Source organism: Biomphalaria glabrata, chromosome 1 (assembly GCF_947242115.1).
Source record: "Biomphalaria glabrata chromosome 1, xgBioGlab47.1, whole genome shotgun sequence".
Classification (NCBI taxonomy): Eukaryota; Metazoa; Mollusca; class Gastropoda; family Planorbidae; genus Biomphalaria; species Biomphalaria glabrata.
Genome location: NC_074711.1, coordinates 81,075,138 through 81,186,061, shown reverse-complemented (window position 1 = coordinate 81,186,061; position 110,924 = coordinate 81,075,138). Strand labels below are relative to the sequence as shown.

General features: G+C 37.0%; 3 protein-coding genes and 2 long non-coding RNA genes across 5 annotated transcripts; 3 read left to right on the top strand and 2 right to left on the bottom strand.

Moving 5' to 3' along the window:
- Positions 1 to 12,519: 12,519 nt before the first annotated feature.
- LOC129926424 (uncharacterized) lies at positions 12,520 to 13,305 on the top strand. The gene has a single exon (XM_056030313.1). It carries the CDS (start codon positions 12,520 to 12,522, stop codon positions 13,303 to 13,305), a length of 786 nt encoding a protein of 261 aa, XP_055886288.1.
- A 24,151-nt stretch (positions 13,306 to 37,456) lies between these two features.
- LOC129924228 (uncharacterized) lies at positions 37,457 to 39,970 on the bottom strand. Its single transcript, XR_008776223.1, has 3 exons — positions 39,550 to 39,970; positions 38,862 to 38,938; positions 37,457 to 38,582 (listed from the first exon to the last, which is right to left on the bottom strand). It is a non-coding gene; the product is annotated as an uncharacterized LOC129924228 (long non-coding RNA).
- A 1,720-nt stretch (positions 39,971 to 41,690) lies between these two features.
- On the top strand, positions 41,691 to 47,835 carry LOC129927212 (uncharacterized). Its single transcript, XR_008778829.1, has 3 exons — positions 41,691 to 41,801; positions 42,362 to 42,488; positions 47,506 to 47,835. It is a non-coding gene; the product is annotated as an uncharacterized LOC129927212 (long non-coding RNA).
- Positions 47,836 to 68,025: 20,190 nt separating this feature from the next.
- LOC106075071 (pituitary homeobox 1-like) lies at positions 68,026 to 98,797 on the top strand. The gene is made up of 8 exons (XM_056018035.1): positions 68,026 to 69,616; positions 72,622 to 73,119; positions 78,040 to 78,362; positions 80,761 to 80,964; positions 89,226 to 89,383; positions 94,650 to 94,734; positions 95,861 to 96,100; positions 96,666 to 98,797. Exons 2-8 carry the CDS (start codon positions 72,953 to 72,955, stop codon positions 96,827 to 96,829), a joined length of 1,341 nt encoding a protein of 446 aa, XP_055874010.1. The 5' UTR covers positions 68,026 to 69,616; positions 72,622 to 72,952; the 3' UTR covers positions 96,830 to 98,797.
- Positions 98,798 to 99,663: 866 nt separating this feature from the next.
- On the bottom strand, positions 99,664 to 104,913 carry LOC106075237 (grpE protein homolog 1, mitochondrial-like). The gene is made up of 3 exons (XM_013236184.2): positions 104,756 to 104,913; positions 100,447 to 100,615; positions 99,664 to 100,179 (listed from the first exon to the last, which is right to left on the bottom strand). Exons 1-3 carry the CDS (start codon positions 104,836 to 104,838, stop codon positions 99,745 to 99,747), a joined length of 687 nt encoding a protein of 228 aa, XP_013091638.2. The 5' UTR covers positions 104,839 to 104,913; the 3' UTR covers positions 99,664 to 99,744.
- Positions 104,914 to 110,924: the final 6,011 nt, after the last annotated feature.

Below are 110,924 nucleotides of genomic sequence, written 5' to 3'. Positions count from 1 at the left end.
ACGTGGCCAAGCCAGCCAAGGCGTCTGCTGCTGATAACAGAGCGGATGTCCTGGCATCCTGCTCTATGTAGCACTTCCTCGTTGGTTATCCTATCTTTGCCACCTTATTTTAAAGATCCGCCTTAAGCATCGGAGGTGGAAGACATTCAGCTTTTTTTCCTGCCATGAGTAGGTTGACCATGTTTCACTTCCGTACAGCAAGGTGCTCAACACACAGGTCCTGTAGACTAGGGCCTTAGTACTGCTAGTCAGCAATATGTTGTCCCAGACTCTTTTTTCTGCAACCGTGACATGGTGGCCATTGCCTTGGCTATCCTGTTGTTTATGTCTTTATCCAGTAGAGTGTTGTTGGATATGATGGAGCCAAGGTAACAAAAGTGATCAACAATTTCTAGTGGTTGGCCATTAATGCTTACTTGAGGTGCAGTGTTTGTGTTTTGGACAAGTATCTTAGTCTTGCTTTGACTGATGTTTAAGCCGAACTTTTGGCAAGCAGCAGATAGTTTGTCAACCATGGACTGTAGCTGAATATCAGAATCAGCCACAATAGCTGCATCATCTGCATACAGGAGTTCCCTGACGAGTAGCTTCCTAACCTTGTTTTTTGCCCGCAGCCTTGATACATTAAATAGTTTTCCAGAGGATCTTGTATGGAGAAACACACCTTCGTTTATGTCGCTGTACGCATAATGCAGTAGGCAAGAGAAGAATATGCCAAACAAAGTAGGTGCGAGCACACATCCCTGCTTGACACCACTGCAAACCTCAAAAGGTGCTGATTGGGCTCCATTGTATTTGACAGTACATTTAGTTTCCTCGTGAAAACACTCAATTAACTTCAGTAGTTTGGGAGGGCAACCTATTTTCCTCAGGAGTTTGAAAAGGCCACTTCTGCTGACCATGTCAAAAGCTTTAGTCAAATCAACAAAACAAGTGTATATATATATATATATATATATATATATATATATATATATATATATATATATATATATATATATATATATATACCAGACATAATTGGCCCGCGGGTCTTAATATGTGTATCACTTTCGATATAGTCACTGAGAGTGCTTTGTAAACATCCATCCATCCATCCCAGTGGCGCTACAGCCCATGGAGGGCTCTGGCCTGCTTTAACACATCCTTCCATTCAGATCTCTCCTGGGCCTTTCGTCTCCACGCCCTAACCCCAAGCTGCTTCAGATCTGCTTCCACGTCATCTATCCATCGCATTCGGGGTCTGCCTTTGGGTCGCCTGCCTTTTGGTTTTTGCCTGTATACGATTTTCGCCCCTCTGTTGTCTGACATTCTTTCAAGGTGACCTGCCCAACGTAGTCTGTTCTTTTTTATTTCGTTCACCATTGGTGGGTCTTCATATAATTGATATAACTCATGGTTAGTGCGTGTCCTCCACCCTGTTTCATCCTGTATGGCACAATAGATTTTCCTAAGAATTTTTCTTTCCCAAGTGTTAAGCAAATTTTCAGATGTCTTTGTCAGTGTCCAGATATTCCATACATTGCTGCTGGTCTTATTATGGTTTTGTATATTATTTTCTTGGTTTTCCTTGAAATCGTTTTGCTCTTAAGTAAATGGTGGGTGCTATAAAATGCCCTGTTGCCTGCTGCTATTCTTTCCTTTATTTCTGTTAGTATGTCATTTTTGAAATTAATAGTACTTCCTAGATATTTGAAAGTTTGGACGTTTTCAAATTCGTGGTCTTTGATTTTGATATTTTGTCCCTCTGTTTGATTGTCTCTTGTCATTGTGATGTTCTTGGTTTTACTCTCATTGACCTCAAGTCCTGCTTGTCGAGATGCTTCTTCTAGTTGTATGAAGGCTCTAGCGATGTCAGTGGTTTCTTTACCCAATAAGGCAATGTCATCGGCATAAGCCAGGTATTGTAGAGGTTGGCTGTATATCGTCCCTGTTGGTTGTGGACCCATGTTTTCTCTCCTGAAGTAGTTAGTAATAGTTCCCCTTGTGTTTATGTGTATATTTCTTATAACTCTCTCCAGTGTTAAATTGAAAAGCATGCAGGAAAGTGCGTCTCCTTGTCTTAATCCTCGTTTAATCCTAAATTCCCGTGAGTGTTCTCCTTGTATTATGACTTTGCTTTTTGAGTAGTTTAATGTCATATGTATAAGTCTTGTCAGCTTGTTGGGTATTCCAAAATCCTGTAGAGTGTCATATAGGTATTTCCTTCTGATACTGTCATAAGCCATTTTATAGTCTATAAAGAGTTGGTGGATTGGTATGTTGTATTCATGGCATTTTTCTAGTAGGCCTATACATCTTAGTGTGAAGATGTGGTCGGTTGTGGATTGGTTGGGTCTGAAACCACATTGGTAGTCACCTAAGATTTCTTCTGAATATTTTCCAAGTCTCTTAGTTATAAGCCTAGACAGTATCTTATAAGTCACATTTAGTAGAGAGATTCCTCTGTAATTACAGCACTTTAACTTGGATCCTTTTTTGTGTATTGGGGTTATAAGAGCCGTTTGTAAACAATTAAACGAAATAATAATTTTATAAGTAAAGGGAATGCGTGAATGTAAAAATAGTATGAATGGAGCTATCTAAATACCTAATGGACTTAAATCCATTTTTTTTTCAAAAAACATTTGCTTGTAGGCCTACATATATTTGATTAAAATTTGAAATGAATAGACTTAATTTTGTATGTTCATGTGTTGAAGTATAAAGTAGATCTAGATCTTGAGTTAGACATAAATCTATAACTAGACTAGTCTAGAGTCCAGAGTTCATTCTGCGCGTGAAGGCTTCGCTTTGCGCATGCGTGACCTTTTTAAATTAGATTCATGAATGAAACTATTAGAATATATCTCAACACGGCTTCGCAGCTCTAGAGAACGAATGTATGAAAAATGCTTTAGAAAAACAAATTTGAATGTTAATTTGATTAAAATATGAAATGAAGGAACTATAATTAGTATGTTCATGTGTTTAAGTATAAAAAATCTTTGCGAAGAGAAGTTCTTATCATCTTAAAGTTGAATTAGAGTTTTAGACCTAGGAGAGATGTGTAACATTTCGCGTAATGTCCAATGAAAGAATGTTCTTCATGAATTCTACAGTCGCAGATATAAGGAACAACAAAATACACACTGGGGAGGCTGATTGTCATGAAGTGTATGTTTCCAAGGTGATGCTGAACAAAGGGAGCATTAATTGTTAGTTGATAAGAAAAGGAGCATCAATTGTTAGTTTTGAAGAATGATGCAGAAGAAGCGGCTTTGTGTCTCTGTAAATTAATATAGAGAGAATACCTGAGAGGGTAAGGACGTTTTTTTTTTGTTTTTTTTAGGTGAGTTAGATTTTGTTTAAAATACCATTTTAAATAATTACTAAACTCTACTAAATTTAATCTTAAGTTGACTTTGTCTATATTGTAATTGAAGTTATATTCAGTTTTTTTTTTTTTTTTTTTGTTTTACAAAAGAGGTTTATTCAAGTAAATCCAAAAATTAACACGAAATTTTTTTTTTTTAAAAAAAAGGTATTAATGTTTTGGATCAGTTATGTAATTAAATGTGGACCAGCGGTTCTCAACCTTTTGTGCTCGGCGACCCATTTTTACAATCCCCCACTCTGCCGCGACCCCCCCCCCCCCCAACACACACACCAATAGAAGAATAGGCAATAACAATCCATATTTTCGATAGTCTTAGCCGACCCCTGGCAAATCGTCAATCGACCTCCAAGTGGGTCGTGACCCACAGGTTGAGAACCCCTGCCCTAGACTAACAATAATAAATCAGTGCGAGTAGAAATATTCTCACCAATCGTTTTAGTTTAACGCAATTTCATGCTTTTAGCTTTCTCATTACGCTTGATCCTATCACTTGTCTGGACCTGCTGGGAAGGGGTTGAGGGAAGAAAGAAGGGGGTATCAGGGTGAATGTTACCGTAATAGCTTTTTAAATGCATTTATGAAAAAAATAATTAAAAAGTTGTATGACATGGATTCGGACTCGAGGGCACTAGCCTCCTATTGCCTACACTCTAACTACTATACCAGAGAAGTGCTTATGAAAATAGGTTTTTTAGTTATTCCCTGTTAGCTAGATCCGAGATTTTCCCAACAAGTGATAGGATCATAGCGTATTGAGAAAGCTAAAAGCATAAAATAGCACTAAACAAAGACAATTGGTAGAAGTATTATTAATCGCACAGATTTATTGATGTTGGTCTAGATCTATTACATATTTAATTACAAAACATATCCAAACTAATCGATACAATTACACTTCGTAAAAACTTTTTAAAAAGTATTTTTTAAAAATGTTATTCTTGTTGTTTTTTTTTTTTTAATGATACCTTAGTTTTGCTTGTGACATCAGTTGTCCAGCTGTTACATCCTTGGAGTCCCTAGGCTTTTCCTCTCTTTCTGACCTCTTTTGTGGGCTTTCTAAGCCTCTTTTTCGGGCTTGCTTTTTTTGTTGTTGTTTTGTTTAATAACACCAATTACCGAATCACCTGAAATCGTTTTAGTTTAGAGAGATGATTGTACAGATTCAGATTTTATTAAATATGATTTATGTATTTATTTTGATAGAAAAATGATCTACAATAACTTAAAATTTAACCACCGGGATATTATAGTGTAAAGGCTTTAAAATCATATACGTAATCGCAAAATGCCATTAATCTTTTTTTTCATAGTCATCTGAACATCTTCAGATATTTAGTTATTTGTTTTTTTTTTATAGCGCTTTTTTTTTTCTGAACACGTTAAAATTTTGTGAAACTTTAAAAAAAATGATGGTGCTGCCATGATTGATGGTGCATGCTGGGTATGCAAACATCCGGATGACAGCGCATGGAATCGCGTTCGTCGTATTATCGTAATAAAGTAGGCAGGGGGGCAGACAGAGGAGTAGGAGTGGTCGGGGGGATTGGAAAGGGGAGGGGGAAATAATCATTTTTGGGCTATGAATTTTATCTTTGTTTTCATCTTACACACAGACACACTTAATTACACTCGCAAACACACACAATCCACACACGCACATAGACAGAGTCTTACTGACAATAAAACTGATGACTTCACGAATCTGTTTTATAGACTATTTATAGACCATCAAGTCATTTCTTTTGATTGCTCTTTTTTTTTCTCTCGCTCTCATCCATTTATCTCTCTCTCATCCCACCCCCCTTCTCTCAGAGTGTAAGAGAGAGAGAGAGAGAGAGGGAGGGAGAGAGAGAGAGAGAGAGAGCCAGTGTGATTAAAAGAGTGTGATAGAGGAGTCCATACCACAGAGGTAATAGAGTTATTACCTACCTCCTCTTAAGATTTTGCCATTTTGTATGATACCTCATGTGTATAGAGCTTTATATTATTAATTATTAGAGTATAATGTTTAAGATTGAAGAAGGTGTGTTCTAATGAATGTAACCAGTGTCCACATTGGAGTTTGTGTCTGGGGTAGGATTTCATCTTCCAAGTAAGAGAGAACCACTGTTACCTGCGTACCACTGTTACCAGCGAACCACTGTTACCTGCGAAGCTCTGTTACCTGCGAGACACACTCACATAATCGTGCAACATTTTACAATCAAACATTTCATTGTCAAACTTGTTTTACAATTCACATCAGAAGGTATAAGATGTAGAGGCCGAGAAATAGCCAGGTATTGGTCACTAGAGAAAAAGAAGAATGTAACAATTTAGCGCAAATCGAAAAAAAAAAAAAACACTTTTAAAACAAAACGGTAGTGTTCTCTGTTCAAATAGTCAAATTTTTTTTTAATGACCTCTAATTAGAGCCAGGTCGATTTCAAGGTCACGCTATCCTTCAATCGTGGACAATCGCGATAATTTCCCTTTTCCACATTCTTCAGAGTAAGTCCTTAAAACTTCATTCATTGTTATACTTATTAGCTTCCTTTTGAATCATAAGAGTATCATCATCATCTGTCTATTGACATTCGTCATAGGTGAACTGTGATAGTTCGGGTTAGGGGTTAGGTCAACTGTGATAGTTCGCGTCCACTTTTCCCGGCCAGCAGCTGTTCTGAGCAGAATATCGAGTCAAGAGAGAGGGGCGGTCCTTTGTTTCACGTGGGTCCAGTCCGCTTTTCCCTTTGTTTGACCCTTTCGTCGTGCTCCCTCCACTGTACCGGTACCTTGAGGGATTCTTTTCTTCTTCTTGAAACTGTCAGGTAGAGTTGAGCCTTCAGCTTTTGGTACTCCAAGCCAGCAAAAGTGAACAAGAGCTCCCTCTCACTGGCCTGACGGGTGGGTCAGACTCGCGGCAAGAGACCGTGTACACTGAGACCCCCAGGCTAACCGTGCGGGACACGCCATTTATGTAACGGCCCCTTGGGATGACTTTTGACGGAGAGTCATGTCTTACAGTATTTTACACTATGACCAAACGTCGTCTCTTCACGGTATTGAGGAGTTCCTCCTTTTTGCCAGTCAGAGTGTTGACTAGTAAGAGTACAAGTTTTATCAGCTTCTAGTTGAAGTATTTTCTTCTTCTAACGACACCTCCTTGGTGAGACTACATTAGACTCCGGTACGTGACGTTTTGGCGCCGCCGTTTTGGCGCCGCCGTTTTGGCCCCGCCGTTTTGGCGACGGGACGTTTTGGCGCGAGCCGTTTTGGCGACGGGAGGTTTTGGCGCGAGATATCATTTGACGATAATTTAATAATCACGTAGCTTTTATAACAATGTTTATTTCACTCTATCATAATATTGTATGTATAGTATGAATTCTAACACCGTTCAACGAATTGTTGTTTTTTTTAATTATAAAGGTTTTGCCTATTACATGAATATAGGCCTATAATAAGTCAGATTCCTGAATGGTAATGACATGCTATATGTGAGTTCTGCTAATCGCACTGGATGACATTTTGGATTTCTTTCTAAAAGATTTTTTTATTTGCCATTAGTGTAATATACGAACTAGCTAAGTGTCACACTTAAATATAACAAAAACCATGTTAACATCTAAAGCTCTATTACGCTGAATGACGACAATAACTCCACACATAGTAAAGATCAAGACACGGAATGTGGTCACTACAAACTCTAACGTGAAAAGATATATTTTGAGAAATTGGGTAGGGGTGATTTGGGTGACACATCTCGCATTGAAGCAGGTAGAGTTAAACAAATGAAGACAAGACCAGCACCGAGCACTGGTCGTTGGCGTCATGAGTCTGGAGATGACCTCCTTGGGAATGGTCATTACATGTCACACCTATCCCGCCCCCACCTCTTCTGCTCACATTTCACTCCTTGTATATACTCTTTCCTCCACCCCTCCCCTCTCTCACGCGATTTTTGTTTTTAATTTTAAAGTAATATCTTTAAAAACTTCTTTGAAAATAAAAGTGTACCTCTTAATAAACACACATACACAAGCCAAAATGTTTATTAAAGAAAATGATGTGAAGTACAAACACACATTTACATTTAGTACGTGAAAAATATGTCTTAACACAAACACTCATGTAAAACATAGATATGAATAATTCTTTTAAAAGAAATAATACAATAAACGTACATAATGTATTTCGCGCCAAAACGTCCCGTCGCCAAAACGGCTCGCGCCAAAACGACCTTCGCGCCAATACGGCGGGGCCAAAACGGCGGCGCCAAAACGTCCTGCTTCGATTGGACTCAATCCCTCCCTCACACTAAAGCAATCAGAGACAAAAGGGAAAGTGTATGAAAACAAACGTCCACATTTAAATGTCCGTGCTATAAAAGGTAAAGATTCTTATACTATGAATCACATTATGTAAATAAGCTGTTCAACTAAATACCTGATGAAACGGTGGGGGTTCGAATCAGGCTGTAAAAAAAAAATAATTAAAAGCAACTCTATATAAAATCTATTCCAATGACTCAAAAGTAAAGTAGCAATTATACATAAAACACTGAACCATAATCTTCAAATACAAAATCAAAATTTAATAAAATACTAAAAAAGACACAAAGATAAAGGCATACTTCTCGTTCCATATGCTAGGACAAATTTGTACAAGTGCTCCTTCTTCCCTAGTGCCTGAGATAGCCAGGAAAACCAGTGACTTGGCAGAATTTAAGTCATTGGTTAATATGCATGACTAAATGCATGACGTGTAGGACGTAATCATCTTCTTTTTTGAAGTAACGTCTGTATTATATAAGATAAGATAAGAAGACTTATCTTCCTTTACGGTGCACTTGCTAAAAATTAAAAAAAATAGAATAATGTTATGGAATGGATGGGTCTGTCTATCCACGACAAAAGACAGGAATGGAGAAAGACGGTCGACTGATCGTGTGTAGTGAACAACGGTCAAACAGACTAAGGGATAGGTGAAGCTGAGGTGAAGATAATGTCATCAAATAACAACTCACTTACATATCAGTGTTCTGATGTAATGGTGAAGGTAATGTCATCAAATAACAACTCACTCACATATCAGTGTTCTGATGTAATGGTGAAGGTAATGTCATCAAATAACAACTCACTTACATATCAGTGTTCTGATGTAATGGTGAAGGTAATGTCATGAAATAACAACTCACTTACATATCAGTGTTCTGATGTAATGGTGAAGGTAATGTCATGAAATAACAACTCACTTACATATCAGTGTTCTGATGTAATGGTGAAGGTAATGTCATGAAATAACAACTCACTTACATATCAGTGTTCTGATGCAATGGTGAAGGTAATGTCATGAAATAACAACTCACTTACATATCAGTGTTCTGATGCAATGACGCAGTTCTTAACCCATTCATTATTTCCAGTGGCGTAGCTAGCGTGGGGGCGTGGGTCCAAATTCAAAGTCCCCCCAGGCCCTCACAAGAGGGGTGGGGCCCCAAATGAATGTATTTTTTTTACATCAAATATTAAATATTATGCAAATGCCATGTAATCTTGCTATTCATTCATTGATCTAGATGATGTTATAGATTACCTTTGCTGCACAGAAAGCACGGCATGAGGCGGTATGAATTTTGTCGCTTGTGATTTATCTCGCCAATAAACAACGGTATTATTCAATAAAAGAGTTTTAATGATTATTTTTTGGTTAATTTTTCTTGTAAACTGTACCGATTTGGAATTTAGACATATATGTATTAAGAACATTATCTTATGTCAAGATGTCACAAAGTCGAAATGCAGGGGCTTCTAAAAAGATCCAGCCCCCCCCCCCAATCCATAGCTACGCCATTGACTGCATTGCTTACTTTGAGATTGATCACGAGGGTGCAGTGTGTCTGTGTTTACGTCAAGGTGATTCTAGATCTACATCCAGTGACTTAGACTCCAAGCGTGATGGGGATTCTTTATGTGAATAAAATTTGAAAGATAGAAATCTAATTTAGGATTGAATTTACTTAAAAGAACAAACTTGATTCATATAGTCATAAAGAATACTCAAATAGAATGAGTACTACTCAAAATAAATATACTAAATAGCTACATACTTTGGGAAAATAATAAAACGAACTTATCGTAATCATAACCCTAACTCAGAAATTGTAATTATCAAAAGCACATAGAAATAGTTTCTTTTATTTTCAAAGTTCCACATTCTCGTTGTATTCCACATTTCATATTTCCATTCTCATTGTTACTTCCCTTTGTTTTCAATACGCTTGCCGTTTCCATTCCTACATATGCATAAACTTTAGAGCTATGTAAATGTTAAGAACATAATGATACATAACTCCAGAAAGAGCTTGGAGGAAATATTCAGTTATGGATATCAAGGTAAATTTAATCACCGCCCGCCCCTCCCGCTGCGACCCTCTTTTACCTCCCTCATGCGCTATCGCCCCCCTTTAGCTCAACAGCTAGAGCACTCAACTAAACGCCGTGTTTCATTAACGTCTCTGTTCGGGTTTTCCCATCCCGAACAGGACATACTCCGCGAAGTTAGAAACCAAGGGAAACTAACTCCTGTCTGCCCAGTTTTTTTTTTTTTTTTAAACTGAGATTTTGCTTCCAGACATGTCTTGTCTGAAATCTTATTGAACTAGACACTGGGAACCAGTTCAAGTTTCCGCCCCTGATTCTGTTTATCTGTAACTTATTACAATGGAGACTCACGTCCGCGCGCGCAAACACACAGGCAAACACACACATGCGTAAGTTTGTGTGGGAGCAGATGGCTTGGTAAGCCTGGGGGAGGGAGGGACGTTACTGCAAGCCAAAAATTGATACCCTTACCAAAAGTGGAACACCGAGATAGGCGCCCTGGTTCCTTAAAACAACGCCCCTGGGGACGGCTACATTGTAATTGAGAAAAGCGGAAACTTGGTCTTTTGTCCCTGGGTAGTATCCCGACGCTAGGGCGTGTCTGCAGGGGGGAAGGAGGGGCAAACGGGGCGGCCTGGAAGAAGAAAGATCGCGGAAGGTGAAGATTACGGTGATTGAGCGGGTCGATTGAAGATTTAGACAATGGGAAAGACTAACATTTAAAACTCCAGGGGGAGGGAGCGTAGAACTATAAGTAATGAAAGAAGTAATAACCTGTTCTTAGTTTTATGTTATGTTTCCGCCCATGTAGAGTATGAAGAGACTCCTATATTTCACTGATTATAAACAGAGTAAAAGCACCTGCAATTTAGTCTTAAGATTATTCTGCATAAATCCCAGTAGTTTGAAAAACCTAATTCACAATATTTGAAATGCATAAATCCCAGTAGTTTGAAAAACCTAATTCACAATATTTGAAATGCATAAATCCCAGTAGTTTGAAAAACCTAATTCACAATATTTGAAATGCATAAATCCCAGTAGATTGAAAAACCTAATTCACAATATTTGAAATGCATAAATCCCAGTAGTTTGAAAAACCTAATTCACAATATTTGAAATGCATAAATCCCAGTAGTTTGAAATACATATTACACAGTATTCTGAAATACATATTCCGAGTAATTTGAAATACATAATTCACAGTACTTTGAAATACATAATTCATGGTAGTTTTTCTTTTTCTTTTAAATGAAAATGTAGCATTGAGAATTTAAAAAAACAACAACAAAAAAATAATAATATCTATCACTGGGGGGCGCATTGCACACATAAATTACCATAAATGTTTAGTAATATGAGATCGTTTCAGTGTCACATGAAGGTTTGATTAAGTTTACTTTTATGTCAGAGAAAAAAACAACACAACAGATATCACCCACTCAGTCAGACGTCCAATATTCAAAAAGTTGAATTGTGAAATTGGTGAAAAAAAAATGGTAAGAAGAGGGCATCTGTCTGAATGTTGCAGTGATCGCTTTTTAAATGTATTTACAAAAATTAAATGTTGTGCGACTCCAATTCGAACTCGATGGCTCGAGTCTCCTCGAGGTGACTAATTCAACTTCTACCACATCTGTCAAGTACATTTTTCTTCCCTTCTTTGATACCTAACAAAACAATTAATTACCAATAGTTAATTAACTAATTTGTTTGATGTTTTTTCCATTGATTCTTGTTTTGTCAGGTACAAGAAACAATTGTGCGAAATTTCAACTTGATCTGAGATTGGGTATAATAGAAATAACGTATACAAACTTTTTTTCCAGACAGAGTGAGTTGATATAAGCTTTGAAATAATAAAAATGACCAAGAGAATTTTCACGATATTCTAAACAATGTCAAGGACGCTAAAATGAACGTCACTGTTGCCAACTAAATATAAAAGAGTTAAGCTTTTATTTGTACAATTTCATCAATTCTCAATGAGTGTCAGTTTACACTGATTGAAATATCTGGACTGTGTACAGCTTTTGTGTACCATTATTAATCTCATTTTGACTGATAAGTTTAAATATGGTCTAAAGGCTTATACATAAAATATTCATAATTAATTATTTATTTAAAAAAAATGAAGAATACTTTTTCGGAAAGTTTAAAGTGAACACTGAAGCTATTTTTTTTTATTATGGGGCCAGTAAAAAATTTTTTGGACTTAAAATGCTTAGATATTGTGGATAATATACTCAGCTATATATAAGCTGGGAACAAAAAACGAAAGGTTAAAGTTCATATACATTGCATGAAGGATTCCTTTAAAAGTTTTACTGCATCGCAAACAAATAAAAGCAAATTTATGTGAAGCATTATTTCTCGTGTACGTTATGGAAACAGATGGGTTCACTACATCAAATACTGCTGCGGGTGACTGCTCTACAAATCTTATCTGCAGCAAGCCGGGCCAGGCTACTACGAATGCTGTATTGATAACGGCGATGACAGAATTAATTATTCTTTTTTTTTTTTTTTTTTTGATGACAGAATTTACAGGGAAGGAGATGTAGAAAAAAATAAAAGAGAAGAGAAAATAAGAAAATGAGCAAGTAAATATGTCTGGGACATTAAACTAATTACACTTGAAAAAAAACAACAAAAAAACATAGAAAAAGTAACAAATTTACTTTGTTATAATTTTATTCAACGAATTTCAAGGTGTCCTGCCAGAATTCCTGAGTACTCCTGACAGTGTGAAATTTTCTTCGAATATACGTAACGATGATGTCCATGTTCTTTGTCATCCCATGTCGTCAAGTTTGTCTGCTTGTCCAGTTTGTCCAGTTTGACATCCTTGTCCAGCTTGTCCTGCTTGTCCTGCTTGTCCAGCTTGTCCTGCTTGTCTTGCTTGTTCTGCTTGTCCTGCTTGTCCAGCTTGTTCTGCTTGTCCTGCTTGTCCTGCTTGTCTTGCTTGTCCAGCTAGTCCTGCTTGTCCAGCTTGTCCTACTTGTCCAGCTTGTCCTGCTTGTCCAGCTTGTTCTGCTTGTCCTGCTTGTCCAGTTTGTTCTGCCTGTCCTGCTTGTCCTGCTAGTCCAGCTTGTTCAGCCTGTCCTGCTTGTCCTGCTTGTCCAGCTTGTTCTGCTTGTCCTGCTTGTCCAGCTTGTTCTGCCTGTCCTGCTTGTCCTGCTAGTCCAGCTTGTTCAGCCTGTCCTGCTTGTCCTGCTTGTCCAGCTTGTTCTGCTTGTCCTGCTTGTCCAGCTTGTTCTGCCTGTCCTGCTTGTCCTGCTTGTCCAGCTTGTTCTGCCTGTCCTGCTTGTCCTGCTTGTCCAGCTTGTTCTGCCTGTCCTGCTTGTCCTGCTTGTTCTGCTTGTCCTGCTTGTCCAGCTTGTTCTGCCTGTCCTGCTTGTCCTGCTTGTCCTGCTTGTTCTGCTTGTCCTGCTTGTTCTGCTTGTCCTGCTTGTTCTGCTTGTCCAGCTTGTTATGCTTGTCCTGCTTGTCCAGCTTGTCTTGCTTGTCCAGCTTGTCCTACGTGTCCAGCTTGTCCTACTTGTTCAGCTTGTCCTGTAGGATATTCGGGTTAGGGATGCTGAAGGGACGTTGGAAAACTTAATAGTCAAAACATATTCAGAGCTATAATGAGGTAAAAAAAAATTACAAAGGGTGGTGGTGGTGGTGGGAGGGGGGGGGGGTTAACCTCAACATCCCTCTTGAGTGTGATCATGGAACTTGGTGACTACAGTTTTGATTCATTAAAAAAAAATACTAACGCAAAACTAGTCACCAAGATTTTATTTCGGTAGGGCTATATATCCCGACCCTTACCCCTCCAGGGCTACGCTCATGCTACTGACTCTTCAGTAAAAACACTGTAGCGGGACTTGGTCTACAATGTAGCTGGGCTTTTAAAGATGTCCGGGGGTGCTTTCCCTACAAATTTATGTTTTGACTTATGGAAAATACATTCTATGACCTACGATATTGTCATAACAGTGGGAAGCATGGTCGAGAGGCTAACTAACTTGGCTTATCTTGGCTACCTATGAAGGCAATGAAAGTGGCTCGAGGTTCGACACCCGACTCGAGTTGTGTTTACTGAGCGCCTAAACCTTCTCCCAGATACCCCCATTGGACCAAAGCGCTCTGAGCATGCCATAAGCATGAAAGTAGCGCTATATAAAAGCAATAATAATAATAACAGTTTGGTGGCGACAGACTTGTTCCAATCCCGTGGTGTCTCGTCTTTGATGGTTGACCCGCACATCAAACAGAATGCCCCGCACCACGTAGCATAATGGATAGTTAAAAGGTCATGGGATTTGTGTCTGGATATTAAAATGTTGAGAGACCTACTTCTGAAATAAGTTTAGAGACTACAGAAATTAAGTTCTAGATTCTAAATGCTGAAGAACAATAGTTTTGAAATTTAAAAAAAAAATAAAGAAGTCAAAATGTTATTTAAAAAACTCTTAGGTCACATGACCAGAAGAGAATGAGAAAAGGTTACATTGTCAGAGAACAGCATCCATTGAGCAGTACTGTTGAAGTAAGTACTAGAAGATGTTTACAATGAGTATAAAAGTTGGAAACTTTGAAATCATAATAATGTCAGAATTATCTTAACATTTATTCACATTTTAAGGATTAAAATAGATATCGATAGTGTCAATGACATTTTAAAGTAAGATGCCATACAGTCATACAATACATCCACTGAGATAACAACAGCAAGTTCATTCACAACTACTAAACTGTTGTCTGTTTCTGTATTTTGCATACATGCTTGTAAAGAGTAATTCAATGCACATTTTTATAGGCCACATTTAAATTATATCTGTAATATCAACGTCATTATAATCATCATCATTGTGGAACTGGTTGCAAATAATCTGACTCTATTCTTCCGTAAATAAAAATGTAAAGTAACGAAGCGAGTTAGTGTTACACAAACTCGTAGTTGGCCCTTAAGGGGTCAGTGGGACTTACTGATGGTACAAAAGCTGTGGATGCAACATGCGCAAGGTTAAATAGAGACCGATGAATGGTTAATTAAATACATATATTTAAACTATAAAGTCACTAAGGTCAGAGGTCGTGAGACTGAAGAAAAAAAAAAGGGGGGGGGGCAAGAGAAAACTTGACATTACAATGAGGTAATCAAGGCTTTGTAACCAGCAGGGGGCGCCTTTGTTGATAGGTTGAAGACTATAAAATGAGACTTACTTAAGTGGTGAGTGAGTTTTTTTTTTATGTGGATGGGAGGTGAGTCAAGTTGGCGTTACCTACTGAATTTATAAGATACATAGGCGTAGATTTGTGAGTTAGCGAGACAGAGACTGAGAGAGAACGAGGGTAGAAAATAGTTAAGAACATAGACGAACGTAGAGACAAAGAGAGAGAAAGAAAGAGAGAGACAAAGAGGAGGGAGGGATTGAGAAGGGAAAGGGGGAAGATATAAAATAAATACACTGGAGATGAAACAAGAATGAGAACTTGGAAAAGTTGAAATGCAAATCAACCGAAACAAAAAGAGGAACATTAATAGGATAGAGCATAGAAACATGTTAGTATGAAGAATAAAATAGAGAGAGAGAGAGGGAGAGAGAGAGACGGGGGTAGGGATGGATAGAGAGAGAGGGGGTAGGAGAGAATAAGGGAGAAATCAAAAAGTCAATTTAAAAAAAAAATCCCACCATGCAGAGAGTAACAAAGAGCTCAAGTGGGAGTTTTTGTAAAAATATGAACTTAAAGTGCATCTTACTGAAAAATGACAAAGTTAATACGCGAGCGATAAGGGCAATAATCAGGCCGTTACCAAGGGGAACAAGTTTTTTAGCGTTTCATTGCGAGGCGGGCAGCATCCTCCTAAGCACTAAGTGGTAGAGACAAGAACTATAATGAAGGAAAAAATAGAGAGAGAGACAGAGGGATGGAGAGAGAAAAAGGAAGAGATGGAGGAGAGAGAGATGGAGGGAGAGAGAGATGGAGTGAGAGACTGTAGAAATAAATAAAAAGCATTTACCCTCCAAGGCTGATGCTCTCTTTTTTTCTTCACTGATTAAATATATGGAATATAGAAAGGAGTATTCACCGTGGTTAATGTTAACACTTATTGTTGACCGAGAGAAATATCTTTCATTCATACACCTCCATCCCCCCTTTTCCTTTTAGTATACATTCAATATATGTTATGAACGTCTACAGTCTAAGTCCAGACGCTGAGGCAGGTGAGTACTTTGTCATTTCTTTGGACTCTTTGAACTTTCTTGTACATGTATTTAAAATGTGTAGGATAATTTAGTGTCAGGGGAGCCCCATCAAGACCAAGGGAAGTTCCATGCTCTATTTTGGCCAATATAGTTGTCATACATATCATAAAGCCTTCTTTATTTTCATAAAATAGTGTTTCCTTTCTTTTCCCATTTTCAAAACGCTGTTTCAACGAATTAAAAAAAAACAAAGCCTGTTTTTAAGAACATGTAGTTGTTTCGTTTTTTTGTTGTTTTTGTTTTTAATTATTCCAATCCTGATCTGCTTCTACATCCTGGGATACTTGGCTCGCACACAAGCTCATGGTCAGAGAACTCATTACGCTTACACAGACTAATCTCTCACATTTTGAAAACGCAAGCCGCCAGCGTTGAATGGACAGTTTTTTGTTCTGACATTTATTATGTCCCAGTGTCTGCCTTTGTAGCTGCACTATCTGGACATCTAGACCTAGAATTTATCTAGAATCTATGTCGTGCTAGCTCTGAGGGGCGGGGGAACGGGGGGGGGGCGGAAAGGGGATGGTGGTAATTGAGACTATGATGCAACGAGATGGTGGAACCAGAAATTAGAAAATGATATGGGCGCTCAAGAAACGGGTCGCGGTGGGAGTCTTGAAAGTAAGAGGCAAGAAATAAAAAGAAGAAAAAAAAAAAAAGAGAAAAGCACAAATTAGAAATCGGCGCCCCGAGGTCGGCACAGGACACCGTCTCGTAGATAGAGAGATGGAATCAAACCGCAGGGAACAGCGAATGGCGAGGCTCTGGTACCGTGACCGCCCTGAGACTAACTCCGTGGAGCAGACTCTCCAGCGGGAGGTAAATGTGAGCGTTCAGAGAACGTGCCCTCTTACCTGTACACAATACCTGAAAGGGAGGGGGGGGGAGACATTTAGATTAGAGGGAGATCTTTTTTTTTTTTGTTCTTCTCGTGGTCAAATACTTTGATTTCCCTCTCAATTAGTTCTAAATAGCGACTTCATTTTAGTCAGCGTCTATTACATTCAGAGTTCGTGACCTTTGACCCCCCCCTCCGATCCTCCATCTTTTAACTAAATGACCCACTAGTCTGCAAATTGTAACCTTTAACCTTTTGTTCAAGTTTTCTAATGCTCCAATACAATTAAGATGCAATATAATGCAAAAAATAATGTCCAATGACGTCAATGCTGGCTTCGCTTTCAGAGGGAAAATTTTGGGTTTTTTGTACGTACAAAATGTTTTCTTTTGTAGACGCGGACATTTCCAGAAAGCATTTATTTGTTCTGTTTAGCGAGTTAAGTTTTTAAATTGATTCATTTTTTGTTTTCTAAGTTCCAAATGTTCCTTTATGAAAAGACAACTATTACGTCATATAATTATTAAGTCATAGAACTGACTTTTAGCAAGATGGCGCCGGGCTGGGTTTGAACTTAAGGCTATCGTGACGTCAGAACGAAGCACATACCACGTGACCAGGCAGCAATCTATTTGTTTTGTGCTATAAAAAAAATATGTTTTAAATTGAATGTCTTGTGGTATCAATTTTTAACCCACAATAATAGTGATAGATCCTACGATCTCATGTCAAACATCAATGGATTCAAACGTAGGACACTGGGCTTGAACACATCAGAGATTTGTTGTTTAAATCTCACTTATTTTTTCATCAATATTCACCTTTGTAAAGCTATACATAAGATTAAAAGATTAATTACCCGCTAGAATATATTTTATTTCCATTCAGAAATATTTTGGTATTTCAAGCTTTATATTTCTAAAGAATAAATTCATAAATATTGATTTCATCAACATTACGGCAATTTTTTATTTTTTTTACAAAGTTTATGTCAATGATTGATAATAATAATTTGTATTATCCGTGAGGAAATTTGGTTTACAATTGTGCATTACAACAAACAATACATGATTCAAGCAAACATGTGTACAATAGCAGACAAGATATACGTTTATACCTCAGTTTCTCTTTAACATTATACACCAAATTTACAACAGTAGAACAGGAAACATGACAAGGACCAAGATGCTTGTGTGTAGTCTCTCAATGAACTCTCTATGTTGTGTCTGTTCTATTTATGTGAATGTTTCTGTTGTGTTGTCTGTATATGAAAAAAGAGTCACTACAAATTTACATAACGATCAATAAATCTTAGTCTTAGTAAGTTTTGTGTGTTACACTTTCTTATGTTTTCACAGAGAAGCGTCGCTAGTTTATAAAGGAAGGGTCAAACATTGAAGTGAAGAAGTGTACCGATACATGACTAGGGGACAAACACAAAGTTTAACACTTTTAGATAAACATGTAAACTCTAATGCATTTTAGTGTGTTTTTTTTTCTCTGTTTTTTTATTGATACCAACAAAAGTACTTTTGTGTTTTTGTAAAGCATCTAGAAGACGTCGACTATGGAAAGTTAATCCAAAGTTTACGATTCTCACTCCCTTCCTTTCCGACCCTCCCGAAGCAGACCCTCACCCCTCCCTAGTGAAACAAACCTCCCTCCTTTCACCTCTTCTAATCACGTTAGCAGGTAGCATTTATCAAGGCCAGTGCGACATTGTGTTCCTGATGGTTGGACGTACTTCAGGTCGTGTCTTTTCCTCGTTCACTGCTTGAAAACAAAAGAAGGAAGCGTCCAGGGTTAAAACGTCCATGCTAAGCTCCGGACTTAACTCTTCTAAAAGTTTCACATCGTCAGCGTTCAGAGAGTATGGGGGTTAAAGCTCTGCTGGGTCTCTTTGTTGTTATGACAGCCAGGGGAAGAGAATGAGACATAGCAGACGAGATGGCTGTTTGGTGAAGGGCATTAGCGTTTGTCACATTAACACATTTCAAAGTCAAATTATGTGGTCGGTGTGGTTGCTTTGACTTTGATGTGTTGTTAATTGTTAATATGGTTACTGTTTTTTCTTTGTAAGTGAAGGGTGAGGTATACAAAATGTAAACATGGGGTAAATATGAGGAAAATGTGAGGTATATATGAGGTAATTAAGAGATGAATGTTGTAAAATTGCAGGGAAATATAAGGTAAATATGAGATGTATGTGAGATAATTGTGAGGTAAATGTGAGGTAGAAGTGAGATCAAGTGTAACTAAATGAACTAATGTTGTGTTTGTAATAAGTTTAAAATTTAATATGTTAACTTAAAAAAAAAAAGCATGAGGCTTTAACTAGCCTTGCTCCGGCCGCGAAAATGTACATCCTGTCATTGAGAAAGTATTTCATTTGAAGAAAAATGTAAAAACATTTTCACTACTAAGTAGAAGTGTAACCTAAAGGACTAAACAGAATTCCAATCAGGGTCAGCACATTGTCCACTTTGCTGGACGTTGATAAGACTGGATTTCCTTGCCTTAGTTCCACTAGCTTTAGGACCGGCGTCCACCGCGGTCTTACCTTTGTCCTTCCTCCACAGTCCGTTATCAGGTTTTGGCATCAGCTGGCTTTGGCCTTCATTCATCTCCCCCCGATGACAGGGTGGACAAAGGTGGGGCAGAGGTGAAATGTCTAGCAGACCTAATTACTGGGATATTAAATGTCATCACCAATGTAAAAATTGGATGGGAGGGATTCTCACGGGGTAATAAACGGACTCCTCAATTATAGGAAGAGATAAAAAGCCACAGGCTTAGCATTCTCTTTGTGATTTTCTTAGTCACGTTTTTTTTTTCCATGCCCAGTAAATCAAAAATGTTGAGATTTCGAAAAACAAGCATTTCAAAAATCTCTTTAAATTTTCTGTGTCTTTTTTCTTTCTTCACATTTCTCAGGATTCTGTGTTGCTCTTTTCGCTGTCTTATTTCTCTCTTTCTCTCTCTCTCTCTCTCTCTCTCTCTTTCTCTCTCTGACACACACACACACAAACTTACAACGCCAGAACAAATGGGTCTACATTTGTAGCATTTATCAGTGCTATGACATAGGAGGCGAAGTTCCGCTATTTTAAGGTAACAAATAAATATATATAAAAAAAACTATTGTTATGAAAAATAACTTGTATTAATATTTCTAGTGCGCTTTGCACTTTCGTCTGGATCGACCCGGGTTTGAATACTGCCCACTGCTATGCCCCGCCGTCCTGCAGGAGATTTGGCTAGAATATAATAAGATTCAATTCTGGAGGAACATCCAAAACCTGTAAAACAAAAGATATATCTAATTTTAATTTAAAACCATTTTATGGCTATCATCTCAAACCAACAATTTGCTGATTAATTAATGATACATAAGACAAGTTATTTTCTTCTCCAGAACCACAGAGACGAATGTATTCTTATAATTTACATGGATAAAGAAAAAAATCAACCAAGAACAATACACAATGGAAGAGTTACGTAACAATATCCTTAAACCAAATACTTTTTGTACATTACTTTGAATATACCTACATCTTCTCAGCATGCATTATGATGGTTTATTTCTTGTACAATCTATTTATTAAGTTCATGTCAAAATGTCAGAACATTTTCTACATCGGTCCACGACATTTACTAGAGAGACTACGGTAATTCACAATGACTTAAGAATGTTGGTCTGGTATTAAGTTCTATTCAATTAAGGTGAAATGTTTTATTGCATTTGTTCACCACAAGGAGTCCTTAACATTAGACATAACGCTCTCTCTCCCTCTCTCTCTCTCTCTCTCTCTCTGTGTGCCTCTCTCTCTCTCTCTCTCTCTGGGAGGTTTTCACTCTTTCGCTTATTAAATTAGGAAGTAACTTTGGTCAAAAAAAAAAAAAAGACTTCAGACCCAGGAACACGGATCAAGGACCAAGCTTAATTGTGCCGAGTGGTCAGCCAGTAATGGTCACTGATGGGCCCTCGATTAGATTAGCCCGAGAAGAAAGGGGGGACCATACTCCCCTCAACATCTGGATCTGGTGCTGGCGCCAGGGGTTTAAGACCAGGTCTGGATCTTGGCGTCAAAGGTCACACTGAGCTTTTGATTCGAATGAACTGAATAAAGATGCTAATCTTATCAACTCAGAAGAAAATTTTAATAATGTCTAAATATGAAAAAAAAAAACCCGTAAGCTTTCTCTTTTGATCATACCAATTATTGTCGAGCTGTTGAAGAAATATGTCTGGACATAGTTAGCCCCATTACCACACAGGAGTTTTCACTTCCAACTGAACAGTCCGCTTGACTTCATTGAGATAGAATCACCACCTCATTCATTATATTCATATATTAACTGATACAACGAACATTGTTACAATGAAAGCATTCTAGACAAAATCTACTACATTTGAAACAAAACAGCTTAGATTTCTGAATAACTAATAGTAACTTTAATAACAAGCAGGACCGGATCCCAAGCTATTTGAACTGAGGGCCCCTTGTAATCCACATAAGGCAACTATTCCTTTGCTCTTTCATTGAAGCTTTAACTCTCTCTCTCCGTATTTATTTTCTTCGTTCCGAAAGAAATATTTATTTTGCTCATTTGTATTTCACTATCCTGTTAGGATTAAACTTCAATAACTTTTTTTGTTATCAGAAAATATTATATTTGGTATCAAATTAAAGCGTGGTTGAAAGGCTTAGTACGCTTGAACTTGGCTTGTCTTGGCTACCTATATAGGGGACTCGAGGTTCGACATCCGACTCAGCAGAGTTGTGTTTACTGAGCGCCTAAAGGCAGCATGAAAAACCTTCTCCCAGATACCCCTTCCCTCCACTGGTCCACAAATGAGATTGGACCATAGCACTCTGAGCATGCTATAAGCATGAAAGTCGGGCTATATTATGATTTTTATTATTATTATTAATTAAAAAATTTTAATCCAAAAATCAATTTAGTTTAATGGAGTCAAATCAACGTTGGCATTGTCAATTAGGAGAGAAAGAGTTAAATCCTCTCTTTAAGGCCATTAGACTTGATACATCAAAAACTAAAGATCTCTTATGATAAATTATTTAAGGTAGTGGTTTTATTTAGTTCTCTTCTGAGATGTATTTGCTTTAAAAAAAAACATCTACAATTTGTTGACGTTGTGGTTAGCAAATGTGATTTAAAAATTATCTTGTGTTGCGATTTATTAACTGATCCTAGCAATGAAATTAAGAAGGATCCTAGGTATCACATTCAAAGACCGCATTACAAACTAAGAGATCAGAGACAGGGTTACCGCAGCGATCGGACCCCATGAAGACCTACTAACTATAGTAAAAAAAAATGCAAGCTTAAAATCTAGAGCCATATTACAAGATCTTCGGGGCTCGGAAAGCCCTTCCTTCAGGGAACAGTACCAGGAAAAAGAAGAAGAGGCAGACAGATAAAGCGATGGGAGGACAACATAAAAGAATGGACGGGCCTGCCATTGAAAGAGGTTCTAAACAAGGAAAAAGACAGGGAGGAATGGAGAAACACGGTCGACGAGTCTTGCTTGGTGCCCCAACGGTCCAATAGACTAAGGGATAGGTAAAGGTAAAATAAATGGGTATTAAAAAAAACAATCAGCAGAGTTAATGATGTACCCCCTTCACTCTTCCCGTACCCCTAGAGGTGAGCGTACTACACTTTGGGAAACATTGTTTTAAAGGAATGAACCATACAACAAAAAGAAAGCGACCACGCCCCTGAAGTTGTACTCGTCTATGGCTGGGCGCCACAAGGGCGATGAAGTATCAGGAGCCGCCCTACAGATAAGCCAGCGCCCCAACATCCTGCTGTTGCACATGTCTCTCGTTGTGAGCCGTATTGACGAGACGCGCAGCGAGGTCTGGACAATAGGATGGTTACCAAGGAGATAGTTACCCCCCCCCCCCCACCCCGAGGCCACCCTACCGGGTCGATGCGCATGTGTTTTAAAATTACGCTGATAATTGTTGGGCGACGTATGTGTGCGTGTGTGTGAGAGAGAGAGAGAGAGAGAGAGAGTGGGGGGGGAGGGGAGGCGTACGTCTGATCACAGTGATAGAGAGAAGGAGATGCGTGAGGATGTAGCGAACGACTCACCTGCTGCAGCCAGCCACGTGACTCACGCGCGCGACACGGAAGTGATAACATCTGTCGTCACGTGGAAAGTTGTCCAAGATGGTTCGGGGCGGAGAGTTTTATGCAACCTGGCTCAGGTAGATTTGTTTTTGTCCGCCACATCTAAAAGATGTAACATTTTTAAAAGTGATTTTGGCACTCATATAAATATTTTAAAATGTGCCTCCAATATCAGAGAAGTGTCACAGTAAATTTTGTCATCAAAGGTGTACCGGGAGTAAAAATATTTGCAGCAAGTGCTTCAATCTCAACCTAAGGAAAAAGCTAAAAACGTTTTTCTTGCATTTCAATGACCACACCTTTCTCGCTGTCCCTGACTGACTTTTTAACTTTCTCTATCTAGCCCCTGTATCGTTGTCCACCCCTGTATTGTTGTCCACCCCTGTATCGCTATCTACCCTCCCCCCTGTATCTCTGTCCACCACTGTAATGCTGTCCACCCCTATATCGCTGTCCACCCCACTGTATCGCTGTCCACCCCTATATCGTTGTCCACCCCCATCTCATTGTTCATCCCAGTTTGCTTGTATTCAAAGTGATCCAGTGTTATTTTTTGTTAGCACTATTGCAAGACTCAGTTGCTAATATGGTTTTAGTTTTTAGGTTTTCTATTGGTTGTATTGTTTGTAAGCATCTTTTTTTTGGGGGGGTGGGGGAGAAAAATTTATTATTCAAAAAATGATAATAACCATCAACATTAGAAAAAAGGCCCTTGACACCACCTCTTTTTTTATGTTCCTATGTAAAGGCTGAGAATTGTTGAAGTTCAAAACCAACGACCGAGCGATGAAAAAAAAAAAAAAAAAAAAGAAGATGAAAACAGGGCACTTGGTTCGAACTCGAAACCGTCGTGGCGACAGTGAGAAGCGCATACATCACGACCAGGCAGCCCTCCAGTTGACCGAAATTATGTGATAAGCCTATCATTTTTAATTTTCAAAGTACGACAAAATGGTTTGTTTAGATACTGGAATAGATCTCGGATTTTTTTCTTCTCTGCAGTACAAATCAGACAAGGAACTTGAACAAGAGATATCTACTACTATAGTTTGTTATTGTGACATGAAACAGATATCTACTAATTGTTATGTAGTATGTGTTTGTTTGTTTGTGTGTTTCTATGGTGACGGTGGGAAGAGGTTAGCGATTGTTTGTAAATGATGCAAGATAGGTGGCATTGTCGTCAGCTGTCTTAGTTTGGACAGACGACTCCAGAACTTGAGAATGAAAAGAATTGTTATTGTAGTGAGTTAGATTTTGTTTAGGATACCAATCTATATATATATAATTCTCTTCATGGCTCAACAGTTTGGATACCGAGAAGTAAAGAAAAGATCACTCTTTTATTTCAAACAAGTCGGACTAGAATTATCCCATGAAAAAAAAAGAGGGAAAGGGAGAACAAGTAATCTACTCTGTATTCACTAAATAGAAGGGCCGGACTCAACCGTTGTGGGGTCTTATGCGAAACAGATTTCGCAGGGCCAAGGGCAGAGATACGGATAATAAGTGAAAATTAAGAGTTTGTATTAGAAAATAAATTCGTCTTTGCATTTTATTCATTCTTTACGATGTATAGAATTACTTTACGAGCCTTGCATGTAGCGAAGTCATACAGTATATCATAAAAATTATATTTCCTATATAGATCACGATAAATAGCAAGAATTACTAAATGTTTCAATCTATCTACGAGAATTGTTGACCACAAATAATTATTCATTAGTTTGAGGCGCGAGAAGCTTCTTTTACCAGATTCCACAATTACGGCTACTGCATAATGCCGTTTTTTTATCGCGCGTAGGATTGGCGTTTTCCATATTGAATGATATCCCAAAATGACAATTTTTGTCTAAAGATTTCAGGAGATTTGTATGAGTTTTCTATAGATTTTAATAATTTGCTGATATTTCCAGGACTTTTTCTTATATTTTGCAATTTCAGGAGATTTCCAGGACCTTCTGGTAAATCAGGCGGCCGCGGGAAATCTGTTATAAGTTCTAAAATTGTTTAATTTAATAATTTACACCAAGAATTAGTTGTCTACCAGCAGCTCGGTGTTTCAAGACAACGATCGTCAACAACACTAATACAGTTCGTTATTGTGACATGACAGTTGTTTATTGTGACATGACAGTTGTTTATTGTGACTGACATAACAGTTGTTTATTGTGACATGACATAGATATCCACTTCTAGAAAATCATCTCTCCTAAGGAACACGCACTCTACTGACCCCATTTTTCAGTTCAACGTCCACACCACTATTTCACCATATTGTTTTGGTTTGTGTCCCAAGAGATTAAGCCCTACATATTTAATGTTAGATGAAATGGTCCAGGAGGTTCAAACTGCCGCTAGGGGTCGTGGGCCGTGGCTTATCTCTGAATGATGGGAGGATTGGAGGTCAACAGCAAGGTGAAGGCCATTAATGGTCATGGTAAGAAAAACAGTTTGGAGAGAGTGTGGAAATCAAGGGAAATATAAATAGCAATAATAAATAAATAATAATAATAAATAACAATAATAAATAATAATAATAAATAACAATAATAAATAATAATAATAATAATAGCAATAATAAATAAATAATAATAATAAATAATAATAATAAATAGCAATACTAAATAAATAAATAATAATAAATAGCAACGAGAAATGTGACGGGAAACAACCAAAACTTGCTAGTGAGCTAATAAACCAACGGAATCTTATTTGGAATAGGATAAGGTTGAAGTATATGAAAGTAACGATAGAACAGAAATTGATGGAGGGGGGGGGGAGGGGGGAATACAGATATATATATATATGAATAAAAAAAATCCAATCACAAACATTAAAAGATTATAAGACACACACAATCATAAATATGATCACACAAAATTAACCAAACAATCGTACACATACAACCACACAAAACCATACACACGTCCGCACGTGCAACTACACACACACACACAGCAAGGTATACAATAACACACACAGTAAGACAATGACACATAAATTACTACCATGACACATAGATTGCTACAATGACACATACATTGAAACACACTATAGTATTGTCCCTCTCGCTAACATGTGTAAAATTATCTTTTTTTTAAAAAAAAACTACTTTATTTAAGAAAAAAAAAAAGACTGGTAAACGCTTGATTCAAAATTTTCAAATCAGTAAAAAAAAAAAAAAACATCAGATCCAGAATGGTAGTATTTTAAGTGAATCATTGAATGAATCGAGTCATTGAATGAATCGAAACCTAGAATGAATCAAGTCATCGAGTTGAATCATTAATTGTGTGTAGGGCGAATCAAAACATCGAATGAATTAACAGCAACCACTCATTGTTTGTAAAACAGAACTTTGCATTAATGAAGTCCGTTGTTCACGCCCCCCCCCAGCCCTCTCATTACACTTCACAATTATAAACTCTCTTATCGTCCCCTCACCTATCCCAACACACACACGCACACAACCTCATGCTGTTCAATCAGGTGGGAAGTGTCCAGGGTAATAGGTTCAGGTCATATGTTTCCCTGGTAGATAAAAGTAAACATTACCCTTCAGTGGCCTCGTACTGACATCTGTCCCAGGGATCGTCCATTTCGGGCGTCGTAACGAGTTTCTACTTTATAAAAACAGTTTATATGTATAAATCCATCTACATAATAATAAAGAAAAACAAAAGTGACTGAAATAGTTGCGGCAGGGGCAGAGGCGTGGCAGAGATTGGGGGTTTTTTAGACTAAATTACATCTGTCTTTCTTTTAGGATTACAACAACAACAACAACAAAAAACTTGGGCCAAACAAAAACAAGCAAACAACAAAAACACAACATCTAGACCAAATGAAAACAAAGTGAAATAACAAACAGTTGCAGGGGAGGGAATCTTCTGCAGAGTTCTCTTTTATTATGTTGGAGAGTTCAAAGGTCACTAATCCAATATCTGGGAATCAGATGATTTGCTGAGTAGTTTCTACATCAGACAGCTCTCCATACAGTTTTTCTTCTATAAGGAGGGGATAGGTTTCGGGGCCAGTGACTTGTTCGAGCTACTCCATGGAAATGGAAAATACAGTTTGAAGAATTTGGGCTGCATTCTCTAATGACAATTCCAAAATGGCAGATTTCACTAGTCCCATTTTGTTTCAGCTTCCGGAACAAATGTGGACGATGTAATATTACAGACCTGTGCGCCTCACTTAAAAATTCAGGAACTCTTTGAATTCCTTGCACAAATGATTTTCCTTTCTGTTGCACGTTATGTGAAAGTTGGAAATAAAATTTGAAATGAAAAATCTGAATGATAAGATGACATTGACATTGACATGACTATGTCAAACTAAGTTGATCAATCGCAATGAAGTGGTTATGTCAAAATGTCGATGTGACTCAACTTTCCCAATGAGTTTGTCGTCGGAACCCTTCCTTTGGTGAGCCAGTGAACAAGTTATATTTGAACCAGTTACCTGTGAGTCAGTTGCCTGTGAACCAGTTACCTGTGAGCCAGTTACATGTGAACCAGTTACCTGTGAGCCAGTTACCTGTGAACCAGTTACCTGTGAGCCAGTTTCTTGTGAGCCAGTTACCTGTGAACCAGTTTCATGTGAGCCAGTTACCTGTGAACCAGTTACCTGTGAGCCAATTACCTGTGAACCGTTTGTCTAACAACCATTAGTTGGAAACGGATTGTCGTTGAACCAGTTGTCTGAAGATCGCATCCAGAGAGACGAAACTGTTCTTGAATGTTTCAAACTCATTTCATACAATGTCAATCTGAGTGGACGAGATGACCAAATCATGAAATGTGAGATTGCTCCATCCGATAGTCCAACTTTTCAATGTTTTTGTAACCTAGGAATGTGTGTCATTCAGATGGTTCCTAAGTTGGCCAATCTCTCAAATGCAAAGCCGGACATCAGTGCAGGGAAGGTACAGATGGTTTGTTGATGCATTGGTCATTTAATATTTACATTAAAAATATATCCCTGTCGAAAAATAACTTTTTGTTTATATTGTTATGTAGAGAGAAGCAGGTTCATTTGTAAAAGAAAATGTAAATCCACCGCAACAAATATATCCACTAAATGACTTATTTTCTAAATAATAAATATTGGAAACAGTGATTCGTTTGTGCTAGGCCTTATCTTGTCTTAACTAATACAGACGTTACTTCAAAAAAGAAGATGACTACGTCCTACGCGTCATGCATCTAGTCATGCATGACTTAAATTCTGCCAAATCACTGGTTTTCCTGGCTGGCTCAGGCAACCCATTCCATGCTCTAATAGCACTAGGGAAGAAAGAGCTTTTGTAGAAATTTGTCCTACCATATGGAACAAAAATATAGCCTCTTTATTTTCCGGTTTATTTACGCAGGGTGTAAACCTGCGGCCATTGATATAAAAACGGTTCATGAATTAAAATCCATAAATATTTATTTATTTGATTATAGCCCCTGCGACCATCTTCATTCTAAAGTCCTGAACGACACGCTAGTATGATCCACCCTTCTTGAGTCATTGGCATTTGTAGAACCGGAAATTACCTTGTGATTCACAGACGTCCTTTAGATAAGCCAGACAGGGCACCAATATCTGTGCGTTGTGCGTGTCTCCCAGGTGTGAGCGTTGATACCATTCTTGCTTTTGCGTCATGGTTCGCGCGCTCGTGTGAGCAGGTCGGGTCACTACGTCATGTGATACCCTCCACGTGGGCAGCTCTCGCCGCTACGTCCCGTTCGCTCCAGGGCCTGATGTGTGTCAAGCCGTGAGTTATGATGGCAGCTCAAGATGGCGACAGGACGACCTGGCCCGGGACAGGCCATGAATCAGTCATGCGTAGTCGTGCAGACTAGCCAGCGACAAGCGGGAACCACAGGGACCATAAACAGGGATTAATCAAAAGCCCATTGCTTATCAAATTGACTCTGCGTGGCAAAACTAACGGAAGATGAATATATACAGGGTTGTAAGTACACCCCTCCCCTCCACTCTAATCCCCACCCCCTCCCCATGGCCACAGGATAGAGATGGCTGAGATCGATACTGTTAAGAATAGTCGATTTTTTTAGAACATACTAATAATGCAGACCCCGAGTAGAGTTAAATTGTCGCTGTCATACTTCACGAATGTGACTCTTGTGTCCCCCCACACATACACTGATCCCGTATGTGGCACATTAAATTTCCCGTAGGACAACATCCCGCATCTAAAAATAGAACCTTGATAGCAAGTCTTAAAAAAAGCCTTTTAACACAGTTTAGTTAGCTTATATTGTATGTTTGTAATACAACTCAACAACAACACTAAGCCTATCTGATGCTCTAATACAGTGGTCTCTCAACCTTTTTTAGCTCGGCGACCCCTTTTTACAATTTCCCACTCTGGGGCGTCTCCCCCCCCCCCCACACACACCAAAGCAAAACTTTTTTCGTTCAGAAGCATAACTGTTCCTTCTGTTCTAAAATGGAAATCTCCTAGAATTACTCAATACGCATTGCTAGAAGTGAATGTTTAAATTATGAAACAATTTGCAATGATATTCCTTAATGGTATATATCTCCTTATCATGACATTACAAATAAATGAACTTTTGACCTTTCAAAGTTTCACTCGTGCATCTATTTACCTTTCTATTTCTTAGTCACCCTATCCATGTTGTATATTTATATAGACGTTTGAATAGCGTGACGGGGCGCGGGCAGTGATCGGGACAAAACTAAGCAACATTAATACAATATTGTTCTGACTGTCTGAGTGTTTCTGTTTCACCAGATTAGGTTTCTAGGGACAGTCTTTGCAAGATCACAACTACTGTAATCTTCTGCATCAAATCTACTTCTTTAAAAGCTAAAAAAAAAACATGTTTCGCGAAATAATTATTTGAAATGGAGAAAAAATCGCGATACAGATAAAGCGGAATATGGCTACAAACACTTGATCTAGATTTATTTAACTGATATTAAAGAAAAATTATTTTTTACTGCATCACTAGTAATGTGTTCAATACTTTCTGATATATTGAAGTACTTAGTCTCCTGTCGACAAAGCTCGAATGTTGAGCATCGAAATGACGCATTTAATTCGTTACATGGATTCGACTAATAAAGCATCCCCACCTACTGGGATTTTTCAATTCATAATTGATCTATTGAATTGAAACCATATCGATGTTATACTTTCTTTTCTTTATGTTCTTTTGTGCGAGAACCATTGTCGTGGGATGTTCCCATAATGAAAATATTACCTTCAATAACATTGACTATTAAACGATAGCGTACTATTAACTTACAATGAAATTGCTTTTCAATTTCATCACGACGTCACCATTTGACGATTCCACAATAGTGTAACGTTGCGGTAGGCATTAGTTTACATTAATTTAAAATGTTAAAATAGTTATCCTGCGATAATTACAATGTTTGAGGTTATTCTGTCTCAGCTGTCTAAAATATCTATCACAGAATAACAATACAAAAAAATACTAACTTTCAATGGAAAAAAAGTTTGTAAAATATCGAATTTTTAAAGTTAGAATAGACAAAAACAATTCATATTTTCGATGATCTTAGGCGACCCGTGGTGAAAGGCCCCCGCGCGGCTCGGTCGTACGAGAGGGGAAAACTTGTTCGGGACTCAAAGGGGTCGTGACTAGCGACACACCGGGCGTGAATACATGATCGCTTCGGATAAGGCGGGATTTCGGACAGAGGGATTGGTGAAGAGCCGATGCCTCATCCTGGCCATGGATAAAAGCCTTTCCTTGGTCAAGAGGTCCTTTAATAGGGAACTGGACGTTGTCGGACCTACAGGACATCTGTATCAGGCGACCCCTGGAAAATCGTAGCGACCCACAGGTTGAGAACCCCTGGTCTAACAGCTTGCTGACAATGTACAAGTTGACACGGGACTTTCAGCAAAGCTTCACCTGTACACGTTTAGAATGGCAGGAAGGCAGCATATAGCGCTGGGAGCAGCATGTAACGGTGGTAGCAACATGTAGCAGTAGTAGCAGCATGTAGCGGTGGTAGAACCATGAAGCGGGGGTAGCATCATGTAGCGGTAGTAGCAGCATGTAGCAGTGGTAGAACCATGCAGCGGGGGTAGCATCATGCATCGGTGGGAGCACCATGTAGCGGTGGGAGCACCATGTAACGGTGGGAGCATCATGTAATGGTGGTAGCATCATGTAGCGGTGGTAGCAGCATATTGCGGTGGTAGCAGCATGAAGCGGTAGTAGCAGCATGTCTCGATGGGAGCACCATGTCTCGATGGGAGCACCATGTCTCGATGGGAGCACCATGTCTCGATGGGAGCACCTTGTCTCGATGGGAGTACCTTGTCTCGATTGGAGCACCTTGTCTCGATGGGAGCACCTTGTCTCGATTGGAGCACCTTGTCTCGATGGGAGCACCTTGTCTCGATGGGAGCACCATGTCTCGATGGGAGCACCATGTCTCGATTGGAGCACCTTGTCTCGATATGAGCACCTTGTCTCGATATGAGCACCTTGTCTCGATGGGAGCACCATGTCTGGATGGGAGCACCATGTCTGGATGGGAGCACCTTGTCTCGATTGGAGCACCTTGTCTCGATGGGAGCACCTTGTCTCGATTGGAGCACCTTGTCTCGATGGGAGCACCTTGTCTCGATTGGAGCACCTTGTCTCGATATGAGCACCATGTCTCGATGGGAGCACAATGTCTCGATGGGAGCACCTTGTCTCGATGGGAGCACCTTGTCTCGATGGGAGCACCTTGTCTCGATTGGAGCACCTTGTCTCGATGGGAGCACCATGTCTCGATTGAAGCACCTTGTCTCGATTGGAGCACCTTGTCTCGATATGAGCACCATGTCACGATGGGAGCACAATGTCTCGATGGGAGCACCTTGTCTCGATGGGAGCACCTTGTCTCGATGGGAGCACCTTGTCTCGATTGGAGCACCTTGTCTCGATGGGAGCACCTTGTCTCGATGGGAGCACCATGTCTGGATGGGAGCAAGTTGTCTCGATGGGAGCACCATGTCTCGATTGGAGCACCTTGTCTCGATGGGAGCACCTTGTCTCGATTGGAGCACCTTGTCTCGATTGGAGCACCTTGTCTCGATGGGAGCACCTTGTCTCGATGGGAGCACCTTGTCTCGATTGGAGCACCTTGTCTCGATGGGAGCACCTTGTCTCGATTGGAGCACCTTGTCTCGATGGGAGCACCTTGTCTCGATTGGAGCACCTTGTCTCGATGGGAGCACCTTGTCTCGATGGGAGCACCATGTCTCGATGGGAGCACCATGTCTCGATTGGAGCACCTTGTCTCGATATGAGCACCTTGTCTCGATGGGAGCACCATGTCTGGATGGGAGCACCATGTCTGGATGGGAGCGCCATGTCTGGATGGGAGCACCTTGTCTCGATTGGAGCACCTTGTCTCGATGGGAGCACCTTGTCTCGATGGGAGCACCTTGTCTCGATGGGAGCACCTTGTCTCGATTGGAGCACCTTGTCTCGATATGAGCACCATGTCTCGATGTGAGCACAATGTCTCGATGGGAGCACCTTGTCTCGATGGGAGCACCTTGTCTCGATGGGAGCACCTTGTCTCGATTGGAGCACCTTGTCTCGATGGGAGCACCATGTCTCTATTGGAGCACCTTGTCTCGATTGGAACACCTTGTCTCGATATGAGCACCATGTCACGATGGGAGCACAATGTCTCGATGGGAGCACCTTGTCTCGATGGGAGCACCTTGTCTCGATGGGAGCACCTTGTCTCGATTGGAGCACCTTGTCTCGATGGGAGCACCTTGTCTCGATGGGAGCAGCATGTCTCGATGGGAGCACCTTGTCTCGATTGGAGCAGCATACTGCTTTGATAACATCATGTGAGAGCGCCATGTAGCGCTGGGAACTTGCAGAAATCAATGGAGCAAGCGGAATAGCTGGACTTTTCGAAATCAATCTAACAGACTGCTTCTACTGTACATGATTCAAACTTTCAGAAAATAATGTAAACACGGATAACAACTCAAATGAAATGATTTATTGTGAAATCATTCAAAGTGTGATAGCTTCTACTATTTATATAGCTAGTCTACAATACATAGAGTGCTCCTACAATACATATCATGTTACTTATACTTTTGATATAGTACTTCTACGAGGTATATAGTACTTCTACTATAAATATTGTTACTAACTTTTTAAGTACTTCCATTTATATAGTACTTCTACTATATATATATATATTATTTCTAATAAAGAAAACATAGTATTTTTAGTATATAAATTATCCTATTTCTACAATATATAAATGTCTCAAATGCAAGGCGTTACTCATAGTTTCTGATCTTCTTTAGGAGTGATCTACTGATCTCATGCATAATTTGCAAGGAGGATTAGAGGGCGCCTTTGTGACAGGGCGTCTCTGTTCATATCTCTCATTGTATCGTTTAAGTACAACATGGCAGTATCGCTATTGTACACTGAAAAATCGATACCAAATTAACATTCGATTGGTAAAAAAACAACTTGACAACGCCACCAATCACTGTTCCAATAATAAACAAACACAGAAAAAGAAAAAGTTGGGCGATTTCGATATGTGTACTTCTCGTCCAGTCCAGACTCGGTAATCCACGTCCATCCTTCAGTTACTGAGAACACATGGGCAGAGCAAGACATTTTTAAGGTGGGAGTCACGCACTGTCTTTTTTAAACCCCTGATGACGCGCGTTGAGCCGCTGTCCAGAAAAGTTGAGCCCATGATCCTGGAAGATGGAAAGGTTTAAAAAGAAAAAAAAAGCAGGTCTGAACTGACGTTTGACTTATTTATAGTTAAAGGGGAACAACTCAACACGTTTTTTTCTAGAGAAATTTCTTTTCAGCTGAGCAAGGGTTCTCAAACATTTTCGAACCCCGACCGTTTCGGTAAATATAAAGCTTAAAACCAATTAAAAAGTTTAAGTAGAGGAACTGTCGGGTACAGAGGTGCACAGCTTGGTAACCAGTGCCGTTTCTATACATGCACTTTGTTGAAAGCCGCTGTCACTCGTAAAACAGATTTGGCTCATCTCGTTATGACTAAGAAGATGCATCCATCACGGAGGCATCGGCTAGTAGTTAAATATTAGTTGAATTGGCTAATCTTCTCAGACTTAAGCCTGGCATTCAACATTGGGGATGACGACCCCTGGCCTCAATTTCTATCCCACCAGCTGTGGTATCTTTTCCCATTGCAACTTCTCGTAAGACTAAAGTGGCCTTATCCTAGATACGCTTAGTTATACCTTTCAAAGGTTAGGCATTTGCGGATGCCTCAGAGTTCCACATTTTTCATTCTTCTACCTACTTCCAATGTTCTTGTCCTCCCTGTGGATCTATCCTGTACTTCTTGTCCTCCCTGTGGATCTATCCTGTACTTCTTGTCCTCCCTGTGGATCTATCCTGTACTTCTTGTCCTCCCTGTGGATCTATCCTGTGCTTCTTTATCCCCATCTGTTGGTCGATTTTGTAGAGCTTCATGTCGCGAATGCATTCATCAGTATATCTTTGAAGTGGATGACCTGCAGATCTCCTGCCTTTTATTATCACCATGCAAAATATTTTGAGGAAGTCATGACGTGATCAAATGCAATCTAGCCAGGGTATCTACATCTCCAAAATTACGCTATAATATAAGGAGGTCAAAAATTTATAACGGACTTGAAGATGTTTGAAAACACTTGTACAGTAAGGTTGTAAATGATTGTTTTTAGTACGGTATCGTTATATCTTGGCACTTAAAGTGCTTTGATTGTTTACTTATATATTGAGAATGGTCATGTGTACCTGCACTTACGGTAATAGCAAGCTTTTTGAAGTATCCGGTATAGAGAACAAAGAAAGTGATAGTAAAATAAAGGGTTGACGGTAATATTGTATGCACTTTTTAGCACTGTAAAATCAGATTTCTTATCGCTTTAGCTTGTATCTCTAGGCCAGGTTCGCACTTAACTTCACATTCACTTTCACCCATCCTCTGGTCTGCTGGACTGCTGGGGCACCACAAAAGATCTGTCAATCTCCTTTCTCCATTCTTCTCTGTCATTTGTCTTTAATAGAATTTAATTCTGATGTTCTTTCTGAAAATATTGATACCCGCTTTTTTACCTGCCTGGGTGGACCACTTCGGGGGCCAATTTTGAGTTTGTGTTTCCACACAAACTGTCTTTGCAACCTTGTATTGGTTGTAAAATGTTATAAAATGTTGTACATGTTTCCGATGTTCCTTCAGAGTTGAAGATAATCTACTTCCTAGTCCAAACCTCCCACAGGACGACGGGGGATGGCAGCGGGTAGGGTATGAATTATAAATCCGGGACCATGGAGACAGCCGAACGACAATCTAGCGCGCATACCATTGTTCAGTCATGAGTGAGTCAGCTTGTTCTAAGTTTTGAGCTTCAAGTACTAAGAAATTGTTTTACCTAAACACTGGATTTAGCTTTGAAAAAAAAAGGAAAATAAAAAAAAAAATAAATTTTTTAATTGATTCATCTTTTCTTAGGTACAATAAATAAATGATTAATTATTTTTACGCCACCCTTCCCACGTATGTCAAAGACTTATGTCCTCTGTTTTAATCGTTTTTAAAGCCTACAGTTTATCCAAAAGAATGCTATTATACAATTGGTTAACGTTGTATCCACTCATTAATGGGACACGTGAGTGCAGAAAGAAAGTTGAGGCTCGGAGAAGAAAAACATCATTGGATGGCTGCCTGCTCGTGAGGTATTCGCTCTGGGTTGTCGTTCGGTGGTCTGGAAGGTCCAGTGTTCAAACCCCCTGCTCGCTGCCATCCCCCGCCGCCCTGTAGGAGGTTTGGGCTAGGATGTAATTATCTTCAGAATCTGACAGAACGTATAAAACATTTTACCAAAAAAAGCCAAAAAAAAACAACTCAATAACTGTTTGGGAAATTTCTATTTTAAAACCATGTATTTGATTTCTACATTTAATCTGTTTAAAAAAATATTCTATTTGTTTACATGAGATTTGTTGCCCAAATAATCGTTTATCAAGAATCGTGTACTACACATGTCGTCTGCTATCGTGGCGGAACTCTGGTGCCTGCACATCCTGGTCTCCGATCTCCGAGGCGCCTTTAGTAAATTAATTTAGCCAATAAACTTGAAAATCGCAAATGTTGAACTCTGGGAAAGCAAGGGGAGGCGACCAAATTCTTTGATTTGTTTAAAACGTTTTTCTGAGCGGTAGATGTAAATAGACATGATGTCATTACTCAGCGCGCGTAAATACTGTTCAGACGTCGCCACTACAGGGCGAGTAGGTAGATGGCGATAAGAAGAGTACAACCTTGTCAAGTTCACCAGAAGTGTCTCTCCACCTCTATAAGGCGTCCCACCGTGACCTCCGTGACCCCAGGCCGTAAGGCTGGTTTGTGACGTAGTAGGTCAGCGACCATTGTTTCTGATCGTAACCAGAGCCTGGCTGTGTGTTAGCGCTTAGGCGAAGTGTTGTAAACTGTAACACAGCCAACGTGTAGTTGTCCTGATGACTATACACAGACGTATTATTAAACTAGACTAATCACTGGATCTAGACTTTATGTATTTACTTAATATACACACTAAGTGATTGTGTTAGCATTAGCGCTTAGGCGAAGTGTTGTAAAATGTAACACAACCAACATGTAGTTGTTGTCCTCATAACTATAAACAGACGTATTATTAAAGTAGACAAATGACTATGTCTAGACTTGGATGCTCATAATTATAAACAGACGTATTATTAAAGCAGACAAATTACTAGGTCTAAACTTAGATTCTCATAACTATAAACAGACGTATTATTAAACTAGACAAATTACTATGTCTAGACTTAGATTCTCATAACTATAAACAGACGTATTATTAAAGTAGACAAATTACTAGATCTAGACTTAGATTCTCATAACTATAAACAGACGTATTATTAAACTAGACAAATTACTAGGTCTAGACTTAGATTATCATAACTATAAACAGACCTATTATTAAACTAGACAAATTACTATGTCTAGACTTAGATTCTCATAACTATAAACAGACGTATTATTAAACTAGACAAATTACTATGTCTAGACTTAGATTCTCATAACTATAAACAGACGTATTAAAGTAGATTAAGTACTAGATCAGACTTAGATCCTCATAACTATAAACAGACGTATTATTAAAGTAGACTAATTACTAGGTCTAGACTTTATGTATTTACTTAATATACACACTAAGTGATTGAAGACTGCTTTGTGTGTGTTGTAAACTGTAGTGTGTTGTAAACTGAACTGTAGCACACCTGGCTGAATGTTTGCATTAGTGCTTAGGCTAAGTGATATAGTCTGTTACTCATTAACGTGTAGTCATGTATGTTATGACTTTTCTATAAACAGTATTACACCTACATATGTTATTAGAATCTAAAATTGATCAGTTGCTTTACAACTTAATGTACACACTAATGATAACAAGCATCACAACAGAAATAACACAACATGAAAACAAATGTGTGGTGTTATATAGCAATTTTATTTGCAGACAAAGGATACCACTTTAATGAGTTAAGTTTTTATTGCAATTGCTTAATATGGAAAAAAAAAATTTCAATAATTTACAATACACATTTTAAAAATACAATGATTACATATAATGTTAATGTGATTTAAATATATGGATGGCTGCCTGTTCAAGCGGTTTGCTCATATAATGTTAATGTTATTTAAATTATATATTATATATATATGGATGGCTGCCTGGTGGAGCGGCTTGCGCTCTGGACTGTCGCTTAGATTTATTGATGGTCCCAAGTTCAAACCCTTGCCGCTCCCATCCCCAGTCATGCAGTCATTAAATTTCTTTAGAACCACATGAACACAATAACCAGCAACATATCTTATCTTATAGATTACACAAGTTACTTCAAAAAACAAGATAATTACCCATAATATAACATCTAACAGTTAGACTTGCAGAGAACCTTTATGATGTTATTTTTTGTAGAATATTGTTCTATGAGTTCTAACAAATTAGTAATTTCATAAATGTAGGATACAGTTTTAAGAAGTAGCTTATCACCTTTACCAAATACTTCTGTTTGTTTAAAAAAAAAACATCAAAGAGATGTACCAAGAACAATAGAATATATATATACTACCTTAACTGGACCAGAATCTTTACAATGTACATAAATCATACACTCCTCTTGACAAAGAACATCCAAAACGAAGACACATTTATATTTCTTACACTATCTTGAAATTCACTGAAATCACTGATATGTTTTTTTTTTACTATTATATCCTTATATGTTTGACATGTTTCTGATGTTCCTTCAGAGTTGACGACAGGGGATGGGAGCGGACAGGGTTTGAACCAGAGACATCGATAAATCCAAACGACAGTCCAGCGCGCAAACCACAAGACCAGGTAGCCATCCTGCGACTTCCTGAGACTTAACACTTTTTTTAATGCACTCTCTACTCTTTCATGTGTAGTAGCTAGTCCACAATACTTCGTCTTCAAAATGTTAACGGCAGATCTGAAAGTTAAATAAAGTTTACTATTAATATTTTTTAGATGAAATGCAAACTGTAAATAAATACTGTATATAATATAATAATATCAAACATTTACTAGAATATCTATTGATAGAATCGTTATTAAATTAATAGATTTACAGAGTTCTAGCCTAAAGTAGTATTTACTTCCTAGCAATAGCCTCTTTTTATAGTCTTGTTGATCATCAAAAGCATACAAAATTTAAATTATTTATAATACTAATATTATATGCTAGATGCTAGTAATAATTATTACTTACTTTAGAGTATTCCTTTATAGTACGTAATCCTTCAATACTGTCCATGATACTTCGTCTTGAAAATGTTAATGGCAGATCTGAAAGTTTACAATTAATTTTTTTGAAATGAAATGCAAACTGTATAAAATATAAAATAAAATGTTTATATTAGGCCTATATATAACATCTAACATTTACTAGAATAATTTGATATATACCGAGGTATAAAATATGACAGATCTAATAGTATAGTAACTGTCTAACAGTCTAATAGAATGAGTCTATGTAACTATAGAATACTAGTAATAGACTACACTAGATTATAGATCTGTACTTCTACTGGTTATATATATATAATATATATATCTATATAAAATATATATATGTGTATCTCTATCTATTATAAATCTATAAGTTACTACCTATTTGTACTTCTATATAATATACGGACTATACTATGCTATTGGTATATAAACTAGATCTAGACTCTATAATTATTGACAGAATCGTTATTAAATGAATAGATTTACAATTAGATCTACATCGTCCTAGCCTAGTAGATCAAGTATTCAATGCCTAGGCTAGGCCTAGATTTCTAGATCTACCCACTTTGACTTTATATAATGATTATCATGTTAATCATCAAAAGCATAAAAGTCAATTAATTAGGTATAATGTTAATATGCTGGATCTAGAAATATTTACTTACTTTAGAGTACTCCTTTAATGGTACGTAGATCTAATCCTTCTACTCTAAGCCAAAGGTATTACCGCTGGCCATTTTTTCTTTCTAAGCCACCATTCATCATCTTTTGGTAATCGGAAAGCATATCTGATAGTAGTGCTAGATCTAGATCTAGATCCTTTACAAAACGAGACATTTGTTCACCATTGTAGATCTAGAGTTTTAATCCATGATGACTATTTTGAAAAGTCTAAATCATATTTAGATGAAGATTCTATTTGTTTCAAAAGAAATCTTTCTGTCTATGTAAACTACACAGCAACACAGTGGACTGAGTGGTTAGGTACACACGCATCAATCAGTGACGCATAACCTTGGCCTCTGACCAGTGATGACGTAGGCCGCGACCTGGTCAGAGCTAAGGCTTTCTATGTCGAAGGCGCCGGTCCCACCCCATGGGAACAAAAACTGATGCAAACTATCATAAAATATGTGTACTGCGGATAACGTAACACAGGCAGATGACTTAATTGAAAAACAAAATGACTTAGTATTTTTCTAAAAGCCCCACATGTATAATAGGCCCTAATCTTATAAATTACAAGTAATCCTTTAAAAAAGAAGAATATTGCATATTACGCGAGTTCTGAATATTAATTAGACTCAGTTTTGACCAAACTTTCCCCTTAAAGAACATTTCACATATTCTGCGTATCTAGCTAAAACACTTTGCTTATTTTATTAGAGAGATTAATTCACTTGGTGGCCTACCAGCTAATTATTACAGTAGCTCGTGGAACACCTATTCAGGCCTCTTGCTGAACACAGTATAGGAAACACTGAATTAGAGAATGATTTTTTATCTTGGCTGATTCAGGCACTGGGGAAAAAAGAGCATTTATACCAATTCGTCCTAGTACAAGGAATAAGAAATGTGATTTTATCTTTTTGTCTTTGATGTATTTTATAATATTTTTTTTTTAGTATTTGTAAATTATGGTTTAGTGTTTTATGTATTATTGCTACTCTACCTTTTAGTCTCTGACGCACGAAGGCTGAGTGGTAAAGCGCTTGACATTTGAACCGAGGGGTCCCGGGTTCACATTCTGCTGATAACTGGAATTTTTAATTTCGAGAATTTTTAGGACGCCTCAAAGTCCTCCCAGCTCTAATGGATACCTGACATTAATTGGGGGAAAAGTAAAGATGTTTGGTCGTTGTGCCCTAGTTCACCGTGGGCAACAGAAATAGATGACCTGTACACCAACTGCACTATAGATCGTAAGGTCTGAAAAGGGAACATTTTACATTTAATGTTTTTGTCTTCTGTGCTGGAGTGTTTCTAAGTTCTAAGTTTACTCAAGGTTTTAAATGGAATTAATTAATTAATTATAGATTTTATGTAGCGCTACTTTCATGCTTATAGCATATCTCATTTGTGGACCAGTGGGGGGAGGAGGTATCTGGGAGAAGGTTCTCCGAGCTGTCCACATTATATTTTTTTTTATAAACCTCACATCTCTTTTTTGTTTTTTTGTTCTTATTCTCCACTATACTGAATTGACTGGAGCTCATAAGGTTACAATGTCAGCTATAGCATTTCTATATATTTATACAAGAACGTGTTTAAGACTAGATCTACATTTCACAGCTGACATTATTTAAAAATCTGAGCTTTAAGGGAAAAGGAAAAAAAAAAGAGTTTCCATTATTAGAAACGATGTTTCCAGTCCTAGTCTATTCCCGAGTTTCGATAGCTATCTGACAGGATCATGTTGGTGGTAAGACTTAGAGAGCTAGTGTTAATGTACCTGCATATCACATGACTTCAAAAATGTCCGCAGTGCTGATCGAGTGTCGAGTAATAAAGATATAGGGTTGCAAGGTTGCGACGCCATGTTGGTGTCAGCCATGTTTGGACGAATCATCCAACCATTTCCTCTGTTACATATTTTTGAGTCAGAATTGACCAATGAGCAATGACGTTACAGTTGAATACAAGGGATGGATCTGGTTTAGATTCTAAAAACGAATACAAAAGCCTCACGGGGAGATAAATGTATATATATATATAGAAATGGAACATACATTGGAACTCCTCTCCCCCCCCACCCGCCTCCGACTACGCCTATGATAGAGAGAGAGAGACAGACAGAGAACTGGAGAAAAGGTGTGTGTCTGTTTGCAACTATGATATATTTGTGTTGCTGTTGAGTGTGCTGCTGTAGTTACTTCACGTCGACAGGAGGATCCTCCCTGGATTACAAAAGGATTTGGTGAGTATCAAATGACTGCATTCCAAGCCAAGCAGGCTTCAATTTCCTATGGAGTCAAGCAACAAAAAAAATCTCCATTTTTTCCCCTACCATTCTATTAAATATTCTCAAAATGAATATTATAAACTGTACATTACCTCAATACGATCATATATTATGCTATAAAGATTGTCTCCCATTGATTCTGTTGCTTCGGACGTGAATTACACCCTTAGTATATTTGCATGTTTATTGTGAAGACCAAGCTTTAGAATTATCTAGACATTTGTTGGTTTATAGTTATTAAACCAGAAAAAATAATAACAAATATAATGAAAATATTATGATTTTGTTTAAATGTCTTATTATTTTTATTTTTAAAATTACACTGTTTTTTTTTCCCCAAACACACCTATGTTGCTTTTTTAAAAAAAATGATGTCTAGAAATGCAAAGACGACAAACCAAATATGATACCCTAAAACTGCAGAAGTTAAAATTGTATCGTTCGTGTCAATAGAAGGCCAAAAATGATACAGTCCCACAATGCAATTTTTTTTTTGTTTTAAATTTCTTTTAAAGAGATCGCCTTACCAACGGATCACAAATAAGGATTAGCGGATGGAATGGCCTCGCGATGTCTCTTTGGTGGAACTTGTAAGAGAACAGAAGAACTCTGGGAAAAGGATTCAGGATGAAATGTAAAACTGTAAGCGTTAAAAACAGGGCTTTTTTTTTCTGTCTGGTTTGTTTTGATTTGTTCCATTGTTTAATGACATTGTTTTAGAAAAACTGAAACATTCTCTCCCTTTCTTCGTTGTCTGTACACATGATCTGTCTGTCCATTAGAGATTTGTATGTCTTCGTGTATTGTCTGTCTACATTATCTGTCTTGTCTACATGATGTGTCTGCCCGCTGGTCTGTCTATGTGCACATATTCTGTCCGCCTGATCTGTTTGTCTGACCTACTGGTCTGTCTGCCAACTTGATATGACACTGGTGTGTCTGTCGACTTGTCTGCCCTCTTGATCTGTATACCCGTAGGTCTCTCCACTGGTCTGTCTGCCCACTGGTGGTGTTCCTACTGGTCTGTCCACTTGTTTTTGTGGTCACTAGTCTTGTCCACTGGTCTATTCACTGATGTCCATTCATGCGATTCTCACGACAAAACAAGGCAAAAGACAGGGAGGAATGGAGAAAGACGGTTCAACAGACTAAGGGATAAGTAAAGGTAAAGAGTAGATTTTCTTTCACTCATGTATAGTTTGATTTATTAAACATTTACCATTTTCAAAATCTTCTCTTTGATTACGAAAAAAATAAACATAAAATTTCAATATCTCTTTGTAGAGTACATAAAATAGAAAAGATTTATTAGAGAGTAGGAGAGGAATAGACTCGGACCAATCATAAAGAAGGCCTGAACACGGACCCTAGCGACGCCATAAACTATGGGCAGTCTAGACCAATAGCGTGTTGCCACCTAAAATGCCCACAAGTTGCGACTTCGCAAGTCAGTGCTGAGGCATTCTATAACGATTGGTCTTGAATAAACTCATTTTTAGCGGCCACCGAAAGGGGAAAAGACGCTATTAGTTTTGTGTGAAATGTCTGTCCGTCCGTCCGTCCCGTTTAGATCTCGTAAAATATAAAAAGATAGTGAAAATCCGACATCATAATATTTTAGTCCATTGAAAGTTCTGATGCAAAGGCTACTTTTTTCTTTTCTAAAAGCGAAAAGTCTAATTTTTTAAATCCCTTATGCAAGCATTTTTTTCATAAAAATACACCACTTTTACACTATTAATAGTAACAAACACTCTAGGCTCTTCAGTGTGGGAGATAATTATTTGCCATATTTTAAACACAATTATGCAAACGGTTTTTTGATTTTTTGTCAAAATTGTTTTTTTTTTTTTTGGTACATTTCTATTGTTAAGTTATTATAAGTTCTGTCATACTAACTACTACATTTGCACGAAAAAAAATGTAAACTTTTTTTTAAAAGAGAGAAAGTCTATTTAGTATGCATATAAGTTGGACATAATTTAAGAAAAGGAACAATTTTATTTTTACGAATTATTTTTTTTGAGGAATTAGAGATTGACAATTTTCAAAGCAATCAGATCAATTAGATATTCATTATAAGACATCAGTTAGGCCAGGTTCACATTTAACTTCACATTCACTTTCACCTATCCTTTGGTTTGCTTGACCGCTGGGGCACCACACAAGATCTGTCAACCTTCTTTCTACATTCTACTCTGTCATTTGTCTTTGATCGAATTTAATTCTGATGTTCTTTGTGAAAATATTGAAACCTGCCTTTTTACCTGCCTGGGTGACCTCTTCGGGGGCCGATTTTGAGTTTGTGTTTCCACACAAACTGTCTTTGTAACCTTTTTATTTTTTGGTAGGCGTGGGTGGAGGGAGTTAACTTGTTACTGAAGATTAGACTTTTAAATTTGAAGTTTTCTTCATTTTGAAAATTTAAATTAAAAAGAAATTAATTCGTTTCCTTGAGTATTTGTTTTTAATCCTCCAAAATAAATTTAACAATTTTTTAAATAATCTACAAACTTATACGACACCATATTAGTTCAGGAAGATTTTTTTCGAACAGTTGTTGTTTCTTTTACAAGATATAAGGTTGGAGTTAGGATTAGGCACCTAAAGTATCTCTTCTAAAAAAAATATATCAGCTGTTAATTTGTCTCTTTAATGTGTGTGTGTGTGGTTGTGTGTGTGTGTGTGTAAGAGGGGGAGAAGAGAGGGTAATATTACTGTAGTGCAGGTTTTTAAAACAAAGTAAAACAGAGAGAGAGAGATTTCCACTACAATTCCCGCCAATACGTTTTGATTTGTTTTACAAAGAAAAGAGAAAAAAAAAAAATCGGAATTACCCACTTGGACTTAGTGCAGTGACGCCAGCCTTGATTAGCGTGTCCAGAATCCCCAAGTCAAAGGTAATCACAGAACTCCTGGAGATGAGAATGCCTCATAATCGTTCTCGTCTAGTGGATGGCTTTCCCGAGTCTGGACCCGCAGACTCCAATGCGCGCGCGCGCGTATGTGTGTATGTGTCTAGTGGGTGGGGGTGGGGGGGAGGGAGTTGGTGGGATTATGGGAAATAAAATCAGCGGGTATATTAAAAAGGACAAGATGAACAGCGGCGTGTCTGAAATGTGGGAGTGTACGTATCAACCCATCAGCTGAATAGTTTGGAAAGATGAAATTAAAGATGTAATTATAAACACCAGGGCCCAGCTATTATTGATTGGCCCAGCAGTGGGATATATTTATTTATATTTTAAACATGTCTATCTACTATAGCAGAGTTACTTCAACGTCTGGGTGGTGTGGTGGCTGAGGCATAGCGCGCTTGGCTACCGAATCGAGGGGTTCGAATTTCATTGAAGACTGGAATTTTCAACTTTGGGATTTTTTGGACGTCCCTGAGCCCACCTGAACCCACCTAACTCTAATGGGTAACTGACATGAGTTGGGTAAAGTAAAGCGATTGCGAGGGGTCAGGGGCTCGATTCTAAGTGAAGACTGGAATTTTGAACTTTAGAATTTTGTTTACTCCGTGGCCTAAAGATGACATGTACTCTTTTATGTCAAGGTTCAGTTTTGATGTCATGCTGTAACACGATGCAGTTTAAATATAGAAATTTGAACAGAATAGACATTTGAATAGAATAGACATTTGAATAGAATAGACATTTGAATAGAATAGACATTTGAATAGAATAGACATTTAAATAGAATAGACATTTGAATAGAATAGACATTTGAATGGAATAGACATTTGAATAGAATAGACATTTGAATAGAATAGACATTTGAATGGAATAGACATTTGAATAGAATAGACATTTGAATAGAATAGACATTTAAATAGAATAGACATTTAAATAGAATAGACATTTGCAAGCAGTTCAAAAGAAGCGGAGGGGGCACGGACTGGTCATATTGACCATATTGGGCAATGTCCGATGGGCAGGTTATTTTGAATCAGAGCTAGAAACGATTTTATATGTTCTTATAACAACGCAGTTGGTGATGGACCCGCGCCACTTTTATAAATGATCTTTTACAGTCTTTACAATGCAATACTAGCGTATTACACACATCACGTAAAACCCTATTTGTGGGCCTTCTTGAAAGGCAATGGCAGGGCCTGGTTTTGACATACAGTCCGCCCCTGGGAGTGGGGTGGGTCTAAGAAAAAAAATTCTAAAGGAGGAGACCTAAAAAGATGACAGAGAGAGAGAGAGAGAAAGAGAGAGAGAGAGAGAAGTTAGAAAACATGACATTGAAATGAAGCCGAAACATTTTTTTTTCGTTGAGTTCTTAAAAGTTAAAAATACCAGCACAGCCAAACTAACATCTAATTGTAATTGATCTTAGTTTTTATAACACCGTAACAAGAAACGAAAGAAACTTCTCGTGTCGGACTGAAACTCGTTCCTTATCGAGCCAGCCGTCGAGTGCGCCGCTAGTCGTCGTGGCACCAGTCCACTTAAAGAACCTATTACTTTCTTTTAGTAATCTTTAAAAGCTTGTTTTCCTTCGGCACGGAGCAACTTTGAATTAGACACACAAAATAAGGCCATGTTGGAAACTTATGTCAAACTGGGCTTAAAGAAATTGTCCAAACTGTTTCTTGCGTCGGACTGGGATTAAATCGACAACACACACACACGCAGTTTTGGTTTCCCTTTTCAAGTGGCGTTCTCCCTCTTTCACTCTCAGTCTCTCTCTCTCTCTCTCAGTCTCTCTCTCTCTCTCTCAGTCTCTCTCTCTCTCAGTCTCTCTCTCTCTCTACTTTGGTTTTGACGTTCAACTTGTCAACGTAAATGGTATATGTCATATCTTGTGGTAGAACTATAGAACATAGTTTGTACGTTGTGCAGTATGCTAAAGGGGGGGGGGGGGAGAGGGCCGGGTTTAAGAGAAAAGAGGGGGGAGGAGGGCTGCTGATAAATAGGTTTGAAAAACATGTTGTCACATTTGTCTAGCAAACATTTGTCGCCACGTTGACATTGCACGACGCTATAACGTAACAAAATGTCGCCTCAGTGTGTCGGCGATGTAACATTTTAGGTCCGTGTTTCGGGAGTGTAGGTCAGACGAGAGATACATGATGGATCTGGGTTCGAGAATAGGATGGTCCCATCCCCCTAATAAACTAGAATATTGAGTTTAAAAAAAAAATCAAGTCGTCTTGTATGTATGAGTGCATGACAAATAGACTTTTCAATGTATGGCGCCACTTTGTACAAGTAAAAATGTCATAACACTTGACGTCTTCCTGAAAGTAATAAGCGACTAGATTTCAATAGCTCATGTGGGCCCCAATAAGTCATAGGCTAGGGAACGCCACTGTACCTGACCAGACAGCCTGGTCCTTGAGTGAGCTTCAAGTCTATGAATTCTTGATTAGTTTTGTTGTTCTTACATTTGATGTTCAGTCACTTTTTTTGTTTCTTATTCTGTTTTCTAGATCTAGAAGTTTCTGGTGTGCACAGATGAAGTTTTATTGTTGATGTTGTTGTTGTTTTTGTTGTTGTTGATGATGCTGCTGCTGCTGTTTTTGTTGTTATTCCTTGCGCACACAATGAAATCTTTGGGTTCAATCACAGGACGTACCAAATTAAAAAGAAAACATTTTCTGGTCGTCCATACAGAAGCTTTAAATGTTTTTGTTTGTTTTTTTCAGAAATTCTGATTTTAAAAAAAGGACAAGAGAGCTGATCAGAAGATGTCCTAAAGAATCGACAAATGTCTTGAGACTTGATTAGAAGATATCCCAGAGATTTATAATAATGTACCCTAGACTGGAAACTTTGTTATAAAATGCTTTAGAGAATGGATTATTAGAAGCCCTAGAATAGATTAGAAGAAGTCCTAGAGAGTGGATAATGAGATTGGGCTAAAAGAGTTGTGACCAACTTATGACGTGTTTTAAGAATTTTAGAATCTAAGTCTCCTTTAAGATACTGCAGGACAATGTTTTTAGTTCAATGGAAAAAAGTTGTGATATATATATATATATATATATATATATATATATATATATATATATATATATATATATATATATATATATATATATATATATATATATATATGAAATAATCCAGTTTAAAATGTAAACAAAATGTGTTCCGCTAACTTCAAATGAGCTGAGTGTTTCGCATAGGGGAAAGTCTAGGGAATGCTGTATTAATGTATTAAAGAACTATATGAAAGGTAGACAACCATTAGAAATGCGAATATATCATAAGAGTTGAAGAGTTACGACCCTTATAATATTGCAGAATTGTCTTTTCTCTCTTACCTTAGGACACTTCATGGATAAAAAGACATTAGAATGTTCCAACATAAACTCACAGGATTATTATTTATAATACTAACATTTATTATTATTGATATAAATTGTTTTTAAACGTAGGCCTATTATAAAGTTAATATGTCTAATATGTTGTTGTTTTTTTTAAAATCACATGTCATGATTTAGGGGATTTCTTTTCTTCTTATAAATAGCGTAATTATAAGTCTCTCAAAGAGATTATTTTACGTTAATAAAAAGTTTATTACCTGAATATTCACAATGGGGCTATTTAGAGATAAAAGTTTTTTTTTTTTTTTAAAGTATTCTATTGTAAATGTTTTAATACATTACTTTTGTATTGCGATAGCATGCTGATAGTATGCTCAGTTAACTCTAGGCTTAGGCTCCAATCTCTTTTGTGGACCAGGTGGGGTGGGGGGGGGGGGGTTCCGTGCTACCTTTAGGCGTTCAGTAAAAAAAAAACAAGGCAGGCTCGAATCGGGATTCTGAATCTAGTCCCCTTAATAGCCCCCCCCCCTTTTTTTTTACAGACCTTGCAGATTGTGTAAAAGTCGTATGTTTCTGTGGCCCATGGTTAACAAGGGTCTCATGTGGCCAGCACAACGACCAACCGACTTAACGTTTCCACAACTAATGTCAAGCTAGAGCCGGGTTGATTCCATAAAGATCTCTAAATTAAAAATTCTAGTCCTCACCAAGATTTGAAACCGGGGCACCTTGGTTCGGAAACAAAGCGCTTTACCACTCAGCCACAGCGCCTCTCCCTTAATAAGTAGCCAAGCGTTGTTTTTTTTTTTTTCTTCTTGGCAGCCAGCCAGACATCTCATTTTAAAAAAATAGTTGTGTATTTTAGATGTCTCAAAGACATCCCAAAGCTCAATCTTTTTATTAAACCTTCCAACTTGACAAATTTTAATATATAGGCATGTGCACTTATGTGTATATTTAATTTCCCATAAGTTGGATAGATTGTCTCCGGTACAGGTGAGATATCCATAATATGTATGGATTGATATGAATATATGCATTATACCTGGATATTAAAATGATACATGGCCATGTAAATAATAAATGGATACATGACAGAGCATCATGGCGTCGCGCTGTGAAAACTGGGCACAAATTGCTGAGGAAAAGAGAACAGCGCTGGCAGAAAAAAAAGCGACAGAGAAAACAAAACGCAAGGCCAATGACACTAGCTGTATCTGGAATAATCTGGCCAGTGTGCAGCCGAATAATCCGGGCTCACATGTGTCTCACCGGCCACATGAGGAGGTACAAGGCCCATTGCGGGGCTCTCAGCTCCCGGGATCTAGATCTAAAATACCGTCAATGTTATATTCTAATACTGCATTATAACTGTGCATGCCCGTGTAGAGACAAACATAGTTATATACATATATATGGATACAATATATTGGTGTTGATATAATTCTGCCACGTTAAAATAATACTTGAACATCACATTTCGTACATGCCATGATGTCAGAGTAAGGTCTAGGGTGAAAAAAAAATAAATTATATTTTCCAAGCACAAATAGTCTCCCCTAAACGCACAAAAGAGACACAGAATATAAAATGAGTTATCTGCTCATTTGTGAGACCAAACCAAAAGTTATGTTTGCAACGTGCCCCGTCAAAATGGCAGAATCTTGTTTAAATCTAATGAAGGCGTCGGTTGCTGGGGGTTACCAAGATCACCAGACATGTGTCCCACCCAGAGTACGCCTGAACACAGGGCCTCCTGTTGAAGGTCTGGGGCCTGTGATGACAGACAACTGATAGGACGGATGTGAGAACGAAGGAAACTGAAGATAAAAATAGTGCACCTAAGAGAGATAATTCATATTTTTTTGGTAATGGGTTTAAACACGCGATTGGTTGTTTCCCCTTGTTTTATCTGACATCATCCGTGAAAATAAATGCAGCTAAAAAAATGGCACTTGGCACCGCGGGATAACTCGAGATAAGGGAAATAACAAAATGAACACAGAGTTGGCCTGTATTCTCTCCCTTGTATCTGCAACGTGGGGGAAAAAAATTCCCCTCCATGTGTTTATTAAAGTAGATTTTGTGTTGGCTCCATGTTTACATTGCCAAACTTGTCAAGAGGAAAATAAGTCTAGTTTACAAAACATGCATTGGACTTTTTTTTTTAATGGTGCTAAAAATTACCAAAATAATATTTGAATTTAAAAAAAAGAGAGACTGATTGTCCGAGCAATCTTACTTTGTACACAAGGTATATACAGAACCGAGCCCAAAGGCGTCACTTGGGTTGGTGTCACAGGGTGCGGCTCGCCTCATATATCTGGTTTAATTCTCAAAACAAAATAAGTTTACTGTTCATTTGGGAGTCTTTGGTCTCTAAATTACTAGGCTTGAGGAAATATTTAAAAACTGTCTCGCAGACATAGTAATTCGACTACTTTGTCCCTAATTCAGTTTTTGCGTCAACCACCACCACTTTTTTTAGCCTATTTATTTTAAAACGATCTTTCAGATCTACTACTTGTCATAAGAAATGCTACGTCATCGACCGACTTAAGAAGAGGAACGCACGGGGAAAGTGGTCACTGTGGTCCAGGAATAATAAGAGGCTGTGTAACATGTGGTCCTTGAATAACAATAGGCTATGTGGTCCAGGAATAATAAGAGGCTGTGTAACATGTGGTCCTTGAATAACAATAGGCTATGTGGTACAGGAATAATAAGAGGCTGTGTAACATGTGGTCCTTGAATAACAATAGGCTATGTGGTACAGGAATAATAAGAGGCTGTGTAACATGTGGTCCTTGAATAACAATAGGCTATGTGGTCCAGGAATAATAAGAGGCTGTGTAACATGTGGTCCTTGAATAACAATAGGCTATGTGGTCCAGGAATAATAAGAGGCTGTGTAACATGTGGTCCTTGAATAACAATAGGCTATGTGGTCCAGGAATAATAAGAGGCTGTGTAACATGTGGTCCTTGAATAACAATAGGCTATGTGGTCCAGGAATAATAAGAGGCTGTGTAACATGTGGTCCTTGAATAACAATAGGCTATGTGGTCCAGGAATAATAAGAGGCTGTGTAACATGTGGTCCTTGAATAACAATAGGCTATGTGGTCCAGAAAAAAATAATAGACTGGGCACCATGAGGTCCTAAAATTCTTGGTTGTGGACCATGTGGACCAGGAATTAAAGGTTGTGGACAATGTGGTCCAAATATAGGCTGTGGTCCAGTAATAATAGACATCGAACCATGGGTGGTCCAGTAATGACAGATCGAGACATTAAAGCCATGCACTATGGAAACACGGCGTCACTTAATGAGACCACTCCACACCCTCCTTTTTACTTTCTTTCCACCCCCGCCACTTTCCCTCCACTCTGGGCACACCACGCCAGGGAAGCGTCTTATCAAAAAGTAAAGCTGGCAAAACCTGACATGATTTTAAATAGTTTATCTTGAAATGACATGAAAGAGTTCCCCTGTTCTGACGTTAGCCATCGTGTAGAAAATCCTTATGCAAAAAAAAGGCTTGGGAAATCAAAAGCTTCTATTTCTCTATAAAAAAATGTTTCAAAACGCATCGCACTTTATAGATGTAATGCGTTAACATAGACCCTTATTATCTCTTAATTACCTTGTCTTTACGTAATGTAGAATTGGTTACAAACGTTTACTTTTGAAAGAAAAAAAAGAAAGAATACGAATAGCTTTATTGCACAAGATGGATGAGAATTCATAAAAAAAAAAAGACACAAGTATTTTTATATACAAAAACTCGTAGGCGACCCCCGCTGGCTAATCGATTTCACACACTACGTTTAAAACAAACCCCAAACATTTTTGGTGTACACTGTGTGTTCTACTCATGTAACTATTGAATAACATGACTCTAATAAATCTTGTTTTTATAATGGTTTACATCTATGTGCATACAACATGCTTACTTTTCAAAAGAAGATGGAACGCTTGTTGAAGAGATAAATACTTGTTGCAGCTATACAGGGAACTGTGCAGACACAACAGTAATAAAAGAAAAGTCTATTTTAAATAAGAAAACATTTTCTTTACAAAATATTCAATCATATCTTCTTAATATCTTTTTAGTATCTTTTTAGTATCTTTTTATTATCTGTTACTTCTTCCATCCTCCTCCCCCATTCCAAGAATAACACTTTTACCCATTCCGGGCCCTCTGACTTCGCGTGTTCACAGATTTAGTATTATTGTATTTTTCGTAAATAAAAATACTAAGGCTTGTCTTCGAGATTAATGACGAGTGCATTATTTCACGTGAGTACACAGTCCCAGCTGTGACCTACATATTGTTACGACCCTATTGGCGGCGCAAAAGGGTTAACTATAGGCTCATCTGACACACACGTGAATCACTCAGGTCAGCGGGGCCATGGACAAGGGACAGTACTACGATTACACGATTACACGCCAATATGACCAATGTTATGGTCATGTGATCGAAAGCCTGCGTGTACGAGGACACAGTGTGTAGGAAAGCGGCAGTTCAAGACCGGAGAGCGTCGAGACCGGGACTGTTAGTCGGCTATGAAGTCGGTCCTGGTCGAGTCCTCATGTGTTGATGTACAAGTCCAGAAAGAGAGACAGTAGAGTTTTGTACGGTGATGTACAGAGTGACATTTTAGTTGTTGTGTTTGATGCCAATTGTCTAGTATTGGCTGTTATCTACTTAATCACTCATTATTAAAGTACCCGATATTGTGAAGCTCTTGTTGTCAGGTTCTTGATGTGTTGATGTGTTGTGTTGTGTTTAGCAGTGTTTACGGAAGGCCTGATTTGGAGAGAGAGATCGTAACAATATTTTGCAGACAGAGCCGTTGTCCGCTTGTAGTCAATTTAGGTTCTCTTTAAACCGTCTACGTCTGTCCTCGGCAGTGGATTTTCTTTTTTTGTCTTGGATGCGTATCCTGCGATCTCTGTAAGAAATCTCCAGCTGTCTCATTCGGAAGTCGCCTGCTGCCAGGTGCTCTCTTCCATGTCAGTTAAGCAAGTTGGCGCCTAAGCTGGTCTTTAAGCGTCTCCGGGGGGAGAGGGGCACCTTTTTTATGCCGACCACCTTTCAACTGACCAAAAAAGATTGCCTTTGGCATAAAGTCATCCACCATACTGGATACGTGCCCTGCCTAGCGTAGCTGTCAAACTAGAAGTCTATGCTGTACATACGGTACAGAGGTCAAAGGTTGTTATTGTAGTTTTCTTTATTTTATAGTTAAATGTATTTTAAAATGCAATGTCCCTGATTCAGAGTGGTTAATAGTACTAGAGACTCAGTAGAGATCACATTGGGGTATGTCAATGGTAGCAGTGTCTTTGATAGCCATTAAACAAGAGTATGTCGGAGTTTCTTTGTCTATTGACAAGAGATCCTTGTCCCGGATTGCTATGTAGAAAGCACCTAAAGGAAATGGAAAGATTCCGCCATTTGTCTGCCCACTTCATCGGCTTAGTTGGTGAACGACGTAACTTGAAGTTTAAGGGGCCCTTGTGTGCGTGTATGCGTCATGTGCAGCGGCGGACTGGCAAATGCCCGGTGGGCCGGTACCCAAATGGGCCGGTCTAATTTAATCTAACACATTTTCCAAAAATAATGCAATAGCCTACATCCGTAGACAGTGTTACTAGTAGGCTTCATCCTTTTAGGGCCAACACACTTTGCGATTAAAAAGCAACATAAGGCCTATATTCTTACATCCTTAAAAGGATGTAGTGTTCACTGTATGCATGTGTACAGCTATCGATACTTAACATAATGATTTTGAGCACTGGTAGACCTAGAATTGGATGTCCATCACATATACAATTTACGGGCCGTATGGTATAGAAATGTCCGGGCCGATTTTGACACCCAGTCCGCCTCTGGTCAGGTGTGACGAAATACGATGTTAACAAATGTGTCAGTGTCACGTGCCTAAAATATTGAACTCTTCTTCATCTTTAGTTTCAGCAATGCGTTAGAAGAGAAAAGAGCAAAAGAGAAGTGAAAGAAAGAAAGAGAGAGGGAGAGAGAGAAAGAGAGAGAGGAAGTGAGAGTGACAGAAAGTGTGTGGGAGGAAGCAAGAGAAAGTGAATGTGTGTATGGAAGCGAGAGTGTTCAACGAGAGAGTGCGAGGAAAATGCAGAGAGAAAAACATTACTGGGAGAGAGAATGAAAGAGAGAGAGAATGAAAGAGAGAGAATGAAAGAGAGAGAATGAAAGAGAGAGAATGAAAGAGAGAGAATGAAAGAGAGAGAATGAAAGAGAGAGAATGAAAGAGAGAGAATATATATATATATATATATATATATATATATATGGCTCCTTTTGTCTCGAAAGGCAATGGATGCGCCCAAGTGAGTCACTGGTTTTGGCTTAATCTTGAGACGGGGCAGAATCTGGTGTGGCTAATCAAGCCAATTCTAGAACGGCAGACTTTGCCACAATTCGTACATGTGTATGCCTCTGATTTAGGGCTAGCAGACAGGGCAGCTTTCTTTTTTTCCCTCTTGATTAAAGCCGCTTCAATTCTTTTGTTCTCAGCAAGGGTTGTCCCAGCACGCACAGTCTGTCTCCATGCACTCCGGTCTTTGGCTATGTTTTCCCACATACTTTCACTGATGCCTGAGGCTCTCATGTCTCGCTTGCAGACATCTCTATATGTTAGTCTTGGGCGGCCCTTGGGTCTGACTCCTTCCACAAGCTCAGCATATAAGATATCTTTCGGGATTCTACCATCTGGCATTCGGGTGACATGTCCGAGCCAGCGTAATCTTCTTTGTGTCAGGAGAGCATACATGCTGTTCATATTGGCCAATCTCAAAACTTCCTGATTGGAGACATGGTCCCTCCAAGAGATGCCCATTATGCGTCTCAGGCAGCGCAAGTGGAAACTATTCAATCTGTTTTCTTGGTACATGTATGTTGACCAGCTTTCACTGCCATAAAGGAGAGTGCTCACAACACAGGCGTTGTAGACTAGGATTTTGGTCGCTGTGGTCAATTTACCATTTTCCCAGACGCGCTTGGAGAGTTTTGCCAATGCTGTGGTAGCTTTTCCTATCCTTTTTGTCAGCTCGATGTCTAAGTCTAGGTTACTGACAATTGTTGAACCCAAGTAGGTAAATTCCTGCACCACTGAAAGGGTGTGGTTCCCAATTTGTATTATAGGTATTTCTGCGACGTCTTGTGCCAGGATTTCGGTCTTGGAGAGACTTATAGTAAGGCTAAACTCTTGACAAGCAGCTGCTAAGGCGTTCACTAGCTTCTGTAGACCTCCTTGAGAGAGAATAAAAGAGAGAGAATGAAAGAGAGAGAATGAAAGAGAGAGAATGAAAGAGAGAGAGAATGAAAGAGAGAGAGAATGAAAGAGAGAGAGAGAGAGAATAAAAAAGAGAGAGAATAAAAGAGAGAGAATGAAAGAGAGAGAGAATGAAAGAGAGAAAATGAAAGAGAGAGAGAATAAAAGAGAGAGAGAGAATAAAAGAGAGAGAATGAGAGAATGAAAGAGAGAGAGAAAATGAAAGAGGGAAAGAATGAAAGAGAGAGAGAATAAAAGAGAGAGAGAGAGAGAATAAAAGAGAGAGAGAATAAAAGAGAGAGAATGAAAGAGAGAGAGAATAAAAGAGAGAGAGAATAAAAGAGAGAGAATGAAAGAGAGAGAGAATGAAAGAGAGAAAATGAAAGAGAGAGAGAATAAAAGAGAGAGAGAGAATAAAAGAGAGAGAATGAGAGAATGAAAGAGAGAGAGAAAATGAAAGAGGGAAAGAATGAAAGAGAGAGAGAATAAAAGAGAGACAATGAAAGAGAATGAAAGAGAGAGAGAAAATGAAAGAGAGAGAGAGAGAGAGAAAGAGCGTGATCGAGAGAGAGAATGAAAAAGAAAGAGTGAGAATGAAAGAAAAACTAGGAAAGATTTATATTCAGGGTGAGAGAGAAACAGAGAGAGAGAAAGAAAGAGAGAAACAGTAGGAGTAGGCAATGGCGTTTTTTTGGGTTTCTCCTGTGAGGGAAGCAAACTTCATATCAAGGCTGACCACTAGACTTCGTTTTAGTAGTTCACTGTGACAGTACTATCCAACTGATTGATTGCCTGAAATAACAAAATGACTTAGTGGCCTTTAATACAAAAATAGTAAATTTCCACCATGCCATTGAGTTGCAAGTAATTTTTAGAGAATTATGTCTAGTACTCTAGTATATAATAAAACGTATTAAATGATATTAACATTCAAACCATTTCTAATAGAGAGTTATGGCTTTATAAAATGAGAGATTTACAATAGCGGCAATTTGTTTCAATCATAGAACTTTTAAACCTGGCCATTTCATATTCTGCGTTAATAATATAACAATGTGTTCAAAGGGAATTAACTTATATATTTTAAATTCTCAATAAAAAGCTTCAAGTTACCTCCCTTGTTAAAAAAAAAAATATTTATATATCATCGTTACAAAACCGTCGGATTGGCTTATGCAGGAGGGTTTTCGTACTCTATAGGCGGGCTCAATGTTATCGGTGATGTTGGCTTTGTTGGGTTGTTTGTATTTTATATAAGGCCATATGCGGACGGCAATTTATGATTTTCAAAATTGACCACCAGCATATGGCCTAGGTTCGAGTCATAATAAACACGATAAAGATTTGTGCTCTTCATAATTAAACGTTAAGTCCTTCTATGAACTTAACTCTGAGTGAGTACCTGGTCTCACTTTAAGAGAATAAAGGCTCTGAATGGAGTGGGGTGTTCATTTTCATTAAGTCTTTATAAGACAACGAGGCGCGGTGGCTAAGCGGTAAAGCAATTGGCTTCCAAACTGGGGGTCCCGGGTTCGGATTCTGGTGAAGACTGGGATTTTGGGGATGGGATTTTTAATTTCGGGATCTTTGGGCGCCCCTGAGTCCAACCAGATCTAATGGGTACCTGACATTAGCTGGCCACATGACACCCTTGTTAACCGTAGGCCGCAGAAACAGATGGCCTTTTCATCATCGGTCCTATAGACAACAAGGTCTGAAAGGGGAACTATTACTTTAATTGATTACTCTATTCTTATAAAAATGCACGTTCATGTAAAAAATATATTTTTCCATTCTGTCAAACGTTTACGCCTCTGTCTATGCAAGAAATTTTTTTTTGTATAGTAAAAGACAAGGTGTGTGTTTTTTTGTTTTACTACTGGTAGGACTGGTACATTCTAGTATATGCAGTGATGGCACGGTTACTGGAAATAAACGAATACACATTTCTAGAAGTTAAAAATCAATCAGAGCCAACTCTGATGCAAGAATCGTTACTTATTGGTAGAGAATAAAATGATCCCTACAAGGCTCAGTTGCTGAGATTTACCATTTTGGGAAACTCTATGGATACAAAGAGAAGACAGAAAGAAATCCAACTCTTGAAACTCTGGTCAACAAGACAAGTTCAAAAAGACAGTCTGGTCAGCATGAGAATTTAGACAATGTTCAATACGACACTTGAGACACCATAACATTTTTTACGATCTGACAGACTTAGTTACCTGTTAGATTTATAAAGAATTTTTTTTTATACATAACACTGGGCTTAATCAACAAAATAAATAATTTATATCATATGAAAGTCCCACACACACAAACGTTTTCCCATTCCAACCCTCCCTCCCCCTCCAAAAAAAAAGTAAGATAGATAGACTGATGAGACAGGTCAGACACTTGCACATCCAGAGGAGGTCAGAAAGAAGGACTTAACCTTACAAAGTAGGACAGGAAACTAGGTTTATATTTTATCTGATGAAACATGACAGTACATCTTGAACTATTTTTAGAATTGTTTTGTCAGACGAGGAAATTCTCTGCGCTTGCTCATAAGTCCTAGAACGTTATGCACACATTTTTGTTCGACTGTTTTGAACTAAATGAGAACACTGGATTTCACTGGAGTCAATGGTTGGTCTTTTTCTTCCTCACTGTGCCGCGACTGAGAACAATAGCCAAAACGTTGTTTTTTTTTTTCAAAATAAAAATGCAGAGCTATAAGTAAGACAAGTTTCACAAGAATAGGCTGGAATATACGAACATCACTGTCAAACAAAAGGTGTCATCTTTCTGTCTATCTAGTGATTTCAAATTACAATACTGATCTTTCACCTTAATTTAACCCATTCTTACTGCATACAGGATGATTAGGAGATTTTATGGTCGTTTGGTGTGTATGATTATTTTAAAATTTTATTATGTATTATTTTGTGGGTTTTTTGTAATTGTCAAGGATTCTTGCGTCAAAACGGCTCGCGTTAAAATGGCTGCAACAAAACATCGATGACCATGACTACATTATGACATCTAAGTTTAAAGTAAGTAAGTTTAAAACAAAATATATGAAGGATTTATTTCGATTGTAGTATAATATGACATTGCAGAAAACATTTGAGTGAAAGCCGAACATTTTCACAATTCGGATTAGGCTGCCTCTCCGAACGTCTGAGATAGATAGATAGATAGATAGATAGATAGATAGATAGAGGGATAGAGGGATAGAGATAGATAGATAGATAGATAGATAGATAAATAAATAGATAGATAGATAGATAGATAGATAGATAGATAGATAGATAGATAGATAGATAAATAGATAAATAGATAGATAGATAGATAGATAGATAGATAGATAGATAGATAGATAGATAGATAGATAGATAGATAGATAGATATAGATAGATAGATAGATAGATAGATATAGATAGATAGATAGATAGATAGATAGATAGATAGATAGATAGATAGATAGATAGATAGATAGATAGATAGATAGATAGATAGAGAGAGAGAGAGAGAGGTAGAGAGATAGATAGAGAGATAGATAGAGATAGATAGATAGATAGATAGATAGATAGATAGATAGATAGATAGATAGATAGATAGATAGATAGATAGATAGATAGATAGATAGATAGATAGATAGATAGATAGATAGATAGATAGATAGATAGATAGGTAGATAGAATGTTAGTTAGGATATAGATCTACTAATTACCTTTAATTTCATTTCAAAGATTTCACTCCAACAAATATTATTCATTGCTAATTGAATTTCACGCACCCAACCCAGAAGTAATTTGATAGAAAGGCAACTAAAAGACAAAAGGGGAAAGAAAACTTTATTAACCACCTGAACCTCCATGCCTGAACAGACGATGGCGTCACACAGACGTCATGTCACGGCGATGGGTCATCCAGGAGACTGACCAGGGAGATGCCGCTTGTTTACTCGCTTGATTGACCAACCTGCCACCTCGCTGGGGGAAAAACAACAACGGTTAATTAGCCCCTCGGTAATGGGAAATCAAGAACGGAGTTAGCTCACACACACACACACCTTCACAGAGGCTCGTGTCTACGGCTTCACAGAAACGAGGGAAATCAAATTTCCGAAACATTTTCAGACCAACTTGAAAGTTTTCCTCAGAAGAAGTTATCTCCCCTTTTCACCCCTCTCTCTTTTATTTTTCTAACCAGACTTTTTTTTCTTTAGTTTAAAAAACATGTCATACATTTTTCTTTACATTTTATAATCCATTGTTATTGTGTTTAGTCATGAATTGTTATTTTAGTTCGTAGGTACCTTTAAACTTAAAGTAAAATAATTTTTTCACACCTTATATTAACTCAGTCTGTTTGTCTGTCTGTCTGGTAAAAAGTTATTTCTCCCTCACCCAATCTCGGATCAAGTTGAGATTTTGCACAATTATTTCTTTTACCTGACAAAACAAGAATCAATAACCAATTAGTTAATTACAATTGGTAATTAATTATTTTGTTTGGTATCGAAGAAGGGAAAAAAATTGTACTTGACAGATGTGGTGGTAAAAACATGAAATTGCGCTAAAGAACAAGAAAAACATAAAAATAAAATACTTTTGTAAAAAAAAAAAAAAGCTTATATTAAGCTTTTTTGTATCAATCAGTTTGGATCAGTCATGTAATTAAATTTGTAATAGATCTAGACTAAAAAAATGAAACCGAGGCCATTGTACTCCATGGATATGACAAAGCTGTGCCAGTACAAGTTGGATTCACCTCATCACAAACCCCTTCAAGGAGAAGGAATACTTTGTAGAATGGAAGGGGGTCGAACCCTAACCATATGAACTTCAGAGTCGTTCCAAAACCAATGGAATGTAGGTCATAGAATGTAGGTTATAGAATATTGGTCATAGAATGTAGGTCATGGAATGTAGGTCATGGAATGTAGGTCATGGAATGAATGTCAATGAATGCAGGTCATGAAATGTAGGTCATGAAATGTAGGTCATGCGATGACGGAATGTTCGAAATTTGAGAACGACAAAAGATCCGTCACTCCTGGCTTTAAGTTCAAACATTCTAGACTTATCTTATATAATACAGACATTACTTCAAAAACAAAACAAAAAAGTTAATTACGTCATACGCATTTCATGTGTCAATCTAGTCATGCATGTTAATCAATGACTTAAATTCTGCCAAGTCACTTGTTTTCCTGGCAAGCACAGGCAACCCATTCCATTCTCTAATAGGACTAGGGAAGAAGGAGTATTTGTACAAACGTCTGTTGAGTTTAAGGGACGATAATCGAATTCTTCCTTTTGTGAATGACAGAATTACATCCTAAAAGGGAACAAACAGCAAAAGATGAAACAGAAGATAGACTACTGCAAAATAGAAGATCAGGCTTTCAAAACATGCAACAAAAACACGCAACAAAAACACTCAACAAACACTCAACAGAACACGTCATATAACATGCAACAAAACCTATAAACGGAACATAGGCACTAGAGAAAACAATAGAGCAAACACAGGCAGCTTTACCTACACTAGAAACTAGAAATAAAACTAAAATAGAACATATTTGGCTAAACTAAAACGGTGTACCGTAGGAGGCGAAATAAATACAAACTAGTTACTTTATTCGTGCTAAACCAGTCACACAGACTAAAAACTCAAAATATCTAGGTGTAATAATAAATGAAAAGTCATCATGGACTCCTCATATGGATAAAATTATTTTAAAAAATCAAGCAAGACATTGGGGTGTAATAAAAGAAATGTTTACAAATAAAAACATAAAATTAAAATGCTATTTATATTTAGTTAGGCCAATATTAGAATATGCATCCTCTGTTTTGGGATCACTCTACTCAAGAAAACATAAAGAAACTAGAACAAATACAAAATAGAGCAGTGAGATTTATAACAAACGAATATTCAAATTTGATTAGAGTGACACCATTAGTTAAAATCACAAAACTTAGAGACACTTCAGGACAGAAGAATGAAAAGTAAAGTAGCTATAATACATAAAACACTAAACAATAATTTACTAATAGAAAAACAAAACCAAATGAAATACTCAGAAAGACACAAAGATAGATAGATCAGCGCATTTCTTATTCCATACGCTAGAATAACTCGTACAAGTGCTCCTTCTTCTATAGTGCCATTTGAGAAAGGAATGGGTTGCCTTAAACAGCCAGAAAAACCTATGACTTGGCAGAGTCTAAGTCATTAATTAACATGCATGACTAAATTGACACATGAAATGCATAAGATAGGATAAGCTAGAAAATATAAATGCGACTGAAACAGGACATATGCCTTCACTACATAGAAATGATCCTTCCATAGATTTGAAACACAACAAATAGGCCTACAACTTGTAGGTCAACAATACCTGGACTAAAGTTACACAACAATTGGCTACCTACATATGGCTACATCCATTGATTATAAGCACTACCTACATGGCTACATCCATTGATTATAAGCACTACCTACATGGCTACATACACTAACCTCATTGCCCAGGCCAAGAGACAAAACTTCGTTGTTCATGTATAGGGTTTGGAAATAGAACAGCTACAACAATAAAGCCAAACAAATTCTCTCAAAAAAACAAGACATAAGAAGATTATTTTTTAAAAAGAAACATTTGTTTGTATTCTTTAAAGCTTTCTTTATCTACGAATCACTAAAATGTTTCAAAGATGTACACTGCACAGTGAGAAAGAAAAAACATAGAAAGCACAAACATTAAACGGCTCGTTAGATGTCAAGAAAATTTAATAATTTCTGGAAAATATTTTTCGTATTTAATCCGTATTTAAACGATTCGTTGAATTGTGGAGTTCTATTTATGAAGACATTTAAACAGTAGATCTGACCAATAAATGTTTATTGGTTTGTTTTGGACATACCTTTTTTGTTGTTTACTTTATTTTCAATGTAACAAACAAAAAAAGAGTCAAAATAAATGTATGTCAAAAATTGGAATCAGGTCGAAGCTGACTTGAAAAAAAAAAAAAGGAATGTTCCATGAGTAAGATCAATACAAATGTTTCCCCAAACTTTATTTGCAGTTAAAAAAACAACAACATGGGACTCACGTTTTAAAATGTTGTCATGTCATTTTGACAGAATCCCAACACATACCTTTTCACCAACAACCAGTGTAGCTGTCAGCTTGCTTTTTTTTTTAGCGGCCCCCCGAAAGGGGAAAAGACGCTATTAGTATCTAAGGTCACAATGGCAAAAGTGTCAATGGATCATTATAAAATATATTTTCCATTTATTAACTAATTCATGGATCATTATAAAATATATTTTCCATTTATTAACTAACTCATTGAATAGAATACTGATTCAAATGTTGTTTTTAAAAAAGAATTTGTATACGAACTTCGTTTTAGTTATAAGTTTAAAAAATAACAAACTACTTTTAAAAGCGGGCAGTTTTGACATATCCTCATTATAGGGGCCTACACTTGACTGTCTAAATAAGACTAAATAGAGCCCAGATCTAGATATATTTATAATATATATATATTACAAATGTATTGATAATTTGAACAAAATTTTAATTATTAAGGCAATAATATGTTGATATGGTGCGCAAAGGTGCACGCGTTCAATATAATAAAGTATCATTCTCCGCCATGACACTAATGGTTGTTGTTTGTTTATTGCTGACTGTGAACCTAGATCATAATTAACATGGTGGCAGCGGTATATTAATGATCAGAGGTAATCATTAATCAGTATATAAAGGTTAATTGTTTGCAATAATAAATAGACAACAATTCAAGGCTACGCCGTGCAATGGCAGCTAGAAATTTCCTTCCTGTACCCGAGCCGCTCGAGGTAGAAGGAAACATGGCCGCTAATTGGCAAAAGTTTCACCGGAGCTGGCGAAACTATGAGTTAGCCATTAAATTGTCGGAAGAATCAGAGGAGGTAGAGTGGCCACCTTTCTAACCATTATAGGAACAAAAGCGATGGACATATATGATGGTCTTGAAATTGAGAAGGGAAAAGAAAGAAAGATGGAAGAAATAGTGAACAAATTTGAAAGTTTTTGCATTGGAAAAACGAATGAAACTTATGAGCGCTATGTGTTCAATACTCGTGAACAGCAAGAAGGCGAGGACATTGAAAAGTACATAACAAATCTGAGAAGACTAGCAAAAACGTGTTGTTTTGAACGCCTGGAAGATAGCTTGATTAGAGACAGAGTAGTTCTTGGTATTAGACATGAATGCCTCAAAATGAAATTGTTACAAGATAGTAGTCTCACATTGGAAAGGTGCAGAGATATTTGCAGAGTATACGAGACCGCCAACAAACAGTTGAGACAAATACAAGCCGACCCTCCAATCATTGAGAAAGTATCAACACCCTCAAGAACAAACATTCAGAAAGGTAAATGCAGGTATTGTGGAAGGATTCACGAATACATTAAAGAAAAGTGCCCTGCATGGGGTAAAATGTGCCTAGCATGCAAGGGGAGACATCATTTTGCTGTGATGTGCAAAAAGAAAATTCAGCAGGTGTCAGATGATATGTCTAACGATGAAAGACAGCTACAGTCGGACACAAGAGATGATGTCATGATGGTAAAAAATGAATGGGTGATGTCTTTGGAGAACCACAAAACGAAAAGGATGACAGCAGTTATGACAGTAAATGGTCACCGTGTAAGGTTTCAAATGGATAGTGGAGCTGATGTAAATACCATCCAGGAAAAATACGTAAATAAGAATCAGATAGAAAAGGCAACGCAAAGATTACTAATGTGGAATAAGACTGAAATGAGACCCATAGGGAAAGCCACTCTAACGACGAGAAATGAGAAAACTAACGAAACATTTGAGGTGGAATATATAGTTGTACCAAATAATCTAGCATGCCTTCTAGGTCATGAAACTTTAACAAGAATGAAGTTAATCAAAGTCAATAAAGATAGGTCCATAGCATCAGTAGTGAATAACCAAGAAGAAGACTATAGTCCAAAGTTTACTGGTGATTTGGGTGACTTAGGAGAAGTGTCTTTAAAGATTGATAGCAGCATTAAGCCCAAGGTTCTGCCGTGTAGAAAGATCCCTATTGCTTTACAAGAAAGAGTTAAGGAGGAGTTAAAGACCCTAGTGCAGAGAGGAATCATAGAACCAGTGATAGAGCCTACAGAGTGGGTGAGTCAGATGGCAATTGTGGAAAAAGCTAATGGAAAAATTAGGATCTGCATAGATCCACAAGCCCTGAATAAAGTTTTACTAAGGGAATTCTATAATCTTGCTACTTTAGATGACATATTGGCAGATTTGAACGATGCCAAAATATTCAGCAAATTGGATGTGCAAGAAGCTTTCTGGCATGTCAGACTAGACACAGCGTCATCTAATTTGACAGCAATGATAACCCCTTTTGGTAGATACAAATGGAAACGATTACCATTTGGACTGAAAGTGAGTTCAGAAATTTTTCAGAGACGATTAAATCTAGCACTAGAAGGACTGAAAGGCTGTTTCAATTACGTTGATGATATTATAGTGGTAGGAAGAGGAAGAACGAAAGAAGAAGCACTCAGAAATCATGATATTAACCTAAGAGAGCTGATGAAGAGATGTCAAGAAAAGAAGCTTAAACTGAACCATGAAAAGTCTGTTTTTAGAACAGCTGAGATTAATTTTTTGGGTCATATTATTACAGAAGCAGGAATAAAACCAGACCCGAACAAAGTATCTGCGATTTTGAGTTTGAATGCTCCAAAAGATATTTCATCAGTCCGAAGATTCTGTGGCATGGTTCAATATCTTGCAAGATTTGTTCCAGACTTGTCGACAGATTTACAGCCCATAACAGAGTTGATCAGAAAGAACACACCATTTGTTTGGTCTGATCAATGCACACGAGCTTTCAACAAGATAAAACAGAAAATATCGACTCATGGCACATTGATATATTTTGACCCTAACAAAGAGCTTACATTACAAGCAGATAGTAGCCAAAATGGGTTAGGAGCAGCGTTATTACAAGATGGCAGTCCAATAGCATATGCTTCTAGATCATTAACTGATACTCAGAAAAGATGGGCACAGATTGAAAAAGAATTGTTAGCAGTGGTTGTTGGTTTGGAACGTTTTGACCAGTATACGTATGGCAGGACAGTTATAGTTCAGAATGACCATAAACCACTGGAAAACATCCTTCAAAAACCACTCAGTTCTGCTCCGAGAAGGCTACAAAGTCTAATGATGCGTCTTTATCGTTACGATAACCAGTTTCAATATGTCAAAGGCAAAAATTTGTTCATAGCTGATACTTTGAGTAGAGACCCATCAGAGGAAAAGAGTGATATCCCTGATGTTTGTGTCAATACAGTCGGACTGGCAATTGTGACAGGTGGGGAAATGTGATGTGTGTTTGGCGCGTTTAATGTCTAGGGGATGATTATTTTTAAAGCTATCACACACCAACCTATCAGCATATGAATCGGGAGCAGACACGCAACGAGACAAAGCAATGAAAGATAGATACAAAAGTTAAAAATGAAGAATATTTATTTACATAAATATACATATAAGAATAAAAAGGGGGAGGGTTTGCATCTATCTCTAGTATATTCTATGTTTAATCATCACTCTTGCACCTAATAAGAGAGTATGTCACTTTGTCCTCTGACTTAGCTGATTTTCCTGTTGATGTCGCAGCTGGCCGTGTCCTGGCTTGAGGTTCTGCAGCTGGAGGTGGCGCTCTAGCGGATAGAGGGACGCCGGTGATATAGTTCTTGTGGAGTTTCAAACCCAAAAATCTAATATCTGTAGTGGGCACAGTAGGGCGGGTGGCCGGCTACCGTGGGCACAAGGTCACTGCGGGCAGAGCGGATCTGCCGTGGGCAGCGTAGTGACAGGATAAGTCCAGTGAGTTGCAGAGGGTTTGGCGTAGCTATGACGTCTCACACAGATCTGGTCTATAGGGACGTCGCACCTAATAGGTTGACAGGTGGGCTGTCGAATAGGCGGGCAATGCCGATAGCGCCAAGTGGTAGAGTTGAGTAGATCTCAGTAGGCAAGTGCAGTGCTGAATAGCACTAAGCACAAATGCAGGTAAATAGATCGTTGATCCAATGAATAAATAGGCAGGTCAGTGAGCTAGTGCAGTGCTGAATAGCACTAAGCACAAAGATAGTAGGTGATTCTTGATATCAACTAAATAGGTGATTAATCCAGTAGATAAATAGGCAGACACCTGAGGGAGGCTGCGGATAAATAAAGACAAGTTAGGACATGTCTCTCATACATCTTATCGATGCCCTCGACTGAGGTGCATTCGTCAGATTGGTAAAATTGCTTTAGAGCACAAAGGAAAGATGATGACAAATGGGATTTGGAAAATAGATGGCTGATAGTAGCAATATAAAAAGGTACATAAAAGGGAAAGTAATAATATAAAATGTACATAGAAGGGGAAATAACAGTCTCAAATAAACAACACAGGTGGATAGAGAAAGAAAAAAAAGGGGGGGTGAATTAGGCGGTGGTCAGCGATTCTGACGGTATGTTTACATATGACCGTCGATCGAGAACAATGGAGTGCGCTTGAATGGAGAGTGTGTCCGTTCAAGCGGCGTAACTCTCATAAGAGTAAAATTAGTAAAGGGGAGATAATTCATAACTCTTTTCTAGACGCAGTATTAGTGCGCTAGTAAAATTATCAAGGCGGTCAACCGAGATAAAGGAAATAACATAAGATGTACAAATATATACATGGTTGCATCAACGATCAATTGAGCAACGTAGCATTAATAGATTAATGCAATACATAAAATATACATTAGCCATGTTCATGTTTTCTACTTACGCCAGTGAGAAATACACAATGCACTAATTAAATATAAATGAACTAAGCAAATTACACATAATGATATCCAAAGGAAATATACACAGAGTAATTAAGATGGAACTTGTGATTAAGTTCGGCTTACCACCAGGTATTCCTCTAGGAGGGAGAATAAATGATATAGTCCAGACTCGATAGCTCAGCTCGAATGAGAAGTGAAAGAGAGTCTAGCCTGATTTAATTTACCTTATATACAAAGGCCTGGAAGATGTGGGCGGACACAGGAAATGTCCTAGGCTAAGAATTATCTTAGGCGTGGGTGGATTTGACTCGAGGTGGGAGCCGCACCTTGGAATATCACGCGGTGTGTTGACCAGGGTAATCTCTTAGATCAAAGAGAGACGTGAGAGAAGGGGGGGGGAGAGGGATTAGCTTGCATTCAAACCAAGGTGGTGTCAACCGCGACCGTCCTTCAGACATCCGGCGGGCAAGACAAAAGAGATTGTGTGTTTACCTTTCCCCGATCAAGGGCAGATAAAGGAAAGGACTGGCCTAGTTTTCTCCAAGGTGGTAGACTAAGTCTAGCCTGGTAGAGAGGAAAAGGTGGGGCGGGTGAAGAAATTGGAGGTAGGATGGGGAAATAATTGAAATAAAATAAATAAATAATAAATAATAATAATTAATGCTGTGAAAATTTTGAGTGACTCTGACAGCGAGTTTTTGACTTGTCACAGCAATACCAGATGCAGTGCTGGAGAAAGTCAGAATCGAGACAGAGAAAGATAGAACAATGCAAACACTTATTCAGTATATCCTAAATGGATGGCCAGACAAACATAATAGTTCACCTGAACTCAAACAATATTTTTCACTAAGAGACATGTTAACATACGAAGACGGACTCCTGTTGAAAGGAGAACAAATAATAATACCGATATCACTTCGCAAGGAAATAGAAGAAAAACTCCATGCAGCACATTTGGGAGTAGACTCAATGAAAAGAAGAGCAAAAGAAACAGTTTTCTGGCCTGGATTATCAGCTCGAATACAGGAAATAGCCAACTCATGCTACATTTGTCAGAAAAATAAACCAGCAAACCAGAGAGAAGAATTAATACATCACGAAATAGGTTCTAATCCGTGGGACAAGATTGGAATTGATTTATTTCAAATGTGTGACCAACAATATCTAGCCATAGTGGACTATTATTCAAATTTCATAGAGGTAGAAAACATGCAGTTGACAACAACACACGCAATTATAAAGAAACTGAAAGTTTTATTTGCAAGATATGGGGTGCCCAAAGTCTGTATATCTGATAGCGGACCTCAGTTCAGATCGGAATATTTTTCCAAATTTATGATGGAATGGGGAGTGACTCATTTGAAATCTTCTCCAGGACACCATCAATCCAATGGAAAAGCTGAGTCAGCAGTTAAAATTTTGAAGAACATAATGAAGAAATCTAGAGAATCAAAGTCAGATGCTTATGAAGCTCTTCTGGAATTTAGAAATACTCCAAGGCAAGACACAAATCTAAGCCCAGTTCAGATGTTTTTTGGTCGGATGACTCGAACACTGATACCAAACAAAAGGAGTAACATTAAGATTTCTACATGTCAAGAGAACATTATGAGAAGGAAAGAAAAACGTCAGATGAGTGTAAAAACATCTTATGATAAGAGGTCAAGAAATTTAAGTCAGCTGAAAACTGGACAGATGGTCTATTTCCAATCTCCTAATGACCCTACATGGAGACGTGGAAGAATCCAGTCTCAAGTCAATCAGAGAACTTACATTATTCGAGGTGACAATGATGCAGTGTACCAAAGAAACAGAGTGCATATTAACCCGAACAGAGAAACAGAAGAAGATATATTTCCCGATACTGATAACAACATACAGGACAATAGAACTCAGGATCAACACGTTCGCCACTCATCAACTCATCATTCCCTGCGACCAAGGGATCAGTTGAAGAAACCGACAAGATTCAATGACTATGTGTCTTAATGAACTATTGAATGTTGATTTTTAAACGTGATATGTTTCATATTGATTGAAGCGTATACATGTATGTTACGTTTAGTTGTTTATGTTGTTGTTGTTTTATTTTTTTTCTATGATACTCCCCGAAATGTTTTATTTTTTTTTATTTTTTTTTAAAGAAAAGGGGATATTGATATGGTGCGCAAAGGTGCACGCGTTCAATATAATAAAGTATCATTCTCCGCCATGACACTAATGGTTGTTGTTTGTTTATTGCTGACTGTGAACCTAGATCATAATTAACAATCCTCATTATAGGGGCCTACACTTGACAGTCTAAGTAAGACTAAATAGAGCCCAGATCTAGATATATTTATAATATACATATATTACAAATGTATTGATAATTTGAACAAAATTTTAATTATTAAGGCAATAACTTATCTTCTGACAGCTTAGGGGTGTAGATTTATTTATTATGTAAACAGTAGTATCACATTAAGAAATGAATCGGATAAGAACAGCATAAAACACCATTACACTGTAACAAAAGGCCTACTATTTATGATCATAACATAGGCATAGGTGTAGTGGTCGCAATACTAAACGTGTAAATTCATACGAGTTCTAGTCTAGATATAGTTTATTCTATATCAAGATTCTATATCTAGTTCTAAATTCTAAAACTAGGTCTAGATCTAGCTAGATCTATGTCTAGTTTGTATGACAAATGACAATGGAGATATTAATTTTTATTTGCGAGCAGAACAGTCTTGTGATTTGTACACAATTGTAGCTTAAAGTAGGTCAAGAATTATTTTTTTTCGTGTTGCCAATTTATCTAATTTTGTTAGAAGAATAAATCTTTTTTAGTTTCTCTTCATTACATTAACATGTTATTAATTTTGAATGTATGGATAAGGTTAATAATTATTATTTTAAAAATATAAGTGTGCTCTAAATAAATATATGAAGTTGCTGTGGCTGAGGGGTAAAGCAAATGGAACCATAAGTCCCGTGTTCAAATCCTGGTGAAGACTCTCGGTGGACCACTTCGGGGGGCCGATTTTGAGTTTGTGTTTCCACACAAACTGTCTTTGTAACCTTGTTTTCAAATAGGTTAATTTCTCCACACACATACACACACAAAAATCAGGTGGACGGCCCTCAGCTTCTCGATTCACCATGGATGAGTTTTTTATGTCTTCTTTTTCTGTTTTTACATGAATTTTTAGCTGCCCCTGAAAATAGACGCTATCAGTTTTTTTTTTGTGGTCTGTCTGTCAGTCCGTCCGTCCCGTTTAGATCTCATAAACTAAAAAAGATATTGAAAATCCGACATCATGATATTTTAGACCATTCAAAGTTCTGATGCAACGGCTACTTTTTTCTTTTCTGAAAATGAAAATTTTAATTTTTAAAATAAACTATGCAAGCATTCTTTTTTCATAAAATACACCATTTTTAAAACTACATGTATTCACTTTCTTCATTACGTCTCACTTTTCGGACAATAATAATGATCAGTTCAATTTGTTTTGCATTCATCCTAAAACGATGCAAGAGCTGCTATGCAAAGGCTATTTAGTAAGGGAGATGACTATTTACGGTATTAATTTAAAAAAACAATTAATAAGCAGTTTTTCATATTATCGCGTGAACTGCAGTAAGGGTATACACAACCATAGAACACTTAACTAAAGGAATTTTTTTTCTTCCGTAAATGTTTTTTTTTTTCTTGAGGCTTTGAATAAGAGACTGACCCTTTACAAAACAATTAGATCAATTAGATAATCATTATAAGACATCAGTTAGACCAGGTTCTTATCCAACTTCACCTTCACCTTCACTTTCACCTTTCTGTTTGCTGGACCATTGGGGCACCACACAAGACCTGTGAACCATCTTTTTGCCATTCTTCTCTGTCATTTTCCCTTGATAGAATTTCATTCTGATATTCTTTCTGAACTTATTGAAACTTGCCTTTTTTTTTAACCTGCCTTGGTGGACCAATTCGGAGGCCGATTAGAGTTTGTGTGAAAAAATTCACACAAACTGTCTTTGTAACCGTGTGTTTAATACGTTTTTTTTTCTTTAAGGAAGGAATATCAGAACATCCTAGGACGGCAGGGATTGGGTGCGGCGGGCTGGGATGCGGGTGGTTTTTTTTCCTTCTCAAGGTGCGTCTATCTCAGATTCTTCATCACACTATCACATCATTTTAATATTTCCATCGAAACCTGAGCTCCTTGGTTGAATAAGAAGCGCTGAACCTTTCCACCAACTGTAATACAGGGCCGGCCCTAACATTTGCGGGGCCCTATGCGAAAGGGACTGCGCGGGGCCCAGTCAGGGTAAGAATAATGATAATAAGTGAAAAATTAAGATTTTGTATTAGAAAATTAATTTGTCTTTGCATAACAAAGCCTAGAGCATATTTGTTGTTTTTTTTTTTTTTGTTGTTGTTGGTTTTTTTTTTTTGCGTTCTACCCAAAACTTCATAATTGTGTGTCACATGACTAGTTCTACTGTCTCTAAGTCACTTATTTTCTTAAACTTTTACACCCACTGTCCGATTCTCCGAGCTTTAACACAATTTGTTTTCATGCCTCGATAATGCAACAACAACATCGGACGTTTTAATCATAAGCCGAGTTTGGGTGAATTGTTTGTCTTCTTTGTTTGTTTGTTAATGATTGAGAGCTCATGACCAATAAGTATGTCTTATATTTTGTATAGAGTTGCTCACTCCTGAAGCAGCAAATCTTTGTATATTATTATCTTATCTTATAAATTACCGACGTTTCTTCAAAACAGAAGATAATTACATCTTACATGTATTCATTAGTCAATTTTGTGCAAGTTAATTACAGACTTAAACTCTGCTAAGTCATTTGGTTTTCCAGATTTGTTTTTAAGCCCCTTCCATGCACTTATCATGTAATGGGACTACGGAACAAGGAAAGCTTGTATGAATTAGACCTAGCAAATTACAGACTAGATAAGTAGGTTAACGATACCTTTAGTCAATAGAAATTTGCATGAATAAAAGTTTCTATTGGTATAATTTGTTCAAAAACAAGCTCCAAACTTTTGACTTCCTTATTATCGATAGTGGACAATAGAAATCTACGGAACGGAAGTAGAGAGCCCACCCTCTGACGTCATGAAATGAAATAAGTGAAAATTGAATTTCGGCCACAATTAAATCAATACTAATTAAATCAAGACACTTTCAATCGCGACCCTTGGCCCTAACCTTTGGCACTAACCTTTACCAAAAAGTCTTGAAGTGTTTGGTTTTTAACCCTATTACCATCTATTAAATTATTTTATTCTTTTTAGAAAAAAACAAATGGCACTCTCTACTACAAGAAACACCAAAAAAAAAATCTTTAAATAGTTTTTCATTGTCTCACAATAAACGAAAAACAACAAAAAGACCCAAAAAAGAAATCTTCATCAGATGTTCGTGCCGCCATTTCGCCAGCAGACGACTTGAGCGTCACACGTTTTTAATGCAATTTGATTGGATGGAATGGGTGTTGGCTATTTTGTTGTGAAGCCTCTCAAGGTCCTGGTCCGGGAGAATATTAAGTTCCGAGCCTGTGTTGAAGGAGACGAGAATTCGGCAAATTACATTTAAGAAGCGAAGATAAAGGCTTGATTCCAAATTATGGAGGGACACTTCAACGCCCTTTTGACGGCAGACGATATTGGCTTTCTGGATCATTCGGACGTAGGCTCCAGTTATTATTTTCCTTTGTGCGGACAGATGGACGAACCAGGAAGTACACAGAGATCAAGGTACGAGAATCATGAGCAGGGATGTCTGTCAGACAGGTGAGTGCAGATACTTTTCATGAAATATTGTACTTAATATTGTATTTATCGGATTCTCTGCGAAATGTCAAAGAGGCATTCATTGAAAGTAACACAACTCCGGGCATTAAATCTAGCTTCTGAACAGATTGAGAAAATAATCAATATGCTCTCTGAGTTAAAACATGCTAGTTTGAGTGATCCTGTCACTAAATATTTCTAACTTACATAGTATTTTGAAATAAAGTCTTTAAACTATCTTGTTAACCAGAACTCCGGAGTCTGGACCTGCAGGTATGCCATATTTGTGTCAATGCTAGAAGATTTCCATTCTGTGCTCTTCGATAATGTACCACCGGTGTGAGTCGCATAACTTTATGTTGCTAAATGTAACGATAGAAGCGATTACATATATATAGGGAGAAATAATGTGTTAACACTTTTTAACAGACAGACAGAGAGGGTTCATATAAGTTTCTCAAAAAAGTATAGACTTCCGTTGAATGTGACATGCCGCATTTGTAAACCTTTAGAGTTCCTTTGAAAAGATTTCACAAACGATTTGTTACCATTGCATTTGTCAAGAAAAAAAAATATTTTTATTCTTATCCACGAGGAAAGGCTTGGTGTCTGGCATGTCAAACATGGTGTCAATACTAGATCTAGACCAGGCATGTCAAACATGGCGTCAATACTAGATCTAGACCAGGCATGTCAAACATGGCGTCAATACTAGATCTAGACCAGGCATGTCAAACATGGCGTCAATACTAGATCTAGACCAGGCATGTCAAACATGGCGTCAATACTAGATCTAGACCAGGCATGTCAAACATGGCGTTTGGGGGCCGCATGCATTAGTGAAGGGAATTTTATTACGGAGTGAGTTATTAAAGCTTCTGAATAATTTGTCCAGAAAAGACGAAAGCATTCAAAGAAATAGCGTTAACCAGGAACACTGTGGCAGATAGAATAAATGACATGTCAGTCAGCTTGCGTGAACAATTAAAAAACAAAATAGTTGGTTTAGAATTATTTTCATTTGGCTCTCGATATAACGGGTGTAGCACAGTTGGCTCTCGATATAACGGGTGTAGCACAGTTGGCTCTCGATATAACGGGTGTAGCACAGTTGGCTCTCGGTATAACGGGTGTAGCACAGTTGGCTCTCGATATAACGGGTGTAGCACAGTTGGCTCTCGATATAACGGGTGTAGCACAGTTGGCTCTCGATATAACGGGTGTAGCACAGTTGGCTCTCGATATAACGGGTGTAGCACAGTTGGCTCTCGGTATAACGGGTGTAGCACAGTTGGCTCTCGGTATAACGGGTGTAGCACAGTTGGCTCTCGATATAACGGGTGTAGCACAGTTGGCTCTCGATATAACGGGTGTAGCACAGTTGGCTCTCGGTATAACGGGTGTAGCACAGTTGGCTCTCGATATAACGGGTGTAGCACAGTTGGCTCTCGATATAACGGGTGTAGCACAGTTGGCTCTCGATATAACGGGTGTAGCACAGTTGGCTCTCGGTATAACGGGTGTAGCACAGTTGGCTCTCGGTATAACGGGTGTAGCACAGTTGGCTCTCGATATAACGGGTGTAGCACAGTTGGCTCTCGATATAACGGGTGTAGCACAGTTGGCTCTCGGTATAACGGGTGTAGCACAGTTGGCTCTCGATATAACGGGTGTAGCACAGTTGGCTCTCGATATAACGGGTGTAGCACAGTTGGCTCTCGATATAACGGGTGTAGCACAGTTGGCTCTCGGTATAACGGGTGTAGCACAGTTGGCTCTTGATATAACGGTTGTAGCACAGTTGGCTCTCGATATAACGGGTGTAGCACAGTTGGCTCTCGATATAACGGGTGTAGCACAGTTGGCTCTTGGTATAACGGGTGTAGCACAGTTGGCTCTCGATATAACGGGTGTAGCACAGTTGGCTCTCGATATAACGGGTGTAGCACAGTTGGCTCTCGATATAACGGGTGTAGCACAGTTGGCTCTCGGTATAACGGGTGTAGCACAGTTGGCTCTCGATATAACGGGTGTAGCACAGTTGGCTCTCGATATAACGGGTGTAGCACAGTTGGCTCTCGGTATAACGGGTGTAGCACAGTTGGCTCTCGATATAACGGGTGTAGCACAGTTGGCTCTCGATATAACGGGTGTAGCACAGTTGGCTCTCGATATAACGGGTGTAGCACAGTTGGCTCTCGATATAACGGGTGTAGCACAGTTGGCTCTCGATATAACGGGTGTAGCACAGTTGGCTCTCGATATAACGGGTGTAGCACAGTTGGCTATATTCATAAGGCAAGAATTTTGAGATACACGAGGAACTACTTGAGCTCTGTTCTATATATAACACCACAACAAGCGAGGATGTTTTTGAGACAGGAGGTGATATTGCTGTATAATTTACCATTGGTAAAGATAGTTAGTCTAACAACGGATGGCGCACCAACCACAATGAAATGAAATGGTGCTGCTTACAAAACTAAGAGAGACTGATGCTCATTTTAAAATTTCTCATTTTCAGTGCATCATTTACCATTATGTGCAAAAAAATTACAATTCCAACATTTCATAAGACCGGTTTAGGTCGCTGTCAATTTTATTCTGCCCGTGGCTTAAATCATCGCCGCTGGCTCTCCTGACATAAAGTATTGAAAAGATTTTTGTACTGCGTGAGGAAATTGTATAGTTTCTGAACATGAAAGTTGAACCTGTTGAACATTTCCAGACTGAAGAATGGGTTCAGGATTTAGCATTGCAGTTGATCTCACTGGTCACCTGCATGACTTGAATTTGAAACTTCAAAATAAAGTCAAAATTGTCACAACTGCGTGTGATGATGTCAAGTGCTTTCAAGCAAAATTATAACTGTGGATATACCAAATGGGAAGAGAAAATTTTGTTCAGTTCTCAAGGCGTCAGGAAATAAAAAGATTTATTAAATACGGCTACAACATTTGGTAAATATATCCCACACCTGCAATCGTTATTAGATGCTTTTGATGACCGTTTTCGTGACTTCGTTTCATACGAGCAAGAATTTTCGTTGTCTGTATCTCCATTTTCATTTGCTCCTAAAAAAGCTGCTGATAACTGCTGATTGAATAGCAGTCAGATTCTTTGAGCCAAAATTTTATATTTTTTTACCTGAACGGTACGTTGAATTGCGAAAATTTGCAGCCAGAATTCTTGAAAAACCAGAAGTGTTTGCAAGCACTTATCTCTGTGAGCATTTTTTTTCCATAGTGAAGGCTACAAAAGCACCTCACTGTTCGAGATTATCTGATCAACATTTGTCATCAGTGATGAAAAGTGTCAGTGACAAACAAACTTCAACGTGACATTAATATATTTGTGTCCCAGAAAAGATGTCAAGCATCAGGACAAAGAAGATAATACGTAATCAAAGTAATTTTTAATTACCAAACCGTAGGCTACTACAAATTTAGCTAACTAAGGGACATTAATTATTGTATTCTATTGTATTGTTTTAATTTACATAAAACTAGTAGGCTGTTTTGCAACTGTTTTTTTGGTTGGGGCCTCTCAGGTCATTGTAACTTTTTAAGTGGCCCTTACCCCTTAACGAGTTTGAGATGCCTGGTCTAGACCCAGGTAGCATAGTCCACACATCCAGAATTAAAAATAGGGAAAGTAAAAAAAAAAGGGGGTGGAGCGATCAAAAGAGAATTGGTGGGGGGGGGGTAAAATGTATTTGGAAAATGTAATTAAAAGTGAAAGAAGCAATCGTTTAGTAAAAAGTGTAATCAGTTGGATGCCAACTTGATATGTTACATTTAGTTTACTTAATAGACATAAGATTTTTGGTCTGCATTCCTTCCCCTGCCCTCGAGCAAGTTTCCTCTGTCTGTCTGTCTGTCTCTCTGTCTGTCTGTCTCTCTGTCTGTCTATCTCTCTGTCTGTCTGTCTGTCTGTCTGTGTGTGTGTATGTTTGTGTGTGTGTGTATGTGTGTGAGAGTGAGAGAGAGACAGTGATTGAAATAAATGGATAAGTCATTGTTCTGTATTGACTTCTAATAAAACAAACAATAAATGGGTCTTTTTTTTTCCTCAAAAGACGTTACACAAATAAAGACAACTGACTGAAAAACAAAAAAAATGGAATGTGCACATTAACAAGGAAAAAAAAAAGACTCCAAACAATTCATCTCTGGACTCTGGAAACCTTTTCGATGGAGCTTTCACAATCAACAACTTAGTACTTGATAGTCCTAAGCATGTTTTCATAAAGATCATTTGAAATATCTCTAAGTAGAAAGAAAAAAAGTAATGACCGAATAACTAATAAGTGCTATACATTAAAAGCTTCTGTATTTATTGGTCCCCCACTTCATCCCCTCCCGTCCTTGTAGCATTGAATGGTTTTGTTACAGAACGTGTCTCCTCTAGAGAAGCGCTAGAAAATGTCAGTACAGAGAAATTCAACGTCATTATGAACTAGAACAAACAAAATATATATAAAAAAAAAAACACTTACAACTTTATCTCTCAATAATATAGAAATTTGTTTCCCTTTTTCGGTATGAAACAAAATAATTAATAATCTTTGGTAAATTTTTTTATTGATTCATGTTGTTTTTGTTTTTTTAGGTACAAGAAATAATTGTTTAAGCTTTCAACTTGATCCGAGAATGGGTGCGGGAAAAATACCGTACAATTATTTAAGGGGACAAAACCCGACATATTTAACCATATGTGTGAATACTAAAGAATTAGTTTCCCTTGTTGTTATCAAACTGGTGATGTGTTTTTGATGTGATCAACATCTCGCTGTTAAGACTTAAACTCAATTTTCAAGTATTTTTAGGGTGTAAAAGTCCAATCCTTTGCTACCCTAGTTACTAATAGCTGCCAATAATCTAGATTTGCTTTTTAATTAATTAATTTTTTTTTACCCAGGTCGATGAGTGACAACAGAGGCAGCTATACCATCAATGGGCTTCTGGCGCCCTCAGCTGCTCACGCCCTGGTGCAGTCTTCTCCACCTCATCACGGAGCACCACACCACCCCATCTCCAGCCAACCGCCTCTGCCGCCCACAGCCGATGGCTACCCGTACGCAGGAAATGGCTACCTACTGAGCGAACGCCACAGCGGGGGAGGGGGCCACGTGGGAGACAGCATGGGCAGAACTATCCTCTCAGCCGGAGAGGGCGATGGCATCGAAGGGACGCGGGTAAACGGAGGGCGAGACAACGCCTACAGTAACAATCTCTTTTCTGGTAAGTGCCATTTTGTTTTTAAGGAACGCCAACAGAATATGGAGAAAAAAAAAAAGCAAATATTATTATTACAGCTTTTTATATAGCGCTACTTTCATGCTTATAGCATGCTTATAGCGCTTTTGGTCCAATCTCATTTGTGGACCAGTGGGAGGGGGGGGGGGAAGGTGGTATCTAGGAGTTGGTTTTCCGTGTTGCCTTTAGGCGCTCAGTAAACACAACTCTGCCCAAGTCGGGTGTCGAACCGGGTGTACCTTCTAGGTAGCCAAACCAAGCCAAGTTCAAGCGCACTTGGCCTCTCGACCACGCTTCCCACCATACATGATCTTAGGAGCATGCTGCGAATGTCTGGGGTTCAAATCCAATATTAATCATGAAGCTATGACATAATTTTCTAAGGCACTGGGACAACCAAAACAGAGCTTACCGCACAGGATAAGTACTCACTTGTTTGGTTACTCCCAGTCTCTAACCAAGGTTATGACAACAGTTGCGAACTAATAACTACTGCTTATTAACTAACTTGTCTAACATTTGTTTTTATGTTCATTATGTATGTGCATATATTATACATAGGCTACATAGTTTTTAAACACACACAAAAAAAAACTGAACGCTTTTTGCAGTCTCTCCATGTGTCTATGAACACGTTGAATTTAGTTTGACGACGACCAAACTATTAGAGATTTTCACGATAAATTCAACAATGTCAAGGACGCAGAATGGAACCTCACTGTTGCCAACTACATGAAAAAGAATTGAGCTATTATTTTAACAATGTCTTAATGCAAGGAAGATGATTTTGGTATGAAATCTTTTATTAGCGCTAGTCAGTCGCACATTTGTTTTCAGATATGTTTTAAGTCATAGAGGGAAAGTCTAATCCTTCCCTCTGTATTGAAATTATTTTGGACTAGAAACAGAAGAGCTTTAAAAATTAACTCTTTCAATGCTAAAAAGTGCACACAAATTATCATTTACTTATTTAAAAAGCAAAGCTGTTCAGCCCTTCCTTTATTTTGTACACCAGATACACCATTAATTCTTGATATTTATAGTTTTTTTCTGCCATGTATTAAAATCTCCAATATATGTTACATTGGACAAAACAGCTTCTTAATCCCCCAAAAGAACAGACCCACTAAAGCCGTAGTAAAGACACAGTATACTGAAAGCCTTCTTATAAATCTTCTTTTTTAAAAGATTAAAAAAATAATTATATTAAAAAAAAGAAAATACTTATTTAGTTTTACAATATATGGGTTCGCTTGCAGAAGATCAAAATTAGACGTTGAACCTATTCGCATTATGTTCCAGGCAATGGCGAAACAGGATTTTCAAAAGCGATTTTAGTTTTTAAGATCTAAAAAATGTGCCTGTGAGTGCAAAAAAAAATTTCGTTTTAAACGTAAAGATCAAAGTTCCATATGTTGTCTTAACTTGTGACGTGGCAACACGCTATTGGTCTAAACTGCCCACAGGTTGTGACGTTACAGGTCAGTGTTCAAGCCTTCTAAGTCGTTTAGACTGGGTTTAAGTCTGTGATTCTGTGTGGCTAGTACTTTGTCCTTTCATATTCACCAAGGAACACTGCTTCTAGGTGATGGTTAGGTTGCCAATAGTTACTTTGTACTTTTATTTTCACCAAGGAACACTGCTTCTAGGTGATGGTTAGGTTGCCAATAGTTACTTTGTACTTTTATTTTCACCAAGGAACACTGCTTCTAGGTGATGGTTAGGTTGCTAATAGTTACTTTGTACTTTTATTTTCACCAAGGAACACTGCTTCTAGGTGATGGTTAGGTTGCCAATAGTTACTTTGTACTTTTATTTTCACCAAGGAACACTGCTTCTAGGTGATGGTTAGGTTGCTAATAGTTACTTTGTACTTTGTAACAAAATGTAACGTCCACTTGTCTTAAAACTTGTGTAGCCTAAAGACGGTATCTAGACTGAATGACAAACGAACATTGCTAAACAATGAACTTCGTTAGGGGATTTCTTTATGTGAGTCTTGGTGTATCTCTTGTACATAATGAAGAAATTGTTGATAATGTCTGCTTTTTAATAGGTAGATGATCATTTGCATGCATTGCAGAATCCACATTTTTTAACTTTCCCCCTTGTAGCACAAAATATTTTTTAATAAAAAGAAATCTTACAGCAACGCTCATTGACAGTGACACAAGTAAAAACTTATTTAAAACCAATCAACAACACTCAGAAGTAATAGTAAATTTTTTAAATTATAGGTTAGTGCCTTCAATAACAGAATTACACTTCAAATTTTCGTTTAATGCTTTATTTCATTAGTTGACCAAACCTATGACAAAGTTGTATTAACTATACACCAGCAGTTTAAAAAAAAATTATTTGACCGAGATAGTCTTGTCCACAGAATACTACTACTCCAAGCACGAGTCGACTCGATCCCCTGCCTTGCAGACCTCCAACACATCCTCCTCAAAGATATCTACCTCCTCCTCTTCATCTGCCTCCTCGCCCCTGTCCAGTTCTAACCGTGGGCACATGGGCGGAGACGTTGTTGACCGTGATACTTCTGGTGGGGTGAAGAAGTTTGAGTATGAAGAGAAATATAACGGTAAGTGGTTAGTCCTGGGTTTAGGTTAGAGTGCTCACTTGTTACAGTCAGGTGTTGACAACTATGCAAACTTTTTGTTTTCCACTCAGAGTGGTGAGAAGACAAGAAGATGAGGACATTCAGTTTAAACAATAAGAATTACGAAAGAACATTCTCTTTGACACACACACACAAACTGAATGAACATTCTCTTTGACGCACACACACACACTGAATGAACATTCTCTTTGTCACACATAGTGAATGAACATTCTCTTTGTCACACATATTGAATGAACATTCTCTTTGTCACACATAGTGAATGAACATTCTCTTTGTCACACATATTGAATGAACATTTTCTTTGTCACACACACACACTAAATCTCTTTTTTATATCAACTACTTTCTCTCTCACACCATCTCACACACTCATTCTTTATCCATTTCTCTCTGTCTCTCTGTCTCTGTCTCTCTCTGTCAATCAAAATACTTTCTGTCTATCTTAATTACGATCTCTATCTTATCTAATTTTTTCTTTATCAATTATCTATCTATTAATATTTAATCTCTCTCTTTTTCTCTCTCTCTACACACTCACACATACACATATCATACACACACATATATATTATATATATGCTAAAAGCATGAAATAGCGCTAAACAAAAACAATTTGGTAAAAATATTTCTAATCGCACAAATTTATTGTTGTTTGTCTAGAATAGTCTAGATCTATTCCAAATTTATATAGATGACTGATCAAAACTATTTGATACAATTTCACTTTGAATAAACTTTTTTTTTTAATTATTTTTTATGTCTGTCACTATCGACCTGTCGTCATCTAACTAGTATGTCTGTCACTACCGACCTGTCGTCATCTAACTAGTAGGCCTATATCTCCTGGTTAGTGCCTCTGTGCCATTCATCACATAGAGCTCCATATATTTTTGAAGGATTTATTTTTTTTAGCACTTACATATCATTTTTTAAAAAATGCAAAAATCCTCAAATGTTTAGGAAATACACTAAAACTCCAATGACGGAAATACAGAAACAAAATAGCTACAAGAAAGCAAGGCATTCTAAAGCAGCCCCCATATACCTGTAATATATAAGATAAGATAAGATTATGATTTGTCATATGATAGCATTCTCGATTTCTCTTTGATTTACTAGAGATTGATTGACTTTAAGGTATTTAAGATGTGACATTCTTGGTTTTATTGTTATTCACTTCGAGTGCTGCTAATCGAGATGTTTTTGTCCATCTACGTACAAGCTCTACCAATGCCAACTGTCTTTCCTGTCATTGACACATGCAATGTATAGCTTTAGGCACCCTCTCACTGTAATTTCTTACCACCTTTGACAAGTTCCTCCACTGAGTGGCTTTTATACCTGCAGCCACGGTGGTAGGTCGTACAACAGTGCATTGCACCACCCTGTGTTAGAAAGAAAGACAGACAGACAGACAGACAGACAGACAGACAGACAGACAGACAGATAGACAGACAGATAGATAGATAGATAGACAGACAGACAGACAGACAGACAGACAGACAGACAGACAGACAGACAGATAGACAGACAGATAGATAGATAGATAAACAGACAGACAGACAGACAGACAGACAGATAGACAGACAGACAGATAGATAGATAGATAGATAGACAGACAGACAGACAGACAGACAGACAGACAGACAGATAGATAGATAGATAGATAGATAGATAGATAGATAGATAGATAGATAGATAGATAGATAGATAGATAGATAGATAGATAGATAGATAGATAGATACACATACTTACAGATATATATATATATATATACACACATTAGAAATGAAAACAAAAAAGAGACAAAAATGTGTTTCTATCGCCGATTCCCTAATTTCTCTAACATTTTAAAAGACACTGCCAGTGGGGCGTATGTTACGTATTAGTAATCAACATGCAGTTCATTTTGCATGCTCAGACAAAAGATAAGAGAGGCATATTATCATTATTCCGACCCAAGGGAGTTAATGAGAAAAAAAAAAGACGTCGTCGGGTCTTTCGAGGAGTTTGTGTTATGTTGGAATTACTTCCCTTTGTAAAAGAAAAAAAAATTCGTTACAGGGAAAAAAAGAAGTTGACAAAGGAATCCTTTGAACTGAAATTGAATCAGAATCTAAGAAACCATAGTTCTGTCCCCTAGACCCTAGGAGCCAACACAAGGATCGTGCTTTAAGACTCGACATCAAGGAGGACCACCTTCACTTTCTCTGGTTATAAAAAAAAACAAAAACAACGAAATATCTCTAAAAAAAAAAAAAAGAATATTTGAATAAAGAAGAAAATTGCTTACATTTTATATTTTACTTATATACATATAGTTATTCTGTGTAAGTCCTGCTTTTTAACAAATTTTCTTTATAAGGTATGTAAAAATACACAACCAATCTTTTGTTCATTTCTACATACATAACTATAAATTCACCTGTGAAAACAATAGGGGGGACACCATATGCACAAAGAGGTCACCTTTTGCGAATAATGTAATACATGAGAATCGAGAACCCCTGTGACAACAATAAATGTAAGAAACAAACACAATAAAAAAATCTTCCTTGACCTCTACAAGGATCCGCGTCGAAATTGTAGAAACACAATGTAATGGCGTCGACAACGCACACCCCATCATAGTAAGAAGAGCCCAGGTTAGAAGAAAATTGTAAAAACAATTCCTACAAAGAAGTAGAAATGTTGATACTGAAGTGCGCAATCTTGCAACGGTCGTTGATTGTAGCCCCAAACCTCTGGTAGACAACTGAACCGACTGTTAGTGAAGTAAAAAGTAAAGTTCCCCTTTCAGACCCTGTAGGCGTATTATTATATCTTAACTTAATAAATATTGACTTAAATAACTTCTTTATGAACAAAACTAAGTAGAACCTTTATTACTATATAAACAAATTTAACTTGAGATCAAATGAAATCAATGTAGTAGACTTTAGTAATAATATAAAATGGTATTCTGAACAAATCTAACTCATTACAATAACACGTCTGGCGTTCTGGAGTCGTCTGTCCCACTCAAGACGTTTGAAGACAATGCCGCATGTCTTGCATCATCCACAATTCATAGCTAAGCCTCCCCCCACCCCAACCATCACCATAGACACACACACACACACACACACACTCCAGAACACACACGCAGCACACGTATGTCTATAATTTTTTTCATATTCTAACTGTCACGTCCAGTATAATGCCTGCTTCAGTCTCTCTCTCTCTCTCTCTCTCAGAGAAATGACGTAAACAAGACGGATAGAATAGCGTTAGTGGAGACGTATTTTTTTTTTAAATTGACTCAATCTGTTTTAGATTGCATTCAGAAGGCTGCATAATAAGGCATAGTGCGAATATAAAAAGACGTTTCTTTGTTGAATAGTTTAAATTTTGATAATAGTGTCCTTTTTTTACTTTATCTATTCTCTTAAATAGATCTAAAAACTACGTGAAAATGTGTGTTCCTTGAAAAAAGAAACGTCTACTCCTCTTCTTGTTAGCATGTTCCTCCTCATAAGTTGAGAAACACTGCAGCTTCACATATTTGCATCTATCTCCTTTTGATAAAGATTTTTGTTTGTTACAGAGATTATAACAACTCACTCTGTCTGTCTGTCTGTCCAGTAAAAAAATCCATTTTCCGTTCTCGGATCAAGTTGAAACTTTACACAATTATACCTTGTCGATAACAACACACGAAGCAACCAACAAATTAACCAATTGGTTAAATTAATAAATCGTATTTAATCAATTCTGATTAATATGGAAAATGTACTTAGGCTGATGAGAGCGACCCGCGACAATAATCACGCAGAGTTTGATATTATAACGTGCAGAGTCTTCTAATAGACCTAACTTTTTGGACAACAAACCTGTTTGGTTTGCATGTAAATGTTTAAATTTTCAGTCATTAATAATTAGGCTAATGGCATGACTGATTCAAAATAATTGATGCAATCTCATTCAGTATAAGCGAGTTTTATATATATATACACACACACACACACACACACACACATATATATATATATATATATATATATATATATATATATATATATATATATATATATATATATATATATATATATATATATATATATATATATATATATATATATACATTTAATTATTTAGTTTTTGTTTTTATATAATCATCAAATATGAAATGTATTCAATAGAATGGTGCTATTTGCAAATAGGTCAACGATACTGTACGATCAAGAGTACTGTTGTTCACAGTTTCTGTTCCCCTATTTTAACTAATTAGATAGAAAACTTTATAAATTGCATTAAGGAAGTTTATATTTTATTTATTCTTGCGCCCTCATTAACTGTGTTCACTGACATATATAAAATTAAGGAAAGGGGAATAACTGTGAACGTTGATTTGAACTTGTTATTTCCCTTTCTTTACAAACATGTTTCTTAAATCAAATCAATTACAAGCCGACTATGCCCACGTCGTACCGACTTTTAGTTTCCAGAATTGTTTTGGTGAACTATTTTACACAGGAAGTGGACAGCCCATCACAACGAAAACATATCTGTGGCTTCCTTCGCGTCATCAAAACAAGGCGTTGCTAAGTGCAGGAGGGTGTTGCTAAGGACACAGGGTGCTGTTTGAAAAAAAGAAAAGAGGGAGAGGGGGAGCTCTCTGCTGGGAGCAGTGGTTGGTATACATCAAAAGGCCACGAGGATAATGTCTTGAGCAAACTGGACAAAGTCTTCTGTTGGGCTTCCCGGCATTAGCATTAGTTTCGTAGTTTGTTATACAGCTTCCCGGATGTCTAGGCAGGCGACAGGTGCACGCGCCTTGCAATGCTGCAGGCTTTTCTTTTTGTTTCACAGACAAGACAACACGATGCGGGGTGTTTGTGTGTGTGTTTGAAGGAGGGCTTAGGTCTGAGACTGGGAGAAAAGTCGTTAGTGTTGAGGGAGACGTCATTTTAATTTCTGCTTCTGTTTATTTGCTGCTGTTTGAGTTTAACTCTTCCTCTCCAAATTGACGATACCAACGTCGATTTGTACCCATTAAATTAAATTAATTTTTGGTTTAATGAACTTTGATTTGCTTTGAGTAAAAAGAGCACGCAATCTTCGTTAAATAAAACATTTTCTGATCACAAACAAAAAAGTTATTGAAGTTTAATCAGAACAGTAAAATGTTGTTTGTTTGTTTTGTAAAATGTTTTACATGTTCCTTCAGAGTTGAAGATAGTTTACTTCCTAGTCCAAACCTCCCTCAGGACGACGGGGGATGGGAGCGGGCAGGGTTTGAACCCGGGACCCATGTCAGTTGTTAAGAGTAACAAAAAAACTAAAACAAATTAATTCCACTTATCTTATTCATGGCAAACCAGTATCACAGACTAAAAACGCAAAATACCTAGGTGTTATAATAAATGAAAAACTATCATGGAATCCACATATTGATGAAACTACAAAAAAATCAAACAAAGCATTAGGATTTATTAAAAGAAATTTCTATAAATCAAATAAGAACATAAAACTAAAATGTTACTTAACCTTGGTTAGGCCAATAATAGAATATGCATCCTCCGTTTGGGACCCCTCAACTCAAGAAAACATTAAGAAACTGGAACAGACACAAAATAGAGCAGTGAGATTCATAACAAACGAATATTCACATTTGACTAGAGTAACACCTTTAGTAAAATCACTAAATTTAGAAAGCCTTCAGGACAGAAGGCTCAAAAGTAAAGTAGCAATCATACATAAAACACTGAACCATAATCCTCAAATACAAAAACAAAATTTAATTAATACTCTGAAAGACACAAAGATAAAGGCACATTCCTCGTCCCATATGCTAGGACAAATTTGTACAAATACTCCTTCTTCCCTAGTGCTATTAGAGCATGGAATGGGTTGCCTGAGCTAGCCAGGAAAACCAGTGACTTGGCAGAATTTAAGTCATTGGTTAATATGCATGACTAAATGCATGACGCGTAGGACGTAATCATCTTCTTTTTTGAAGTAACGTCTGTATTATATAAGATAAGGGACCATCGATAAATCCAAACGACGGTCCAGCGCGCTAACCGCACGACCAGGCAGTCATCCAGTAGAGTGAAATAAAAAGGAGCAAAATGAATAATTCCATTGGAACGTGGGAAAATAATTACGGAGAGAAAGAGTTAGTCTTTCTTTTCCACAAAATAAAATTATTGTTTATACAGAATTATTTATATTTAAAATATTAATTTCAATATATTCATCAGAACCATGTTATTAAAATGTATGTATACCGGTACTTTAAAAACATCATCAAACGCTTTGCTTGAATAAAAAATAAGTTTGTTCAGTAATACCTCCATAGAGAATTAGAATCAAATAAAATACCAGCGACATTATGTCGAAATGTGTACGTGTTATCAGACCGTAGAGTGTACATAGGAAGTTACTTCATACTTGCTATCAGACAAGAGCTGGTACTGCTGCAGACCTGCTTCATGGTTAGAAAATCTTCCTTGGATATTGCTAAGAAGCTTACATTGAGTGTATTTCCCTTTAACCTAATTCGATCTTAGCAGTGCAGTAGGCCTAACTATTCTTCAATAGGGTGGGCGCTGTGGCTTTTAATATTGGCGGTTAAGCGCTTGGCTTCCGAACCGGATTACGGGATTTTTAGGGGGCCAACCTAAATCTAATGGGTACCTGACTTAAATTAAGTTGGGGAAAGTAAAGGCTGTTGGTCGTTGTGTTGGTAGCTTGACACTCTGCTTGTTAACCAAGACCAAAGAAACAGATGACCTTAACATCATCTGCCCTATAGATCGCAAGGTCTGAAAAGGGAACTTATTATATTTTTTTAGTCTTTGATTAAAAACATTAATAAGGTTCCTTGTTTCCAGTGAAGTCTATTATTAAAATAACGGATGTCACAGAAGATTAAATATAGAGAAAAAAAAAGAAAAAAAAAAACGAAATGGTTCTGTCTGCAGGAAACAACATGTATACATTCAGTAATCACTATTTAACATTTCCAAGAGTCTTTCTATAATTAGGATAAGAGTCAATAATGAAATATGTTATAATATCTTATAAATGAATTATTTTTAGCTTTTCACTGAATGCTTCGACATTATAAAAACGGGTTTTATGGATTTTCCTAGAATGACAGTTTGTGTTAAAACAAAAAAAACAACAAATTGGTGACCCAGAAAAAAATTCTGGGATGACCGTTATACTTATTCAAAATATAGTCAGCTTATTTTGAACGAGCTTTCAGAGGATATGCTCTCACTCCACTCAAAGGTTTTTATTGTATAATATGTTCATTACACGTAAAGGTTATCTCATTATTTTTTTTTTTATTTTTATTTTTATTTTCTAAAAAAGAGAGAAAATAAATTATTTATTTTATATAGAGATTAGCTCAGTATTCATTGTATGTGTTCCGTTGTCACAGACATAAATAAAATACTGTAGACATTAATAATAACAATTAATGAACAAAGACTTCGTGTTGATATAAGTAGACATTGAAGACTATCCTTTTATTACATCACATTCACAAACACATTCACAACAATGACGGAATATAAACATATTAGCACAGTATGTACAAATGAGCTGGACTATAATAGAACTTGATTTTGCTAACTCACTGAAAAGTAAGTTCCCTTTCAAATCATGCGCCGGCATGCGGTCTATAGGGCAGAGGATGTAAAGGTCATCTGTTAATGTGACCAGCGATTAAAGAGTGTGTCATGTGGTCAGCACAACGACCAACCACCATACTTTTCCTCAACTGATGTCAAATACCCATTAGAACTGGGTGAACTCAGAGGTGCCCTAAATATTCCGAAATATAAAATCTCAATCTTCACAGGGTTCGAAATCCAAGCGCTTACCACTCAGCCACCGCCTCCCTCGCTGGAAAAAAACTCGTTGCACTATTGAATCATTGCAAGAAATAAATAAAATGAGAAATTATAAAAGCACAATCAGTTTCGTAGAGGAAATTTTGATTTTTAAATTACGTTAGTAGTTTAAACGTAAATTAAAAGATGTACCATAACTTTTGTTACCCTGAGGAGACTACAAATTCCAAAATCATCCGTAAAAAAGTCGAATGTTGTTAGTCTTTAAAATGGTTAGAACTAGTTTGCATCCTATTGTTACTTTAATGTTATGAAACGGAGCATAAACATTCTAATATATTTACTTTTTTCTTCTCTGGCATGTTTAGGGAGCTCATCCCGTCGAAAGCAAAGACGGTACCGGACTACTTTCAACAGTTCTCAGCTTGAGGAGTTGGAGCGCGCTTTTCAGAGGACACATTACCCAGATGTTTTCTTCCGCGAAGAGCTAGCACTGAAAATAGGACTCACAGAAGCGCGCGTACAGGTAATTAGCATATCTATACGTTTACTAAAAGAGCGCCATCTTATATAATTTTTTTTTATTTATGGCAGTGAAGATCTATTTATTTTAGACTTAATTAAGTTTTTTAAGAAGATATTTTTATTCGCTTCTGTAAGCACTGTGTTGTATAGGATTTCCAAGCTCCGGTAACTCTCTCGACTCTTCCAAGCAGACGTATTATTTTTTTTTAATTAAATGTAGAGGTGGGGAAATTTCTCTTAACAAAATAAATTCATTGAGTCGGTTAATGCGTGTCTTCTTTTTATTTATTTTTAATTTCCCGATTTCTCAATTCAATGTTTCTCGTTATATCTGAATATAGTCTGCATCTAGGATTCGACATACTTTCTAGACGGTTTTAACATTACGAAATTCTTATATATCTTTAACATACTACTGTCAAAATAATAGCAAAATATCATTATGTATCTTTGATTCACAGTAACTATATCTACTATATATGCAGTCAGAAGCGTAGATAATTTATGTAGCTTAAAAGGTTTAAGAAAATGTACTTCTTGTTGGTAGTGTAAATTCGAATTTCTAAACTTGTTTTTAAGCACAAATTAATTTTTTAAAGTTGGCTACAATGACCTTTCAATATGGCGTCCTTGACATAGCTAAGTTAATTTCTTCCAATTATTTTTTCTGTGTTATTTTTTGCCCACTAAACACGTGCAGTTTCTCGATCCCATGAGTTTCAAAATTTGATGCTTGCGGAAATGTTTTGATTCATATTTCTGGTATACCAGTTACACAAACTAAAACTCAAAATACCTTGTGTATTTAAAAAAATTGAAACGTCACAAATCAAAAGTATTACCATTTGACTAAAAGGAGGAAACAAAGCATTTGTGTCTAATTAATGAATAATTAACAAATGACGAATAAGAACATACTGGTTAGGCCAATAATATATACTTAATAATACATTTACAAAAGTGGACTTAACATGAAGCTTATGAAATGAATGGACGGATTTGCTGACTCTGATTGTGGCCCTTCAACTCTAGAGAAAATAATGAAACTACAACAGAAGTCAAATAGAGCCCAAGCATTTATAAATGTCTTATGGTGTACACGTCAAGGTTGTACGCGTGTCCCTATGTCATCTAGTCATGCATTTTTTAGGGGTTTCAGTTAAACCCAGAGATTAAACTCTGTGTGGCGGAAACGAAGCAGGTATCGGACGGCTGTGCTTGTTGTTTTAATCGTCTGATCAGCATTTTCCATTGTAAAGAAACACAACTCATCTTTTTTTTTTCTTCGTCTCAGTTGTCTTTTCTTTAGTTTACAACAATAACTTCTAGCTTATAGTAAACGAGCTATTACAATGGGGCCTAGTTGTGTTGTACTTTTAGATGGCTACTTGGTCAACTGACAAAGAAGACGTGCAGGTTGTTTTTTTTAAGGTAATAATTATTTTGTATTTGCATTGTAGTTATATAATCCACATTGAAATATCAATCAAATAAAAAACGATATTATTACAAATGTTTGAGAAATAAAAATAAGTGAAGTCGTTTCAACACCGAAGTAGACGCTTTGTTAACTTTTCTACTGTTTTCTCAAGAGGCATCTGCGACAAGGTTTGAAACTTTCAAGAAGAAATTTTAACATGTCTTTGGCAATGCTATTCTAGAGTCTACCCGTCTTTCGTACCAGGGGCGGACTGGGATTAAAGGCCTAGGTATTTGGGAAAATGCCCTTCATAAATAGTAAGGCCCGCGACAGATTTTACAATTTTGTTTTATAAAAGGGTTCCACCGAGCGTCCTGATTGTCCCTTCCCTTTCCCTGCTAGAAGAAGAAAAGATCCTTTACAGTCTTTGCAGTCAGTGGTGTAGCAACAATTGCTCAAGATGACCCAACGCACCCGGGGTCATGACATTGCTATGGTAGGCCGTACTGTATGCTAATGTAAGAGCCGATTTTAACACCTAATTCCTCCCCCGTACGTACTTCAGAAAGGTCAAATGTTTGCCTAGCGACGTGTCACTATTCTGTTAAGTCTTGTGCGTGAACAAAACAGGCTCGCTAGAAGACGTCTTTAGAGACATGAAAATGTCTTACAACGATGTAGCTCAATTCCAACGCAAATGGTCTACTGTCTCAAATGTCTTAACTTTATCCGCGCCACAGTCTGAGAAACACTGATCTGACGGCTGTAGATGTTGTGTAAATAAAAATGGGAGATAATCTGTCATAATATTTTAAAGTTGAATACTACACTCTTTTTACTTAATATTTGCTTATAAATCATTGAGAATACGTAAGTTGCAAAGGGAACATCATAAAACCTACAAATAACCTTAACCCATTAGCTCCTTCTGCAGTTGGAAACGTTTTCCCGTTTTTGTCCTAAACCGTTGTAGAACGTTTCTAAAACCCCCTATTCCAGTGATGCCCAAAATACGGTCCGGCCCGCCGAAACGTTGGCAAAAGTGTAGAAAATCCTCACTCATAAAAGAAAAAGTTTGAAAAAAGATTTCACTACATTAAGGTAAATGGATTGGTACCGACAATGTGCCACCATATTTTGTTTTATAAAGTTAGAGTGACTCTTTTAAAGGACATAAAAACAGCTTTATGAAACCAAACACATAAATCGGCATTTTTGGTTTGAGACGAGATTGCTAGATTTCATCTAGAAAGGATGGTTGATGAGAATATTTACCAGAGTATTTTCTACCAGAGATGGAAAAACTGTGTTCTGAAAAGAATAATCCTGTCGACGTTGTCAACCTTTCTCTTGACAATACAAGGCGAGAGAAAGACATGGGTAAATATTTCCCTCCGTTCAAATGTAACAGACAAACCAGATTTCGAAATATTTTCAATTGCCGCTGACCAACATATCTGATACCGCTCAAAATCTTAGTATTAATTAGAGGTAAAAACAACAGAAGTTAGTAGCTATGAGGAGCATGCATGGGACCACCACTAGCATAATCCTGTCAAAGAAGTTTCAACCATCACAGAGAATCTTTCTCTTGCTTGAAGAAATTAGTGGGAGTGACTACTAAGGTGCAACAAGTATAGTCGACAGCGAGATTTATTAAAAAGGTTGTCGAGTCCAATGGAACAGAGCCTCTGTAGCTTCACTGAATTATTCACCAACAAAATCTATGTGGCAAGGTGTTCAGTCTGGACCATGTGATGATGATCGTGCTCAGATTGAATAAAGTTCTTGGTTTTGTGGTGGCCAATGTTTCAAGTGCCCAGACAGAGCTGAAACTGGAACTGGTTTACTTACGAAGCTAAACATCCCTGCTTGGCAAATTTCAAGTGATTCAGATCATGAATTTCTACTCTGTGTTTCTTGCAGAAACATTTCTAAATCTCCGAAAACAAGCATTCACAATGATAACAATAATCACTTCTTTGTGAGAACAAACCTTTTCAGGGATGAATCGGGTGACACTCATATTACGTAATCGTCTCACGGACGGACATATAGAGTTTTAGATTCAGAGCTCCAACTCGGCGTGTCATCTATGCAGCCGGATATTTAAAAGTTGGTTTAGGATAAACTTTCATGAATCAATATAGGTATTAGATTCAATGGGTTCTTATAAAAATGGTTTATAGCCTATTTCCTGTTGTTGTTTTTTTTATTTTTTGTTGTTTTGTTGATCTGGCCCGCGACACGACTGTCGAAAATTAAATTGGCCCGCCGACCGAATAGGGTTTGAGCATCACTGCCCTATTCAATATACTTGATTTAAACTTTTTAAAAACAAGATTTCTTCTAGTCTCGTTGCAAGCGTGATTACAAATAATTTTGGAGATTACTGATTCTATTTTTAATAAAATCGGAAAGGTTTTTATTTTTTAAATAATTTTTCAAACGAACAGGCCCATAGCCCCAGTGTATAAGCCCCCACGTGGCAAAATGACTATTTTTGAAGTTTTTTATATTCTAGTGGTATTAAACGTATATATTTTTTAAAACTAGACATATAGTTCTATTTTTTAAAGTTATTTGTTTGTTTATTTGTATTAGATCTTCAATTTGATTATTTTTTGCAAAATACATATTTTTTAGGATTTTTTAAATACGGAATTATCCCTCCTTGCTTAGGACTTTGAAGGGGGTTTTTTGAACCGGAAATAGGAGCTATTGGGTTAAATTTTTCAGCTCAAAAGAATCAAATTTCTACACTCCTTCACTTGTATCACAAAGTATTGTTATTATTATAATAATGGTAATGTCTTTGATTCTGCAGATCAAGGATGAGTACAGTGTTTCACGTGTAATTTATAGGGTTATATAAGATGACTACGCAAACCCAGCCGCGACCCGCATATATTTCCACATCTGATGCAAAATCGCTAGCTGCCGGGGGTCCGTTAAAGTTTTCTTTAAGTCTTCTGCGCCTATCTTGTGCTAGGGCCTCTCTTTAGGCCTCAAATGTGTGTTCCGCGGCCCTTATGACATCTCTCCAAATGCTATCTGCTGATAGCTACTTTCTCAATTCCAGTGAGGGAAAAATGGCGCCTGAGTTGATCTATATAGCCCTTACTAGGGGCACCCTTTTTACGCTGTCCTCCTTTAATTTCGCCAAAAAAAAGATCGCCCTTGGCTTACGGTTGTTCCTCATGCGGGACAAGTGCCTGACCCAGCGCAGCCTCTCCAAGGGGCACACCAGGGTCCAGCAGAACATGGCTAGTTGTCACGTTGTCTTCCCAACTTTACGCTTCTATGGAAGTACCCAAGTCTCCCAAGTCCGCTCAAAAGTGTAATGAGAACCGCTGTTTTATAAACATTGATTTGTGTGGTTTATGTGAAGAGACTTATTCCGCCATCTTCTCGATTGAAGGTGAACAATAGCGCCTTGACCTTAGCGAGACGGTTGTCTATTTCTCTAGATTTTGTCGTATCGTTGGACACTGTGCTGCTCTGATTGTCATAATTGATCTTTCCAAATGACGCCTTGACATTATTAATTTTTTTGTTGTCTATTTTCAAATCTCTTTCAATCTTATTATTTTCGTGTTTCAACGGGTAGTTTTTTATTTTTTATTTTAGGCGACATTATATCCCCTCAACATTTCTTTATATCACTTTCTCTTCTTTTTCTCCCTAACTGTAGGCCTATTTTATTGCTTAAAGAGTGTAAACGGGATCTTAAAAATCAAAGTAGGCCTATACACAAAGAGCAGATTACTGCGAGTAACCTTTAGTTTGGTAATCCCCAATAAATACAATAGTAGAATGCAGGCTTTTCTTTTCTTTCTGGTTTCAGGTCTGGTTCCAGAACAGACGAGCCAAGTGGAGAAAGCAGCAAAAGGAGGAACACAAGGGCGCGATACTCGGAGATGTCTGCCATGGTGAGTCCCCTGTCTTACTTGTCGATTCGGCTAAAAAGTGAAGATTGTTAGGATTCTACGTTCTGTAAAGATACGCTAGTGGACTGTCGTGAAGAGTGCTTCTGAAGAGTATAGCAGCCTTGCTACCCTTTTTCAGCTAGCTAGCACTATTAGTAAACACTGTTGATTGTTGTTTAAACTTAATGGTTCAGATTAAGCCTATTGTTTTTTGTACAGGATGCATTATTGCTCCCTGATTTATTTTTGTAAACTATTGGCATTACTCTATTTAAATAGGCAGTATATATAGTAGCTGGCAAACAATTTGAATAATTGGAAATCATGGATAAATAATTCTAGTTTAAAATGCTTCCAGTGATGTAGGCCTACATGCTGTTGTTTTTTTTTTCAAAGCAATTTATTGTTTAAGAAAAGAAAAAATGATAATCTCATTTTCTGTTAAGTTATAAAAATTCCTTTAACAAATTAATAATTTTTTATAATAAACTAGCAGGATATGAAACACGGCCTGTGGGGTCTTAGTTTTAATATTACTAATCTAGTAGATTCGATTTTTATATATGTCAAACATGGCGAACGTTTTCTTAACATGTTTTTTTTATATATATTTTATGAAGAAAAATGAAAAGTAAACTGTGAAAATGGGTTTACCAGTTCAGCCGATTTATTCATATCAAATAAAAAAATATAAAAAAAACTAATAGCGTCTTTTCCTCTTTCGGAGGGGGGGGGGGCGCTAAAAAATAATGTGAAAGCGGGTTTACCCGATTTGTTAAAAAGTTTCGTTCTTTAATAGAGATAAATTTAGATATTTTTTTATTTTTTGGGGCCTTGCGGCTGTGGGAGGGACATTAAAATTAGGGCCTACATTACGGTATGCGCCATGATTTAAGGAACATTAATGCCAAGTTTTATCAAGATTGGTCAAATTGTTTTGATTTCTATGCGGGACATACATGAATACATAGGCCTACATACTCCTTACATTCTACTTTATAGTATAGATAATGTAGCCATATTTACAATTTATTTATATTATTTACCATAAATAAACAAGTAAACATAAATGTGTATGCTAGAATCCACCATAGTGGCCGCCTTTCTTTAACAAGTATTGCTATTACAGCTCTTCCAGCTTCTCAAAACAAACCTCCACAACAAACTACGCCTTCGTCGGGCAGCAACAAGATGGCACCCATCAGCGGTGTCCCCATGCCAGGTTTTTACTTCCATGGTAATCTGAATGTTGATTGGGCGCCCCCTCTGTGCTCCGCCATGACATCTTCGTCGCTGACGTCATTCCTATCTGTCAAAAATGGGAACCGGTTTCCGGCTGTGGAAGACTCATTTGGTGCAAGGTGTTGTGGTAAGTGCAACGTGATGTTAAGAGTGCACCGTGGTGTGGTAAGTACCTCGACTTATATTGAGTAGGATTTATGTCATTTATCGCCTGCCTTATGCCTTCTCTTTGCGTGCTGATATACCATTAAGGTAATTCCTATCGCAGTCTCATCTTACCTGGATAGATGCCTGGTTGTTTGGTATAAAAGTTTCATGCCTTTTGATATATGGGGACCATGGTGTAGAGGTAATCTGTTTCTGTGGCCGGAACCCGCTAACTGGCAAGGGCGGGGTGTCTAACTAAAGAAAGCGCCTATTTTAGAGTACAAAAAAAAAAAAACGGCCCGAAAGAATAAAGGGTCACAATAGGAAAAAAAATTAATTAAGTGTACTACACATACACACATATATATGACTATATGTTATATTAAAATACTTTGTGTATCAATATTTCCATAATCTGTACACCGGATACCTTACACCAAGAAAGTTATACATTTGCCTTCATTTATGACAATCTATAATGAGGCGCGAAGTTTCTTAGCAACTTTACTGGGGTATTAATTTTACTTTATATTTTTTTTATTCAGGACAAAACCAGGTCAGCAGAAGTGAAAGTAACTCGCTGAAATTGTCCAGCAGCAACAATCAATTTCATATCCCAGACAACATGTACTCAGGAGATGCTCGGGTGAGCAGCATCGTAGCTCTCAGACTCAAAGCTCAGGAACACCAACAGGCTATCAAAACTTGACTTTTTTAAAACCCAGCCACAACCGCAAACTGGGAATCCACTTCATAACTTCAGCGGGCTACTGTTTCGTGTGAAAACCTAGATGGTATAACTACATGGGACTAACAACTGTAAATCATGAATTATGTCTCAGAATCATGATTTCAGCTAAGATCATTTGAGATGAAAGTTTTCTATGGAAATCGCGAACATTACACTGGTCCTAAAATTTAACTGTTGGAAAATATTTTTTGTACTAAATGAATACCGGTATTGCAATATAACGAATGAGTAGCTTTAACTGATCACTATATTGCTACGTACCTTTATCTGAACTTATTCTGAACACTATATATACATATATATATATATCCTGTTTCATATATTTACCTGTATCTTCTTGCTTTGTATTTTCATACCCATCTATCCCTGAACTAATTTAAATATTTTCAAACGTATCCTTACAACAATCAACTTGTGCTACATCCCACCATTACAAACATCCAGTTTAATGTGTCCACTTGAAAACGTATCCATGAAATATTTGTCTATGTGCCTATGATGTTCCTTTGTATTGGTTAAAGGAAATGATGTTTTATATATTATGTTTATAAAAATAGATAAATAACTATATTTTTATTGGTTCAATTGTATGTTCTTGTTTCAACAAACAACATCAATATATTTCTAGAGACATGTTTGTTTTTCCAATGTGCCATTCAAATGAATTAAAAGAACTAGCCTATGTGCCCTAGATAACAATGAAGCACTGCTTTCAAAGTTAATTACAGTTGATGTATTTACTTGTTAATTTAGTTGTCGAATCAATTTTATTACTTTTTTTGAAAGCAAAGGGCATGCTGGGGAAGATTGAGAAAATAGGAAATTGTAAATGGGAATTTAAAGATAATATTTCTGGAGGACAGACAGGATTGGAGGACAGAGGAAAAGCTTCAGTCAGCCTCAGTGGAAATGTCTGCCTGGGGAAACAGAAAGGCTAAGAACGAGAGGGAACTAGCCTTCAGTGGGCTACCAAAGTGCATGCACATGGTGAAGATAAAAGAAAGGCTTGCTAACCCAGACCCATCCATTGCTTGGTTCCTCAGTGACGATCCTGCCACGATTAGCTTTGATATACTATAGGAATAAGAAGCATCTCCCTGTGGGCTTAGCTTCTGGCCTTCGCTTAGGAGGAGGAACCAATTACAGTTCAAGAAGTCATATCTCATGAAAGACAGGTGTGAATCACCTTGTTGTTGGGGCTTTCTGTCATGGCCTCGGGATCAAATCCTGGGTCAGAGGTCCATTAAGGGGATTTATCTTTTTGGGCACTTCGAATAGAAGAATGGAGAAAGATTGTTGACAGATCATGTGCAGTGCCTAATGGTTCAACAGACTAAGGATAGTCCTAAATGTATTTTAAAATTCATACAATTAAAAATTCTTTCAAAGGTTAGGTACCACCAAGTTTTACTAATAAACCTATCAATAGAGTTGAGGAATAAGAAATAGTTTGAATGAATTTTTTCCCCCAAGACTGTGATGATTGAGCACACAAAGTACATAATCTGTATATTTATCAAATCCTGAAATCCCTATTTTGTAAATATATTTCCAATCATGTTGTAACAATTTCTATTCTGTTTGAATTAAATTGAATACCATTGGAAAAAATAAAAGTAATAGTGTTTTTAAAATACATTCTATACCAGTATTTGTATAATTGTTTTATAACATTAAAGAATGGTTTCTTATCCTATAGTCTGAGAATGATAACACTATGCAGGGCAGCTAACATCAAGGCTCATACAATCAAAGTCTCAAAATTTACACAATTTTAGGACCAGATTTTTTTTAACCAGCTTTACACATCAATAAAGAAAAACTAAAGTAAACTAGTCACCAAATCCCATGAGCCTAAAAAAGTGGGTCTATGAATTTAAAACCCCTTTTACAATAAAAAAAAAAACAAAAAAATTAAGCAAATTACAGTAACCAAACTCGTGTTTCTATATACTGGTCTGAAATCGACGTCCTTGGGGCTAAGGGCCAATCTGTAGATTTTGTTTAGTTTCCAAGAGATTTAGAATTTAAAGACGTTTTTTTGTTTAAATTTATACTTTGTTTTTTTTTTAATTAGAAACTGTGAAGCTAACATTTAACATGCAAGATATTTGCAGAGTCACATCCTGAATTCTAATAAATCCTTTAGAGAATGATAACCCATACTAATAACATTACAAAATTCAAAACAGAATCTCCTAAGCTGACTAAGAATGAGTAATGTAAGATATGGATGTAAAATTTAGTTTTTTGTATGCTTGAATATTGAATAACCTTAGCTGCTATCATTTCTGTTTTGTATAATGAGACTGTAAATGAACATGATACAAAAAAAACTAGCTCATAACTCTTTTTTTTTATCTGCTGTAACACATAATTGAAGATGGGTTTCAGTTTTCTTGTTTGCTGAGATCAACTAAAAAGTCTTGAATCTGATTTACAAGAGAGACAATAAACTTCCCCAACTCCATGCACAGGCTGCCATTGGAAGTATTTTGTCCATTTGATACAATGTATAAAAGTCATTTTGATTGTTTTCAAAACATTTCTTTAATGATATTTATACAATGTCTATATGTATCACCTACTTATATCACATAAACTAGCTTGGTACTAGTTTTAAAACATTGGAAAAATCAATGGAAAGAATGACTGATTCAACTGGATTAAACTCTGCAAATAATATGATATTGTAATGTAAAAAAAATTCAATTTTGTTATGGGTGTGATAGGTACAAAACTTATTTAACATTGCAACTTTACCGAAACAAAAAAATAACTACAACAAAATGTTTTAAGTTGCGATCTTCTTGTTATTTAAAAAAAAATCTGACTGCAATGAAAGAAAAATGATCAGGACTGCCTACAAGAGTTCATTTAAAAACCCCAACTAATGCTGGCCTAAGAGTACGGCTGCGTAGCATGTATCCTAACTTCTGTACCACTGCCACAGTGTCTGGTACCTGAGTTTCTTTGGACTGGATGGGCACTTGAAACAGGGCCTCATGGAAATTGGGGTCAAACTTCTCCCCTTCCTTGGGAGCTATGGATTCCAGGCCGTGCTTGTTGAACACTTTCATGAGCTGCGTTTCGGTCATGTTGAGTCCTTGGTACAAGTTCATGAGGTGGGGGTTAGAGGGAGTCAGTTGGTCCTTAGGAACTGAGTTGATGGCTGTGCTAAGAACATCAGATACTTCCAACAGATCCTTACAAAAACTCTGAATAGCAAAAAGCTTTGCTTCGTCCACTTGTCTGGTCAATCTCTTCCTTAAGTTTTCTGTTTCTGCCAGTGACCGCAAATATTTATCCTTAAAATGCAAAAAAAAAAAATAATAATAATTACTCCATTAAATGTTAGAAATTTATGTATGTCAACATTAATATTATGATAAAAAATGTTTTTTTTTTACCAAGAATATCTATAATTTTGAGGAAAAAGAATAAATAAATTAATAAAAATGAACATTTATGTATGTTTAAAATAATAATAATAAAAAAAATTACATTAAACTAACTCAAGAAATCCAACTGATTAATAAAAATGATGCAAGAACGAATGAATACCACCCACAAACCTTTGCTTCCTTGACTTCTTCCTGTAAATTCTTAATTTGTGTTTCCAATTTGAGAATTTGTGGATCTGTTTTAACCTGTTCATCTGTATCTGCCTGCTGCTGAGTAGGTGGTTGGTCTTTCGGAGTGCTATTGTTTTCATTTGCAGTTGTTGATAGTAAGCATCTACTTCTATAATAAAAATAAAAAAGTTTGTTATGATTACAGTATTTAAAAGAGGCATTAATTATTAAAATAACACTGAGAGACACCCATACCAAACAAACAAACAAAAAAAAAGCCACTTAAGATAAAAGCAAAAATCTCAAAACTTAAAAGAGACATCTTGTTTTTTGTGGGTTTTTTTGTAGAAGCCTGTTTGGAGTCAGAGTGTTCACTTTACATGTCTGCACCAAGAGAAAGTAAGGATGGCTGATAACAATAAAAAAAAAATTAAAAAAAAGATCGACAAAGATTTCTTAATGAAATAATATCAATTTTCTAACCAAATTTCAGAACCAAAATATTCCAGGTGAAAATCCAAATGGGTGAAAATGAAAAGAAAAAAACAACCATTGTAAGGACACAGGTAATCTTTAAAATACTTATAGTTATAGATTTCTCTAGAATGTAGATTCCAGTGGAAACAACAACTACTTTTTAATTACTTAACTATCACTGTACTATGGCAAACATTTTGAACAGAAAATACTAAAAGAGTTTTAGTTTTATACAAATGCAAAGGTGCAACAGATTATATATGGGAGCAAACGTTACCATTTCTGCTTATCACACTGGCAATTATTTTAACTGCTCTGATTTATCTATCATTTAATTTTGTTTTCTCAAAGTCTGCGATTTTAATTAGATATAATGATTTTCTTCTGTGTCTAGATCTAATCTAAATCTTTATTTAGGATCTAGGTAGTGAGACACTAGAGTATATATGTCTATGGATCAGATCTAAAATAATTTATACCTAATTCAAATTAAATTTTGCAGATCTACTGACTACATGTCTACAAGACTACCGGCACTGAACTAGATTCTTTCAAAGTCTCAAGTGGTCTTGGCTGATACTAGGGGTGCACCGGATAGTACTTTTTGATATTCGACTAGAGCCGAATATGATCGGATAGTAAAATGATATTCTGCAAATACCTACTAGTCTTGTAAATAGCTTGTGTTACTGAGCATTTGGCAAAACTGTTAAATAACATACCTATATTCGTAATAATTGTTTTCCTTTTATTTACCTTATTGCTTTAAAGTCTGTTAATGATTGATGAATTAAAGCTTAACAGTAATTATAAACAGATAGGCCTATCACAAACTAAATTGTGTAGCTTCAGTATGTATTATGTACGAGTCCACCAACTGTAAATAAATATATATTTAACTAGTTACTAATGTAAATCTCTCAAAGGTAAAGTGCAATCTGGCTTGTATAATGGGTGAATGTATGTGTTCATGAATTTCAGACCAACAACTGGTCAACAGGCTTGTAATTTAAAGTCCAAGGCCTGCTTCTGGTTATGGCTTCAAGGACTTAATACTGATAGTAGCTGTTAGTTAATAGTTGGAATCTAAAGCGTTCTAGGACAATATTTATGTTTTAGATTAATTCATTTGCAGTAAAGGATATTTCATTTCCATCAATTATACCGATTTATAGCTTGAACCTTAGATGATGCTGGAGCATAGATTAAATTGTAGTCTCTTGGTCTATTATTGAGATCTATGTTTAAATCTACAGCTATATAGATCTAAGAGCATTAGGAAAACCAAATATTATATAGAAGAAAAAAAAAAAACATCCACACCCTCCCTGCCCCCCCCCCCCCAAAATAGACTTCTACAGGTGTTTGACAGATTTAAACAAACTGGTCAGATAGAGGTAGTGGGCCTACACATGTAGTCCTAGTGTAGTTGATGTGTTGACCATCACTTTTTTTTTTCCTTCAGCATAAGCAATAGTGTTGAGTGTTCAGGATAGCACATTGGCATGGTCAGTCAAGCATGTAGATAAATTATACCCGTACACTTGTTACAGAGGTTAAGTGTTTCTTAACTCTCCAACACATTTTTTTCTTTGTTTGCTAGATCTAATTGCTGCGTGTTGCAATAAAATGGCATGTAGTAGGCCTAATGGTGTCAGGTGTGTAAAAAGTCGTCCTGGTCTGATACACGCTGGCTAAGCACGCACCGTAAGTAAAAAAAAAAAAACAGTAATAACAAGGAGTTACTTGATGATCTCAAATTATTAAGAATATTGTTATCAAATCAAGACAATAACGCAGGAGTAATATTCAAGTTAACACGTTAGGAAAAGTAAATCATCCGTAATATTTAAATACAGTGTAGTATGCTTTCTTAGCACATTGCGTTTTTCCATTCTACAAAATAATTAGTTACTGGCTTACTGGGCTATGAAATCGGTTTGTTCTCTGTATAGCAAAATGTTCCTTGTTTAGCTGTGTGACCTTTAGTACAGCTTACTAATTGAGATTTATATCCAAGTAAGCAAACTAGGCATTCGCGAAGAGGTGTGGCCTGTAGTCCAGCCGCATGATTGAGATTGTCCAGTTACCCCTGAAGAGATATGGCTTAAAGTCCAGCCCCTAATTAAGATTAGCTACTAAGTAAACAAACTCAGTTCCCTCGCGTGAACTCTAGAGAGTACCTATGTCCATAATATTTGACTTGTGGTACCTGTCTATCAATGAACTCAATGTGATGCATTAAACAAATAAAATGGGGTGGGAGTTGTTCATCTCTACCCTTGTTACATGTGTAGTGGTGCGGCTTGAAGTCCAGCCCCCTTAATAGAGATTCTTCTCCAAGTAAACAAACTCAGTTCCCTCATAAAGTGTGACCTCTAGACAGTGTCAACATGTTGACATCTGGCTTAATGTGGTCACTTGTCTATCTATGAACTCAATGTTATGAATCAAACAAAAGAAGGTGGGGGTTGTTCATCTCTACCTCTGGAGATATAACCGCACATCTAGACAGATTTTTGGTCAGCGTGACGTAGTTTAGGAAAATTACATGTTAACTAGCCCACTCAAAAGTCAAGACAAAAATTTAAAATCTGCCAGCCATCGCTGCTATGTATATAATGCAAATTTATAATGTAAAGTTTCATTTCTATTTAGATTAGCACACCTTGTCTTTGTACTAAAAGATGTTTGGTGCATAGTCATAAATTTAAAAGCACATTCTTTTATTTAAAAGCTAAACTTTATGTATTTCAGAACTGACATTATTGAATCATGTCCACTTTATGAATATTGGCATGTTTTTATTGATGCAGAGGTTTAGTTTGACCATATTCAACGGTTCCTTTCATTAAGTATTAAACTTCTTGTCCGACATCGTTTATCAGTGTCGACTACTCTTATATGTTGGCGGAGGCGCCTAACAATATTATTAGAAATATAGGTAATACACTGTATTATTTTATTATCCGGTCAACTATTTGGTAGTGATATTTGGCCAAAGCCAAATATTGAAAAATTGCTGAAGCGACTAACTGGTGCATGCCTAGCTGATATCAATATCATGATTCAATTACATAATTCATGATTTACAGTTGTTAGTCCAATGTTATTATACCATTGGCATATCTAGACTCTAGGTTTTCACATGAAACCGTATCCCACTGAAACCATTAAGTCTAAGTCCATCTAAGTGGATTCCTAGTTTATGATTGTGGCTGGGGCTGGATTAACAGAAGCATTGACAATACTCAATATTATAGCCTCTTGCTGTGTTCCTGAGTCCTGAGCTTTGAGCGTGAGTTTAACAACTTTGATCTTTAATTATTTTGTGGGATAGAAATTTCTAGACATTCTAGATCTAAATCTAATCTAGAAACTAGATATATCTAGATTACTGAATTAAGTTCAATGTAATTCTAATCACTAACTCTAAATAATCAAAAACTACATACCTACAGTACAAGCACAGGACTAAAAAAACTAAATAAAAATATAATATTTTATAATTGATGATAATTTGTTAAGTAAAAATTGAACTATGGTAGATAGATCTAGAACCCCAGAAAGTAGATGTAGAATAGATCTAGATCTAATCACAAGACCTAGATCTCTAGATCTATATTATAGATCTAGATAAGTACTTTTCAACTAATTTCAAGTAGTTTTGTAAATTACATCATTTTTTTCGCACGGTCAGGCAGCGGTCATTAAGCAGTCTGATTAATCTTCATAAAGTTCATTTCTTACGTCTACATTCTATAACAAACAATCAAAATTAATCTAAAATATATAAACCTAATATCTGTTTTTGGTTTAGCATAAATCTTACCTGTATGAACAATTTAGAAATATGTTTTTTGATAATTTTGATGAATAGTTTAGAACACGAAATACGCATGTAGAAGTCGCCATTTTGTAAGTATGATGCAACTCTTTTCAATAAAAGTTTACCTTTAACATTTTTCTTGTCAACTCCTTGAAATGGAAATCCGTAAATTTGGTTAAATTTAAGGGGACAGATTTTTTTTTATAAAAACTACAAAACCAAAAATTGTGTCTTACCCTACCCTTCACTTCTCGGGCTTATTCTTTAATTAGAAATTGTGAACATGATAACGTGCGGATAAATTTTATATTTTATTCCGTTATTTCATCAAATTATTTTTCAAAAGGGGAATAACCTCTAATACCCCTACCCTTTACAAAATCAAATAAATAATGTCACAATAGCCTCCCTCTAATTGTCGGTTAGTAAACACACATGATATATGTACATGGTTTCTAAGAATCAAAGTAGGCCTACTGCTGAAATCAGTAACTGACAGTAACTATATTAGTCCGATCATCTATTATGTCTTATCTTTTGTTATAAATTCCAGACGCTACGCATTTCATGTGTGTAGTCATGTAGGCCTGCCCTATGTCATATGAGGGTTGCATCTCTTTTTGAGGGCACAGTTCACTCTCCTCCTCTAGTATTAGGCCCACTCATATTAGCTATATATGTATTTTGATTATTATATATCCTCTTGCAATTGTTATTCTAGTCGGAATATAATGGATTACACTTCACTAAGATGGAGACTGGTCTAAATAATTTGACTAAAATGTATTCTTTTTTCTAAATAATATCAGTAGTAGCGACCAATTTCGATCAAATGATAGAGATAAAACTAGCGATACAAAGCCAAGTTAACTCCCTTTATATTTTTTTTCTTGTTACTCCTCTTTGATAGCTGTAAAAAAAAATATGTATATAAACTTGTTTAAAACATTGTATTACCTCCCTTTGACCATTACAAGAGCGTCAAACTCGAATTCGATTTGTGTAGGGGTAAACATCACATTTGATGTATTTGGGCGTTACTTGCAATGTTAAGGGAAATTCTTACAGTTTTCAAGCAACAAAAATAGTTTGTGCATTGAATATGTCTCAATATTCAGAATCTGCCTTTTCGGCCCCCCCCCTTTTTTTTTTTTTCACTTATTTGACCTGCGCTCTTATAACAGCGCTACTTTAGGTCCCAGGCTTAAATCTTATAGATTACAGAAGTTCGTTAAAAAATAAAATAATAATAATAATAATTGCTTCCAACGCATTTAATGCGTCAATATACCCGTGCAAGTTAATCAATGATTTAAACTCTGCTAAGTCTTTGGTTTTCCTGGCTGATTCAGGCAACCCATTCCATTCTCTAATAGCACTAGGGAAGAAAAAGCACTAGTAGGAATTTGTTGTAGCGTAAGTAAAAATGAGTGAAGTTTCCCTTTCAGACCTTCTGGTCTATAGCGTATGGAATAAGAAATGTGCCTTTTGAGTATTTAATTAGGTTTCGTTTTTACATTTGAAAGTTCTGGTTCAGTGTTTGATCCGTAGGATGTAATGGTCTTCTTTTTTTGAAGTAACGCCTGTAATATATAAGATCAGATTAAGAAACACTAGACTAGCTCCATGAAACAGTTTAACGTGTTTGAAATAGGCATAAATGGCAATGCAAAACCCTGCCAGCGTTCAGTGAATTGAAGAGTTGCTTTTGGAGAAATCTCTTTGTTATTTATCTTTTTTTTTTAATTCACTGTTCAATTTGTAATTATTTTTTCCCTTCTCCCCCCCCCCCCTAATCATTTTGCGCCTAAAACAGACGCCTAGTTTGAAATTATGATAAAATTGATCATGTGATTATTTTATTGCACCATTTTAATCTTTATTCCCAATGCACCTCTGCTGCCTTAGTTTGTAGCATGCAGAGCTACACCCTGGCATAGACTGCTACTCCGCTGATCTTAAACTGTATCTGCACTTGCCGTTCCTTTGGGATACATCAGCTGTCTGGGGGAGGGGGGAACTGCTGTGTGGGCCACATCGTTCCGACTACAGCTTATGTCCAGACATTCTTCTCAGTTGGATGAGATGATCCATAGTCGCTTCGTGACTGAAGGGGAGGCTATAGTGTGTAGGAGCAGCATTGGACATATTTTTAAAAGCAAGAGTTAATAGGCAGGGGTTTTAAGGCATCTAGCAGGGCCGGCCTTACAAATGTCGGGACCAAATTAATAGATTCTTGCTATGCCCCTTTTCTATTTTTTTTTACAATAATAACTATTACTATTAATTAGATCATTCTATCAACATTTATTATACAGCATGCGTAGGAAGCAGCTCAAATGCTATAGGCGCCAATGGGTTAATTTAAGTTTTATCAATCGTATGACACACTAAAAAATATGTGAATTAACAGCGATGCCTGATAGTGCTATAATTGATATACTAAATGTAAATTGCGGGACCCGATTTAGGACAGTCTGTAAAATCGGCCTAAGGCCGACCCTGGCGGCTAAGATTGTTTTACCAATATTGTGTAGGCTATATTTCTTTTAAAATACTCCTATAATGCAAATCCTGCACCTTTATGTTAAAAACTAAATTTAATGGGCAGTTTGTGTTAAATAACAGTAGTTGAATATGTCAAATGTACCTTCAATCTCACTATCTCTTTGCCTATCAATGCAATGTGTACGCTGGCTTAGGCTGGTTGTATTCAGACCGGCGACTAGCAAGACCTATGGAGAAGTGTGAGGGTTCAAACATGGGACCATGGAGACAATATTCCAGAGTTCATTGCACACCACCAGGCATCCATCCAATTACTACGACCATAGGTCACTATTGACATATCCATCTGTACTCTATATTTACGTCCCTGTTAGCGTGTTAAAAATATCGAAACCTGCCTTTTGATCTGTATTTCTTGCTTAACAAACAGCGGACTCATAGGGGCGCGTATGAAACTCTATTCGTCCGATTATTTAACACAAATATTACACACTGTGCTTGCTTGCTTATATTGCTTCAAATACAAAATTTAATAAAATACTCTGAAAGACACAAAGATAAAGACACATTCCTCGTCCCATATGCTAGGACAAATTTGTACAAATACTCCTTCCTCCCTAGCGCTATTAGAGCATGGAATGGGTTGTCTGAGCTAGCCAGGAAAACCAGTGACTTGGCAGAATTTAAGTCATTGGTTAATATGCATGACTAAATGCATGACGCGTAGGACGTAATCATCTTCTTTTTTGAAGTAACGTCTGTATTATATAAGATAAGATTATTATATATTTTTGTACAATAGTTGATGTGAGAATATGACGTGAGCATTTATTCTCAATTTCTTTTTTTTTTCTTTTAAACAAACTCATTTATTTGAATGTTTACTTTGCCCCCAAGTAACAGAGAACTTATTTTGCAAGCCACTACATGCGTTTTGTGGGAAAGATCTTTTGTTAAGCAACGAACCTAAGGATGTTACTACGTTTGAAGTAATCAAATACCAAAGTAATGCATTCCCCTAATTCTCTGTGACGTTTACCAATTTAATAACAGACAAAGAAAGCGTTAAAAATAGAATTCTTGACTTATTGATGTGAATATGGCACTGAATGCTGTATCAAACAGTTACCGCTTCAGGGGCTAACACATCCCAAGAGCAGAAATTTTTAATAGCAGTTTTGACCAAACATTGAAAAGAAACAGAGAACTAAAACATTAAAAACAGAGAACTAAAAAATAGAACTAAAACATTGCAAACAGAGAACTAAAACATTGCAAACAGAGAACTAAAACATTGCAAACAGAGAACTAAAACATCGCAAACAGAGAACTAAGACATTGCGAGCAGAGAACTAAGACATTGAAAACAGAGAACTAAGACATTGAAAACAGAGAACTAAAACATTGCCAGCAGAGAACTAAGACACTGAAAACAGAGAACTAAGACACTGAAAACAGAGAACTAAAACATTGCGAGCAGAGAACTAGGACATTGAAAACAGAGAACTAAGACATTGAAAACAGAGAACTAAGACACATTGCGAGCAGAGAACTAAGACATTGAAAACAGAGAACTAAGACATTGCGAGCAGAGAACTAGGACATTGAAAACAGAGAACTAAGACATTGAAAACAGAGAACTAAAACATTGCAAGCAGAGAACTAAGACATTGAAAACAGAGAACTAAAACATTGAAAACAGAGAACTAAAACATTGCCAGCAGAGAACTAAGACATTGAAAACAGAGAACTAATAAATTGAAAACAGAGAACTAAGACATTGCGAGCAGAGAACTAGGACATTGAAAACAGAGAACTAGGACATTGAAAACAGAGAACTAAAACATTGAAAACAGAGAACTAAGACACACATTGCGAGCAGATAACTAAGACATTGAAAACAGAGAACTAAGACATTGCGAGCAGAGAACTAAAACATTGTAAACAGAAAACTAAAACATTGCGAGCAGAGAACTAAGACATTGAAAACAGAGAACTAAGACATTGCGAGCAGAGAACTAAAACATTGTAAACAGAGAACTAAAACATTGCGAGCAGAGAACTAAGACATTGAAAACAGAACTAAGACATTGAAAACAGAACTAAGGCATTGAAAACAGAGAACTAGAACATTGCGAGCAGAGAGCTAAGACATTGAAAACAGAGAACTAAGACATTGAAAACAGAGAACTAAAACATTGAAAACAGAGAACTAAGACATTGAAAACAGAGAACTAAAACATTGAAAACAGAGAACTAAAATGTGTAAAAAATAAACTTCTTGTTTATTTTGTTTTTATGTGCATTCAACATTATTGTACACGAATAAATTAATTTTTGATTCACCATCAAGAAATACTTTCTTCTTTCTGGTGGGATTTTAATTTTCGTATTTTGTTTACCCTTTTGATAAAAACACATAATGAGCGAATAGTTAATTCCATGTATACACACACACACAGTCTCCACAACAATGTCTCCAACATGTCACAGCCACACACAAACACAGACATTCCAAACCAAGAATCAATGATGCAATGAGCTCCAGTGCTCTAGTTCAAAGAGAAAACAAATCATAGTAGAAGATTGTCATCAAATCCTTCTGAAAAATAAAACAACAAAATAGATGTCAAGATTATACAAGGGAAAACAGTTTAAAAAAAAAAAATTATTGTCCTTTTGACATAGTGTACAAAGAAAATATTGCTGACAATGAACTAAAAACAATGTGGGTTTTTCTTTCTTCTAATAATTATCATTAAATGTTTTCTACTTTAAAAATAAAACAACAAAAAAACTAAATTCAATATCGTACACTTGATCTCTCTACAGAATGTCTTACTGTTCTGTCACATGACTGAATGGACTCACATTAAAGCTACTTGCCAAAAAAAAAAAATACAAACAAGAAAAACAAAACAAAAATCAAGCCAAACCGTTTTCCATTTTCTGTCTGAAATGAGAAACCTCCTGAACAATGTTGTACTTTGTGACACTGCACCGCAAAATGAGACCAACTACAATTTTTTTTTTATTTACAAACCACCAACTGTGTAGTGCCAGGATGGGAGAGATACACCCAGTGAATGTCATATATAAATATATATTATAAAAAAAGGAGGGGGGATTTCTTTGAAAGAATAATTCCATGTTTTGAAAACTATAAAATCATATGAATGTCTGATACATAGTCATCATTGAATGTTGAAATTAACTTCTAAAATCTTTCCTCTTGGGATCAACAAATGTTTATAACAATATTTATATAAACTTTTGAACTGGTCAGTAACGTTGGCTAGTTAAATATCAATACTGGTGTGTAGCTTAGCAATTAGCTTAAAATATTGATTTTTAAGCTTTTTAATAAATGCTTCATATACAAAAAAAATACTAAATATGATTATTGTAAGATTGTATCTTATCTTATATAATACAGACATTACTTCAAAAAAAGAAGATGATTGTATGCAATCAGTTTTGCAAAAATGACCCCTTTCGCCAGGGCATCACAAGAGAATGATTTAATGAAGCTCATTCAGAGGTGGAGTGTCACAGCACAGCACAGATCAGATAAACTAGAAGACATTCAATTAAATATAACAAAAAAACTTTGGCTTGATCAAATTATGCTTGTCTAGAAACAAAAAAAAAAGTGCAAACAATA

Coding starts and splice junctions, on each gene's coding strand:
- LOC129926424 (XM_056030313.1), top strand. CDS start 12,520: ATGATGTCCATGTTCTTTGTCATCCCATGTCGTCAAGTTTGTCTGCTT.
- LOC106075071 (XM_056018035.1), top strand. CDS start 72,953: ATGGAGGGACACTTCAACGCCCTTTTGACGGCAGACGATATTGGCTTT. Junction 78,363..80,760: donor CAGTAACAATCTCTTTTCTG/GTAAGTGCCATT, acceptor TCTTGTCCACAG/AATACTACTACTCCAAGCAC. Junction 94,735..95,860: donor ACTCGGAGATGTCTGCCATG/GTGAGTCCCCTG, acceptor TTGCTATTACAG/CTCTTCCAGCTTCTCAAAAC.
- LOC106075237 (XM_013236184.2), bottom strand. CDS start 104,838: ATGGCGACTTCTACATGCGTATTTCGTGTTCTAAACTATTCATCAAAA. Junction 100,616..104,755: donor TTTCTAAATTGTTCATACAG/GTAAGATTTATG, acceptor TTTTTATTATAG/AAGTAGATGCTTACTATCAA. Junction 100,180..100,446: donor AAGAAGTCAAGGAAGCAAAG/GTTTGTGGGTGG, acceptor TTGCATTTTAAG/GATAAATATTTGCGGTCACT.